This window comes from Drosophila obscura, unplaced genomic scaffold, assembly GCF_018151105.1.
Source record: "Drosophila obscura isolate BZ-5 IFL unplaced genomic scaffold, ASM1815110v1 contig_9, whole genome shotgun sequence".
Taxonomy (NCBI): domain Eukaryota; kingdom Metazoa; phylum Arthropoda; class Insecta; order Diptera; family Drosophilidae; genus Drosophila; species Drosophila obscura.
Window position 1 is genome coordinate 3,318,942 of NW_024542883.1, and position 144,179 is coordinate 3,463,120.

At 38.1% G+C, this 144,179-nt stretch overlaps 7 protein-coding genes, 2 long non-coding RNA genes and 1 pseudogene across 17 annotated transcripts; 5 read left to right on the plus strand and 5 right to left on the minus strand.

The window, feature by feature from the left end:
- The first annotated feature begins 8,606 nt into the window (after nt 1–8,606).
- On the plus strand, nt 8,607–65,873 carry LOC111073958 (zwei Ig domain protein zig-8). 5 transcript variants are annotated; one of them, XM_041595981.1, is made up of 9 exons: nt 8,607–8,784; nt 8,883–9,025; nt 17,753–18,044; nt 52,259–52,545; nt 58,393–58,470; nt 58,697–58,829; nt 64,346–64,589; nt 64,902–64,999; nt 65,102–65,873. In XM_041595981.1, the coding sequence occupies exons 3-9, from the start codon at nt 17,903–17,905 to the stop codon at nt 65,386–65,388; spliced, it is 1,269 nt and encodes a 422-aa protein (XP_041451915.1). In that variant the 5' UTR covers nt 8,607–8,784; nt 8,883–9,025; nt 17,753–17,902; the 3' UTR covers nt 65,389–65,873. The 5 variants fall into 5 exon arrangements, with proteins under 5 accessions (XP_041451915.1, XP_041451916.1, XP_041451917.1 ...); XM_041595982.1 differs by having other exon boundaries at nt 8,989–9,025; XM_041595983.1 differs by lacking the exon at nt 8,883–9,025.
- Nucleotides 26,286–27,459, plus strand: LOC111073961. 3 transcript variants are annotated; one of them, XR_002607766.2, is made up of 4 exons: nt 26,286–26,495; nt 26,564–26,651; nt 26,711–26,957; nt 27,018–27,459. It is a non-coding gene; the product is annotated as an uncharacterized LOC111073961 (long non-coding RNA). The 3 variants fall into 3 exon arrangements; XR_002607765.2 differs by having other exon boundaries at nt 26,548–26,651; nt 26,707–26,957; nt 27,018–27,457; XR_002607764.2 differs by having other exon boundaries at nt 26,707–26,957; nt 27,018–27,455.
- Nucleotides 37,610–38,121, minus strand: LOC111073960. The gene is made up of 2 exons (XM_022366530.2): nt 37,996–38,121; nt 37,610–37,923 (listed from the first exon to the last, which is right to left on the minus strand). Exons 1-2 carry the CDS (start codon nt 38,062–38,064, stop codon nt 37,708–37,710), a joined length of 285 nt encoding a protein of 94 aa, XP_022222222.2. The 5' UTR covers nt 38,065–38,121; the 3' UTR covers nt 37,610–37,707.
- On the minus strand, nt 58,879–59,475 carry LOC111073962. The gene is made up of 3 exons (XR_002607767.2): nt 59,401–59,475; nt 59,219–59,260; nt 58,879–59,139 (listed from the first exon to the last, which is right to left on the minus strand). It is a non-coding gene; the product is annotated as an uncharacterized LOC111073962 (long non-coding RNA).
- A 7,564-nt stretch (nt 65,874–73,437) lies between the features above and the next one.
- On the minus strand, nt 73,438–74,075 carry LOC121405367. The gene is made up of 2 exons (XM_041596035.1): nt 73,848–74,075; nt 73,438–73,779 (listed from the first exon to the last, which is right to left on the minus strand). The coding sequence occupies exons 1-2, from the start codon at nt 74,073–74,075 to the stop codon at nt 73,438–73,440; spliced, it is 570 nt and encodes a 189-aa protein (XP_041451969.1).
- A 3,897-nt stretch (nt 74,076–77,972) lies between these two features.
- On the minus strand, nt 77,973–78,932 carry LOC111073949 (annotated as a pseudogene).
- Nucleotides 78,933–97,127: 18,195 nt separating this feature from the next.
- LOC111073931 (protein I'm not dead yet) lies at nt 97,128–100,300 on the plus strand. The gene is made up of 9 exons (XM_022366500.2): nt 97,128–97,237; nt 97,303–97,447; nt 97,518–97,783; nt 97,836–97,950; nt 98,001–98,050; nt 98,107–98,229; nt 99,225–99,915; nt 99,971–100,087; nt 100,154–100,300. The coding sequence occupies exons 1-9, from the start codon at nt 97,233–97,235 to the stop codon at nt 100,244–100,246; spliced, it is 1,605 nt and encodes a 534-aa protein (XP_022222192.1). The 5' UTR covers nt 97,128–97,232; the 3' UTR covers nt 100,247–100,300.
- Nucleotides 100,301–111,396: 11,096 nt separating this feature from the next.
- Nucleotides 111,397–112,482, minus strand: LOC111073948 (ribose-phosphate pyrophosphokinase 2-like). The gene has a single exon (XM_022366517.2). It carries the CDS (start codon nt 112,480–112,482, stop codon nt 111,397–111,399), a length of 1,086 nt encoding a protein of 361 aa, XP_022222209.2.
- A 452-nt stretch (nt 112,483–112,934) lies between these two features.
- LOC111073922 lies at nt 112,935–114,492 on the plus strand. Its single transcript, XM_022366489.2, has 2 exons — nt 112,935–113,538; nt 113,598–114,492. The coding sequence occupies exons 1-2, from the start codon at nt 113,017–113,019 to the stop codon at nt 113,895–113,897; spliced, it is 822 nt and encodes a 273-aa protein (XP_022222181.1). The 5' UTR covers nt 112,935–113,016; the 3' UTR covers nt 113,898–114,492.
- Nucleotides 114,493–141,702: 27,210 nt separating this feature from the next.
- LOC111073945 lies at nt 141,703–142,557 on the plus strand. 3 transcript variants are annotated; one of them, XM_022366513.2, is made up of 2 exons: nt 141,703–142,308; nt 142,384–142,557. In XM_022366513.2, exon 1 carries the CDS (start codon nt 141,793–141,795, stop codon nt 142,201–142,203), a length of 411 nt encoding a protein of 136 aa, XP_022222205.1. In that variant the 5' UTR covers nt 141,703–141,792; the 3' UTR covers nt 142,204–142,308; nt 142,384–142,557. The 3 variants fall into 3 exon arrangements, with proteins under 3 accessions (XP_022222205.1, XP_022222204.1, XP_022222206.1); XM_022366512.2 differs by having other exon boundaries at nt 142,387–142,557; XM_022366514.2 differs by having other exon boundaries at nt 142,410–142,557.
- The last annotated feature ends 1,622 nt before the right edge of the window (nt 142,558–144,179 follow it).

Here is a 144,179-nt window from a genome sequence, read left to right on the forward strand (position 1 = left end):
GAGTTTATTGTCTTGGAAATAAAATAAAATAAAATACAGTTACATCAAAAACGAAAAATTAAAATTAGATCCTTCGATTCACGGATCACGTACCACTACCTTAAAGTATTCACATACGTACATACATATGTTTACATATCTTGCTATAAAAGATACGTAGATACATACATATATGCTTGCTCTGGTAGTCAGATACCTGAAGATTGCCCGTTTTTAATGTTTCGTTTTTTAAAATTTAATTTAGATATTCGATTCGATACTTGAAGTCAGATTTGAATCTCATTCATGTAACTCTAGTTTGTAGCTGCTTTGCTTAAAATAGAGCCAGATAAAATTAAAAATAGCGACGTCCATTCCACTGTTGCTTTAATAAAAAAAATGCATGAAATGTTATCCGAAAAGGATTTCCATACAAATTTCTTGAAATATATACATATGTATGTATATTAGGCTGGGCCAAAATTTGACCAAACAATTTTTTTCTGTTTTTTCAAGTGGACACCCTCCAATTCTGTTCTTTGTTATTCAATAAAATTATAAAATTTTTTTCAAATTTTTAGTTTAATGTTTGGGAGTTGCTACCACGAAAAGAAAATAAAAATTTTTATGTAAATATACATACATTAAAAAAAATGTAATTCGTCGGTTATTTCAAATAATATTGAACTCTAGAAACTAGTTCATATTGATAATAGGTATTTTTATTTATTTTTAGTTACTGTTAAAAAATGAACGATTGGTGAAAATCAAGAAGTTCAGCTGAGGTTGATATATTTAGTTAACTAGTTCGCAAAAACTTGTGCAGGTTTTTTACTGCCAATAACTGATTAATGACGATATGAATGTTATCAATATATATGCAATAGATTTCACCAATTATCCAAGCCATTCAGCAAAAAATTTTTTTTAATTTTCTTGAATAAAATTTTTTGTGAAATTCGGTAGCCACCTCTAAAAAATTAAAAAAAAAACAAATAAAATAATGTAAATTACTATTAAATCCAAGGTAACAAAACTAGGTGGTGTCCCGTTTTAATTTGGAAAAAAAGGTTTTTTGGCCCAGCCTAATATACTCTTATGGACAATATAATAGTTGTAACGTTTTTTTTAAAGATATCGGCTTAAGTCGATATAAACATAACATTTTATTAGGAAACTATACTTTTTTAATATGGTCACACTGTTTCGGTGCGAATTGGAATTAATTAGCTTTCTGGGAAGAATTGTGTATTATTTTATTGCTTAGGCTGCAAATTCGGCTGGTCAATAAAATAGGTGTGTGAAGAAAAACAATAATTTGTAGTTTATTAAAATATTTATTTGGTTGCAGAAGTTAAGGAATTAGGAAAATATAACTAAATAGTGACTTAACAACCATACAATTGTATTAGATGGGCCGTGGGCGTCACTGCAGTGCGGAGGAGAGAAGGCTCATTCGACGACTCCTAGATGAAGGAAAAACTTATAAATCCATTGCCAGGTTAATGAAACGATCTCAAAATTTCGTAACCAATGGCTTAAAACCGGAAAAAATAGATGAAATCATCATCTAACTCCGGTTCAGTTGGTTAAATGCGACCCGTTCAAGTCTTCCAGGACGATTTCCAACGAAATTGGGAATATTGTGTCATCACGGACCGTCCGGCGACTATTGGCAATAGCAAACCTACCAGGTCGGATTGCTCGCAGGGTTTCTTTGCTTCGGTCGGCAAATTTAAAGATGAGGAAACAATTTGCACTAGATCGTAGAACCTGGTGCGTACCGGAGGGTGAGAAAAAATGGGATAATATCCTCTGGAGTGACGAAACCAAGATAAATTTATTTGGAAATTATGCCAAAAGGAATGTTCGTCGTCCAAAAGGCCCAACATTCAGGCAGGCTCCGGTTTTCACTTTCAAAAAAAAAAATTTTATCTATGAAAAGTCAGGCGATCCCGAACTCGTAAAACGCAAGACTTTTTCAAAACGGCAAAAAATTCCTCGCCGAAATAAAAAGTAAACGGCTTTTTATGCAACTAAACAAATCCTAATTGCAAAAAAAATAAATAGATGACTTAATGATGCATTAACATGAATTTGACGGCATTACCAGTGCAATTGAGCTTGTGCCTTTTTTATAAATAATTTTTATTTAAACCAACCTCAAAAGTGGATCTGAAAAACTTGGTCAGGGCAACAACAAACAGTTTATTCCTCCAAACAGCCCGATTTGGCTATCGATAAATCTGTGTTAAACATAACAGAGCCTTTTTTGTATGAGCTGGCACTAGCGCGTGGGTATAACAGCAGTAAATTTTACGCTTAACGGTACAGGGAGTAAATAAATAGACTTTTGTGGATTCCAGAGCGCCTTGAAATAAAAAGTATAACTTTTTGCTGAAAAGTAAAACGCAAAGTGAGTGTGAAAACTGGAGCCTGCCTGATTATCACAAAATGTATGCCTTTGATAATGTGTAACGTTATTAGAAGTAATCAGTACTACAGCAAAGACTTTTGATTTATAATAGTTCCGCACGTAAGTTGTTGATAAATCGTGGTGCGTCAACAGCACGTAAACTCTTGATATATCGCGATCCATCGAACTTACTTTTTTTTTTGCTTAAGTAATTCGAATTTGCAAAGTAATGATGTGTTAATATCAATTACAAAAGTCTCTAAAATTGACTACCAACTAGTATTTTACGGAAAAATTTCAAGAGTTTGTCTTAAAAAAAATGAAACCATTCTAAACTGTGCCGTAAGAATAGCTCTGGGAGCATTAAGGATCACCTCCGCTTGGTGGTGGGTCGCCATCCACATTCTAGTCTGCTGTCTCTCCCTATCTAACTCTGTCTCGCCCCCTGCAGCAGATACTCTTTCAAATGAGCTCTTTCCATTTTAAAACCCATTAAAAACAGCTTAAAAGTTAACTCCATCCCAAATATTAGCTGAAAATGTAAATATGGAAAAAGCAAATCAATTAAATGTTAATACATGTTTTTTGATAGTTATGCTATTAAATTGTCCTATGTGTTGCTCATGTGTATTGTTAGATTTATTATATCAAACTTACGTGTGTTTTGTGCGATATTACTTGTATAAAGCAAAACGAATCAGCAAGTTTGAAGTTGTATGTTTTTAACAAATTAATATAAAATCTGTATTTAATTTTTATTACATTTGCTAGCCTATTTAATTTGGAACCATGAACAGTACTACGAGTCCTTAATAACTCTCGGAACCATCACCTGCTTCTGACGATGCTTCGTTTCAGATAGCGATTGGGTGGAACCGCCACAAATCAAATTTTTTCATCGATACATGAAAGTGACCAAGAATGGTGATGACGCCAAACGGCAGCAAATAGAACCCGAAATTGGAAAATCCGATACAGTCAGTCTCATGCCGGCCAGCTTTTGTCAGAAATATTCAAATATTCGATATACATAATCGAAAGTTCGATAATATTCCCAGTATTATTTTCAGAAAAACCATGGGTGGCGCCCTCTCATAGTATTGCGGTGGAAAAAAACATAGAATCAGTAAGAAAATTCAAGCAGTTTTTGAATGCAGTGGAAAAATGAAAAAAAGGGATTTTTTGACACATTTTAAGTATTTATTAGTACAAAATGGCAAACAAATGCTAAAAAGGAATTTATTTTCATTTCATTCCAAGCTTGGGCCTAACTAATGGAAATATTGCACAACTATATTGCACGAGGGTTTACAGATCCTTGCCACCGATTGACGAAGAGACAAAATGCTGTACATGATCATAGACCTCATGTTGATCCTCTATGCTAACAATAATAAGCTACCCCTATTGCATATGTAGATTATAATTCCAAAGGGCTACTAATCATTATTCAGGGAATAATACGAATTATTATTGTGTGAGGAACTGGTGTAAGTTTCGACGTGTTTGGGCAAGAAATGAACATTATCTGATCTGCGATGTGGGAACAACGACTGCTCTTGAGGGTCTTTCAAAGTGAAAACATTGGACAGAGATTTATATACGAGTATGCCTAAATTAATTAATTAATTAATTAAAGTATACCTATTGGCACTCAAACAAACCGAGGCGAAAATAGCAATCAATGGCCATATCTGAATCTGACAATAATGAGTAAATAGTTTTTTTCGTTTTTGTGCGGTTGCCAAAAATAATGGCCATGAAATAAGTAAGAAAAATATTGTTAATGGTAATGGCCGATGATATATCCAAGTGTGAGGCGTGTGCGTTCCAAACTCGCAAGCTTCCACTTAGTTTTAGTTTGACCTTTGCTCCCTACCCACAATACTGACAATGATCTGGGCGCTGGTTTTTAAAATCCATAACTATAACTATACATATTATGGCACCTTGAATACAAACTTGACCACTGATTACACTACTCGACAAAATTAAACTTTTATCCGCTTCGAAGCACACCGACTTTTTCTGATAGATTGGGAGCTTTTAATTTGATTAAAGAATTATTGTTTTTTTTCTATGGCAGAACTTTTTATACCCGTACTCAAAAAGAGTTAAGGGGTATATATGATTTGTGGTAAACGTTTCCGACCCCATAAAGTATATATGTATATTCTTGATCAGCATCAATAGCCGAGTCGATAGAGTCTGTCCGTCTGACCGTCTGTCCGTCTTGTTTGACGCCTGGATCTTAGAGACTATAAGAGCTAGGGCAACCAAATTTGGTTTCCAGACTCATGTGATATCACACTGCTACAAGTGTATTTCAAAATTTCGGCCCGCCCCCTTCCGCCCACACAAAGGACGAAAATCTGTGGCAGGCTTTTTTGAAGATACGATAAAACTGAAAACGCAGTATCGCAGAGAATGACCAATCTACTAGATTGCCGAATCTTAATCAGATCGGACTATTATTATAGAAACAATGAACAAATTTTCTGTTGCTAACCCCACCCCCTCCAGTGTTGCATCACTAACACTACTCGACTAAATCGAACTTTTTTTTTCCTCAAGGATCCAAACCGACTTTTTCTGATAGATATGGAGATTTAAAATTTTTTAAAGAATTATGGTTTTTTTTTTATGGCAGAACTTTTTTTTAAAGAATTTTTGAAAACTGGTATTTTTTTTTAAAGCTTTTTTCAGAGGTAGCGCTTGTTTTTTTCACATAACTCTAGTATCTTACGTCTGGTTGTAAAGAACTTTGCTATTTTGAAAAGATAATTAAAACAGCTAGAAGTTAAGCCCAAACACTTTGTGATTACAGCTTACCGTCTGGGAAAAAAACATTGAAATGCAAAAATATGATTTTTGCGGTATTTTTTATGACAACGAAAAATGAAAAAAAAATACCTTTAACGCAAACAAAAGTTATGTGAAAAAAACAAGCGCTACCTCTGAAAAAAGCTTAAAAAAAAATACCAATTTTCAAAAATTCTTCAAAAAAAAGTTCTGCCATAGAAAAAAAAAATATCATCAAACCATTTCTAAGCCCCAAATCTTTAAGAAAAAGTTCGTTTTGTTCCTTGAGGAAAAATCGTGTTGACTAGTGTAATCATTCAATCTCTCGCTCACACACACTCTAACGGTCACGCGGTCCTTGAGCGTCAGCTCATCATAGGTTGAGAATTATTTTAATTTTTTAGCACTTGAATTTTATACATTCATACATTTAGTCGATGCAAATGTAGAGTAAACAAGATATTGAAAACTCTAAGTATGAGGAGGTGATCTACTCATCAAGGCCTACAACTTAATTTTTGTCTAGTGAAAAGTGCAGTCAATCAATATCAACTTAATATTACTATTAATACTACTCGCTCACTTAACTTTTCTCTGCGCGGTTAAAAACGACACGAGATTACGGAATTTGCGGAGTGGACTTAAATAGCTGATCCATACATACACTGACGAGCAAAACTGTAACACGATGTCAGTAGTCTCACTTCAACGGTCTGTATCTTCTGTTCTCTTTTATGTTGTTTTGTTGGTGATTAAGTCTACTATGTTTTCTGAAAATTTCTTGCCATTTGATATGCCGGGAGAATTATGCCAAGCCAAAATGTAAAAAAAGTCAAATGTTACAGTTTTGCACTGCATCTATATTTTAAATGAATATTTTTATTGAAATTTTTTTTAGCAATGTGTCCACATCCCTTTTGATTTTTCGAGTTCCTTAATGCGATTTGGCATACTTTGGGTGTATCGTTGCACAAATTCAGGGGGTTTAGAGTACCAAACGTCCTTTGTCCTCTCCCACAGCTCCCTCATTCCAGTTGGAGGGATCGCATATTTCGCCAGCTGCGATTTGATATGGCTCCATAAATTTTCAATTGGGTTCATGTCTGGAGATTGTGGTGGCCACTTCATACATTGAAATTTTTGCTTCAATATCCAATTTTTTACCAAAATAGACGTGTGCTTTGGGTCATTGTCTTGCTGAAAAATACATTTTTCGGCAGCAAGACCCATGTTCCCGATCGCATCTGGCAGATTCTGTTGCAGAAAGTTTAAATACTGCTCTTTTTGCATTATGCCATCAATTAAAATCAAAGGACCAACTCTATTTTTATGTATTCAGCCCCAAACCATGATTGAGCCACAACCGTGCTTAACGGTTTGCCGCACAGTACTTGGGGACTGGATATTGGGATCTCTAGTCCAATACCAGGAGTGTCTGACTCAAAAAGATTAATTTTTGTTTTATCTGAACCATATAAACTTATCCCACAATCCAGTCACCAGTCACCAAAACCAACTTAAAGTCAGCGTCAAGCACGGTGGCGGTTCAATTATGGTTTGGGGGTGTTTTTATAATCACCATAATCTCCCGATATAAATCTTATTTTAAAATGTATGGAACCATCTAAAATCGCAGCTGCTGAAATATGCGGTCTCTTTAAGTGCAATGATGGAGTTATGGGAGAGAAAAAGGATGTATGGTACGCTATTCAACCTGCAATGGTGCAACGCTGCACCCAAAAAATGCCAAATCGCATAGGAGAACTAAAAAAATTAAAAGGGCTGTGGACACCTTATTAAAAAATTATTAATAAAAATATTTTTCTTTAAAATATAGCCGCAGTGCAAAACTGTAACACTTGACTTTTTATACCCGTACTCAAAAAAGAGTTAAGGGGTATATTAGATTTGTGGTAAAAGTGGATGTGTGTAACGCAGAGAAGGAAACGTTTCCGACCCCATAAAGTATATATATTCTTGATCAGCATCAATAGCCGAGTCGATATAGCCATGTCTGTCTGTCCGTCTGTCTGTCTGTCCGTCTGTCTGTCTGTCTGTCTGTCTGTCTGTCTGGATGAGCGCCTAGATCTCAGAGACTATAAGAGCTAGGGCAACCAAATTTGGTTTCCAGACTCATGTGATATCCCACTGCTACAAGTGTATTTCAAAATTTCGCCCGGCCCCCTTCCGCCCACACAAAGGACGAAAATCTGTGGCAGGCACATTTTTAAAGATACGATAAAGATACGCAGTATCGTAGAGAATGACCATATCTACCAGATTGCCGAATCTGAATCAGATCGGATCATAATTATAGCCAGAATGAAGAAATTAATTTTCAGTTGCTTCCCCTGCCCCCTCCTGCCGACGACCATGAAACTAATTTTCCATCTCGCTCGCACACTCTGCCGCGTTCAGTGCGCGAGCAACCCCTAGCGGAGGAGATGTAGAATCTAAATGGTACATGTACAATCTACATGTTAGATGTATAATATACATAATATATGTAGATGTAGATAACAGATGTAGCAATTAGTAATTCTAAAATTCTAAAAAATCATTTGCTCAAAAATGTATATACTGACTGATGATGGGTATAAGTAGAGTCGAGTCCCCAGAAGCGACTTACACGTTCCTTCTCGTTTTACATTTATGTTTGGCAAATTTCTTCCGGCGTATCAAATGGCTTCAAATTTTAAAAAAACCTAGCTAAATGATTCACCAACAAAACAAGACTAAGATCTTTAGCATGCATAAAAAAGAAGATAAGCTACGGACCGTTGAAGTGAGAGTACAGAATTAGTGTTACAGTTTTGCTCGTCAGTGTAGGTGGCTTTATGAATCAAAAAACTAATTTTTACTTTAAGGAATGCCAGTGTCTTACGCAGATAGCTTTTGAGTATGTTTCTTGATACGTCGGAATACGTCGGTAAATAGGGATCCAGCAATTTTTGATCTTCTCGTCCACCTTTTCCAAACCACCTACACTTATAAAAGCTCCTCTGTTCAGACTACCATGAGAGCCCAATCCTGCGGAACGAACTTATTTGGTATATGCATTTGGGGTGTTTCGTCGTTTTCAAACACTTAACATCTCAGGATCAAGTAGGATAAAAGCAAGCAGGTAACAGCTGGTGCTATTTGTTACCAGAATATGTGTTTCCTTAACAACAGAAAAGCTTATTTTAATTTACACCCTCAACCATCAACAGCTTTCTTGCTCCTTATTCAGCGAGGCTTTCACGAACTTTCGGAGTTCGGCGAAAAATTCTTTTGCAAAAGTACACCCACAACTTCGGCTTTGCTGTGCTCGTGTGAGTCTGAGCCTTCGTGGCTTGGTTCAGGAAAGACAGTACGGAAAAGCTCTGGACTCGTTTGCCGAGTGAAACAAACATGTTTCGGCCGCGGAAAAGGAAACAACAGAAATTTTCTTCTCAGCTTAGAAAAGTCCGTTTATATATCACACAGCTCACGGCGCACGTTTTCGGGGCATCGCTGCTTGTGAAATTTACATTTACAGGATTTTTCGTAGTTTTCGTTTGTCCGCTTTGCCTGAAATGCAAAGAAAATGTCGAAAGCCATTAAATGTACGTATTCAATGCATTTTCGATTTGTGTTTTTGTCTAACGAAAAGAGTGTCTGAGTCTGGTGATGTGTTTAAAAAGAATAAATTTCCAATTTAAAGCCGCTTTGATCGTGTGATTGTGTTAGATAATGCCATATAGCACTATTAGCGTTGCATAAAACAAATCCAAAATATATTCATATGCTTAAAACTATTATAACATCAGCAGCATACAAATCTTCTTCCAAAAAGTAAAAGGCAATGTGAGTTGTAAATTAATTAAGCTAATAACTTAAGTTAATGCTGTAATTTTCGTTCCTATCTTAAGCTACATATGTACTACACATACATATGTATGTATAGGATGTAAGAAAATTCATCGAAAAAATTCAACGAGATTCAATGCTAATCGAAACTTCATTTGTTTATACTTTGGTTCCGTTTAATTTTTGCGCTTGGGGATAGTAAAATAAATTATTACCATAATTATTGTATTTATTGTCATGCTGTTTGTGGTTGAACTCCTCCCCATAGGCTCGACCGATTTTCATGAAATTTTTGTCGTATTTAACTGTCAGTGTGTTTTGTGACATTATATATCGACGCATATATTTCGCGATTTTTACAGGAGAAGGTTTATTTAGATTACTTTACTCTGCTTTTAATGGGAAAATAACGGTAAGACTCTCAAAGGTTGTATTGTTTCAGATACAAAAACGAATGTCAACTTAATTATTGCCAATAATGTCGCCTTGTTCTAAAAAAGCTAGGATCTATAAACATACGATACTTTCGAGCACTATGTTTTTATGGGCTTAGACAAGTGTACATACGATAATAAAAAAAATAAATTTTTATTGAACGAAATAATTCCATAAAAATATAAAGAATTTGATAATCTGTTTGAGCTCTCTCGACTCAAAGAGAAAGCAATTACCAAATCGAAAAAACACTTACAAGGGCGCCACAGAAGTCTTTAGAGATTTTGACTCGAGAGATTTGTCAAGTCATCCGAAATATCATGATCGGGATCTTTAGAGATTTGAAAATTAAATAAATAAAATTTTTTGTTTTTCATTGGGGATCTGAGTAATACAATTTTGTAAAAAGTTACCCAATTTTAGTGTTTAATGACAGACTTGACAAGCTTTTTTTTGCGGTTGTCTGTACTTAGAAAACGTCAATTGTTTGCATTATAAGTTGAACAGATTTTAAAGAGAAATTCCAATTGCCCGTTTACCAGCCAGATATCACCTTAGAAGAAGGCAAATACAAGAAGAAATAGTATAACGCAGGATGCTTAGAATGACATCAGACCCATTGTCCACTTCTGACTCCACTTTGGTTTTTTTTTTGTACATGTAAAAAAAATGCTTTCGCTATAAGCATCTTGTGAGCAAGGATTTTTATAATGCTTTTTTATTTGATTAAGGAAGACATCCCATTATCATCAAATTCACCAATCCTGCAGTTGGCAACTGTACCACGTTTTTTGGGTGTCAAATCTTTTCAAGTCATTGGGAAGGACAAGAATGTGGCCCTTTCTAGACAATTCGTGTGCAATTAATTTGGATTGGCCCAGTCATCGCATAGAATTTCCAACCTGAAGGCCCAGTTCTATGAAAAGAAATATTTTTCATTTAGAGATTAACGTTCACACAAAATCAATTACACATTTACTTACAATTTAAATGATTTAAACTTAAGTTTTTTCCCCCTTAAATTTAAAACCATTAGCTGAAAAATATAATTCGAATTTAGCAATGCAAAAAAATAAAGTTTTAAGAAAACTAGGTGGTCAGAATTTTCTTCAAACTGGTTTTGGACGCCGACACCTAATGGAATGAAGAGATTGTTATCTCTATTTATTTTTGTGCGTTTGATGTAATTCGTACTACATACAAAAAATTTATTGCGAACAGAAAAATGCATAGTTACATACGATAAAATTGAAACTTAATTTTCATCGGAACTATATATGTAGGTTTTAGTCATACTATTTTGCAGGATTGTGAGACATAAGGTTTCGAACAATTTCGATATAAAGTGACATACGATAATTTTGCGAAAATGCGTCGATATGTTTCATGAATGTACTTAATTGATGGTGAGGACCAAAATCGCGCACTCTCCAATCGCGTTGATGCACGTTGCGGTTACCATAACCACAATTCGGCAATATCCAGGCGCATAGTTGGAGAGCGGGAGGAATTACTTAATCAGCACAATAAGTTATTGAAATTATTAAAATCACACATGCACAAATTGGAAAGTGACAATCACGCTATTGTCATCAATCCTGATAAAACACCTGATGGTGTGCACGTACGTAGATTCAATACCTCTGTGGCTGACGACTTTGCTGGAATCATGGTTTGCGCGCCTGGCGGGCCCCCCCCCCCGCCCCGCCCGCGCGATATGGCGGTTAACAACATAATTGTGATGCTTCCGATTAAATGAAACGCACCAAATTGGCCGGTATATAAGCTCAGATGAAGCTATCTGACGTATCTTTGGTGTCCAAATTCATGAACGGGAACCAGCAGTAATACATTATCCCATCCATCTTGAAAATGGACAGCGTGTATTTTCACCAATGCGACAACAGTTGAGCGTGCCATGAATCCTCTTAAAACTACACTTAAGGAATTTTTTGATTTGTGTTATCGTGAAGATACATTCGGTTCCTTTGCACGAACATTAATCTATTCCGAAGTTTCACGCCATTTTACATGGAATCAAAAAAAAAAATGGATGTCTTGCAAGCAAGGAGCACCCATTGATGCGTACCCCAGACCATTCAAATCAAATACTTTGGGCCGAATATTATGATATGATAATGAATGAAAATAGTTTGGAGTATCATATATGTGATTATGTTTTTAATGGATATAAATAAAATGATACAAATTAAAAAAATTTTAATAAAGAAAAATAAATAACTTTAGAATACTTGGGGGTTGGCGACCGAGTGAAGTGAGTGAGCAGGGGGCTGCCCCCTAGTATACTCATAAATATTGAAAAGCTAAACCTAGCCAAAGCTAGAAAAGCTAAACCACATTCCTCATCCATGTGGTGGTAGGACAAGTCTATCAGAGTTTTTAGCTCTCTCCATACAAAGTGTACTTGAACTGTGTCGCAGTCAGCTTTCTCCTTATTAGTAGTTTCGAACCTTTTTGGCCATTGTCCAGGTGATTAATGGTTACACGGGAGATGTGTAATTAACTTGAAGTCATGAAGAAACGAGAGGGAACGTTGTGAGTCGCTTCTGTTGCCGCTACTCTATATTTATACCCGTACTCAGTCAGCATTAATTACACTAGTCAACACAAGAATTAGGCTGTGGCCCAAAATTTAGATTCTTATAGATTTCGGGAGTTTACAAAATTTTAACGAATTATTGTTTTTTTTTTATGGTGTTGTTTTTTTTTAAGAATTTTTTAAAATCTGTTATTTTTTGTTTGTTTTTTGTTCAGAGGTAGTGCTTCTTTTTTTCACATAACTTAAGTATCTTATATCTGCTTGTATAGAACTTTGCAGTTCCGAAAAGCTGACAAATGCAGCTATAAATCGTACCCAGACACTTTGTATCTGCAGCTTACCGCCTGGAAGATATTAAGCTTTCAAACTAAAATTTCATAATTTTTTTCGGTATTTTTTTCGAAATTTTGATTTTAAAAACTCGGGAAAAGTCGAAAAAAATTAATACTTTTTACCAAAAATTCAACCCCTTTTCGTTTGCTTTGTTTCCAATTGGCAGCAATTGGGCCCGCAACCTTCCAAAAAGTATTTTTTGTCTGTTTTTTCACTTTTGAGGTTTCGTTAACGAATTTTAGCTACACCGTTTATCCATAGATTTTACCGAGCAATACCTTAAACGACGCCTAATTAATGCGTCTATCTAAAACTTAAAATGCATGCCAAGAAATGTTTTTCTTTCGACTTTTCCTGAGTTTTTAAAGTCAAAATTTTTGGAAAAATACCGCAAAAAAATGATGAAATTTAAATTTGAAAGCTTAATATCTTCCAGGCGTTCAGCTGCAGATATAAAAAGTTCTGGGTATGATTTATAGTTGCATTGGGCACCTTTTCAGAACTGCAAAGTTCTGTGCAACCAGATTCAAGATACTTAAGTTATGTGAAAAATGAACTAATTTCATGTAAAATTATTTTTGAGTGGTTTTGGTCAAACGGCTGCAAATTGACCGTTTACCCATAGATTCTAATGAGCAATACCTTAAACGACGCCCAATTAATGCGTCTATCTAAAACCATAAATGTTGGCCAATAATTATTATTTCGACTTTTCCCGAGTTCTTAAAGTCAAAATTTCGAAAAAAAATAGTGCAAAAAATGAAATCTTTGAAAGCTTAATATCTTTCGGGCATTAAGCTGCAGATATAAGAGGTCTGGATCGGATTTATAGCTGCGTTTGTCAGTTTTTCAGAACTGCAAAGTTCTATGCAACCAGATATATGATACTAAAGTTATGTGAAAAATAGAAGCACTACCTCTAAAAAAAACCAAGAAAAAAAATACCAGATTTTAAAAATTCTTTAAAAAAAAATGACCATAAAAAAATAATAAAGTACTACAACAAATTTTTAAATCCTGAAATCTATCAGAAAAAGTCATTTTGGTTCACAGCCTAAATAAAAAGTTCAATTTTTTCGAGTAGTTTTATTAGTTTACATATTCTCGCTACATCTGTCATCTATATCATTTCTCACACTAACAGGCCGTTCTAGCTTTTGTGTGGATTTTGTGTGGTAAATGTTAGGGATGGGTATCGTCAAGCAAATATCGATATTGACATAAATCAAAATATCACATAGAATATCATATCGAAGATATGATATCGTAATGAATATCGCCATATCGCCTTGAATATCTATAAAATCGATATTATCGAGCTATATATTTTTATAGTTTTAATAGTATTTATTTACAATGTTTTTATGAGTATATATATATATATATATATATATACTTATATATAAAATATAAGTATTAGACTGAGGTCGAAAGTTAAATCAAAAAACAAATTTATTACAACAAAATCAAAAATATAATATTCTTCAAGAAAAAATAACTAAAATATAAGATGAGATCCTTTTTTCGCGTCCCCAGAAGCGAATAACACGTTCCTTCTCGTTTTAAGTATTCTTTAGTTCGACGGTGTGTATTTCGCTGAGCCTACATCTTCCGTAAAGTCTAATCATATATCAAGTAGTTGAGGATCGAGGGCTTGAGAACATGGACACGAACAAGAGTGACGCTGGTTTTTTTTAACACTTAGATATTAACAATAACAGCTTGAAAATAAGAGCAACAATTCACCATGGGCCAGACCCCCGGATTTTTCTTTCATAAAGTCGTACATTTTTGTTAAATCTATTTTGAGTTTAACTTAATATTTTTAAAATAAGCACATTGGTTACATCTAATCATTAACAAAAAATTTTAGTGGTAACGGTGCAGCGCTAACAAAGTCAGATGTTTTCTCAGCTGTTTGTCTGTCTCAATTTGCGCGGAAGCTTTTACAAAACTTTGCGCTTCTGTTGTAGAAACACCAGATATGCAAATTTAAAAAAAACGAGAAGGAACGCGTGAGTCGCTTCTGGGGACGCGACTCTACTTATACCAGTACTCAGCCAGTATATACATTTTTAAGCTTATGATTTTTAGAATCTAAAAAAATTGTACATCTAACATTTTTTTGCTACATCTGGTATCTACATCTACAATGTAAATTTTACATATAACATGTATATTCTAAATGTACCATTTATATTCTACATCATCTCCGCTAAACGGCGCTCGCGTACATAACGAGGCAGAGTGTGCTAGCGAGAAAGAGAATGAGTTGTAGGTCTCTTGCTGGAGGAGGCGAGGGAAGCAACTCAAAATTAATTTCTTCATTCTGGTTCTTATTATGATCCGATCTGATTCTCTACGATACTTCGATTGTGCCTGCCACAGATTTTCGTTCGTTGTGGAGGCGGAAGGGGACGGGGCGAACTGGAAACAAAATTTGGTTGCTCTAGCTCTTATAGTCTCTGAGATCTAGGCGCTCATCGGGACGGACAGACGAACGGACAGACGGACTTGGGTATATCGACTCGGCTATTGATGCTGATCAAGAGTATATATATTTTTTGAGTACGGGTATAAAAAGCGTTATTTGACTGGGTTATTGGCGAGGATCTCAAGGATCTAAACCGACTTTTTCTGATAGATATGGGACTTAAAATTTTTTTTAAAGAATTATGGTTTTTTTTCGATGGCAGAACTTTTTTTTAAAGAATTTTTGAAGTCTGGTATTTTTTTTACGCTTTTTTAGAGGTAGAGCTTCTCTTTTCACATAACTCTAGTATCTTACGTCTGGTGATTTTTGCGCGGTATTTTTTACGACATTTTGACTTTACAAACTCAGGAAAAGTCAACAAAAATTATATCCTGTGACCTCTATTTTTTTGTGTATAAATGCATTAATTAGGTGTCGTTTAAGGTATTGCTCATATAAATCTATGGAGAAACTTTGGAGCTAAAATTCATTAACCAAACCTAAAAAAAAAAAATTAACAAAAAATACCTTTTGGAAGGTTGCGGGCCCAGCTGCCAATTGGGAACAAAGGAAAGCGATCAGGTACCAAATGTACAACCCGTTTTCGTTTGCTTTGTTCTCATTTGCCATTTTTGTCAAATTTTTCAAAAAAAGTTCTGCCTTATAAAAAAACGAGAAGGAACGTGTGAGTCGCTTCTGGGGACGCGACTCTACTTATACCCGTACTCAGTCAGTATATACATTTTTGAGCTTATGATTTTTAAGAATTTTAGAAAAAAAAAAATTTTACATTTTACATTTTTTTTGCTACATATGATATCTACATCTACATATACAATGTATATTCTACATCTAACATGTAGATTTTACATGTTCCAATTAGATTCTACATCTCCTCCGCTAGGGGTTGCTCGCGCACTGAACGCGGCAGAATGTGCGAGCGAGAAGGAAAATGAGATGCGTTGTCGTGGGCGGGAGGGGGAGGGAAGCAACTGAAAATTAATTTCTTCATTCTGGCTATAATTATGATCCGATCTGATTCAGATTCGGCACTCTGGTAGATATGGGCATTTTCTACGATACGGGGCGTTTTTAGTAATCGTATCTTTAAAACTGTGCCTGCCACAGATTTTCGTCCTTTGTGTGGGCGGAAGGGGGCGGGGCGAAATTTTGAAATACACTTGTAGCAGTGTGATATTACATGAGTCTGGAAACCAAATTTGGTTTCTCTAGCTCTTAGTCTTGGATCAGGCGCACGAGGACAGACGGACAGACGGACGGACAGACGGACATGGCTATATAGACTCGGCTATTGATGCTGATCAAGTGTATATATACTTAATTAGGGGTCGGAAACGTTTCCTTCTCTGCGTTGCACACATCCACTTTTACCAAATCCAAATGTACAACCCTCTCTTGTTTTTGAGTAAAAAAGTGTATAAAAAAAAATATCATCAAACCATTTTGATGAGCTACTGAGCTTTTTCAGTAGCTTTGTTTTTGCGAGATTTATTTAAGAGACGATGAGTGTTCAGTTAATATATTCACAGTTTATTGTACTTAAGTTAATATACATATGTGTATTATCCCGGTGTGCGGATTTGATAACGAGAGTTAACGATGGGTCGATTGAAGACGCTGGGCCGGTTCAAGACTGTTGAAATATTTATGTTAGGTTTAATTTAGAACTATGCAGCAGGCAGGTCACTGTGCCCGACAGCACAACGTTTAACTACGGTGATGATCGATCTTGAAGTGTCTTCTGCTTTGACGAGCCTCCCCCACAGTGGCTGACGAACGCCGCCAGAGAGCAAAGCACCAGATAGAGCATAAGCAAAGGCAAACAAAACGGTGATAAAGAGAGACGTTACATTAAGAGATGTTACATAGTATGGTCAACTGCTCTTTGTGCTGCCATGGTCCGGCGCTTAGCCGAACGCATTTCTAAGCCCCAAATCTTTAAGAAAAAGTTGGGTTTGTTCTTTGAGGAAAACTCGTGTAGAGTAGTGTTACATTTAAATAATATCAATTGGCTTTAAAGCCAAAATCACCATGAAAATAAGAAGGTTTCGCCTTTATATTATACAAAATCTACCTAAATGTAATCTAAAATTGCGACATTTAAGATTTGGATTTGAAAGTAGAAAAATACGATTTATGTAATAGTATATAATCAGTATCAGCATGTAATCTGTATTCAATTTGGTTTATATTAAAATATCAAATAATAATAACAAATCTACTCCTTGACAATATGTCCTTATATGGGCGTTATAGGTGGGCGTCGGTGGATTGACTTGATATTTGTCTCACTTATGTCTCACTTTAAGATAAATTCCACCAAATTTCATCTCTCTAGCTATAATATTAGACTTTATGACAAAAAAAGGGAATCTGGCCCATTGTGCAATGTATTGATTTAATCTAGTTCCCTCTTACTTTTACAGTCTCTACCTTTCGGCATAATTGAAACCATGGGAGTTACATTTAAATAATATCAATTGGCTTTAAAGCCAAAATCACCATGAAAATAAGAAGGTTTCGCCTTTATATTATACAAAATCTACCTAAATGTAATCTAAAATTGCGACATTTAAGATTTGGATTTGAAAGTAGAAAAATACGATTTATGTAATAGTATATAATCAGTATCAGCATGTAATCAGTATTCAATTTGGTTTATATTAAAATATCAAATAATAATAACAAATCTACTCCTTGACAATATGTCCTTATATGGGCGTTATAGGTGGGCGTCGGTGGATTGACTTGATATTTGTCTCACTTATGTATGTCTCACTTTATGATAAATTCCACCAAATTTCATCTCTCTAGCTATAATATTAGACTTTATGCCAAAAAAAGGGAATCTGGCCCATTGTGCAATGTATTGATTTAATCTAGTTCCCTCTTACTTTTACAGTCTCTACCTTTCGGAATAATTGAAACCATGGGAGTGTTAACGCAAGCCCATACATAAATCACGATAAATGTCTCCAATCAGCGAGCCGCATGTCAGGTAAAAAAATCAGAACATAATCAATCTAAGTATAACTAGCAAGTGACGAAGATCATGGCCATGCCCGGGATATGTAAAGGCTGCACCTTAATGCTAATCATCACAATTATGGCAAGTACGAGTTCAAAAACATGGACATTAGACGCACAGCAATTGCCTCAAGCCATCAAGAATCGGCAAGGCATTAAGTCATCATGTAAGTAGTCGCATCCGTAAAAATTGATGCATATTCCCGTAAAACCATATGTATGTAGTTGTATATTTATATTTGATTCTCATTTGTAACTGGAAATAACAGGCGCTAAGCCTGCATAAACTATAATTGGGTATGGCCATATCTACCCATATATGTTTTTGATATTCAGAGAGTGCCATTGAGGCTGCTATCAACATTTGTTCAACTTCGTATTTAAACGAATCACTTTAAGATACAAATGCAGTGCTAAAAATGTTTTTTACTATTACTCGTACTCGAAGAGTTAAGACGTATATTGGATATTGTGGTCAAAGTGGATGTATGTTACGCACAGAAGGAACAATTTTCGACCCCATAAAGTATAAACATATATTTTTGATCAGCATCAATAGCCGAGTCGATGTCTGTTTGTCCGTCTTGATGAGCGCCTAGTTCTCTGAAAATTCCAAATCAATCATATGTCCATATATATACTGACTGAGTACGGGTATAAAAGTAGAGTCGTTCCCTCTCGTTTTGGTTTGAATTTTCTATTTTGTTGCCATTCTTTTCTGTTTTTAACTTATATAATATGTAAATATGTACATAAGTGTGTTTATATACAGATCTTTAGTAAAGTATAGTTATATAATATGGTTCAGGTTTTGATTAGGATATCCATATTCTGTGTAGGTCGGATGGATATATTGCCAAAAATCTTTTAGGTCTTAGTTTGTGGGTCTGCAACCCCCACCTTCCTACAGTTGATTGGAAGGTGGCCAAGGTGGATGAGGTAACTGGACAGAGGCGCCAGATAATCCTCGTCCTTAATGAGGAGTCTCTAGAGTTTCTGAAAAAGTTAGACAGAGTAGTGGACTATGGACGGACGTAGCGTCGGAGATGTCGGACGACATCTTTGACCGCTACGAGTCGGATGCAAGCGACCTAGCCAAGGGTCTTGGACGCATCGTTGTCGGAGAGGACACGGAGTTCACCGAGACCTATGTCGACGACACAATGGTGGAGGCGAGTCTCAGGAATGTGCCTGACACTCCTGCCGATAAACCTCCACCATTGTAAGGCAGCATGCGCTATCATTTTTGCATTTTTTGCATGCATTTTTGCAAAAAGAGAGTTACACTTATTTTTGCTCCCAAATTCCATCAATTAAGATCACACAGCACAGCGGTGAGCCTCGAAGGCCAGGAGAGCGAGCTCACTGAGGTTGTGCTGGGTCACGACCAGAGAACTGCAAATATCACATTTTTCTTGATTTACTCATGAGCTAAAGTTTTCACTCACATTCAATCGATCAAAAATACTCAGCGTTGAATAAACTCAGCTTGCGCTGTCAGACGCTTCGTTCGAATCACTTTCTTGCTTAGTGTGTTTCTTTCTGTACTCATATATAATCACTCAGAAATATTCAGCGTTGAATAAACTCAGCTTGTGCTGGCAAACGCCTCGTTTTAATCAATTCTTACTCACTTACACAAATCGCAGCTTCGTATACAATACAATCATATCCAGCATGTATGAGAAAGGGTTTACATGCACACATGTGCATGTCTGTGTGCCGACCGCTTCTTCACTTGAACAAAATCATACGAGCTGAGTTTACTCATTTAAGTCTTTGCTAATAATCAATACGATCATTGCTGAGCCGAACAAACATGCACCCAAAACACGAACGAGCATGAATAATCTTAGCCAGAATAAAAGAAGGCAGAGCTTGAGTGATTTAAAATCATCTGCGAATATGTGCGCATGCAAGTGTATATCCGTCAACGCTGAGTGAGTTTTCTCGGATGATTTTTATGTGTAAACGTCGCAGACTGCGAGGCCAAGGACATCGGCCTAATTGTGTGATGCGACGCCAACGCACACCACAGTCAGTGAGGAAGCACTGACACCAATGAACGGGATTAATCCCTTTTCAGCTACATACTGACCACTCAGATGGTTTGATTATTAAATAAATTATTAAATCGGGGGGACGATCCCACCTTAATTATAAAAAATCGCAAGGAGGTCCTGGACCTCACACTTGCCTGTCACACGATACAGAAGAACATAGTATCCTGGAGGGTCCTTGAGGAACACTCCTTGTCGGATCACAGGTACGTGGAAACTGTCTTCTCATTCTCCATACCGAGTCCAGTCCAATTCCGAAACCTCAGGCGGACAAACTGGAGTCGCTACTCAGACCACCTGGGCCGCATCCACCCGGGGACTCTTCAACAGAGCCAACGCTCTAAATGTTGAGCAGAACTGGTCCGATTACAAGGACAGTCGGTCAACCTATAACAAGGAACTTAGAAAAGCCAAACGCGCCTCGTGGCGCAAGTTCTGCAGTGAAATCGAAAGTACAAAGTACTCTCGAAGTCAACCCCAGCCTTGGGTTACCTGAAGAAAGCCGATCAGTAAGTCAGGAGAACATATCCTGGGCAATTAAAAGCTTAAAAACCCTACAAGTCTGCGGGAACAGATGGCATCATCCCAGCCCAGCCACGCTGGACAAAGAGCCATAAATTAACTCAAACAGATTTACGGGGGTATTTTCTCTCACGGACAAATCCCAGACACATGGCTTCAGAACAAAGTCGTTTTTTACCCAAGGCAGGTAAGCCCTCGCACACTGCCCCCAAAGATTTCAGACAAATAAGTCTTTAGTCCTTTCTTTTGAAGACGATTGAACGTCTTTTAGGGGCTGCATCTCAGAGCGAGTATTCCGCACAATCTAATCTAATCCAATCTAATCTCCTCTCCTCTTAGAAAGAAAGATCCACCGAGACAACCCTACACGCGATTACATCGATCATTGAAACGTCCCTTAACTGTAAGGAATACACATTGGTAGGCTTCCTTGATATAGAATACGCTTTCAACAACATCATCCCGAGCGGGTGCACTGACGGAGCTGGGGACTGATTCCCGGACGGTGAGTCTTATCGATTAGATGCTTCAATGCAGGACTGTTGAGGCCTCACTGGTGACGTCAACGTCTACTAGGTTTGTCAGCAGAGGTACACCGCAGGGTGGAATCCTCTCGCCCCTCCTATGGAACGTAGCAGTTAATGAACTGCTGCGGGAGATAGAGGGGAGTGGATGCCAAGTGGTGGCGTACGCTGATGATGTTGCCATAGCATTCTCTGGGAAATTTCCACGCTATGCGAGTGCATGACAAGCCCTCACATGAAACTGTCCCAGTGGGCAGACAAATGCGGGCTAGGTGTTGATCCGTCTAAAACGGAACACCTGGAAGTACAAGATTCCGACACTGACTCCCCCAAAACTCAGCAGAGAAGCGCTAGTTTTTAGCAATAATGCCAAGTATCTTGGCCTGATCCTTGATATGATCCAGCAGTGGACCAGAAAACTTGTCTTAGCAAACTCAGCCGTGTCTAACGCATGGAAGAGCTATGCATAACGGGCGGACTACGCACAACCCTAGGCGAAGCCCTCGATACCATGTTGTACCTTCTCCCTGTAGAACTCATGGGAAAAAAAGGTGTCAAAACTTTCCGCTCGCAAAATGAGAGAATCCAAACTTTGGAAAGCATCCGCGTTTGGACACTGGGTAATCTTGACGAGACTCCCGAAACTGCAAATGCGGTCCACATATACACTGATGGCTCAAAGTTAGATGGCCGTGTGGGTGGAGGGGTCTACTCTGACGAGCTCAACATCAGTCATTGTCTCAGGCTCCCGGACCACTGTAGTGTGTTCCAAGTGGAGGTCGAAGCAATAAACGAGGCTATCTCCATCGTCTCCAAACTTTTTCCAAACAATTAGATTGCTCACCACGGTTTAGGTGAGAAAGGGTACACGCCCATGCGGCATCACAACGGTCCTGTAGAAGGACCAAGTGAGTTGGGGTGGGGGGTTTTCTCCAACTATCGCCTTAAACTAACCTAACCTAGTTTGTGGGCAAGTCTTTTGACTAGCTCATTTGGGTGTGCGCGAAGATCTCCAATGAGAGGTAACTTCTCTTGATTTTTTCCCAGTAGTTTAGCTTGAAATGTTTTTACTGCGATGCCATAAATTTGTAAGCCATAACGCATGATTGAGCAAGTATATTGGTATTTTCATATGCAAAGTGTACTACAAGCAAACTTACTCGTAAATATAAATAAATCTTTCAGCAATGTGGAAATTCAGTGCAAAACTCGTTACCGGACCTAAAAATCGACAAAAAGTCTAGATCAATAACATTCTACGTACTTTTACAAATTCAACCGCATTCCCAATGTACTCTCAGTAGCGCAGCATACAAAAACAAAAAAATGGCAAATAAGTATAAGGAACTTTAATGTATTAAATGCCTAAATCAATTATGCCCAGCAGGCGGAAAGCAAATGTTAGATACAAGGCAGAGAAAAAAAGCGAAGCCAAATAAGCAACCCAAGAATAAAACCTACTTAGCACATGTAGACTTTAATTAAATCGTAGAAAAGAAGGCACAAGGGAGCTGGGGAAACAAGCGACAAGCTAGCGCGTCCTTCATGTTAATCAGCATACATATTGTAACTCGGAGGCCACCAAGCAGAAGGAAAGCACTGTTATGCTATATGTCCTTATTTAACTGTGGCCTCCTCTTCGGGAGTGAGGTCTGAAAGTTCTCTGTTGTGGTTTTAACACTTGGGGAATGAACGTGTAGCGAGTTTAATGATTACTCGTATGACTTTTATTGCTGGGTATGGATAATGTTTATGCCTGGTATTCATGGAGCACAAGGGCATCTTGTGTCTATATATGTGGGATTTGAAGCTGGCGGGCAATGACAAAAGGGGCACACTAGAAGTGGTGCAAGTTATACGGCAACCCTCTGATCACCAGTCGATAACAATGAATCGAGAACCTTGCCGAGCGTCATTGTGAGCAGAGTCGTTCGTGTCGTGTCGTTGAGAAGTTAAAATAAAGCTGTCCACCCGAAATACTTTTACGAGAACTAATATAAGCACCAATTGTATCACGCTTATAACCTATCCTAAAATACATTAAATAAACACAAACAAATCTGTGTCCCAAAATAACCCTTTCTGGTAGATTTCGGGATATAAAAATTTGTAACGAATTATGTTTTTTTTATGGTTTAGTTTTTTTTTAAGAATTTTTTAAAATCTGCTATTTTTGCCTTGTTTTTTTTCAGAGGTAGTGCTTCTATTTTTCGCATAACCTACGTATCTTATATTTGGTTGCATAGAACGTTGCAGTTCTGGAAAGTTGACAAATGCAGCTATTTTTAGTATTTTTGTACACTTAATAGCTTGTGATTTAGGGTAACTTACTTTTCGTCTTTATTAAATGCTGTAAAATTCAATTTACACCTTTTGCATATACAGCTTGGAGCCCACTCTTCGCCAATACTTTTGGGCCTGACTTTAAAGTTGTCTTCATACCGTTCTTGCAACTTTTCGGTAACAACGAATTTTTTTTCCTTGCTAGTCATATTTAATCTACTCTACTTTCCTATACTTTCCACATTTGTAGCAAAATGGCCTGCTTTGTAAACACATGAAAATTAACGGCTTGAGTTATCCATTTCAATTGCTTTCAATTAGAAACAAGTAGTATTTTTAGGACACACACGATCATATTCTGTATGAACTACACTGAGGCAGGGATACTATAGGTACAGAGTTATATATCCTTTTCTATGAATAGCTAGACTGCAGGAGCAGAAACTGTGAAGGAAAAAAGGTCAATATTTGACCATATCAGCTATCCACACCAAGGCTTAGGTATAAGGAATAAAAGTAACTGTCCACAACAATTACAGCCCAAATGGACATTAACAGGTAGGGTATATATCCAAGGTATATCCATACTTAGGACTCGGTAAAACCAAAATTACAGGTCCTTCTTGTTTCCTGCAATCCCATTTTGGCTGTTGGACCGGACGATATTTTTCAGGTAAAATGAGGTTTAAGTCGTCGCAGCTTGGCCGTTTGTCCATCGATTCTTACAAACGATACCTTAACCTTATTAATACGTCTCCTGAGTTTCCTGAGTGTTTAAAGTCAAAATTTCGGGGAAAAATACCGGAAAAAAATTATCAAATTTGAATTTGAAAGCTTAATATCTTTTGTCGAGTAGTGTTATCAAACTAAAATGGGTACTTAATAATTGAATTATAATTTTATTATTCAAACGGGCCTTGGCGCATAGAAAGCTACAAGTTCGCGGGTAATCATATTAATCAGGCAGCCTCCAGTTTTTACTTTCACAACAAAAATGTGATTTACTTTTCAAAACGAAAAGTCAGGCGCATTCTTAAAACGCAAGACTTCCGTTTTCAAAACGGCAACATATTTCATCTGTGGCAGCCCGAATTGGGCCTTTTTGTATGAGCTGGCACTAACGCGTGGGTATAACAGCAGACAAATTTGCGCTTAACAGTACAGGGAGTAAATAAATTCACTTTTGTGGATTCCAAAGCGCCTTGAAATGAAAAAGTCATGTGAAAGCCGGAGCCATATACTGTATGGTTAGGGGTTATGTTTAAAAGAGATTTATCGATAGCCAAATCGGGCTGGCACAGCTGTTAAGATGAATTCATATTTTGTTTTTGAACTGACTAATTTTTTCAGATATAATTAGGAGGTTGGTTTAAATAAACATTATTTATAAAAAGGGCACAAGCTCAATTGCCCAGGTAATGGTTTCAAATTCATGTTTATGCATCAATAAGTCATCTATTTTTTTTCCTTTTGCAATTAGATTTGTTTAGATGTATAAAAAGCCGTTTAATTTTCATTTCGGCAAGGAATTGTTGCCGTTTTGAAAACGGAAAAGTCTTGCGTTTTACGAGTGCAGGAGCGCCTGACTTTTCATTTTAAAAAGTAAATCACATTTTTTTTTTGTGAAATTGAAAACCGGAGCCTGCCTGATAGATGTATTTACGCCTAGTCTACGATCTCAGGGTATACAGAATGCTAAAATATTTAAAAACTGGCAGAAAATTGCGAGTATTTACTGAGCCAAAGATCTCTGAACCAGCTGTAGCCTTTAGGCCCTCCCATTTCTTTTCCCGATTGTGGCGCTCTGATATACTAGGCTGTGCGAGCGGAAGGAGGAGACGAATGGAGTGGGAGCAGCAACAGCCCCAACCATTTCGCCAAATTACAAACAAAGCTTATTTGTTGGCTATCTCGCAAAAGCATCTATGCGACACACTTCGACTAGGAGATGGGAGAGTTTCTCTCCTCGTAATTGAGTTGATAAAGCTTCGGTGTGACGCTCGCATTGTTTGTGTAATTTGTGTAATGCATGCAAAGTTAATTACCTAAGGGAACTTGGTAATTAGAAATGTGATTGAACGCGCCTCGCAGTGCCGTTGACATCCGCTTCCAAACGAGTATTCCCCATACTCGTAAGACTTCCCAGCCACCTGCTTGACGAGCACAATGACTCTCTCACTCAGCTCTATCTCACCTGTTTGCTTCTGTTTCATTTGAAAATTAGAAAAGTTGTCGTTGATTACTTTTCAGACATTTTTCAATTAACGCGTCCAGAAAGTTTTGACAGTATTTGACATTTCGAGTATGTTGTGCTTACTGAATTCTATTATTACTCTTATCTTATTTCTCTTGTCAAAAAGCATTCCGCGAAATTCCGGATAACATAGCGCGTGGTGAAGGTGACTTCATTTTCCATCTTTCCTACGTTAATATACATATTTGAATGTTCATACAAACAAATGTTTGCAAGTATTTGGATTGACATTTGCATTATGCCCTTGTACTTTTGCCAGAAAACTGCGTGCGGTCGCAACCATTATATCAAATCTTATAAAATATGTGCCAATGGAGCATTAAGCCATCCTTTTCTTGCCCCCATGTTAGCGTTGCGTTGCTCATTTTCAAATTACCCCTCCTCCGAAATTATGTATGGCGCCGGATTACAATTAAGAAACTTTCAATTGTTCGCTCAACTTATAGTGAAATTGCATTGTATTCTCAGCTTCCTGCGCCCTTTTTCTGCCACTCGTCCCGTTTTTGGTTCGCTGGATTCTCCTCTGCCCAGGAAACAATTTCTTACGGCTTCTCTTGATTACCATTTGACGTCTTTGGCAGTTTTCTACTAAAATTCTGCTTTGCCAATCAATTAAATGCAATTTTGCGCTTCTGTTTTGAAACGTTGCAACGTTGCCTGTCAAATCGTGGAAATAGACTGATATTGATGTGGGACTTCAAAACAAGTTTACACAAATTCTTGACAACATACATACATATGTAGTATTTGTACTATGTATGTGTACTCAAAATTATTTTGAAGACCAAAAATTTGTTTTTGTGTTGCATGCTCAAACATGATTAGTATTTAGTGTGGAATATTTTTGTATGCACTATCCGTCAATCGGAGCTAAAACAGCTAGTAACGAACACGATAAAACCAAAAATGTATCTAAGTACACATATTATTTCCACAACCCCAAAGGACCTGGTTTCAAACGCTTCAAACTATTTGGTAAGCAAATGTTTCCTACGGGTTTCTGGTGTTTTTTCAAGCAGAACTATAGTTACCCCACTGCACAGGTGCGAGCATTATACTTACTCGTACATACATACCTATGTGAGTATGTATGTAATGTTGCGATTCCTACTGGAAGAGGTTTCTGTACAAGTAAGCTGTCAGCTAGGTGTAGCAAAGGACACAAAGTAACTGTTAATGTCTTCAGGAAGATGTCTTCGCTATATTCAAATTCGATGTAATTGGGCAGCACTTTAGGAATATGGGCCTCATTAATATGCTTGCGCAGCAAACAACTAAAGAGGGAACGAAACACCTGATTCACGCTTGAATGATTTCCTTTAAAGGAAGCTGCGAGTGAACCAGAACCAGGCCTCACTATCGAAGGAGCGGGTGGTATGAGAGCGTCGCGATTGCCAGATGTTAAGGCTTTAATACCCATGTACGGCTCCTAAAACTGTATGAATACGTGCCTTTCCCACATTTGTTGTTTGTTTTACCAAAATTTTTTCTTACTAGGATGTTACATATGTTACATATTAAGTACATATATTAAATATGGCCAAATATTAAGCATGGACTTCGACTGGCGTCGAAGATCTGACCATATATAAAGTGATCTGTATTTTGCCGAGCCTGAATCCATTTTTACGATAATTTGGAAAAAAGAACAAAAGATATGGTTTCTTAGAATCCTTCAATATCTTGCATATTTAAGATGGAAAGATGTAAATGTATGAAATTTGTATGTAAGCCAACTGCTTCATTAGGTCCATAAAGCGAGTTCGTTGGACATTAATGTATCCGATGGAAATTTTCATAAACATTGCGTTCGCTCTTCCATTAAGCAATTAAATAAATGAAAATAATTTGCGCTAACTCAGGATCTCTCGCCAGCACCGGCTAATGAAAAAATATTGCTTGAAAAGCAAGCTGGAGATGAGTGCGATACATCAGATACTTAGGGGCTGAATTATATTTAAAGTAATACAAGCCAGGAATTTTAGCTTCAGACGACGAAGCTTTTTCGCTGTTCCCATAAAAGAAAAATAATAAGTGGGAAGAGAGGGTACCGGTACCGTATGAATATATGTTGCCAGAAATTTAAGTCAAAGTCGCCACATAAAAAAAAATTATAAAAAAATCCAGAGTCTATTAAGTTCCGTCAAGCGTGTGGTAGGGTAAACAGTTCAGTCAAGTCGTGCCCAAAGAAAAACCCATCATGATTTATTTATTTAGGAATGTTTTTCAGACTTCTACTTGATACCTTGCATACACTTTTTGAGCATTTTATTGGCTACGTGCAACTGCGCAAACAAATTTATATACATGGAACTGAAAGATGCTTACCTGATCCCCAACGGCTCTCATCACCGAACCCGCGGACCTTCAGACCTTATTGAAAGATAAATGATAGTTTGTGGTCGAAGAGTTTTGGCTATTCTGTGTTTAATGATCAAGTAAGCAGCATACAAGTTTTCTGTCAAGAAAAATAACTTCATTTTTTTTATTTATTTTTTTGTGTGTATGTATCTATGTATATGTCAGGGAAAATTATTGCGGTCGATGTTTAGCTTAATAGGAAAGGAATTTTACCCATTTTTTTGCAGTTTAATCGAGAAGCAGACAATGAACTGCTTCTGCTATGGAGTGAGTTTGGGCTCTGGTCAGTTAAGGCCAATCTTAAAATCTAGGAACAATCGTAGCTTTCTATATCGTTTCTATGACTGTGATGGACTTAGAAGTTTGTCGCATCTTCTAGTGAGAGTGAAAGCTCAAGTTGAAATTTGTATATGTATACTATCTGTACCCTGCCACGTTTCGCTGTGGCACATTCCCTTTTTATGGCTAATTTCAGGCTTAAGTTTAATATATTGTATATATATTTTGTCTTTCCATTTAATCGCTTCATCTGATTCCAAGACGGTGCTAATAGACTTATGGGTCACATCGTTGTTCTGAATACTGGACTGAATCACATTGTTGAGTTCGTAGACATCTTTGTTGAATATTTGAGACAGTTATTTATTTCGTCCGCTGCAGCGGTGTAGATCGAGTTTAGAAAATATTAAACGTGGGACTCTCAATGAATTGCATATTTCTTCGGTCGCTTGTATTGATATAAAAAGAAGATAAAAACGAAGTTTAAACATAACTCTATAGTGTGTCTAAATTTGGGCTCAAAAGGTTCAGTACTTTTCGAATAGATGTTGGAGTTACGAACGCAACATTTTTATATATGTTTATAGATAGATGTATGTATATTAGGCTGGGCCAAACAACTTTTTTTTAAAACGGGACACCCCCTAGTTTTGTTACCTTGTATTTAATAGTAATTTACATGATTTTATTTTTTTTTATTTTTTTGAGGTTGCTACCGAATTTTACAAAAAACTTTATTGCATATATATTGATAACATTCATATCGTCCTTAATCAGTTATTGGCAGTAAAAAATCTGCACAAGTTTTTGCGAACTAGTTAGCTAAATATATCAACCTCAGCTGAACTTCTTGATTTTTACCAATCGTTAATTTTGTAACAGTAACTAAAAAAAAAATAAAAATACCTTATTAACAATATGAACTAGTTTCTAAGTTTTAATATTATTTGAAAAAACCGACGAATTAGATTTTTTTGTTATGTATATTTACCCAAAAATTTGTATTTTCTTTTCGTGGTAGCAATCCCCAACCATTAAACTAAAAATTGTATAATTTTATTGCATAACAAAGAACGGAATTGGGGGGTGTCCACTTGAAAAAATGGAAAAAAAAATTGTTGGTCAAATATTGGCCCAGCCTAATGTATATTATTTATTTTTAACCTATTTAGTTGACTAGATTTTTTCACACAGAAGGAAGAATGATAATATGTTTCATAGAATTTATTAGAATTATAAATTTTAACTGACATAGCCATCTGAGACAAGCCAAGCAGCAACACACAGAAGGAAGAATGATAATATGTTTCATAGAATTTATTAGAATTATAAATTTTAACTGACATAGCCATCTGAGACAAGCCAAGCAGCTAGGATTGGACTGCCGAGTGTTGACAGCAATGCAAATAAAAACGAGAAGGAACGTGTGAGTCGCTTCTGTGGACGCGACTCTACTTTTATACCCGACTCAGTCAGTATCTAAATTTGTGAGTTTATGATTTATTTGGAATTTCAAAATATTTTACTTTTTTTTAGCTACATCTGTTATCTACATTTACATCTACAATGTCGATAACACATTTAAAATGTAGCTTATAAAGAAGGTATAATCTACATTGTAGATGGATAGCACATTTAAAATCTAGCTTATACATACATCTAAACTGTAGATTCTACATCTTCTCCGCTAGGGGCGCTCGCGTACTGAACGAGGCGGAGTGTGCGAGCGAGAAAGAGAATGAGTATCGGGTCTCGCGCTGGAGGAGGTGGTTGAAGCAACTGAAAATCTATTTCTTTATTCTGGCTATAATAACGATCCGATCTGATTCAAATTCGGCAATCTGGTAGATATGGCCATCACTACGATACTGTGTTCTCGTATCTTCAAAATTGTGGCTGCCACAGATTTTCGTTCTTTGTGGTGGCAGACATAGCTATATCGACTCGGCTATTGATGCTGATCAAGAATATAATGTATACTTTATGGGGTCGGCTATTCAGCCGCTTGATCTATCACTTAGTCGAAAATTAGTTACTTTCTGAATTTTCTGAGAAAAGCACAGTTTTGTGTAGTAGTAGAGTCTTAACAAATGTGGTCTGCAGCTGTATTCGGGGTTTTGTTTACGTATTTAGTTGTTCAAGCGTGTTTTTATTTTTATTAATTTGCTATTTGGCTTAAGCAATAAAAGAATGAAATAATTTCTTACGATAGTTACCAGTGCGCGGGTGCCGGTGGGGGTGGGTTTACACCATTTACTATTTTTTATACCCGTACTCAAAAAAGAGTTAAGGGGTATATTGTATTTGTCGTAAAAGTGGATGCCTGCAACGCAGAGAAGAAAACGTTTCCAACCCCATAAAGTATATATATTCTTTATCAACATCAATAGCCGAGTCGATATAGCCATGTCCGTCAGTCCGTCTGTCCATCTTGATGAGCGCCTAGATCTCAGAGACTATAAGGGCTAGAGCAACCAAATTTGGTTTCCAGACTCATGTGATATCACACTGCTACAAGTGTATTTTAAAATTTCGCCCCGCCCCCTTCCGCCCCCACAAAGAACGTGTGGCAGGCACAATTTTAAAGATACGATAAAACTAAAAACGCAGTATCGTAGAGAATGACCATATCTACCAGATTCCCGAATCTGAATCAGATCGGATCATAATTACAGCCAAAATGAAGAAATTAATTTTCAGATTTAGAATTTAAATGGTACATTTAGAATCTTCATGTTGGATGTAGAATATACATTGTAGATGTAGATGTAGATAACAGATGTAGCAAAAAGAAGTACCCTAGTAAAATGGCTATATGTGCAGAATTTGTTTTCAATTTTTCTTTAAAAGTAATAGCTGCCTGTTTGTTTTGAATATGCAGTTCTTATCTCTTATGTTTGTGCTCAGCTACCATAAATTCTCGTCTTCTTTGAACTCCATCTGTGGTACCGTTAGCTTAAATAAGAGATCAAAGTCGAGCTATACGTAGAAAACGGTTATATGTGCATTCATGTTTATTCATGTTTTGAGAGTGGCTGTGTTAGCATCGTTTCAGAAAAAGTGACAAGAGGATTGATTTAGTACGTAAATACTCAATTTTGCATCAAACCATCGCAAATATTACATAAAATTGCAGTTTTAGTTAAAAAAGCCTCGTGGTACTGAATTGTCTAAGGAAGAACAAGGAAGGATCAAGGGAATGAAAATAGCCGGCATGAAAACTGGTCGAATCGCTTCACTAATGAATCGACATCGAAATACTATTTCCAAATTTTTAAAAGATCCAGATGGTTACCGCATAAATCGTCGCCTTGGTCCAGTGCCAACCATCAGCAACCGGACAAAACGGCACATGCGTCAGTTAGCAACCGAAGACATGATGAGCTGCAACAAAGTCAAAGCAGAACTCGGATTAACAATCACCAGGCATCGTGTGAGCCAAAGTTTGCACGAAAATTTGAACCTCTTATACGAAAACAAAGTTGGCAAACCCCGTTTAACTAAACGGCATAAAGGTGCGCGCATGGCTTTTTATGAACAACACAAGTTCTGGGACGTCGAATTTAAAAATAAAATTTTTAGTGATGAAAAAAAATTCAATTTAGACTGTCCATACGGCCATCATAAATACTGGAGGGATCCGCGTCATCCACGAGCAACTTGTCACAAGCGGAACCATGGCGGTGGATCGCTTATGATATGGGCTGCCTTTAGTGCTAAAGGCAAGTCTCCAATATGTTTTGTATCCGGCCGAATGAATTCTCAAGCCTATATTCAACTATTAGATAGTGAACTTCTTGCATTTGCTGAGCCTTTCCATGGTGACCAATGGACATTCCAGCAAGATAATGCACCGATTCATGTTGCCCGGACTACAATGAGTTTTTTCGAGACCTACAACATTCCATTGATGAAGTGGCCGGCAATGAGTCCGGACTTAAATCCCATTGAGGATCTGTGGGGCATCCTTGCAGCAAAAGTTTATGCATGTACAAGGCAGTTCGATACCTTGAAAGATTTAAAAAAAGCTATCCTTGCAAAATGGGCCAAGATTGAACTATCAACTCTTCAAAACTTGGCAGGATCAATGCCCCGCAGGCTGCAGAAACTTCAGGAGAATAAAGGCAACTCTATTAATTACACTACTCGACGAAATCGAAATTTTTTTTCCTCAAGGATCCAAACCAACTTTTTCTGATAGATATGGGGATTTAAAATTTTTTAAAGAATTATGGTTTTTTTTCTATGGCAGAACTTTTTTTTGAAGAATTTTTGAAGTCTGGTATTTTTTTTTTATGCTTTTTTCAGAGGTAGCGCTTGTTTTTTTCACATAGCTCTAGAATCTTACGTCTGGTTGTAAAGAACTTTGCTATTTTGAAAAGATAATTAAAACAGCTAGAAGTTAAGCCCAATCACTTTGTGATTACAGCTTACCGTCTGGGAAATATAAAGCATTGAAATGCAAAAATTATGATTTTTGTGCAGTATTTTTTACGAAATTTTGACTTTAAAAACTTAGGAAAAGTCGAAAAAAAATTATATCCTGTGTCCTCTATTTTTTTGTGTATAGGTGCATTAATTTGGCGTCGTTCAAGGTATCGCTCATTAAAATCTATGGAGAGACTTTTGAGCTAAAATTCGTTAACAAAACCTAAAATATAGAAAAAATGAACAAACGAGAAGGAACGTGTGAGTCGTTTCTGGGGACACGACTCTACTTATACCCGTACTCAGTCAGTATATACATTATTGAGCTTATAATTTTTTAGAATTTTAGAAAAAAAAAAAATTTTTACATTTTTTTGCTACATCTGCTATCTACATCTCATCTACAATGTCTATTCTACATCTAACATGTAGATTGTACATGTTCCATTCATATTCTACATCTCCTCCGCTAGGGGTTGCTCGCGCACTGAACGCGGCAGCGTGTGCGAGCGAGAAGGAAAATGAGTTCCGTTGTCTGGACCGGGAGGGGGAGGGGAAGCAACTGAAAATTAATTTCTTCATTCTGGCTATAATTATGATCCGATCTGATTCAGATTCGGCAGTCTGGTAGATATGGTCATTCTCTACGATACTGCGTTTTTAGTTTTATCGTATCTTTAAAATTGTGCCTGTCACAGATTTTCGTCCTTTGTGGGGCGGAAGGAGGCGGGGCGAAATTTTGAAATACACTTGTAGCAGTGGGATATCACATAAGTCTGGAAACCAAATTTGGTTGCCCTAGCTCTTATAGTCTCTGAGATCTAGGCGCTCAACAAGACAGACAGACGGACAGACGGACAGACAGACATGGCTATATCGACTCGGCTATTGATGCTGATCAAGAATATATATACTTTATGGGGTCGGAAACGTTTCCTTCTCTGCGTTACACACATCCACTTTTACCACAAATCTAATATACCCCTTAACTCTTTTTTGAGTACGGGTATAAAAATACCTTTTGGAAGGTTGCGAGCTCAACTGCCCATTGGGAATTGGGATCGCGATCAGGTACCAAATGTACAACCCTTTTTCGTTTGCTTTGTTCCCAATTGGCAGTTGGGCCCGCAACCATCAAAAAGGTATTTTTTGTTCTTTTTTTTTTTTCATTTTTTAGGTTTGGTTAACGAATCTTAGCTCCAAAGTCTCTCCATAGATTTTAATGAGCGATACCTTAAACGACGCCAAATTAGTGCACCTATACAAAAAAAAATTGAAGACACAGAATATAATTTTTTTTCGACTTTTCCTGAGTTTTTAAAGTCAAAATTGCGTAAAATATACCGCACAAAAATCATCATTTTTGCATTTCAATGCTTTATATTTCCCAGACGGTAAGCTGTAATCACAAAGTGTTTGGGCTTAACTTCTAGCTGTTTTAATTATCTTTTCAAAATAGCAAAGTTCTTAGACGTAAGATACTAGAGCTATGTGAAAAAAACAAGCGCTACCTCTGAAAAAAGCTTTAAAAAAAAATACCAGTTTTCAAAAATTCTTCAAAAAAAAGTTCTGCCATAGAAAAAAAAAAATATCATCAAACCATTTCTAAGCCCCAAATCTTTAAGAAAAAGTTCGTTTTGTTCCTTGAGAAAAAATCGTGTTGACTAGTGTTATTAACAGAGTTCATTTTTCTAAATACTTTTTCCCTGGACATTTTTTTCGATACAAAATATGTTTTTGCTGTTATAACCATTTTCTATGTGAAACATACAAAACTTTTTTTTTTTGGTATTTAAAAAATATATATGGAATTTTGTTATGCCTTTTGTTTTGTAGTTATAAGCAGCTAACCAAATAAAAATATAAAATAAATCAAGAAAATAGGTGTTGAAAAAAAACGTCTTTTAAAGCAGTGCACATATAGCCATTTTACTAAGGTAATATGTAAAATTTTTTTTTTAATTCTAAAATTCTAAAAAATTGAATGCTCAAAAATGTATGTACTGACTGAGTACGGGTATAAGTAGAGTCGCGTCCACAGAAGCGACTCGCACGTTCTTTCTGGTTTTTTTTGTCTAAATGCAGAATGCTGTTTCGCTTTGAGTGATGACCTTACGGCCGAAAAGTTGCGCTCTCAAAAGTTCCCAGACACACATTGCCGTTCGTCAAAGAGTGTTTAATTGTACTTTGACAGTTTTATGGCCCAAATCATTGCGTCTTCAGATATTTCCCATCCAGACTCGAAGTATTGTCCAGCCCAGAGCAGTAGCTTCTAATCCTTGTTTGGGTCGGAAGATACCTTCTCTTTCCACTTAGATATTACCGCTTGGATCTGTGTGGGCAAGTCGTGTACTGAACTCTACTAAAACTTTCCCTTGATGGTTAATGGGCATCTATGATGATACAATAATAATCTCAGTGTTCTTATATTTCCTTTCAATCGATAAAGTCTAAAACCATTATTTGTGCAGCAGAGAACCGAGACCCAAGTCTCGATTTCTTGCCGGGGTATTCTGACTTTCAGCTGAAAATATGCTTCACAAAGATTGGGTAACAAAATTCTCGCAGAGAAGGACAAGGAGAAGGAAGGAGGAAAATGTAATTTTTGAGCCCAATTTCTGTAAGTATAACACTAGTCGACACGAGTTTTCCTCAAGGAACAAAACCAACTTATTCTTAAAGATTTGGGGCCTAGAAATGGTTTGATGATATTTTATTTTTCTATGTCAGAACTTTTTTTTGAAGAATTTTTGAAAACTGGTATTTTTCTTAAGCTTTTTTCAGAGGTAGCGCTTCTTTTTTTCACAGGTAAACCATAATTCTTTAAAAAATTTTAAAGTCCCATATCTATCAGAAAAAGTCGGTTTGGATCCTTGAGGAAAAAAAGTTCGATTTGGTTGAGTAGTGTAATCAAATAGGACGAAATTTAAATTTTTCCTATATGCCGCGTTGTAAATAAATTACCCAAATTGTGGACGGGCCGTCAAGCGCAATGGGCTCTTGAAATGGGGGCCCTGGCTAATGGAGTGGTAACAGCCAAACAGAATTCCGCTGGCTGGTAACAGCTGACGGAGGGCGGTGGGCAAGGGCGAGTTAGAAGTGGCGCTAGGGACGTCGCAACGTCGGCATCTCGATAAATTTTCGAGCGCAACTTTGTGACGTTATTAATACGTTGGGGATCGAGGTCCTTGCACGTACGCACCAGCCGCTAACCGTACGACGGCGAATTTTTCTTAATTACACGGCTTACACCCAGTGAGGTATTAGAGACGTGGAAGAAGTTTTCTGCAAATATAATTTTGAGCACCATTGGTCTATGTGTTTTCACATTTATTTGTTTAGGGCTGGATTGTGCAATCGGTTTGACTAAAATTTAGTCAGCGGAGTCTGTGGGTGAGTAAAGGTGTGTGTATGATTAATTAAATGAGGTCGAATTCCTCTTTCCAGAAGTTCAGTTTCAATGAGTTGGATTGGTATTCCGACATGTTTAGCTAAACGTTAATGAAGTATGACAGGGCGGAATAAGTGTAAACCTTTCGCCCTACCCCTCCAATGCATTGCAATGGAGCAAATTCTCTGTCTAATTTTATAGATATCTTTCGACAGGTTTACTTGGCTGACTGTCAGCTCAATTTAATTCATACGAAAAAACTAAATTCACTTTTTCCCAAATGAGCACCAAAATAATCAACAGCTGCCTTCGCCACATGAGCTTATCCACCACACAAAATAAATGTATGCAAAGGGTGAAGGAAATACTTATCATACAGTGGCAAAGTGGAGGGCAGCAAGAACCTGATTACGATACGACCCAGCAGAATACTAGATGAGTATGAGTTTTCGTCTTTATTCTGGTTATAATAATTATATTTAAGAATATTTACTAGGCTGGGCCAAAATTTGACCAACAAATTTTGTTTTAATTTTTTTATGTGGACACCCTCCAATTCTGTTCTTTGTTATTCAATAAAAGTATACAATTTTTTTTCAAATTTTTAGTTTAATGTTTGGGGTTGCTACCAAGAAAAGAAAATACAAATTTTCGGGTAAATATACATTACAAAAAAATTTAATTCGTCGGTTTTTTCAAATAATATTGAAACTTAGAAACTAGTTCATATTGATAATAAGGTATTTTAATTTTTTTTTTTAGTTACTGCTAAAAAATTAACGATTGGTGAAAATCAAGAAGTTCAGCTGAGGCTGATATATTTATTTAACTAGTGTTAGCTTGTGCAGGTTTTTTACTGCCAATAACTGATTAATGACGATATGTATGTTATCAATATATATGCAATAGATTTCACCAATTATTTTTTTTTGAATTTTCTTGATTAAAATTGTTTGTAAAATTCGGTAGCAACCTCTAAAAATTACAAAAAAATAAAATAAAATCATGTAAATTACTATTAAATCCAAGGTAACAAAACTAGGGGCTGTCTCGTTTTATTTTCGAAAAAAAGTTTTTTGGCCCAGCCTAATATTTACTTTATGGGACGTTTTGCTTTTATTTTACTTTCTGCTTGTATCTAAAATCCTTGTGTACTCTCTTTCTCAATTCTCTCAGTGTATCTCTTAACGGTCAAGTTTAACTGGCATTGATCAGCCCTTGCGAATTAAATTCAGCAAATGATCTTTCCGCACTGGCATGTTGTTGTCAACGCAATAATCGAAGCAGTCAGGCTGACATTCTAAGACACTAAGTAGGACAGAGCGCATACCTAGCCCAGCCCCAGCCATAGGCCAATCCTTGATACCCATATTCTTTGCGTGGAAAATTATAGGTCTCGTAAGGCATTAGGGGCTTGTGTGCGTGTCATTTAATAGTTTAAATTAATATATAGTTAAGGAATTGTACTAAAGACCGCCCGCATATAAAGTCATACAGAATTCCTTTGTCTGGTCTTTGAGATTACCTTATTTGTTGTGTTTGATTTTCGAGATGAGCATTTATTGTCGAAAAAACGAAAACAATTTTCTTTGTTGAGACTGCCAGCTTACAATTAACAAAAGAAGACGTGTAGGATGAATTCAGACTTTATTTTAAAGATTAGTTATCAGAACTTTTTTGTATTTAAATTGGAGCAAACATTGAGTCCAAAGCTAAGCTAAGGCAAGTCTACAGCTTCTTCTTCAACCACTGATCATAGTCAATGCCTTTGATTTCACAGACGATCTTGAAGATCAATTCCTCCTTTTGAGCATAGTAATTTTCTGCGTCGAAATTCGACTCCAAAAAGTCAGCTTCAGCTTTGTAGAGCAGAAGTTTCTGCCGGAGACGCTGGGAGCCCTCCCCATCTAAGCTGAGCGAGGCCAAGCATTCCGATAGATAGGACTAAAATGAAAGTTAACCCTTACTTGCAGTTGGGAGAAGCCGCCTTCTGCTTTAATCAATATCAATGCTTACAGCCGTTTCACAGTTCTCCAGTATATTCTCGTCATGTGCAAACTCCACTGCGTAGTTGATGCTGTTCATGTTTGTTCCAGATTAACAAATGAATTCGTTTGAGGACTGACACTAACTGAATTTGCGACGAGCTCGTCAACGTCGGCTGGCCCTCAATTTGTTTATACTCGTATTATTCATGGTGTACGGTGATTTGGTCCGGCACCCGATTTCTTTCCCCTCTTCCGAACTGTCCAGCTGTCCGCTGGGCTTGTGGTTTGTTTATTGTCGCTTCTACGCTTATTCATCGAAATCTCATACGCCCCTCCAATCCAATCCCTCATTCCCGTTCCTTTTAGAGTATATGTATTTATGTATATATGTACACACGTTTTTAACACGTAATCAGAATTCGAATGCTTGCTCAGCTGACAAGTGACCAGCCAAGACCCGAGTTTCAAGTAGTTGTATAGATAAACACAACACAATTTCTTTCTACTCGAATATCGAATGCACCGATTTATGCCAGCTTTTTGCTATATATCGTAATTGATCTTGATGTTTTCGACTTATGTACATACATATGTACATTAGAGTGGGCCGAAAGGCCAAATTATGTTAAACTTAATTCGGCTCGGTGATAGAAAGTTGTGTTAACATAAATGTTGTACGTCCATACATTTATATATACAGTATATACTAGGTGTACCCTGCCACGTTTCGCTGTGGCATTTTGTGGTTGCACGCATAAGAAATGAGGAACACAACAAAGCAAAAGTTTTAAATACATTTAATTTTGTAATATTTGTGGGTATACAATATTTTTCGTTTCTCCATTCTGCGCGTAAAAATGAAGGCTATCTGGTTTACAGACACTGGAACACATAACATACAATTGTCTGTGTGAAAAGCAATCCGAATCCGAATGGAAAATTACAATCTTTTAAATTGAAATGGAGTATCAGTCGGGATAATGGGAATCCTAGGAATGGAGACAGCTAAGTCCAGCTAAGATCGTTGCTTCCACCACGTTATTCATCTATTTCTTGACCGCGAGTCGCGTACCGCTGCAGAGTTTTGGCTGATTAATTTTCCGGAGCATTATGACACTACTCGACAAAAACCAACGTTTTTTTTCCTCAAGGATCCAAACCAACTTTTTCTGATAGATATGGGACTTTAAAATTTTTTTTAAGAATTTTTGAATTCAGATATTTTTTTCTAAACCTTTTTTCAGAGGTAGCGCTTCTTTTTTTCACGTAACTCTAGTATCTTACGTCTGGTTGTAAAAAGCTTTGCTATTTTGAAAAGAAAACAGCTACAAGGTAAGCCCAAACTTTTTGTGATTTTAGCTTACCGTCTGGGAAATATAAAGCATTGAAATGCAAAAATGATGATTTTTGTGTGGTATTTTTTACGACATTTGGACTTTAAGAACTCAGGAAAAGTCGAAAAAGTATCCACAGTGCATGGTCTAATCACATCACTATAAAATTAATAGTATTAATTTATGTATGGATGTATGTTTAAAGGTCTGTTTTAGATACAGAGCAAATATATTTGCAGAAATATTATTAGTGCCATGACACTGTTTTAGCTTTTGTGAGAGGGTAGGAATCTGCACAGTGGTTGTATCTTCTGACTTGCACCGCTGTTGTCAGTCTCAGTACACTCGGCATTCGCTGAAAACGGGGGTTACGTTCCTGGAAAATCTTGTATTAAGCGAAAGCGTGTTAAGCGGATATACGGATTTAGTAAAAAATAAGTGGTTACGTTCCTAGAATTCTGGCATGTAGGCAAACAAATTTTTTTTTATTGTTCAAATTTGTTTTTAATTAACCAAAATGTTTTTTTGTTGGTGGCTCTTCTTGTTTTTCAACAAAATCAGTAATTTTTGATTGTTTAGTGGCTTTTAAAGCTTCTTTGGAACGCTCTTTATAAGGTAAAAGTATTTTTTCCATCTCCCTTAAATAGTCTTTCGATGAGCGGATCAGAATTTGTAAAGCACTAAAACTATTCGGTAAAACCAAAATTACAAGTCCGTTCCGTTTTGATCCCATTTCGGCCGTTGGGCCGAAACCGAAATTAAGGATTCAGTTAAAAATAGAAAATAACAATGAAAAAAAAAACCAAAGTTCCTTAACAATTTGTAAGGCCCCAAATCTGTTAGAACAACTTTTTTAGATTTACTGCGGAACAGAGCTTTCCCTTTTACTACGCGCTCCCCATGCGTACAAAAACACACTAAGGCATAATTGACAAAAAATTAATTTCGATTAATTTGCAATCGTGTAAGTAAGAGGTTTTGAGCGTGTTAAAAAGGAAAAGGGAGCAAATTTATAGCCGTGTATTTTCGTATTAAAAGAGTTCGTGTTAAGCGAGGGCCAGGTGTATTTGGCATTGTGTTCTAGTGGACAGTGAAATTTTCAACATGCGATATCAATTTATTTGATGGCTTACTATACTAAAATAAAAAAAAAGTATTTTAAATTAAATACAACTTTGCATAAGAAAAGGGCTAAAGCCTGGCATAAAAATAAATATAATATATAAGACAAAGGTTTTTGTTATTAAATTGTAACTAATATTTCTATGACAAATCGATTGTGTACAAGTTTAGGCAAAAGCACTGCTGCTGCATGCTGGCGTCAATCGAGATGAACTAAGACTGCCATCACGTATTTGAACGTGGCCAAATCCCAATCTGTACGCCCTTAAGTTTGTTCATCGATTAAAAACTAATTGGGGGTCAAAGAATTATCAACAAACGCAAAACTTGTAACCGACAGCTTCCCAAAATAAGGAGGAGATTTGTTTGGCCCTTGCTCAAATTGGAGTTTCCAAAATCGAGTCCGATAAATACGCCAAAAGCAGCCAGCCACGAAACTAAAACAGCCGATTGAAGGAGTCAAATCTGTGATGATTGGTCTGGCACGTTTGGATGTTAGAAGTTTATGGGGGCGTGATATAATTAGCATAGCGACGACGAGGATTTCGCAAAGAACGAAACAACGGTAAATGGCCTTTAGCCTGGACAGTATTGTTCGTAATTTGCTTAACAGTAAAACTTTTAATCTCTCATACGCTCTGTGGCGCCAAGGAGAACGACAGAAACATCAGGCGGTGGGGGAAGGAAACGAATTAGATGTCAGAGAAAAGATATTCCCTCCCTTAGTGTCCTCACCATCTTGCCTCAACACACAGTCCCAAGCACTGCTGCCAGAATTTCAGAGTCAATATAAGCTAGATTCGAAAATAAATATGCCATATGGGTAAAATCGAAAATGAATAAGCTAAAACTTAAAAAAATGGTAAATCTAGCTAAAATGACAGCTCTGGTCCCAAGGCAAATTGTAAAAAATACGTTGGGAGAAATGAAATAAGTGTAAATACGAGTACTTGTACGACAAAAACTCACTCGCACACATAATCATACTCGTACGAAATTTTAGGGGTATGTTTGTATGACTTGTATGCCCGCCCGAAAGCAGAGGGAGTCCAAGCGAGTCTCCTGCGCTCTAATTCACGAAAATCTCGAGTTTGGTTAACATCTGCTTTGACTTTTGTAGACTTCGCATCAACACTGTTTTCTAACCTCTGAGAGGTTTCGAGGTACAGTTTAGAATTAGCCTAGAGAAATGTCACAATTGTAGTTTTTCATACATACATAGGTCTTCTGTATTACACACAAGAATCTTGTATGTAGTATAGTATAATAAACTTACAATATGTGGACGGGTGCGCATACTTAGTAGTTGCCTAGTTATAATGGGTTGGTAGGGTATCGGCAAATTTGAGGTGCATCGCCAATGCCGTTTTGTCTGGCTTTTCTGTTCTCCAGATTACAATGTAAGCTGCCGCATTGGAGTGCGACTTCGGGGGTTTTTGTGACGACCTATTTGGTTTAAGACACTCTTACTAGCACTCAGCCCACTTTACGCCTCCTTGGCAGAGCGAAGCCACCCTTAGAGGAAGGTTGGAAGATTCTTCTGCGAGGGTGAAAGTGAATGACGCCATAATGACTGCTCCCAGTTGATTTTCATTTGCCGAGCGTGTCTGTGTCGCTCTGTGCCTCGCTAAAGTCCACATTTATATTAGTCGAGGGAAAAAGACTGAGAATTGTGAAGGGTGAAGTGGAGAGCGAAGATTTTAGAATTCTAGAATGAAAATGGAAGATATAGAAAATATGATTTTGACATTTTCGAAAGTGTCTATTGGATATCAAACTGCAAGAGAAAAAGCAAGCAGGGCATGATGAAACTCCCCATCATGCTTCAGAGCACCCATCATTAGTGGGTAAAAAAATATGCGACACTACTTATAAGTAGTGGTCTATAGACCAAACTGTGGCACACAGACTTGTACTGATGATAATCACAGCCACCAACAATAGCATGTGAATTGAAAACTGTAGTCTATTTATGTCGGCTTCCAAGCACCACCAAAAGGGCATAAAAACCCAATGGCTGGAGCCATGTGCGCAATAAATGTCAGCTTCAAACGAGAGAAAAACTTCACATTTCTTTGGCTTCCGTTTCCGTACGTCCGTTTTGTGTCAATCTTTAAAGCAGATTGCCTCACCTCACCCCCGGACTTGCCAGGCACACAGCACTGAGATCCGTCTAAATTGAAGAACGGGCCTGACTGAGAAGAAATAAAGCAAAGTCGAGCCGAGCTGATGACAATTTATTGTTCACACTTGTAACTGATGGGTGCTTAGGGGCATATACATATGTGTACAAGCACAATCACAAACGTGAGACACGAGTGCGATATTATGGAGAATATTTCATTGTCTGGCAGGGCCCGAAAGTAGACTCTACAAATTACGAGCCATTATTCTACCCAAAGCCAATATATAATATATTTACTATTATAGCTAAAGATGACAAAGCGACTGTGGAACATTGAGTAGCTCAGTAGAAACCAAATAGAGTAAAAATGTGGAACATTTTGCTGAAAGATATGCAAAACACGGTTCGCAGTGTAAACGATAGCCAGGAATTTATCGCTTTTTGTATTTGTACTCTTCACATATCTAAATGTAAATTTATTTGATTGTACTCTGTTTCGTCTGTAAAGGTGTGCAATTCAGCGTCATGTGCTCTTGGTAGCCGATGATTTTAAAAGCCTTGAAAGTTTCTCTTAGCACGGAAACTTTTCCAGCGCAAGGGCCACGCAAGGCCACGCCAAGATGGTTCAACCAAGTACTACGCATAATAAATGGAAACTTTCACACTTTAAATAATGGATCGTCATCTGGCCTATGTTAGGGGTTTCCTGAAAAAGTTTAATCATTTCGGGAAGTGTATTGGCATAGTCAACCAAAACTGTACAAAAGCAACGAGGATGGCTGGAAGCAAACTGAATATATTCGAATTCATAACTACTCGTATAATGGGAAAACCACTTTTCGCTGCCCGTTGCAAATTTTATGAATGCTGCTCATGCTGTTACAGCTGCTAAAAGCGACTTTAAAATTTATAGAGTTTTCGGATTGCTTAGATGTGACTGACGATGCGAGCTGCCCGCGGAACGCCTAATATTTATTCCGCTTTCGTATACTTTGTGGGTATGATTATGGTCTTGTTTAGGCATTTGGCGAGCGAAGAGTTTAAAGAGGCAAAATACTCGTATATGAATGTCAGTAAACTAAGCGAAAGATTCGAATTCAAGGTAGACTTATTCCTTCGTGGGATGATTCATCCATCGCATAGATCTATCAAGACACGGCTATAGCGTCTCAGAAAGGGTATTCTTATTTTTTCAAACTAAATTCTGGAACACTCCTTTTGTTGTTTGCAAGCTTTGGCTTGGCATATATTTATTATGCTATAATTCCTGCGGCAAGGCGCTTAGTTCAGCTACATAAAAAATAAATATCCTCGGGAATACTCAAAAACATCTACTTATACATGTGCATTAGGCTGGGCCAAAATTTGATGAACAATTTTTTTTTTTTTTTTTTTAAGGGGACACCCCCACATCTGTTCTTTGTTATTCAAAAAAATTATACAATTTTTTTCAAATTTGTAGTTTAATGTTTGGGGGCTGCTACCACGAAAAGAAAATACAAATTTTTGGGTAATTATACATTTAAAAAAAATTGAATTCGTCGGTTTTTTCAAATTATATTGAAACTTAGAAACTAGTTCATATTGATAATAATGTTCACGATTGGTGAAAATCAAGAAGTTTAGCTGAGGTGGATAGTTAACTAGTTCGCAAACACTTGTGCAGGTTTTTTACTGCCAATAACTGTGTTGAGCTACTGAGCTTCTTTAGTAGCGTTGTTTTGCGAGATTATTTAAGAGACGATGATTGTTCAGTTAATATATTCACAGTTTATTGTACTTAAGTTAATATATGTATTAGGCTGGACCAAAAAACTTTTTTTTCGAAATTAAAACGGGACACCCCCTAGATTTGTTACCTTGGATTTAATAGTAATTTACATGATTTTATTTTTTTTAATTTTTTAGAGGTTGCTACCGAATTTTACAAAACATTTTAATCAAAAAAATTAATTTTTTGCTGAATGAGTTGGATAATTATCCAATTATAATTGGTGAAATCTATTGCATTTATATTGATAACATTCATATCGTCATTAATCAGTTATTGGCAGTAAAAAACCTGCACAAGTTTTTGCGAACTAGTTAACTAAATATATCAACCTCAGCTGAACTTCTTGATTTTCACCAATCGTTAATTTTTTAACAGTAACTAAAAAAAAATAAAAATACCTTATTATCAATATAAACTAGTTTCTAAGTTTCAATATTATTAAAAAAAACCGACGAATTAAATTTTTTTTTAATGTATGTATATTTACCCAAAAATTTGTATATTCTTTTTGTGGTAGCAACTTACAAACATTAAACTAAAAATTTGAAAAAAATGTTATAATTTTATTAAATAACAAAGAACAGAATTGGAGGGTGTCCACTTGAAAAAACAGAACAAAATTGTTTGGTCAAATTTTGGCCCAGCCTAATATGTATACATACATCTTGCCATATTTGGGACTCAGGACCTTTCGGGACTATAAGCTGAGTATCCTTTCCGTGTTATGCGGCTTGGCTCATGATTTACAAAAATTCTAGTCGAAGTTTTGTGCCTGAATGTTTTTCAAATTCCTACTAATGTAGTTTTCATTTTGCTCAACAAAACTTGTGCAGCAAAATTGTTTTCACATTATCTTGATTATCTTGTTTCGTTGATGTTTTATGGGCACGAAAGTCAGTTTATTGAACATGCACTCACTTTTGCTCGCCACTGTAGATTTAGCATAAAATTTATTTTAATTATATTGCTCGGCGCTTCGTCGAGATACTCCCCACACGGAATCTGTTTTTCTTGTTCCATCGATATGCAAATTTTCTCCCGTTTCGGAGTGAGCTTGCAGTAAATCGAAAAAGTTGTGATCTCCGAGTAAAAGCTAATAGTCGTAAATATTTATGCATTCCAATGCTGACACAAATGTGTCCAAAGAGCTCAGTCAGACTTAGTCGGAATTGAATGTGGCAGCTCCAATCCCTGGACTTGTGAGGGAGAGCAGATTCTTATCAATTTTCCATTTCATCTTGGGGCAGGAGCATCAGAAATTTTTACTTCGTACATTACTAATGAAATTGAACTAAAACTTTCTTTAAATGAATTTCATTGATAAAGCTGAAAGGCGAGGGTGGCATGGAGTCAGACTAGAGGAATGGTGCTCAAAGTTGATCGAACATAAAGTACAATTTTTTTCATTGAAAAATCCTTTGATAAATACTTTTTTAATTCATACAAAGTTGGATTAGTTTTGGGATCTTCGTTTCTAAATAAATTCATATTTTTAAGCGGGTCTGACTCCCTCTGACTCTGAAATACGCTTTCAACCCATTTTCACTTGCTGTCTGGACTGTAAATTCTTGTTGACACACGTTTCATGTAAGCGAGACATCTGCCAACAGCCTGGGGTTGTGCTGCACTCTCTGGTTAAGCACACACATTTCAGATACCCACTGCGTTCGAGTCGTGAATACGAGTATTTCAAGCAGCCAGTCCAATCTTTGACCATCTCTGCAGAGTCTTTTTAGCAGAGATTCCTGACCCGAGGCCGTTTGTTTTGGCCAGAGCTAGCTTCAATGAGCCCAAGCTTCAAACAATTTTTATAGAAACGAACTGTTTCGCTGGCCACTGTCACAATTGGGAGACTATGTATGTTTTTACTTCGCTAAGAAAAATACCATACCCATAGAAGTGACAGAAATAAAAAATGATGAACAAGCCTCAGGGGCATGCTAATGCTACCGCAAAAGAATGTTGGGCAACAGTAGATACATACATAAATACATAATCGCCTTTTGATATGCAAAATAAGAATTGTGCACAAAGTTAAGTCCTAAGCTTGAGGCTTTAATATTTTAAGCCAAATGATTTTTAAGAGCGTCTTTCTCGGCTTCTTGTGGTTGTTCGTTTTAGCTAATGGCGGAGCCATTGAAGAAAGACTTTTCACACTATTTTCGTTGGTTAAGAATGTACATGTATATATATTTAATCGTAGTTATTGGGTTTACGAAGTAGACTGTGCGAGCGAGAAAGAGAATGAGGGTCTCTTTCTGTAGGAGGCGGGGGAAGCAACTGAAAAATAATTTCTTCATTCTGGCTATAATTATGATCCGATCTGATTTAGACTCGCCAATCTGGTAGATGGTCATTCTCTTCTATACTGTATTTCTATGGCGGAAGGGGGTGGGGCTACATTTTAAAATACACTTGTAGCAGTGTAATCACATGTATCACATGAGTCTGGAAACCAAAATTTGGTTTCTCTAGCTCTTATAGTCTCTGAGATCTACGCGCTCATCAAGACGGACGGACAGAGAGACATGGCTATATCGACTCGGCTATTGATGCTGATCAAGAATATATGTGTGTACTTTATGGGTTCGGAAACGATTCCTTCTCTGCGTTGCACACATCCACTTTTACCACAATATTTTATTCTTTTTGAGTACGGGTATAAAAAAAGAAATGTTTATAGTAGTCCATACTAAACACTTTTCTCTAATGCATAGCCATCCCGCCGCTCCAAAAGCGCCCAAGTTCAATACACTATTGTGAATACAGAGCACAATCTCTCAGTCCAAGCCAAAGAGAGTGTTCGTCTGATACCACATAATAGCAGCGCTCACTATGTCGGTCTAGACACTAAGTCTGTGACATTTCTGTCTTTAGTCAATCCGCTTCAAGGTCAATACGCAAACCACCTAAGCCAGGCTAAGCCAATATCCATTTCTGTTCTATTACCTACTGCCAGAATATTAAAAGTCCTTCTGAAAACGGGCAAGAAACGCGAAGTTGACGCCACAAAAAAACAGAGAAAAATGTGACGGAATGCAAAAAACGTTGGATTACAGTCATCAACCGCAGCAATCGGGCAACCAACCATACCAGGACATTAGGCATTTCTACAAAACCATACCCTGAAAAACACTAGCAAAAACATAAAAAACTAAAGTAAACTGCGCTCGATCGTTAAATCAAAAAGAGGCGTTGCGAGTGCCTGTAACATCATTAGTTGCAGCTCATGCACACTCGGCTGGAGGCTACTCCCACTGCCTGTCCATGGCACACTCTCGCGTTCGCCGTTATTTCGGCGAGGTGTCAAAATTAAATTTGCATCAGTTATTTTTCGGGAGCATCCAAATGGTGCCTAAAACTGAAATTACATCTTCTGCGTGTGGGTTTGTGGCTTGAAATGGACCGCCAAGAAGTTGCTTTCTGCAACAGCTAGAAGTAAACCACTCTCATTTGAATTTCGCGTCCAGTTTCATTTTTGTGCGGGCTTTTCATGTTTAGTCTACAATTCTCCTATGACTGCAGGCTTTTTTGGAGTCCATTGTGTATGTACAAATTTTAAAAATTGAATAGCCGGATATTACGGGGAAAGGAAATCGACAGATTTTGAATATTTTACTTACGACACAAATTACTTGTTTTGATCACATTTGTACTGTCCACAAAAACTAGCTTCTCATCTCATCATTGACAAATTGGAGAAAAAATATAGGAGTTCAGTAACTCTTTGTATTAAGATTTATACGATATACGATTGTTATACACATAGATAATTGTACGAATTAAATGAACGAATAACTAGAAAACGGTAATTTAACGATATAGTACGAATGAATTTCGCGCCATATTTCACAAGTCTACTTGCCTGTACACATACATATGTATGTATAGTATGTACGTCGCCACATTTCTCTCTAACTACGAATATATGTATCATACACTTGCATTCCCTAACGTATACAGCCCTACGTGGTGGCGGGATGGGCACTTAAATAATTTAGATTTTTGTGTCTAACATGCACAAGTACCACCCAGTGGCCCAAAAGACTCAAGTGCAGACGGCACAGTGAGTGACCTAGTTACAGATTCGAGGGGCGAATGTCAGTGTGAGAGGTACGAGCGTACCTGTCCACTAGGCCAGATCGGTAAGCAAGTCGCGCTCTTCGCCTGACAGCTGCTACGACTGCCATTATGCGCTCATTAAAATGTCAAATAAATTCAAATGCGAGAAACATGATTTTTCGCTTTATGCCGTAAAGTGTGAATGCACGGACTATACGTGAGGTATGAATTGCACTTTCTCAAAGAGTAGGACGGTTTAGATGGTATGTCGGCAACCAGCAAGTGATTTATAATTTATGAGTGTTTGTCGGAGTTAACGTTGAACTTTGTTTAACTGAGCACGTTTTGAGGGAATAGAGAAAACAGATCATGATGTTTAAATGAATAATATGAAGGCATAGCATAAAGGTAGTTTTAGAAGTATGCATTTCAGTTTCTTGCCTGAGTTTTGGAACAAATTGGCTGTCAGGCCCGGCTATATCATATGTCATGATACCGGTTGTGGTCACCCCGTTTTTGTGGTATTTAATGGGTTTTTGGTTTAGAAACTGTATCATATCGTAGTTGGTTTTAACGTAACGTATTTATCACAGTTTTTATGCATTTTACATGTTTTTAGGCAAGTCAACACTGAAAAAACCCTTAAATTATAAAAAAACAAATGGATTTTAATGCGCTACTTCACATGCAAGCATTTTGCTTCTGATTGCGATGAGTAATGTGATAACGTCTCATCTTTTTTTTATGCCAGTGAAGGCACTTAAAATAAATCATATTTTATTTCTCGTTATTTCTGGTGATTTCCTTTCACAACAGGACTCGTATTTTTTTATACAATTTTCTGTATGAAGGAATCAATTTAGTTCCTGTACTCACCAGTTACCTAAGCCTCAAGCTTTTTATACCCATACTCAAAAAAGAGTTTAGGGGTATATTAGATTTGTGGTAAAAGTGGATGTGTGTAACGCAGAGAAGGAAACGTTTCCGACCCCATAAAGTATATATATTCTTTATCAGCATCAATAGCCGAGTCGATATAGCCATGTCTGTCTGTCTGTCTGTCTGTCTGTCTGTCTGTCTGTCTGTCCGTCTTGTTGAGCGCTTAGATCTCAGAGACTATAAGAGCTAGGGCAACCAAATTTGGTTTCCAGACTCATGTGATATCACACTGCTACAAGTGTATTTCAAAATTTCGCCCCGCCCTCTTCTGCCCCCACAAAGGACGTGGCAGGCACATTTTTAAAGATACGATAAACTGAAAGCGCAGTATCGTAGAGAATGACCATATCTACCAGATTGCCGAATCTGAATCAGATCGGATCATAATTATAGCCAGAATGAAGAAATTTATTTTCAGTTGCTTCCCCCGTCTCCCCCTGCCAGATACACTCTACTCATTTTCTTTCTCGCTCGCACACTCTGCCGCGTTCAGTGCGCGAGCAACCCCTAGCGGAGGAGATGTAGAATCTAAATGGTACATGTACAATCTACATGTTAGATGTAGAATATACATTGTAGATGTAGATGTGATAACAGATGTAGCAAAAAAATGTAAATGTAAAATGTAAATTTTTTTTTTAATTCTAAAAAATCATAAGGTTAAAAAATGTAAATACTGACTGAGTACGGGTATAAGTAGAGTCGCGTCCCCAGAAGCGACTTACACGTTCCTTCTCGTTTTAATGTCTATTTACCCAAAAATTTTTATTTTCTTTCCGTGGTAGCAACCCCCAAACATTAAACTAAAAATTTGAAAAAAAAAAATTGTATAATTTTATTTAACAACAAAGAATAGAATTGGGGGGTGTCCCTTTGAAAAAACAAAAAGTTAATTTTTTGGTCAAATTTTGGCCCAGCCTAGTATACATTCAATATGCATACATACAGTTGTGTTCAATGAAATAGTAGTGCCGCACCTCATCACTTTCAAAACTCTTTTTGAGACACTTCCAGTTATCCAAATTGAACAAATGATACCTTTTTAAATAGACTGGACTGTTAGCATTAGAAAACCGAAGAAATATCAATACATTTGAATTATATTTTCTTGTTTTACATGACATAAGCCGAATACAATGAAATAGCAGTGTTTTTTTAGAACATTGAAAAAAACAACGAATCTCAAATAAAAACATATATTTCATGTTTTTCATGTTTCTTGAGCTTTAATATTTAGTTTTTTATCAATTTGGTTTTCATTGCGAACTTTCACCGGCCGGATATGAGTCATTAATCTCTTGCCAACGCTTCAATAGGATTTGAGCCAATAATCCATGAACCACTTGCTAAAACTAGGCTCTGGTTCACGGATTTGCAGTTGCAATAATGTATTTGGTATTCCAGCATAAGATTTCGATGAGATAATTATCCAGTTGGACAGTTGACCATGGCAAAACGTCGATCTTTTCCGACAAAAATCAATTCCTAGCGAGCTTTTCTGGGTATTTTAAGTCATTATCCTGTTAAAAGATCTTTCCGACCCCATAAAGTATATATATTCTTGATCAGCATCAATAGCCGAGTCGATATAGCCATGTCTGTCTGTCCGTCCGTCCGTCCGTCTTGTTGAGCGCCTAGATCTCAGAGACTATAAGAGCTAGGGCAACCAAATTTGGTTTCCAGGCTCATGTGATATCACACTGCTACAAATGTATTTCAAAATTTCGCCCCGCCCCCTTCCGCTCGACAAAGAACGAAAATCTGTGGCAGGCACATTTTTAAAGATACGATAAAACTAAAAACGCAGTATCGTAGAGAATGCCCATATCTACCAGATTGCCGAATCTGAATTAGATCGGATCATAATTATAGACAGATTTTCTGTTGCTTCGTCTGCCTGAGAACTCTTCAGGGCTTAAAAAAAAGGATATTTAAGCTTAGTAGACTATTTTTGACCATTTTTTGAGTGATCAGCAACTTTTTCACACACGTAAACTTAAATAATAATGTATAGTAAACTTCTGTAGACCATCAAAAGTTCTTTGTCGATCTAAATAAAAAGTTGAGCATTTGATATATGAAATTATGCAGTAGCAACAAAGTTATTCTTTGAAAATTTATTGTTAAGCATCTGTTCCTCGTAGCACCATGTTCTCGCTCTCACATTTAATTTTTGAATATTTCTTTCAAACACAGTTTATTTAATGACAATATCTTCACTCGTTTAAAAGCAATTAATTAAGCAAGCTGAAATGGCCCACTGTGCGCCGATCGACTGTCCATAAAATATCCGGGTACACAATCAGATACACCACATACCACGAAACTTTGTTTATTGAACTCGTCATCGCAAGGGTAGGTGTGGAAATCATTCAATTGCTGTACTAGTGTGTGATTACATATACGCGGAGTTATTAGGCCCATTTCCTCAATTTTGTTCCTTTTCTGTAAACTGTTTCTTCCTTTTGGGGTGTGTTTTGGGCATTGTCCGTTTCATCATGCGTTTTTGAAATATGTTCAAGTGCTCACACGCACCGTGCTCACTTACATAAATATAATAACGCACCAGCATAGCACTGTACATTTTTCAATGGCTTTGAGTGGTATTTAATTTATTCCGTCTCAAAGCTGGTCGGCCTCTTACGCCCACTTGTCCTTAACCAACCCCTATTATCGTTAGCTCTATCATCGGTCAACAGGAGGATAAGCTGGGAATGAATTTTTTGCATGGTATATAAATATGTGATGTTTTTATCTATTTCACTAGATATCTGTTTTTTTTGGTAGCCGTAGCCTGATCAAGAGGTGCAAGTAAATACGGTATCATCTTCTTTGAGAAAGTTTAATGACCTGCTGACTCCAAAGCAATTTGAAATAATATAATTTTACACTTTTAAACGAATATTGATGCTAATGTCTTTACACCTATTTTCAGATAAACCCAGAAACACAAGCGTCAACGACTCGTTTCCACCGATTTCTTCGCCAGAAGCTTCTATTGAAAGCCATTATGTCTACATTGCCTCTCTTGTTCGTAACAGTAACGACTTGCCTCATTTCAACAATGCCGTGGACGAGGAGCAGGAGCCAGATGAGCAACGAACAGATGAAGCAATATATCTGACACCCATTTTTGACTTTGGTATGCCCAGGAATATAACAACTCGAACAGGACATACGGCGGCCATCAATTGCCGAGTGGACCATCTGGGAGATAAATCGGTGAGTGATTTCAGTGATTGCTTTGCCAGCTTATCGAGGAATAGCGTTTCTGCTGCGGATTTTCCTTTCAATGCATTTTTAAGGTAAATATTTGGATCGCTAGTCAAGCTGAAAATCAAGTTAGCGTAAACTTTTTCCAGTTTGCAGTTTGTAAAACTTCTCTTTCGCTTTCACCTACATCTTTTGGATCCTTTTAACCTTGCTTTTCCGGTTAAATGACAGAGTTTCAGGCTACATCAACATCTCCTCTTATACACCTATTTCCACTGCTATCTTTTTCTCTATGAGTTTTCTTTGTGTTCATTTTGTGTGGTTTTCCCTTTCTGTTTTTCTTTTTCCGTTCCCACTCAGTTGCTCATAGATTGTAAGGGTATGGTAAAGGTAGATTGTATTTCCCACAACATAAGATAATGATGTTAATAAGTTTTTATTATTATTATTCATAATAACACTACCCGGCACGATTTTTCAAATGCAACATTTATGATTTTTTAAATTTTTTTTTTACTTTTTAAATTTCTGACGTTGAAAAAAAAATCTTATCAAAGCTCGAAACCTATCAGAAAAAGTCGGTTGAGAAAAACATCAGCACAATACACTACTCGACAAAATTTAACTTTTTTTCGCTTCGAACCAAACCGACTTTTTCTGATATATTGGGAGCTTTTAATAATTTTAAAGAATTATGGATTTGCAGAATTTTTTGTTGAAGAATTTTTTAAAATTGGTATTTTTATGCTTTTTCAGAGGTAGCGCTTCTTTTTTCACAAAACTTAAGTACTATACATGAACTTCAGCATTCTAAAATCTGATAGATGCATCTTTAAAGTAGAGCTAAACACATTATAGCCTTCAGCTTACCGTCTGGGAAATATTAAGCTTTTAAATGCAAAATTTAGGATTTTTGTGCGGAATTTTTTTCCAAAATTTGTATTTTAAAAACTCAGGAAATGTCGAAAAAATTGTATATTCTGTGTCCTTATATTTTTTGTGTATAGGTGCATTTATTAGGCGTAAACATTATGTTTTTTGTTGTTATAGGTTAACTCCTTAAGAGTTAAACAGTCTTATTTAGAAAATAAACCAAAAACCATTAAACCATACAAACTCTTACACAATAGGTTATTTCCCACTTGCAATACATTGCACAAGAATACCGATACAATGTACTCAAAATGTAAAAACCATTTCCTGCCTAAAATATGTGCCGAGATTTTTAGTTCTCAAGAACTACCATCGCGCCTCCCCGTCTTCGACGTTGCGACAGCGATAATTCTGACAATGCGTCTTCGCTAACTTCGCTGTTCTTTACCCCCACCATGGGGAATCGAAATTGATTTCCCGCTTCTGGCTGCTGGTCGTTCCTCTGCCGCTGCCGAATTTATTCCACCAACTACAGGTTGCTTTAAGATTTTATATTCTAGAAATAATTAGCCGGCATCTTTTACTCAATAAAGGCACTACGCCGATTAAACGAAAAATAAAGAAAAAAGTTTTCCTTCCAATAAGGATAATTTTAACTTTTATGAGCTTCATATTCTGAGTAAGCTGAAGTTAACATTTTATAACTGCATTTATCAGCTTTTTAAAATGTCAAAATTCATTACAACCAAATGTAAGATACTTAAGTTAGTTGATAATTACTTTTAAAAAAATATCAGTTTTTAAAATATCTTGAAAAAAAGTTCTGACTTAGAAAACAGCCGTTGCTTCAGCCGTTCTCTTCATATCGCGCCTTTCTTTCCTTCCTTTGCTTTCCATCGCTCTCTCTATCTCACGATCCATCGCTCGTATTAGTGCACGCCTTGAACTCAGTCTGGACCTAGCACTCACTTCTCGCATATAGTTATATTATATTATTATATATATTAACTGAAAATTCATCGTCTCTTTAATATTCTCGAAAAAATAATGTTTCTACTCAGTAGCTCAACACAAACACCTGGATTATTGTCTTTTGTCATGATATCACGAATTATAACTATATGCAGAAAAAAGGAAATGCGTGCCTTTTTTGTCTCATGGCCTAAGGATTTTTGGTTTAGCATAACTTGCTATTCAGACAGGCTCCGGTTTTCACTTTAGCAAAGAATTTCCTATTTACTTTTGAAAACGGAAAGTTAGGCGCACCCCTATTCGTAAATCGCAAAATATTTCCGTTTTCAAAACGGCAACAAATTCCTCTCAGAAATGAAAAGTAAACGGCTTTTAATACAACAAAACGAGTCTTAATTGCAAATGGAAAATATAAATGACTGATTGATACATTGAAATGGATTTGACTCCATTACCAGTGCAATTGAACTTGTGCCTTTATTATAAATCATTTTTATTTGAACCAACCTCAAAATTGGATCTGAAAAAATTGGTCAACGCAACAACAAATAGTGAATTCCTCCGAACAGCTGTGGCAGCCCGATTTGGATATCGGTAAATCTCTGTTAAACATAACAGAGGCCTTTTTGTATGAGCTGGCACTTACGCGTGGGTACAACAGGAATAAATTTGGCGCTTAACAGTACAGAAGGAAATAAACCTCACTTTTGCGAATGTCAGAGCGCCTTGAAATGAAATGTATGACTTTTAGCTGAAAACGTAAAATGCAAAAGTAAGTGAAAGCCGGAGCCTGCCTGACTATTTCCAGTCAACATGGCATGTCAACCCCAATCCACGGCCCACGGCCATAACCATTCGTTTAAAAATATCAAATTTATCTGATAGCACAAATGTACCTTAACTAACTATGTACCTTACTAACATTTTTATACTCGTACTCGAAGAGTCAAGGGGTATATTAGATTTGTGGTAAAAGTGGATGTGCGTAACGCACAAAAGGAAACAAAAACCGACCCCATAAAGTATGTTCTTGATCAGCATCAATAGCCGAGTCGATATAGCCATGTCTGTCTGTTCGTCCGTCTGTCTGTCCGTCTTGTCAGAGTTTATAAAAGCTAGAGCAACCAAATTTTGTTACCAGACTCATGTGATATCACACTGCTACCAGTGTATTTTGCCCAGCCCCCTTCCGCCTACTCAAAGGATGAAAATCTGTGGCACCCACAATTTTGAAGATACAAGATACGCAGTGTCGTGGATAATGACCATATCTATCAGATTTTGAATCTTGGTTAGATCGGATCATTATTATAGCCAGAATGAAGAAATTAATTACACTAGTCGACACGACATTTCCGCTGTGGCCCAAAATGACTTTTTCTGATCGAATTTGGGATTTCACATTTTTTAACGAATAATTTTTTTGTATGGTTTAGTTATTTTTTAAATAATTTTTTAAAATCTAGTATTTTTTCATGTTTTTTTCAGAGCTAGTGCTTCTATTTTTTACATAATTTAAGTATCTTATATCTTGTTGCCTAAAAGTTTGCAGTTCTGAAAAGCTGACAAATGCAGCTATAAATCCGACCCAGACACTCTCATATTCAAATTTCATAATTTTTCTGCGGTATTTTTTCCGAAATTTTGACTTTAAAAATTCAGAAAAAGTCGAACAAAAAATATTTCTTGGCATGCATTTTTCTACATCGACGCATTAATTAGGCCTCGTTTAAGGTATTAATGAAGCTTTGACCAGGTTGTTTAGGGTAAACCCATTTTATGGATCTTCCGATTCAGTTATTTTTTATGAAAAAAGAAACATTCAGAGCCGTGAATCTCTGGTTTTTTCCACAGCATTGGAGTAAAAGTAAGTGTCCACAAAATTTACAGCCCAAATGGATATAAACAGGTAGGGTATATATCCGAGGGTATATATCCGAGACTCGGTAAAACCAAAACTACAGGTCCTTTCTGTTTCCTGCAATCCTATTTGGGCAGTTAGACCAGAAACCGTCCGGTAGGACGGTATTTTTTGAGGTAAAATGGGTTTTAAGTCGTTTTGGTCAAACGGCTGCAACTTCGCTATTTATCCATCGATTCTTTCAAACGATACCTTAAACGACGCCTATTGCGTCTATCTAAATTTATTTTTAGTTGCATGCCAAGAAATATATTTTTTTTTACTTTTCCTGAGTTTTTAAAGTCAAAATTTTGGAAATAATACCGCAAAACAATTATCAAATTTGAATTTGAAAGCTTAGTATTCTCCAGACGTTAAGCTGTAGCTACAAAGTGCCTGGGTCGGATTCATAGCATTTGGCATTTGTCAGCTTTTCAGAACTGCGAAGTTCTATGCAACCAGATATAATATACTTAAGTTATGTAAAAAATGCACTAGATGCACTACCTCTGAAAAAAAAACATGAAAAAAATATCAAATTTAAAAAATAATAAGTACATAATACTATAAAAAGTTTTAAATCCCGAAGTCTATCAGAAAAAGTAATTTTGGTCCACATCGGGAAGAAAAAGTTCAGTTTTGTCGAGTAATGTTATTAGTTGCTAGCCCCATTACCTCCAGCGATGCAGCTCCACTTATTCTCTTTCTCGCTCGCACACTCTGCCGGGACCTCTGACGTAGGAGATGTATTGTAGATGTAGATTTGATGAGCTATCTAAAAATTCCAGATAAATCATAAGCTAACATACAATATGTACATATATACTGAATGAGTACGGGTATGAAAGTAGAATCGCGGGAACAGAAGCGACTCACAACGTTCCTCTTCGTTTAATCACGATTTTATATTTCCCACAGACTATTGGTCTTTGAGGTCGTCATTCTTGTTTACATGGCATCTATAGGATTTTGACTGACTGAGGAACTATGTATGTAGTAGTTTATTGTGCGCACATTTCTTGATAAGCATCAGCTTACAATGCATAGGTATACTAACACTGTATTGTATATCGCTTTAATACCTAGGCGTATTTGTTTGTTTTCATCATTGGTTTCTTGTGATGACCAGTGGTAGAAAACCTTTTTAGAGATCCCGTGTCCATTCACATTACCGTCCGCCATCATAATTATTTATCTCCACTGGTAGAAACATTCTCTGATCTTGATTTACTATTGCGAACCTTTGATAAACCTCAAACGTCTTAGGTCTTAGGAGTTGTCTTCTTGTGCCACGTCGACACTTTTAGTTTCGCCTTTTAAAACGTTTTACTCGTCTCCCCTTCATTTTTTGTGTATTTTGGGGCAGCGAAAAGTTTTGGTAGCCTGAGGCAGTCTGCGAGATTACTTTTTGCCTGCTGCAGCGGCAGCGGCAGTTTCAGTAGAAGCCAATGCTTTTATTCGTTTGCTTTTTTTGGGAGGCTTTTGGCAACATTAAGCTGCTGACATTTTGGGCACGCACTTGTCTACACTTTTCTTCCTTTATCCGCCGTTGGCCTGGCTTTTGTCCTGGCTCGGACAAGGGCTTGTCTGCATTTTCCGTCGTCAACCGCGTGTCTGCTCGGCTCCTCCAGCTACCTTTAAGCAACAACGGACTCTGTGCGGTACAGTGAAATTCGTTTTAAGTGGAGTTCGCGATTGGGATAGGGTGTGAATCGGTTCAAAAAATAGACAAAATTAAATGAATGCGTTCGCTTCAAATTAATTTCTTTGCTAACCCATTTTCCAATTAAATTGTTAAAGTGGTATAAATTTGAGCAAGTATAGTGAAACGGATTTCATATATTTAAGTTCAAGTAATAAATCAACAGGAAAACCATATATGTAAATATTTTTTAAATTTAAACTTCGTTTTTTGGGGCTTAAGCTTGGGAGGTCAGACAGTTTTTGCGATGAGTATTGGCTGTTTTGAGAGTTGGCTGCTTGTTTATTTTTCCGTTTTTTTATTACATTTTCGTTTCTTTACTTTCGGATTCAAGTTCTCTCTGGAGTTTAAAAATTGAATTAAGCACTGGCTCTAACAGAATTGGTGTCCCTTTTTCATTGTCCTTCAGGTATCCTGGATAAGGAAACGCGATTTGCACATCCTGACTGCGGGCGTTTTGACCTACACCTCTGATGAGCGTTTCAAGGTGAGTATCCTTTAGATAGCCTCCCCCGCCTGTCTCCCTCCCCTGGCTTATTAAATGCCCGCCAGCCCGACCTGGGATCGTTTGTAAGTCAGCTTAATTGCTTATGCAATTCGGGCCAGGCACGCCCAAGGACGGTTCGTCCCCGTCTACGAATTATCGTGCATTCTATGTTTCTGTCTTATTTACCCTCACCTTCTCCCCTTCTGCTCCTTTCTATGCTGTGCAGGTTGTACGCACCGCCGACTCCAAGGATTGGACATTGCATGTGAAATACGCTCAGCCACGTGACAGCGGTATCTACGAGTGCCAAGTGAATACGGAGCCAAAGATTTCGATGGCATTCCGCCTGAATGTCATAGGTGAGTAAGCCAACCTTCCTACATACTCCTTCGCTCTACTTTCCCTTCTTTTTCCTCACAATCCTCCCCACCCCTTTCTCCCTGAGTTTCTACGCATTGTTAGCAAGTTTTTGGCGAACTTATGATACATAGTACACGTACACGGACACATTGTATTTCTATATGGGGAAGAGCATAGTAAATTGGTCGTAAAGTTTGTCAGTTAGCGGTGGATGGATGCAGCTGCCGGCTTTGTGGCAATGTGTACGTATTAAAGATTATTACGAATGCTTTCATCAGTCAGATTTGAATCGCCCCGAATCACTAAAAACTGAGTGCCAGTAACACGCAGTATTACAATCAAAATTAAAAGTTTCGTTCATATGTCTCTGAAATTACTTAAAACATACCAGGGAATTCGTGTACTATGCACATTTAGTTTTGTTTTTGAGCTGAAAAAAAAATGTTTAAAAAATTGGTCAGTTAAAAAACAAAATGTGAATTCATCTTAACAGCTGTGGCAGCCCGATTTGGCTATCGATAAATCTCTGCTAAACATAACAGAGGGCTTTCTGTATGAGCTGACACTTACGCAGTGAATTTATCGCTTAACAGTACAGGACGAAATAAACCTAAGCCTGCGAATGTCAGAGCGCCTTGAAATGAAAAGTATGACTTTTGGCTGAAACGTAAAACGCAAAGTGAATGTGAAAACTGGAGCTTGCCAGAAATTCAAGTGGAAAGTGAGCTAAAAAAACGAGAAGGACGCGACTCTACTTTTATATCCGTACTCTGTCAGTATATAAATTTGTGAGATTATGATTTATGTAGAATTCGACATTTTCTCTACGAAAGGTCGCGCACTGCATAGGGCAGAGTGTGTGCGAGCGAGAAAGAGAATAAGTAGCAACTTAAAATTAATTTCTTTACTCTGGCTTTAATAATGATCCGATCTGATTCAGTAGCAGTGTGATATCACATGAAAACACGGTCTGGAAACAAACTTTGTTTTCTCTAGCTCTTATAGTCTCTGAGATCTAGGCGTCAAACAGGACGGACGGACGGACAGCACACATGGCTATGTCGATTCGGCTATTGATTCTGATCATTATATAAATACTTTATAAGGTCGGAAACGTTTCCTTTTCTGCGTTACACACATCCACTTTTACTTTTACTTGGAAAGCAAGACGGGAAAACTCAACTGGCTTCTTAAGCCTAACAGCAAGCTCAGCCTGGCCAACAAGATTCGCATATAGAAGGTAATCCTGGCGCCTGCATGGAGGTATGGCTGCGAAAACGAACCTGGACAAGTTCAGGGTGTTTCAGAACAAGACCCTCCGAAATATCTATGGTGCTGCATGGTATGTCCGTAATAGAGACATCGCCAAAGACCTTGGAGTCCCCTCAGTCGGTGACATTATTAACGAACAAGCCACAAGGTACTTGACCAAACTAAGGGTCCACCCGAACATCCTCGCTAGAAGATTGGTAAGGAGCAGATCTAGGCGAATGTTAAACCGCATCCATCCGTCCGACTTGGCCACCAGGAACATATAAATTATTGTTGCACAATCTCCGTTTTCGTTCGTTGGTCCCGCCCGTAACTTAAAATAGTAAACTGTAAATAGAAATTGTCCTTGACCATTAACAAAAGTTGCTAATCAACAGTAACAGTACGTTAAGTAATTGTACTTTATTGTCTGTGATAATTGTTACAAAAAGCCTACATAATAAAAAGAAAAACTACAAATCTAATATACCCCTTTACTCTTTTTGAGAACAAGTATAAAAACCGAAATTTTCGTGTCTGAGACATAATGGTCATAATGGATTATCCTTGTTATCCGTTTCGTCTACAGGAATTAGAGCTACGATTAAAAAGCTGGGATTACCAGAAATAAGAATTTTATACTCAATAGGAAGAATCTGCAAAAATGGTTGTCAGATATTGAAATAGGTCTTATCAATACTGAAATAACTTCCAGTGTAGTTCGAGTACCTGAGTGTAAGCTTATTTATTTGGGCGAGTGTAGAGTCAGCGAGAGGGAGAGAGAGTATGCAACTGTCGGCACCCAACATCCCCTTACCAGGTGGGCACCCATCGGCTCACAGCGCGTACTGTCTAGTTTTCTACACCTTTTGCATGCAAACGCAATTTACATTTAAATTCAATACTAAATTCATATGCCGTGTGTTGTAATGCACACAAAGGACACAAGGAGGTTGCTGTTTCCTCCCCGTTTGTGTGCTCACTCCATCTCCCTCATTGTTTTGCCATTATACTCGCACAAGTTTTGTACAATGGATTTCGTCCTGCGATCAGACTATATGTCTGTTAAGGAGATCCACAGCACAGTATTTGCTTGAATACATCTATCTCTGACCCAGGCTCTACAGGCAATGACGCTGACGCGTACGGACAGTCTGCTAAAAGACTTTCCCAACAAATTTTCTGTCTCAATTTTATAATGAACTGATTTCGAGCCAAATAGTGTAAATCCCATAAAAAGCCATAGGTGTATTAAAATTGAACCCTCTGCAGATGCTCATTGCATCGTGCACGTAGCTGAAGGATGCAAATATGCAAACATCCTTCTCGTGTGGGGCTGCGTTGCGGATGTATACTCGTGCTCATACTAGAATGTACTCGTAGTCTGCCATATGCTTAGTTCATCGGCGACAGGAAGCTGAAGTCTGTACTTAAGCGAGGAAAGTGGGACGGTCTGAAGGGCCGTAACCTGCTCCCTTAAGTTATGAAATTTATGCTAATGATTTTCAGCGAAGGAAACATTCGCTAGCGACGAAGGTGGGATCAAAATAAGCATGTCAAAATAAGCATCGTCACGCGCATCTCGTGGGGCGGAAGAGTGCAACATTTTCAAGTTATTTTTAAGAATAACATATTCAGGGAATAGTTTGTTATTTCGGTTTCGGTTGGCTGCCATAAGAGATTTTTGTTGAACATGATCACTGCGAATGTACGAATGTAGGTGATCTAATGATCCGATTTATCTTGAAACTCATCAGTCTGCTACATTTTATGTCATATACCCAAGAAGAATTTTGGTGCTTATGAAATCATCACAAATAAAAGCTTCAAATGTATTAAAAGTTTCACCTAAAATTCGTACCTATCTTTGATCCTAATTTTGCAATAGTTTAATCGATTTCGGATAGCTTAAAACTAAAAGAAAAATCGCTCATTTGCTTGAAGACTGTCATAACTCTAAAAAAACGATTTGTACATATGTATGTAATTAATATAGAGGAAGATATAAGGATAAATTGAATAACTCTATATAAAAAACAAAATTATGCCAAGTATTTATAAGTATATATACGCTTTTTAAAGGTGTACAGAATAAGGATAGAAACAATCTGTGAATATATATATTTATTCGGGAAATCTGCTCCCTCACCCTTCTTAACTATTCTAGCAATTCAAAAAATTCCAATCACGACCAGGTTCAAATCGATAATATTAAAGACACTATCCACAGGGTGTCTAACGGTTAACTAACCAACTGAATTGCTCTTCCCTCTTCCTTGATACCCCATCATGTTGAACTGCTCTTTCGGAGTGTTGAAATCCGCTCTTATGCCTGAATGCCCACCGGGTCCTTGCGGCCAGTCCTGCCCCGCACATCATTAACAACGTCAACATTTGACTTTGCTGAATGCCTGCTGTGTTCGCCGAAAACGGTGGACGAACTGAAAAACATTAGCCCAGATTTCAGTGCGCATAACGGGTAGCTACTAGACAGCATCCACATTTGTCTCTGTCTGCGGCAGGGAACGAAAACATAGTAGTGATATCAGGCTTTGGCCGTGGGTTATAATGGCACGCTCGTATCTGAGGCACCCTTGTCCACCTAGTCCTGTCCCGGAGTGACTCACAATAACTTGCTAACAAAACTTAAAATGTGTGTAAAATGGGATACCACCCTCAAGAAACAACAAATTCATTGACAAACAGGTCAATGATATGCCAGTCTCCTCAGTCGGGAATAAACGCGCCAGAACCCAAAGCCACTTAACTAAAACCAAACCCAAAATTGTGTGTCCGTGTTTACAGATTTTAATGGTGTTTTTTTTTTGTATTTTACTTAGGCTTTGATTTGTATACCATACCCACTCGTACTTATAGCGATCAAGGGAATATTTTGTATACATACATGTTAGCAGGATTCTGTTTTTTGATCTTAAGGAATGAAAGGTATAAAAAAAGTCGGGAACCTCTATATACCGTACTCAGTTATTACTTTTCGTTATGGGGGCATTTTAATATCACAATGCCATCAGACCATGTCAATTTTGGTACATTTATTTTGCTATAAAAATGGTAAGGCGAAGGCCCCTTGAGTATAGTTTGAGAATAATTTGAATTGTTATGCTTTTTCAAAAATCAGCTTCGACATACATATGTACATATATCGAATGATGATTAGATGAATAGATATCACTACTTGACACGAGTTTTCCTCAAGGAACAAAATCAACTTTATCTTAAAGATTTAAGGCTTAGAAATGGTTTGATGACAATTTTTTTTCTATGGCAGAACTTTTTTTAAAGAATTTTTGAGTTCTGGATATTTTTTTAAGCTTTTTTCAGAGGTAGCGCTTCACGTAACTCTAGTATCTTACGTCTGGTTGTAAGGAATTGGGATCGCGATTAGGTACCAAATGTATAACCCTTTTTCGTTTGCCTTATTCCCAATTGGCAGTTGGGCCCGCAACCTTCAAAAAGGTATTTTTTGTTCATTTTTTTTTTCGTTTTTTATATATATATATTTTTTCGACTTTTCCCGAGTTTTTTAAATTTTTGTAAAAAATACCGCACAAAAATCATTATTTTTGCATTTCAATGCTTTATATTTCCCAGAAGGTAAGCTGAAATCACAAAGTTTTTGGGCTTGACTTCTAGCTGCTTTAATTATCTTTTTAAAATAGAGTAATGTGAAAAAAAAGCGCTAACTCTGAAAAAAGCTTAAAAAAAATACCAGAATTCAAAAATTCTTCAAAAAAAAGTTCTGCCATAGAAAAAAAACCATAATTCTTTAAAAAATTTTGAAGTCCCATATCTATCAGAAAAAGTCGGTTTGGATCCTTGAGGAAAAAAAAATTTGGATACTGTCGAGTAGTGTATCTAGGTGAATTATAGCGGGTTTTATAAACATGATTCAAGTACATTTCACAATCGATTTCACCTTGAAGCCTGCTCATTAACAGTTTGCAATCTGGGACCCAGCTATTGTCCCTCCGAGGAATAAGGCCGGAGCACACGTGCTCCAGGAATGTCCACGCAAAAGCACGCTCGATGGCGCTCCTTTGCTTGAACATTTTGTGGCGTTGTACTGTAACCTCCAAATCAATTGAAGCCCATTGAAATATGCGTTCGCCAAGCGAGTGATTAGACGCACGATGCATATTCCGTTGACTCCCACCTACCCCATCTGTGCGAGAGGTAGAGAACACCTATAACTGGTATTAATCAATTTTGTGCTTGTTCCATTCCGATCCATGCCAAACTGCAGTGACGCCGCCAGATGCCAAAGCGATTATTGCTGGTCCGACGGATTTGTACGTCAAAGTAGGCAGCGTCATAACGCTCACATGTGTGGTAAAACAGCCAACGACATCGGCACAGGATATTGGGCCAATTTACTGGTATCGCGGCCCATACATATTAACTCCGTTTGTTGCCCATCCGAATGAAGCGGCCATTGATTTGCAGCGTATCTCGATGGAATCAACTCTGGCCGAGAAGCTACAGAGCAGGTAAGAAGTACATATGAACATACAAATATATGTACTAGGAAAAATCAGTTCCATCATACTCGAGAATTAGTACAATAAGTCCACCTATAAAGATTTTAAGCGTAGGAATGTTGTGTCTTTCTCCTCCAATCTAAGGCATTCCGAGATACAGGAGGATGAAATGTCACGTAGAGGTGGATGGGCTGCAAGTAGGTGTGCTCGCTTCCAGTTGGGTCATTGCTTGATATTTTGAACATTGATCTGGGAGAGGGAAGCACTTAAGATGTACAGTGGTTTTAAGCTTTGCATTAACCTGACTTTAATTTATTCTAGATTACGCATTGCTAATGCACAACTGCTTGACACCGGCAATTATACGTGCATGCCGACCACAGCGGAGGCGGCCAGTGTGCTGGTCAATGTCATCAATGGTGAGTAGGAAATAAGCGTATGGGCAGATGCGAATTCGATTTGGGTATATGGTATTGCCGTCTTATAAATGCCAAGTTTTCTTTCCCCTCTTTCGCCGATAGATGAAAGCCCAGCGGCGATGCAGAAAAGTAAAGGTGTCCGAGTATCCAGCAGCAGTCGGAGCACTTGTATGGTTCTCCTCATGGCGTTGGTTGCCAGTTTAGTTGTGCGATGGCTTCTCCCCTGCAACTGCTCCAACGCCTACTCGAATTTATCCATTCTGCATATCAACTATATCAACTATTGTATTCCAGTAGTGGACTGGAAGCCGCAAGCGATCAGAGTCAACCGAAAGATTCAGCGGCAACAGCTTCGGGTAGACCATGAGGAAACTTTGTCGGAATCATGATAAGTAATTTAGTATGTGGATATTTAAGTGTATTGTACATAGGACTATTTAAGAGTGACGATTCTTAACTTAAGAATGAATATAAACATACGATCCAGACCATACAGAATAAGGAAACCATTGAGTAGTTTGTGTGAAATATATATTTAATCAACCACTAAAGACTTTAATCAATAAATTACATGCAATAACTTTAATTGATAATGCTGGAAACTTACAAAAACGGCTGCTAAACTGTTCATCGAAAATTTGTATCTTTTTTATATTTTCTATCTGAAAAAAACAAACAAAATAGCTAATACGTTATTATACGTATTTCTGATTTGTATGAATAGCTTTAAATATTATGGAAAAATCGAGTTGATCGAAAGCTGCAACTGAACGCGAAATTTTCAGCGAATGTAAATGAAAACTAAGCTGTGTGAATATAAAAGCAAACTACTGACTTGGCAAAACCACACCAATATTAAATAATGTATATGATTTATGATAGTTAAAAAAAAAAAAAAAATTGTTTTTTTATTGTTTATTAAACAATTCAATTGTTATTATTAGGATATTATTAATTGTAATTCCCTTGCCGACCCTTAAATTAATTGCTATTCACTCTTATTAATCTTAACAGACTATCATAGGAATAAACCAAATAGATTCCAACTGCGATATAAGCGAATAGAAAATAAAAGTGTAGAATTTAATTTAAATTCAAGTTAGATTTTGGGTTTCCATTAGCAATTTAAACAATATGTAACTATGTAATATATGTATATTCAATGTAATATACTTCGTAAGAAACAATAAAAAGAATTTTGTTAAATTGTATTGAGAAACGTTGACTTTATTTCATTATACCCAGTATATTATAAATATTACTCAACCCCTGTTGCTACTTAATATCATAACCATATAAAGTTGTACTTAATAAAGTCCCGCAACCGCCAGATGTATTTGCACACCTTTTTATTTTGGAGTGGGATATTTCTTTTGTTTGATCATTTCGTGTTTCGCTTCAAATCCGCAGTAATTTGCGTGACCCTTATTTAATTTTGCTTAATTCAAACCTCGACAGCACAAGCCATACATAAAAATTTAGTCGAATCAGACGAGGTCGAATTGAGCGGATAACGGACCTCCCTTGCAGCTTCGCCAAATAAAAGCGGCATCGGGGGTTCAGGTTAGGAGTCCAAAGAACTGGTAAGGTTGCGTTGGTCAACAGTAATACTACCTTATTTCGGAACAAGCTGGCGTACAACGCAAATGCGCAGATAAACATCAGATCTTTGTGGTTACGTGGTTACGTGGTTTGTGGATGTGTGTCTCGGGGTGTGGGTGTTTTTTGCACGCATAATCTTACGCTGTTGATTCACTTAAATGAAATCATAATTATCCACACTCGCTTGTCAGCTTCTCTTTTAATTTCATACAAATATTTTACAGACAAACGCAATTTGCCATGATTGATAAATATTTTGCACAATCCCCGCCATCGTTTGTTTGCTCTTAATTTGAAAATAAATTGCTGACAAATGATTATATGAATTTAATCGATTTAAACAAATTTTTTTTGGTTTTCATAGAATACTCAGTAAGTATGTAAAAGAACATTACATGTTTTTAGGTAAGAGGTATTGGCATATGTACATATGTCCGCCTGACTGTTTCTTGACGAATTTCCACTGAACCCTTTAAATATAAATAATTCGAGAACGTAAATATCGGATTCATATGTTATATGAAGATAACTGAATCCTATGAAAGTAGAGGACGTGATCATTTAGATACAGAATGAGGAATGTTATTTCAACGTTATATTTATAGTCCCCGAAACGTGTTTCAATTATTATTTTTTAGATTAGATCGCGGAAAAGTTCCGGGGTCAGAAGATTCAAAGAAAAGTACATCGGACTACCAACTGTGACTACCAAAACGGGAAAACGATTCGCGACAACTGTCTAATGTCAGAAAGAAAGAGAAAGTGCAGAGTGCAGTATTTTACCACATTGGATTTAACAAATATGTTTGTCCATTGCATGTAGAAGTGGAGTCTCTCGGCTCGATTTCTTATATGTACCATTTGGAATTTAAGAATTCCCAGCGATCCTTACCAGATTTATAATCAGAGGTAGTGGAGAATAATATAAATAAAGACTTTAAATATTAAATTTACCGTTGCCGTGGAGCAAATGCACTCATGCGGAATTTCCGGGGCTACATTTTTGCGAAAATATTCTAAAAAAGTATGGCCTTGTATCGAATTTCATTAATTGCAGAACTTCTCAGCTATTTTGAAGAAGGAAAAAATTGCAGATCATTCCGTGTGCCGCTGCAATTAAAATCTGAAAACTGTTTCAATTCAAATTTATTTTCTTCTTTTTGCTTAATTTTATACTTTTGGCGTGATTTTTTGTTTGTTTCTGCCATTGTTCCTGTCAAAATAAGTAAACTTTCAGGCCAACTCGGTTAAATAGATTGAATCATTAGCGGAAAGCGGAAAAGTTTCCCTGCTCGACCTGCACTCAGGCGGTTTTACATTATTCTTCTCCTGCCGTTTCTGTTTGTTCGCCGGAAAAGCAATGCAGGGCCACAATAAACGAGGTAGGAGCAACAAATAAATACAACACGTCACCTGTCTGCAGGACAGGGAAAATAGGTCGAGCTCGGGACTCTTGCTTTCTCATCATAGCCAAACATTTATGCAGTTCCAAAAGCCAGCAGTCGGGACGGGCGGGTTGTTTGTCCTTGTTTTATGTGCGGGCGTTCAGAAGTTTAATTGTTTTCTGTTTTATGCGAAACTAAATTTAATATTGTAATTTTGGCAGAAAGAATTCAAAAGGGGCAAATGGCAGCTAGGAAAAGTTTTATCGTTTTAAAGTTCTCTGAGTAATTTCACGGCGAAAGTTAATTAAACACCGCAAGCAAATGGATGAAGGCAGTGAAAGTTGCCAAGTTGTATATGCATGTAAATACTTTTATTTGTGAGACGCAGCCTACTCTGCTGCTTAGTTACTAATTCATAATAATTGCATTTATGTACATATGTGTATAGTACAGTGTAAGACCCCCGACATTATTAGGCTTCATCGTGACATCATGTATTGAAAATTAGTGCTTGCTGATGGAAAACTGTTTATTATCTGAGGGGCAAATGCGGTTTTTAGCAGAGCATTTTCAGTAAAGCCTTCTCTAGGCAAAATTTATAAAAAGTTATCAAAAATTTAAGCTGATAAGTTTGCATAAAATACCAGTTGCTATAATGCTTTAATATAATGATCAAATAGCATACCACAATCGCTCGTATCCATTAACTAATATAGTGTCTGCTGACACACTGTTAAGTAGGCATGTACATTGTACATATGTATGTATGTATATAAATAAAGGAAAAAACCACTGGCGCTGGTACACCGCAAATGTTGTGGGCTTTCCAGTAACTAGTTCCTTCTCTTCCTTGGGCTGACTACGAAAAAAAATGCAAAACCGTGTACATTTTAATCTAATCTGCGTCAAAGGAAATAAATGTGTCCCATTTGAAAAATGGGTGCGACCAGCCATTGGCTGTTGATGTCTTTCTATATATTTAGCATGTTTTTGTTGGTTTGTTCTTAACTGTTACCACTAATTAAGTGCTTACACGGAAGATTTCAAAGCAAAAAGGCCACAAGGACACGATGCCAAAATGTCCATGGCACACAATGTAAACGAATTTCAAAACGGATGCGGATTCAGCTGGCAGCCGCAAGAATCTGGTCCAAAGTCCAAGATTCAGGATTGCCTAGGAAAAAGTGTTGGCGTTTAATTATAAATTTACACGTTTATCCGAAAAAAAGAGCGAGTGATGTTAAATAGGATAAACTTTGTCAGCAACAAAGCCGTACCGAGGTTCAATCTAGTGTTGAAAATTTAATTTCCATTGTTAACCGCATATAGGCGGTTACATATGTATATGTATGTATGTACATTACGTCATTATGACCGATATAATAAAGTGATGCGATAGATACGAAGGTTATGAAGATCAATAACAGACTGAATAGGGCATTCGGGCCGAATCGCACGTGCCCTAATGCAAGCGAGTGAGAGAACACAAGAAGCGATAGAAGCTCGGGCTGCTGCTGAGCCGAGTAGCGATAGATAGAGAGAAAGAATGCGAGAGAACAGCATAGATGAAGAAACGATAGCGAAGGCAAAAGAAAGCTGAAGCGAGATGCATACATATATAGAGTTCCGCTGGCGTCCTCTTGGATGCATCTTCCAGCGATGCCAGTACCGGGCTTGCCCTTGAGAGGGCCGGGCATTGGCAGATTAGATGTTCCAGGGTTTCGATAGCCCCAGATTCATCACATTTCCTGCACTTGCCGCTGCTGGTGATGCCTAGTTTGACTGCATGTGCTGCAGCCAGGCAATGACCTGTGAGTATACCCATTAGCATCTTACAGTCCTTCCGTGGTAGGTGCAGTAGGTAGTGGCTGAGTTTACCATTGCTCTCCTTGCACATGGTTTTCGCGATCTTGCAGTTGGTGGTTCTCCTCCACCTGCTACTGGCCTGTATGTGTGCCCGCCTCTCTAGATCGCTTTGAAACGTTCTGAGGGAAACAGACATGTTCTCAGTCCAGTCGTTCGCCAGCCCGACGCCATCCTTAGCCAGCACATCTGCTGTCTCGTTGCCTTCGATGCTCTGGTGGCTGGGAACCCAATATATCCGCACTGACTTTGTCGTCCTTATGAAATCTAATGCCTCGCTGCTTGCCAGGACATTTTTGGAACTGACTGCTGACGACTGCATGGATCTTATCGCCGCCTGGCTGTCCACGAACAGGTTGACCACCGTACATCGAGCAACCTCCGCCGCTTTCTGCCTGGAATATGCTGCATTGGTCCGGTAGCTTATAGGACAGCCTTATTTCAGGGTCTGTACAGTATATGCCCGCACCTACTCCTCCCTCCATCTTGGAGCCATCCGTGTATATGTTTAGGTGTTCATTCTGGTCCCAACATTCTTTCCAGTCGTCGGGTCCCATGTGTATCGCTGTTTTGACGTCCAGGCAAGTTCGGGGGATCATGCAGTCAGATATACTGGTCGTGTCTCGGCCTATTGAACTGTGCCCGAATCCTTTCAGCGACATATTGCCTGATGCGACTAGGCGTTGTGCTGCCTTACCTGCAGTCAGTTAAGCGTGGATGTCCAGGGGGTCGATTCCGAGTATTGTTTCGAGTGCTTTTGTTGGGGTTGACCTCAGCGCCCCTGTGATGCAGAGCAGTGCCTGCCGCTGAGTTCTATCCATTAGCTTGTTGTAGGTTTTCTTTTCTGTAGCCTGCCACCACACTAAGACTCCATACAGCAGAGTCGGTCGCACTACCGAAATGTAGATCCAGTGCATTAGTGCAGGTGATAGGCCCCATGTGCTGCTAAGCATCTTTTTGGATGCATATAGCGCAATGGTGGCCTTCTTCACCCTTTCCAATACATTGGGTCTCCATGTCAGCTTGCTGTCCAGTACTATGCCGAGGTATTTGACTTGTGTTTTTGGGGTAAGCCTGGTTCTTGTACCTTGTACCTCTTGGTGAAGAGGATGAGGTCCGTCTTGTCCGCGTTGATACTGAGTCCTACTTTTCCCGCCCACTCACATATCTCCCTGAGTGTTGATTCCATTATAGAGCTGAGGCTCGATGGGCATACTCCCGTAATAATTATGCTTAAGCTGTTATTTTTGGGGCTCTCCTCTCGAATCTCTTTATTAGGTCGTCGACCACCAGATTCCATAGGAGGGGCGACAGGACCCCACCCTGAGGTGTGCCTCTCTTTGCCCCTTTCACCATGGAAGAGGTGCCCCACTCTGAGTACACCCGTCTACAACTTAGAAGGTTCTTTATCCAGAGTTGATTGCGGGATGTGTATTGATCGCTTCTAGGCGGTCCATTATCGCGCTCGTATTCACGTTGTTGAATGCTCCGGATATGTCTACGAACACTCCTAGAGCATACTTCTTATTTTGGAGGGCATTTTCGATGGTGGCGACTAGCGAATGCAGTGCCGTCTCTACCGATTTCCCTTTGGTATAGGCATGCTGGTTGGTTGACATCCGCCCACCTACATCGTTTCTGATGTGTTGATCCAGCAGCTTTTCTAGTGTTTTGAGTAGAAAACAGGTGAGGCTTATCGGTCTATAGTCATTGGGGCTCATATGGCTGCACTTTCCTGCCTTTGGAAGGAAGACAATCCCCAAGGTCCTCCATTGAATAGGGATATAGCCCGTGCTCAGGCAAGCTGAGTATATTGCAGAGAGCCATGAGGTGATCACGTCTTTGGTCGCCTGTAGCATGGCTGGAAATATACCGTCTCGTCCAGGTGCTTTTGTACCCGCAAAGGAGTCTATAGCCCAGTGGATTCTCTTAGACGATATGAGATCTGTTGGAGGGTGCTGTTCCTCAGTTGCTAGGTCCTGATGCTCTGTAGCGTCAGCGACCTTGGTGCATCCTGGGAAGTGAGCTTCCATTAGTGCTGTTAGGGCTTCTTCGCTGCCCTCAGTCCACTGCCCATCATTTCGTTTCAGCTCACTCTGTATGGCGGGTTGCTTTGATAGCAACTTCCGGAGTCTGGCCGTTTCTGGAACTTTCTCGATATTGGAGCAGAAGTTCCTCCACGAGTTTCTTTGTGCCTTGCGTATTTCCTTCTTGTACTCCCTGAGTAGGGTTTTGTATTCCTCATTGATTATCTCGTCGTTCGCCAGTTTGGCGATTTTGAAGAATTCTTTGAGGGTATTTCTTTGAAGCGATAAGTCGCGGTTTCCACCAGATAGGTCTGGTTCTCTTTTTCGTTCTCGAGGGTGGGCATGCTGCGTGGTACGCATCCAGTAGCTCCTTGGAGAGGGTCTCTAGGGACGTTTCTATTTCTTCCGGGGATTTCACTGTGCCCGGACGAGTCGCGAGCTATAGACAGTTATCTTCGGAGTGTTTAAATTCGCACTTAAACTGAATGTACTTGTGTACTTGTGAATGTGCTTGTACTTGAGAGAACAAGGACTTTCAAGGACTCTCCAGCCAGATACCAAAGTACTGTTCCCCGTTACAAGTGTTAGATCTAGTACGTTTGACGAGGTGGGGCCTACGAAGGTGTGCTCCTCCCCCACGTTTGCTACATCTAGATTAGTGGAAAGTATAAAGTCTAGAAGTGACTCACCTCTTTCGTTGATATCGGGGCTTCCCCACACGCTATGGTGGGCATTGGCGTCCGTACCAACTAGAAGTTGCTGGTCTTTCGGACTGGCTTCCGCCACCAGACTCCTTGGCTCCTCCGGTGGAGCTGGCCTGTCGTGTGCCATGTAGCAGGATGCTACCATAAGGCGCTTGTCCTCGCTTTCAAGGATCACCGCAGCCGGGTCATCAGTGCTGTAATGAGACATAAGATAAGCATGGATGCCCTTTCGTACGAGTACGGCCGTTCTGGTCCGGCTTACCGATGGTTGGTGGAAAAGATTGTAATTAGAGGACTTTAGTCCGGCCACAGCATTGCCGGAGGCAAGCCATGGCTCCTGGACCAAAGTTATGTCGACGGGCCCTTGCTCCAAGGCAATGAGGAGCTCCGCCGACGCGACTTTGCTTTTATGCAAGTTGAGCTGCAGCACTCTCAAAGTCATGGGAGGCTGGCTCAAATGCACCCGACGGGTTGACTATTATAGTCAGGTCACCGTCCTCGTCCTCTGCGGCATCAGAGTCGTCCAGCGCAAGATCCTGGGCGGCCTCCACGATGGACTCCAGACCTACGTCCTTCTCCATCTCGCCTGCCTGCAGAGTGTGCGCGTCCTTGTCTTCGGGGCGGCGCTTTTTGAGACGTAGGTAGACACTGCCTACGCCCCATGCCATCTTCCCGAATCTAGGGTAGAGGATGTCCTTATTGATCTAGGGGATCATTTGCTGACCCCCCTCATTGGGTAATGGGCTACCAGCATACAAGATTTTCCAGTCAGCCGTTGGCACCTCTGTATTCTGCCTCTGGAGGAGTTTCAGTGCTCGGTCCCCCTGGACTGCAATGGGTAAGTGCACCTTCGCCTTTTAGAAGGGAGGGATCATCTCCCTGTCCACTACCTCCAGCTTGGCCCCCTCCCACTGAGCTTCCAATTTGGGCACCACTTGCACCTGCCACTTCCTCGTCGGGTCATCATTACATTTGAGGATCTTCACCCCGTTCAGCCATCCCGCACCGTCGAAGGTGGGCATGGGAGCGTCCGGCGCGTCCTCCATTCGCGCGAAAAGGGATTCTACCAGCTGGGAGTGGACCTGTTTCCACTGCGCCGCCGTCATCTTCCCATTTTCGTCGCTGCGGTCGATCAGGGCCACGATGAGGTGTCTCTTGGACACGTCGCTCAACTTGGCCTTCTGCTTGGGCTTCTTCGTCTTCGTAGGTTGAGGGATAACCACACTTGGCCCGCGTTGCCGCTTGCCCGCCGGAGTGTCCTTGGCACTTGGATCGATCGAGCGTTGCCTTTGGTGGCCATCATCTCCTCAACGCTATTGGCGAATTCGCCCTTCGTCGCCTTCATCTGAGGCAGCTGCGCGTAGTAAAGACGCCCCTCTTCTACCTTTTGCTCAGCCCAGGCTAGTTTGGACTTCTCCTCTTGGGAGATGTCCTCTTTTCCTTGTAGCCGGCTTCGGATTTTGAGGGCCGCCTTGTATTGGGCCTTAGCCTTCATCCCCTCTCTAGAACGCTTCGGCCCTTCCCTACGCAGGGAGCTGGTACCTGGTTCAGGCGAGCGGAGAAGGCTCTTTTCTTCCGTTCTGCTTACGCTGAGCACGCTCTCCAGGTTCGAGTCTGTTTCGACCACGGCACCCGTGCGGCTCAGCTTGCAGTGAGGCGTTTTGATGGCAGTAGCTTTGAAACTAATATGACCTGCTCCCGCCATATTAGAGTTGTGACCGCTGGCGACACGCAGAGAGGATTGCTCCTCCCCGTGCCTGCCAGTGGTAGCAGTCACGCTTTTCACCGACGTTTGGACTGACATCCCAGTCCCTGTTCGATCCTTATTCCGCTCCATGTGGTTAATATTTATCGGGGGGACCACCCCCTAGCATTTTATGCCTGACCGCCAGGCACCTCCAGCCATGGCCATGGTTCAGTTCCCCCAATTTTATATCGGGAAGACCTGGACCTGGCCTTAGCTAGACACTGCATTACCTCGGACAGAGCAAGCGGCAATGCATTACCCGATCCGGGATAATACAGTGCCCATTGCCCGGCCGGCACCCTCTGGGAGGGTTTAGCTGGAGGATTTTCGCCTAGCCTAGGCAAAGGGATATACAAATGTATATATATTCATATAAATCATTGCCCGGGCAATATGAGCATATTCTCATGCTTTGCTACGCACCTTTACAAATAAATTTGCTAAAGCAGCATGGATATGGACCGAACAAAGCAAGATAAAATATTCACTTAAGTAAACCATTTTGTTGTCAATACATCCGTATTATGTTACATGCTCAATTTTTCATCCAACACAATATTATTTATTGATTTAATTTATACATATATATATAAATTAATCCCTATTTCCCTTGGTCACGGCATCACGCGTGAACGGCTAAAACGATTTCGCTAGTTATTTTTTTGTTGTCAGGAGAAGTTTCTTATGAAAGAAAAAACTAAAGATCGGATCGGTAACACTACTCGACAAAATTGAACTTGTGAACCAAAATGACTTTTTCTGATAGATTTCGGGACTTAAAAATTTAAAGAATTTTTTAAAAATCTTGTATTGTTTTAATGTTTTTTTTCAGAGGTAGTGCTTTTATTTTTTACATAACTTAAGTATCTTATATCTGGTCGCTTAGAACTTTGCAGTTCTGCAAACCTGAAAAATGCAGCTATAAATCCGACAAAGACACTTTGTATTAAGCTTTCAAATTCAAATTTCATAATTTTTTGCGGTATTTTTTTTTACGAAATTTCGACTTTAAAAACTCGGGCAAAGTCGAAAACAAAAATAATTCTTGGCCAACAGTTTTAGTTTTAGATAGACGCATTAACTAGGCATCGTTTAAGGTATTGCTTATTATAATAATTCGTTAAAAATTTGTAAACCCCGAAATCTATAAGAAAATGTCATTTTGGGCCACAGCCTAATTCTTGTGTTGACTAGTGTAATCATTATGTTGCGGAATATAAACCAGCCACGTCTTTGTGAAGAAATTAATGAACAACATCACCGAAGACCCAATTTTGAAAGGGAAGTATACAGACGAAGACGTTTTGATTCCACGGATTCCTTTGATATCGAACGACATGCCATTCGACTTTAAACGGTTATAATTTCCAGTGCGGCTAGCATTTTCAATGTCGCCAATTGTTTGTGGCATTAATCTTGAAAATCCATGCTGGCCAGTTATATATCGCCTGTTCCCGTGTCGGAATACCAACAAAACTATTTATATACGCGCCAGAAAAAAAACAAAGAATGTTGTGTATCATAAAGCATTAGAATAATAAACACTTTCTTTTTGAAATATTTTTTTAGTTAATTATACCAATTCGAAATCAATATTCATATTTAAGACAGGACAACGTCTGTCGGGTCCGCTAGCTAGCTACTCGACAAAATCGAACTTTTTTTTTCCTCAAGGATCCAAACCGACTTTTTCTGATAGATATGGGGATTTACAATTTTTTAAAGAATTATGGTTTTTTTTCTATGGCAGAAATTTTTTTTGAAGAATTTTTGAAGTCTGGTATTTTTTTTTTAAGCTTTTTTTAGAGGTAGCGCTTGTTGTTTTCACATAGCTCTAGTAACTTACGTCTGGTTGTAAAAAACTTTGCTATTTTGAAAAGATAATTAAAACAGCTAGAAGTTAAGCCCAAATACTTTGTGATTTCAGCTTACCGTCTGGGAAATATAAAGCATTGAAATGCAAAAATGATGATTTTTGTGCGGTATTTTTTACGAAATTTTGATTTTAAAAACCCAGGAAAAGTCGAAAAAAAATTATATCTTGTGTCCTCTATTTTTTTGTGTATAGGTGCGTTAATTTGGCGAAGTTTAAGGTATCGCTCATTAAAATCTATGGAGAGACTTTGGAGCTAAAATTCGTTAACCAAACCTAAAATATGAAAAAAATGAACAAAAAATACCTTTTGGAAGGTTGCGAGCCCAACTGCCCATTGGGAACAAAGGAACGCGATCAGGTACCAAATGTACAACCCTTGTTATAAGATATAATTTTTTTTCGACTTTTCCTGGGTTTTTAAAGTCAAAATTTCGTAAAAAATACCGCACAAAAATCATCATTTTTGCATGAAAAAAACAAGCGCTACCTCTGAAAAAAGCTTAAAAAAAAAATACCAGTTTTCAAAAATTCTTCAAAAAAAAGTTCTGCCATAGAAAAAAAAAATATATCATCAAACCATTTCTAAGCCCCAAATCTTTAAGAAAAAGTTTGTTTTGTTCCTTGAGGAAAAATCGTGTTGACTAGTGTAGTGTACAGTAAATATATACCTATTTAGATGTAGGTATATTCATGAAGCAATGTTTAACACATTTTCCTCAAGCATTCCTTAAAGCATAAATTAACTTATGTAAAATGTCGTTGCTTCAATCCTTTAAGTGATTATTAAATTTACTAGGTATGCATTGTTCGTCTGGTATATGTTTGTGCAGGTACAGTCAATTTTATGCATGGGGCTTATAAAGTCAAGTTCATCTGTAAAAATACAGATCAAGCTATCCAAACCGGGGTTCCTGGGTTAAACTTGCATTTTAAAATGGACCAGCCAAACTCATTTTTGTCAGGTTGACTACATTGACGACGCACTGCTCGATACTATCTATATACATATTTGTGTGGGGAATCAACAACCCTTAGCCTATACAACGCTCCGACGACATGATTTGTATACCCGTACTCAAAAATAGTTAAGGGCTATATTGTATGTATGGTAAAATTGGATGTGTGTAACGCAGAGAAGGAATCGTTTCCGACCCCATAAGGTATATTCTTGATCAGCATCAACAGCCGAGTCGATATAGCCATGTCCGTCTGTCCGTCCGTCTGTGGCAGCCACAATTTTAAAGATACCTGAAAAGTAAAAGCGTAGTATCGTAGAGAATAACCATATCTACCAGATGGTCGTATCTGAATCAGATCGATTCATTATTATAGCCAGAATAAAGGAATTGATTTTCAGTTGCTTCCCCCACCTCCTCCAGCAAGAGACCTCGCTACTCATTCTCTTTCTCGCTCGCACACACTTTGCCCTGTTCAACGCGTGTATGTAGAATCTACATTTCAGATGTAGACTAGCAAAAAATTTAAAATTAAAATATTTTAAAATTTTACATAAATCATAAGGTCACAAATTTACATACTGACTGAGTACGGGACCCGTACTACGGCTATAAAAGTAGAGTCGCGTCCAAAGAAGCGAATCACGTTCCTTCTCGTTTTTTTTTAGATTGTTCCATTTTGGCCAATGATTTCCGCTACCGAACCGTTATTTGATCTTCCCGCCAGAAGTATAAGCATTGCCGGCTCCAACCACTTTATTTTTTTTGTTACACACCTTTGAAAAAATATCTGCTAGCGAAGCCGCCGAGGGCTTATGATAGTTTATAAGTTATACTCCAAGTATTTAGGGCCAATAAAGGAAAATATTTGGCTGCCATCGATATGAAGGCCTGAGCGTATTGTCTAACTTTAAATCAGGTATGATTTTACTATTTATTGGCATTCGTTTAATAAAAATATCAAGAAAGTCCAAGGGGTCACAGACGAAAGGTCCCATCCCAGTCGGCTTAACACGTATAGTTCCCATTTAATTAAATCATCCTTGTATATGCTGTTGTCCGTATAAACGACCAGTAATTCCACTGAAAGTGCGAGTAGTTTTGAAGCAAGTAAAGTACTGATAAAATTTAAAGGTGGGTCTTGCGTACTGATTTAGTTGAAAGAAAGCGATCCATGTAATTCAAAGCCAGTAATACGACTTCCTCCTGGTATTTATCTCTGGCACATACTTTCATCATTATCCACTCAGCAAAAATTTTACGCTGAGTTATATCTCTTTGAACAGACGTAAAGTATGTCTCGACTACATGTTGGTGCTTTTCCTAAGCTTTCAACTCATTCTCCAGACATCGAACAGATTTAAAAGTAGGATCACCAACAGCCGTATTGATATAATCTGTGCCGAGAGAATTGGATTTAGTCTGCCACTTTTGAAGTCAAAAAAAGCGGGCTCCTAGCTGCAGCTTCGAGTAAGCCTTTCAATAGACGCCATCATACCCTGTACTTGAAGTTGGAGTGATTGATGATTCTACTGCGGCATATATATAAACAATCTCACTCCTTTAGCATACGACGGAATTAGTGGAGATGTTGGATAGACTTGAAGCTTCAATTGTGTTTGCATCGTTACTAGCACTAGTAGAAGTTATATAAGAGCCTATCGAAGCGAGATCAGTAACGATTATGAGCACAGCAAGCGTTTGTTGCTTGTTAATGCGATACAATGACAAATATGAATAACATACAAGACTTTCCGAACACAATTGATCCATTTTTTTTTGCATTTAGAACGACCACTTATTGTTTAGTTAGATTTTATTTATCATTCAACTACTCACCTACGTGTAGGTTTCATATGAGCTCCGTTTATATTTATGCATGACGAATGAGGTCTGATCTAAACAACCTTACAATGGATTATGTTGGTACATTCACAGTTTTCCACAATGACGTGTTCATGTATATACAAATTTTTTAATTAAGTATTCATTTTGTATAGTTTATTCACTTTTTTTATATAACAGTGTTAACAACAAAAAATACAGACACAATAAAAATTCAAACAGTTTTCTGTTTTTCTGATCATAGAATAACAAATAGATTTAATTTGACTTGCAACATGTCTTTAGATCAGAAGTTCGTGGTCTCGTAAAGCCAACGAAAGCTGAACAAAACTTGCATAACCTGAGGAGCTTGGAAAGCAGTTGATGATTAACCTTTTTTGTGTGTTCACAATCTCAAGCATTACGCTACTGTTTTTCATTATTCTTTTGTGTCATTTCCTTTTCATTACTGACAGTTATGGAATTCTGGGTAGCACAAAGATACTGTACTGTTGAGGCGAGCGTGTGTGTTTTAAAATTCAATTTTTAAACGATATTATTTCCGTCGGAAATTAAAATGACTTTACATTTGAACGAGCTCGTACTCCATGCTCCATGGCAGGTACTCATTATTCAATATATTTATGTCTCTTGCCGCCACTCCCGCCCACAAATTGCACGACTCAGGACATTAATGTGTGATAGTCTGTCATACCTTTGATGCGATTGACTGTCGGGCGATAGCTGGGACTGAGAAGTGAAAAATCATCCCTGGTGCACTCAGCTGCAGCAGAAATATGACAGCTAAAAGATTTCAATGATAAATGATGTATCCCACCGACATACGAAGAGCAAAAGGGAAAAAAATGTGTGAAAAGACGTGAATAAGTCGCCACAAAGCACAGTAACGGCAAAGCCAAACCCAGGCGGCAAAATTAAAAATAATAAACAGTTCATGAACGCTTTGAATAGTTTGAATACACTAGAGCTTTTAAAAATGATTTTTATGTTCTTTTTTTATAAAGTTTACCATTTTTTTAATAAGCAAACCTTTTTTTAAATTTGTATTCACATACTTCTGCTCTCTGGCTATGTACAAAGTAAACGATTTAACGTATGATTCCGCTTTTTGTATATTTTATAAAGTGCAAAAACTTTTTCTAGTGCTTCGACTGTTCTAAAGAAAAATCTATATTTCAAACTATCTCATTTATTGGTTATTTTATTTAAGAGTCGCAACATTGAATGAAAGTACAGCCACACGGGGTCAAACAAATAATATTACACGATAAAAAAAAAATATTTACATAAGCACTAAGCAAATGGGTTAAACGTATTCGTTCAGAAGTTATTGCTTTAGCAAGCTGAAATGGCTTAAGACCTTACTGTGCAACGCTGTTAATGACTTCCATGAGCGACACTCATGGCGCTGCGATGAAACGAATGAATGAAGATTTATGGGGCATTAGTTATATGCATGTGATGCAAGTAGATCTTGGTATGTGTGTCTGTTAGCAGTAATTTGTAAGGAGAGTGTTTTTTTGTATCTGCACCAACCGGTTAGTTATCGGCTACAATAAATAGTTTTACGAATGCTATTTAATTAATTAAAAATTTGTAAGTAGAAGAGTTTTCGACCTCATAAGCTGAGTCGATATAGCCAAGTCTCTCAGTTCATCCGTCGGTCTGTTTTGGTGACCGCCTACATCTCAGACACTATTCGAGTTAGAATAACTTTATTTTGTGGGAGAGATCAGTGAAATCCAAATTTAAATACAACAAAATGGGGAAGCCATCTTCCACACCTCCAAATCGGCAGACAGCGTGTCATCCACAATTTTGCAGATACAGAACCGCGAGTCATACATAAATATGTAATGATCCTTACACGCAGAAGAAAACAAGTTTAAGAACACCTGCCGTTGAAAACTTGGATCTCGTCGATGCATGCAGATGAAGTAATTATATTTTATTATTATAATTAAACATAAAACAAAAGCATGGCTCCCAAAAGCCTTGCAAACGACTGACCTTAGTGCTGGAATGTGTCACAAATTGAATTTTTCTGTTGTGAATTTTTTAATTTTAGCAGCCTGTAAAGCCCAGCGCCACCACACAAAGCGCCTGCGCCACATTGCAACATAAAAATCACATACAATTACATACATTACTATTACATATAAGCATAACACATATCATATTATCACATATTTATAAGCGACAAAAAAACCATGAAGTTCCTTCCAATAAATATATAAGAAAAAAAACCGTTTAACATTTAAATACAAATCCAAACTAGGAACACGCGCGCCAAAGACTAGTGTGACCAACGCGCACCGAACACGATCACACTAACAGCTGGGCCGAAACGCGTTAGGCCCATATCGGGGCACCCACAGCTGATCGCCGACAATAAATGGAGGATCGCCAGATCGAATCGGGGCAGTAAAACTCGGAAAGCCCTGGCCTAACAAACCAGAATTTTTACAGCGGATCTTATGATAAAGGTAATATCTACCTTTCCACTCGTTCTGCTCAATAGTGTGCCCAAGCCTCTGAATCCTCTCCAGAGTGTGTCCAAACCTCTGAATCCTCTCCAGAGTGTGTCCAAAACTCGGAATCCTCTCCAGAGTGTGTCCAAAACTCGGAATCCTCTCCAGAGTGTGTCCAAAACTCGGAATCCTCTCCAGAGTGTGTCCAAGCCTCTGAATCCTCTCCAGAGTGTGTCCAAAACTCGGAATCCTCTCCAGAGTGTGTCCAAAACTCGGAATCCTCTCCAGAGTGTGTCCAAAACTCGGAATCCTCTCCAGAGTATGTCCAAGCCTCCAAATCCTCTCCAGAGTGTGTCCAAACCTCTAGATCTTCTCCTCGGAGCGTGTCCAAACCTCCGCTCCAATCTTCTCCTCGGAGTGTGTTCAAACCTCCGCATCAATATTCTCCTCGGAGCGTGTCCAAACCTCCGCACCGATCTTCCCCTCGGAGCGGGTTCAAACCTCCGCCTCCATACTCCCGTCGGAGTACCCTCGAGCCACTCGACTTCCAAACCGACGCAGCAAACAGCCACGTGCGGCCGAGTAGCCAAAACCGAAGGAAGACCCAGAAGGAAGACGAGTCACCACGATCCAACCTATTTCCAACTCTGTACAATTAAGACCAATAGAAAGAAAACCCTTTTACTATACTACTTGTCCTTGCTTTATTATTGAACCGATATATCCCTTTCAGCTACCACAGCCAGAAACCTAACAAATTTCTGTGAACCCGGCGCGGCGAGCATACCCCGGCGGAACGACATTTACAATTCACTAAGGCAGCAGGTGGGCTCCTTTGACTTTCCCAACCCATTGTGTCTGTGTTCGGCCCTAGTGGAGCTGGTTGGGTAAAATCAACTTAAAGCTTATGATTGGGCCAACACCAGGGTTCATCCTTGACGTGAAAGTGTCATTAGCAGTGTGCTTTAGGGCCTCGTGTGTGGTTGGCATTGACCTGCCATATGCTTTAACGCTATTTCCAATTAATAAACGCTAAAAAAATCACATTTTTCGAATGTTAACTACTTAAAATCAAACCATATATGTATCTTATGGTTTTTATACGTTATTTTATGTAAGCGCCGAAATCGGTATCGGAGCCGATGACTGCCGTATGCTCTCTCTATCTCTGACTTTTGGTATCTCTGCTCGTAAAAGGGACGAAGTTATTTGTTGTTTAGTGCTGGGGTGAGTGTTTTGGGAGGACATCCAATGTTATCTCTCTCAATTCCCACGACCCCTAAGGGGTATGGCAGTGGTCCAGCGCATGACCATATATGGCCATGCGATCACGCTACCAGCTTGGTCCCGTTGCGAAGCAGGTGGAAAGCATCAGACGAGCCGATGGAAAAGTACGGGCACCGCGTGGAGGAAAGTCCCGTTGTTGCTAAGCAGCGACGGCCGCGGAGGCCCGCTGCAGCGGCTCGGGACATTCGAGTGTGGAGAGTAACAGTGCATGTATCGGGAAGCATAACCACTACGGTAAGGACAACAGTCCGGAGCCTAGACCAAAGGACAGCATATCACTCGCTTAACGGGCGAGTTCATTGAAAACGAACATGTCGTGTGCAGACTGAGTGTGGCGGATTCGGGCCTAGTGCTAAGAATCATAGTCACACCAGTTTTAGAGCCGACAGTGCCACGCTTGGGGACTCCTAGAGCGGCGAATGGTAGAGAAGGAACGGCAGGCGATAAGACCACCGTGCTGTGCTAGACCAAAGAATAGGCTAAGGCATCCATAAGTATATTCCTAAGATACCAATAAAGAACTGGTGTGCGAGGAAGCCAACCAAGTCCTCTTTCATTTGTCAACCGAGCAACATTCAAAATTTGTTACGCCAAGCGCTTATAAGGCGGACAAAATTTCAAAATATTTATCTGTTTCCACTTTTTTGCTACTGTTTTTTCAATACCTCGCTCCTCGCCGCCAGCGTCCCGCACACTGCACGAGGAAGAGTGTGCGAGAGAAAAAAATCCATAAGGGCTTGGAAGGGATGTGTAGCTGTTGCAAACTAATTTTTCATTCTGCATATAGTTTCTGATCTGCCAATCTAGTGGATATGGTTATTCTCTACGATTCTGCGGTTTCGGGTTTCTCGGATCTTATTTATGGTGGATTCCACAGATTTTCGTCATATATGGGAGTGGAACGGGGGAGTCTTAACTCAAAAATTGGTTGCTCTAGCTCTAATAGTCTTTGAGAAGTAGAGCCAAAGTAGGTATAACTGCATTGGTTACTTTTTATTTTCCCCTGGTATTTCTGGCGGCAGCAGCTGGAACCAGTTGGGATTCTAGGGACCTACAAGTATACATATACTTATCATATCAAAACCTTTGATTTCAATTTAAATATAGACATTTGGCTTAAAACTGGTTTATTATTTATAAAATATTTGTTGTATTGTGTAGAAACCAGTTTACCAAAAAATTACAGACCTATCCTGATGGTAAAAAAAATGTAGGATACTCTAATAAAAGAGAGAACTTTACACTCGATTGAATGCATCATTCGGGAGTGTCGGGGAGTGTCGACTCGTGTCAACTCGTTTAAAAAAAATTACACCATAAAAAAAATAAAGTACTACAAAAATTTTTAAATCCCGAAATCTATCAGAAAAAGTCATTTTGGTTCACAGCCTAAATAAAAAGTTCAATTTTGTCGAGTAGTGTAATCTATGTGATCCAATTAAAAACTCAAACTCGACTCAAAAAGTAAAAGTAAGAAACCCATAAATTAAAAAAACCAAACGGACGTATTAGAAGTAGAACAGAGTATTACATCTTGAAAATGCTAAACACTTTATACTGGTTATTTTAAGTTTATTCTAAGTTTTCTGCCATGAAACTAAAACATGACATGTACGTTCTGTTGGACACTGGGAAAAGACAACAATGGCCGAAGGAGCCGTCTCGGTCATTTTTGCTTATCTTTTGCTTAACTTCCGTGGGTGGAAAAATTCCACAACAGTAAACTTCCGCTTGTTTGTTGTGCCTTCTTCGCCGTTGTGATAGTTGGTCTATGGATTCATATTTTTCAATTTTTTCAAACTTTTTTTCAGCAATCGAATAGGTTCGCTCATAGTTGAACACTCTGTGAGGGCCTTTGGAACTTACTAACAAATGGCTACGCGCTTAAGGTGAAGATACAGAAATTTATATGTACTAGTAATATGTAATCAATAGCATGTAGCATAGCCTAGCCTAGGCCGGGCCGCACACTCTGCCGCGTTCAGTGCGCGAGCAACCCCTAACGGAGGATATGTAGAATATAAATGTTACATGTACAATCTACATGTTAGATGTAGAATATACATTGTATATGTATATGTAGATAACATATGTAGCAAAAAAATGTAAAATGTAAAATTTTGTTTCTTTCTAAAATTCTAAAAGGTCATAAGATTCAAAATGTATATACTGACTGAGTACGGGTATAAGTAGAGTCGCGTCCCCAGAGGCGACTCAAACGTTACTTCTCGTTCTTTTAGTTACTGTTAAAAAATTAACGATTGGTGAAAATCAAGAAGTTCAGCTGAGGTTGATATATTTAGTTAACTAGTTCGCAAAAACTTGTGCAGGTTTTTTACTGCCAATAACTGATTAATGACGATATGAATGTTATCAATATATATGCAATAGATTTAACCAATTATCCAACTCATTCAGTAAAATTTTTTTTAAATTTTCTTGATTACAATTTTTTGTAAAGTTCGGTAGCAACCTCTAAAAAATAAAAATAAAATAAAGTAAAAACATGTAAATTACTATTAAATCCAAGGTAACAAACTTGGGGGTGTCCCGTTTCAATTAAAAAAAAATTTTTTTGGCCCAACCTAATGTAGCCATTTGGATTTTATGAATTTTCCCAACATTTAATAAAACAAACGATAACTTTAACATTCAAATTCATGCTACCAATACATAACAACAACACGCACATCTGACTCAAGAAAGCTTGGTCCATTGAATTGCGTTATGTTAGAAGTCAGCGAGCGGTATGTGAAATTAAACTAAATATCAGAATAGTTACTCGTCCTGTGATAGAGAGACGAATGAATGCTACTTGGAAAACAAGAACAAGAAATAAGAGTAGCTGCAGTTGGGTAAAGTCCACCCACGAAAACTTTGGATCAACAAACCAGGTAAGAAAGCGGTGCTTGTGCGAATTTTACTCTCGATTGCACAAAGAAGGCAGAAGCACAAGTTGGGACTCACTAGTAAGTTGAGTGTTTCGACTACACGTTTCGACTACACGATACTACACGATAGATCGAATGCAACTGTGTGAATGTAAATTAAACTTTTTACCTTTTCTGCTTCTAACTCGTCATTTTGGGGAAGAGAGATGGAATAAGTGTAGCTCAGTAGGACAGCATTTTGGAAGAATGCATAACTTAATAACTTATGTAAATATCATTATAATTTACATTATTAATTTAATTCACCCTTGTAAAAATGTTAACTAAGTGTTTTATTTTAAGCCAATTAAATAAAGAAAACACCACTTGAAGAGTTTTGGAAAGACAATTTCTAACTTATGTATAACTCATTTTTTATCTTTTAACATCTCTGTTTTGATTTAATGTAAGGACGACTCCGCCACGAGCAACAACCAACCACATGATATGACATTAGGGCTACTTCAGTAGCACCCACTCTTGGCTGGAGTTGAAACGTTCACAAAGTTCCACCGCCAAGCATATCGCCGACTCTAGATTCAATACTAACGAAGCAGAACGATTAGTTTCGCCAAATTGCCAAAGACTTCACGTTGTTGCGCGTCACCTGGCCCGAAAAAGTTGTCACTACCGTCAAATCTCAAACTGAATCGAGGAACATTCACATCGCAGTGGCTACCAGGTTTTGCTGCACCATTAGAAAAAGTTTTATTACCTAGAGTCACTGGAGCCTTTACAATATATTTTGACCTACATAAGTTTACTTAGCTTTTGGAAGTAGCGTTACCCGCTACTCAAACTTATCGTACCGTTTCAGAGGCCAGGCTGCCCTGTTACTGAGCATGCAATCATTCTTGAAATCGACCTTGGGGGGTGTTGAGGGAGGTAAAAGCACCACTAGAAGAGGGCTCAGAAGAAATCTCATCGATCTCACTGTTAGAGCTAATAACTAAACATCCTTGCATATTTCCTTCGCACACATTCATAAATTATTCCTAAATATCCTTACTGCTCACCGTACCGTCATCTACCAGTCCGGATCCATGATTACAAAGATATTTCAACAAAATTTTGTTAATAAGGAAGGGAACGCTGTGAGTCGCTTTTGTGGCCGTGACTCTACTTTTATACCCGTACTCAGTCAGTATTTATGTGGAATTTTTTAGTATTTTATTAGTTTACATTTTTATATTAGATTTGTTGTAAAAGTGGATGTGTGCAACGCAGAGAAGGAAACGCTTCCGACCCCATAAAGTATATATATTCTTGATCTGCATCAATAGCCGAGTCAATATAGCTATGTTCGTCTGTCCGTCCGTCTGTCCGTCCGTCTGTCCGTCCGTCCGTCTGTCCGTCTCTCCGTCTCGATGAGCGCCTGGATCTCAGAGACTATAAGAGCTAGGGCAACTAAATTTGGTTTCCAGACTCATGTGATATAACACTGTTACAAGCGTATTTCAAAATTTCGCCACTCCCCCTTCCGCCCACACAAAGGACGAAAATCTGTGGCAGGCACAATTTTAAAGATACTATAAAACTAAAAACGCAGTATCGTAGAGAATGCCCATATCTTCCAGATTGTTGAATCTGAATCAGATCGGATCATAATTATAGCCAGAATGAAGATATTCATTTTCAGTTGCTTCCGCTGCCCCCTCCTGCCAACGACAACGCATCTCATTTTCCTTCTCGCTCGCACACTCTGCCGCGTTCATTGCGCGAGCAACCCCTAGCGGAGGAGATGTAAAATCTAAATGCTACATGTAGAATCTACATGTTAGATGTATAATATACATTGTAGATGTAGATGTAGATATCAGATGCAGCAAAAAAATGTAACATGTGTAGCAGTACTATCCCCTAATACCACTGTACATACATATAATACTAGCCATTAAGCCCACTGTAATCGTGTTCTCAGCACCAACACATATAGAGACACTCTCCATGTAAAGAGATCGCAAAGAATACGAAGGAGAAAAAGAAAAGAATAAAAGGAGAGCGAGATGAGTTTTTTTGGATCGAGCAGAGACGAGAAAGCACGCGTTGTGAATTGCTGCCCAGACTACAATTTCAGAAGTGGTTCAGAAGCCCACTATAGTAAGAACTCCCACTCAACTAAAAGCTACTGACTAAAACAATAAAAATGGATAATCTCGACATCAACAACTATACAATTATCGGATTGAAGAATTGGTGTGCTCGATTAAATCTGCCCACAGAGGGTGGTAAGGCCAGCTTGATTGCAATGCTGAATGAAATTCCTGCATTTGAGCGTGGACCTGGACCAATAACACTACTCGACAAAATCGAACTTTTTTTTTCCTCAAGGATCCAAACCGACTTTTTCTGATAGATATGGGGATTTAAAATTTTTTAAAGAATTATGGTTTTTTTTCTATGGCAGAACTTTTTTTTGAAGTCTGGTATTTTTTTTAAAGCTTTTTTCAGAGGTAGCGCTTGTTTTTTTCACATAGCTCTAGTATCTTACGTCTGGTTGTAAAGAACTTTGATATTTTGAAAAGATAATTAAAACAGCTAGGAGTGAAGCCCAAACACTTTGTGATTACAGCTGACCGTCTGGGAAATATAAAGCATTGAAATGCAAAAATGATGATTTTTGTGCGGTATTTTTTACGAAATTTTGACTTTAAAAACTCAGGAAAAGTCGAAAAAAAATTATATCTTGTGTTTTATATTTTTTTCTGTATAGGTGCATTAATTTGGCGTCGTTTAAGGTATCGCTCAACTGCCCATTGGGAATTGGGATCGCGATCAGGTACCAAATGTACAACCCTTTTTCGTTTGCTTTGTTCCCAATTGACAGTTGGGCCCGCAAGCATCAAAAAGGTATTTTTTGTTAATTTTTTCCTTATTTTAGGTTTAGTTAACAAATTTTAGCTCCAAAGTCTCTCCATAGATTTTAATGAGCGATACCTTAAACGACGCCAAATTAATGCACCTATACAGAAAAAAATATAAAACACAAGATATAATTTTTTTTCGACTTTTCCTGAGTTTTTAAAGTCAAAATTTCGTAAAAAATACCGCACAAAAATCATCATTTTTGCATTTCAATGCTTTATATTTCCCAGACGGTCAGCTGTAATCACAAAGTGTTTGGGCTTCACTTCTAGCTGTTTTAATTATCTTTTCAAAGTATCAAAGTTCTTTACAACCAGACGTAAGATACTAGAGTTATGTGAAAAAAACAAGCGCTACCTCTGAAAAAAGCTTTAAAAAAAAATACCAGTTTTCAAAAATTCTTCAAAAAAAAGTTCTGCCATAGAATAAAAAAAATATCATCAAACCATTTCTAAGCCCCAAATCTTTAAGAAAAAGTTAGTTTTGTTCCTTGAGGAAAAATCGTGTTGACTAGTGTAATCGACAATCAAGGCGCAGTTCCAAAACACAAAGAAAATAACGAAATCAACTACGCATTAAAAGGCACTGGAGACTCCGACAACGGCACTGTACCCACAGCTTCAGCTAGCAGTGTATCAGACAAGGACGGATATACTGACCTGCTCGTTGAGTTCGACGCACACAACGAAACGTTGAGGAAAGAAGAAACGCCGATTGAAAAAGTACTGCAGACCACAAAAAAGATGTCGTTGGTATTCGAACAAGACAACACTCCGATAAATAGTAATTTTGCAACACTAGAACAAACCATCAAACATCTGCAACACGAAAACGAACAGCTGCGCAAAAAAACAGCTGTCCCATTTAATGTTATAAAAGAATGCGTTCCTGAGTTCAATGGCGAAGGTGATATTGATGTTTGGCTAACCTGCATAAAAAATGTTCAAACCATTTTCAAAGTTGAAGATGACACTATGCGCTCACTCATTTGCGCACGCATTAAAGGCAAAGCCAGTGCTTGGTTTTTCGCAAACTACTCGCCTCTCTCCTCGGGCATTGATCAAATTCTACATCAACTTCGTGTCATGTTTGGAAACAAGGACAACATTCTGGAAACTCGTCGCAAGTTTGAACAACGAAAATGGATATATGATGAAAAGTTCGTGGTGTACTATCACGAAAAGTTGCTACTTGCCAAAGATCTAAATATGAACGACGCTGAGACCATACAATACCTGATTGATGGAATCAACAGTTACGCAATCAAGCATTGCTTCAATGTTTTGTCTCGGCAGAGGCTATGCTTATGGCATTCCAGCACCTGAACAGACCTCGTCCACCACCCACCAAGATGCGTCCTTCCTTGGCTGACGTTAAGAACTACACAGGACCCAAGTCAGATGTAAGCCAACAAGGGACCACAACTACATCGTCACAGGCCATGAAATGTTACAATTTCCATAGCTTGGGCCATTCCGCAGCCGAGTGCCGCAAGCCTGTACGCCCAGATGGAGCTTGCTATGCCTGTGGTGAATACGGGCATGTGGCCAGAGATTGCAAGCTTTATAAGAAGAACCTCAAAGAAACTAAAAATAATATAAGATTTCCTCATTTTTCTAACAAAGTATATTACATAGAGTGCCTCCTAGACTCGGGAAGTCCGATCTCATTTGTTAAACAATCAATAGTTCCTGAAGGACTTAAAATTCGTAACACTGAAGATCTTGAAGATTACACTACTCGACAAAATCGAACTTTTTTTTTCCTCAAGGATCCAAACCGACTTTTTCTGATAGATATGGAGATTTTAAATTTTTTAAAGAATTATGGTTCTTTTCTATGGCAGAACTTTTTTTGAAATTTTTAAAAGCATTTTTAAAATATGGAAAAAATGAACAAAAAATACCTTTTCGAAGGTTGCGGGCCCAACTGCCAATTGGGAACAAAGCAAACGAAAATTCTCAATTCTCAATTGGCAGTTGGGCCCGCAACCTTCCAAAAGGTATTTTTTGTTCATTTTGTTAATTTTTTAGGTTTGGTTAACGAATTTTAGCTCCAAAGTCTCTCCATAGATTTTAATGAGCGATACCTTAAACGACGCCAAATTAATGCACCTATACACAACTTTTCGACTTTTCCTGAGTTTTTAAAGTCAAAATTTCGTAAAAAATACCGCACAAAAATCATCATTTTTGCATTTCAATGCTTTATATTTCCCAGACGGTAAGCTGTAATCACAAAGTGTTTGGGCTTTACTTCTAGCGGTTTTAATTATCTTTTCAAAATAGCAAAGTTCTTTACAACCAGACGTAAGATACTAGAGTTATGTGAAAAAAACAAGCGCTTCCTCTGAAAAAAGCTTTAAAAAAAATACCAGTTTTCAAAAATTCTTTAAAAAAAATTTCTGCCATAGAAAAAAAAAAATATCATCAAACCATTTCTAAGCCCCAAATCTTTAAGAAAAAGTTGGTTTTGTTCCTTGAGGAAAAATCGTGTTGACTAGTGTTATGTTGGAATAAATAAAAGTAAATTAGTCATTTTTGGAAAAATATTTTGTAACATTATGACTTCAAATAAAACTGTTAATATTGAAACAATAGTCGTGAACAATGAGTCTAAAAGGTACAACATGGTACTAGGTAGAGATTTCTTAGAGCTATGCAATTTACAATTGATTTCAGTGAACGATACTAAGACCAGATTGATCGATGTAAAATTGTATGATAACTGTGAACAGCCTGTAAGGGTAGGCATCACAGAAACAACAAAGAGTATAAGACAAGGTAAAGTCTCAACAGAAGAGTCAAAAGTAGAGTCAATAGTAGCGGAAATAGTGGAGCCAAAAGAAAAAGTCAATGTAGCGAGCTATCACAAAGTTAAATCAAACAATAAAATTAATATTGCAAATTCAAAGCCAAAAGTAGCGAAATCGAATCATTTTAAAAACAATGTACATATAAAAGGCAATGAAAACGTAGACGTCAACGTAGAAGGCGAGCCAAACGATTTTGGTAAAGAAATGTTAGCCATCAATGTTGTGCAAGAAGGCAACGCTACTTTCAAGGTGGGGGAAGAAATTAATTATAAAGTAAGAGAACAATTTAAACGTATTTTCGAAGAACAATATTTGCTAGCCAATAGATCACTAGAACCCAAAGTAAAAACTGTAATGAAAATCACGGTAGAGAGTGATAAACCATTCAATTGTCCACCACGGAGATTATCATATATGGAAAAAACAGAAGTACAAAAGATTCTAGATGAAAACCTAGAATTAGGTTATATACGTCCCAGCGAATCAGAGTTCGTGTCACCAATAGTTCTAATTAAAAAGAAGACTGGTGAGCTATGATTATGTGTAATTTATCGTAGGCTGAACAAAGTAACTATAAAAGACAACTATCTAATCCCCCTGATAGATGATCTGTTAGAAAGGTTAGCGAACAAGAAGCTATTTTCCAAACTAGATTTAAAAAATTGGTTTCATCATGTATTCATGCATGAGGATTCTATCAAATACACCTCGTTTACAACGCCTTTAAGACAATTTGAATACACAAGAATGCCATTTGGGCTAAAGAATGCATCTCCTACGTTTCAAAGATACATAAATAAAATTTTTTCTGATATGGTCAAAGAATGTAGAGTAATCATTTATTTAGATGACATAATGATTGCTTCAGAAGATATCAACACCCACTTTAAGATACTTAAAGAAGTTTTTAAAAGAGTAGTAGACAACAGTTTAAATCTTCGACTTGATAAATGCGAATTTTTGCAATCGTCTGTAAATTATCTAGGCTATACAGTAACAGTAAATGGCATATGTGCAAATGAGACGGGCATAGACGCCATAAAAAGTTTCCCGGTACCCAAAAAAGTGCACGAAATTCAAAGCTTCATTGGTCTATGTTCTTACTTTAGGAGGTTCATCAAAGATTTCGCATTAATAGCAAAGCCATTATATGATGCAACAAGAAAGGATAAAAAATTTGAGTTTGGAGAAGTAGAGATAGAAGCATTTCAAACGCTAAAAAATAAGCTGATAGAAACTCCGATTTTAGCAATTTACAATCCGCACGACGAAGCCGAGCTGCACTGCGATGCAAGCTCTTTAGGTTATGGAGCCATTCTTCTTCAAAGAAAGAATAAAAAGCACAACGAAGGACTCTTATTTTGTGTACCAGATTAAATGATCGAAAGTGTTTTATACAAGTATCACGATGAAATGGGACATGTAGGTGTTGACAAAGTAACAGATTTAATAAACAAAAGCTATTGGTTTCCGCAAATAAGAAAAAAAGTTGCTGTACATATCAAGAATTGTGTTAAGTGTATAGCCTTTTCATCTAAAGCCGGAAAAAAAGAAGGATATCTACACTCAATACCCAAAGGCACAACGCCGTTCAATGTCGTCCACATTGACCACTATGGTCCCATCAAGAGTAGTGAATCTAAGAAAAAGCACATACTCTTGGTTATAGATGCATGCACAAAATTCATAAAATTCAAAATTATCCTACAAAAACAACAAGTTCAAAAGAAGCAATAGATGCTTTGCAAAATTATTTTTAAGCGTACAGTCGCCCTAAGCACCTAGTTTCCGACAGAGGCTCTTGCTTCACCTCCCACGAATTTCAATCATTCATAGAATCACAGAACATCAATCACATAAAAATAGCAACAGGGTCTCCGCAAGCTAACGGGCAAGTGGAAAGGATTAATAGAGATTTAGGACCAATGATTGCCAAGATTCGAGACGTAGAAAAAATGAGCAATGGCATAAAGTATTGGACAAAGTGGAGTTTGCAATGAATAACACAAAAAATAGAAGCATAGACGAATACCCGAGCGTAATGCTCTTTGGTGTATTACAAAAGGGCAATAGTATAGATAGTTTAAAAGAAAACATAGTCGAAGAAAATCAAAGAAGCGACTAAAGAGACTTAGAGTATACAAGATGCAAAGCAGCAATAGTTCAACAGAAAGTTCAAGAGTACAATAAAAGTTACGTTGATACAAAGCGACAGAGACCCAGACTATATTCTATTGATGATTATATTATAATTAGAAATTTCAACTCACATCCAGGAACGTCAAGTAAACTAGCTCCAAAGTTCAAGGGACCGTATAGAATTTCAAAAGTTTTAGATAACGATAGGTATGTTGTGCAAGATATAGAAGGATTCCAACAAACTCAAATCCCCTATTCAGGAATATGGGCTGTCCACAATATTAAAGAGTTAAATGATGAAGAAAATGTAAACAATGAATTAAATGATGAAGAAAATGTAAATAATGAATTAGATGATGAAGAAGATGTAAATAATGAACAAAATGTAAATATTAGATTTGATAACGAACGAAATGTAAATAATGAATTAGATGATGAATAAGATGTAAGTAATGAACAAAATGTAAATACTGAATTAGAAAATGAAAATGTAAATGATGAACACGAAAGCAATTTAAAAAAGAATGATGAGGATGTAGCTGATTCAAGGAATAAGATCATAGCAAGCGAAATGCAAAGAAAAAATGCAAGAAAGAAAAATGTTAGAAAAATGGCTGAGAGCAGCATAATAACAAGAAACATGGCAAAGAGAATCAGGAGATACTCACTGTCAGGATAGGCCGAATTGTAGCAGTACTATCCCCTAATACCACTGTACATACATATAATACTAGCCATTAAGCCCACTGTAATCGTGTTCTCAGCACCAACACAAAGAATACGAAGGAGAAAAAGAAAAAGAAAAGAATAAAAGGAGAGCGAGATGAGTTTTTTTTGGATCGAGCAGAGACGAGAAAGCACGCGTTGTGAATTGCTGCCCAGACTACACATGTAAATTGTTTTTTTTATTCTAAATTTCTAAAAAATCATATGCTCAAAAATGTATATACTGACTGAGTACTGGTATAAGTCGAGTCGCGTCCCCAGAAGCGACTCGCACGTTCCTTTTCGTTTTTGTTACATCTGTTATCTACAACGTAGATTCTACATCTCCTCCGCCAGAGGTCGCACAGAGTCGGCTGTCGGTATGAGTAGCGCTTCAGTGCTGGAAGGGTGGGTTAGCAACAGAAAATAAATTTCTTCATTCTGGCTATAATAGTAATTCGATCTGATTTAATTCTGCAATCTGGTAGAAATTGTCAATCTCTACGATACTGTGTGTTCCGTTTTTCTCTTATCTTGAAAACTGTAAAATCCACAGTTTTTCGTTCTTTGTGAAACCGTTAGGGGGCGAGAAATTTTGAAATACACTTGTAACAGTGTGATATCACATGAGTAAGTATTCGAAAATTTGCTTGCTGTAGCTATTATAATCTCTCATCAAGACGGACAGACAGACATGGCTATATCAACACGGGAATTGATGCTGATCAAGAATATATGTGTATACTTTATGGGGTCGGAAACGTTTCCTATTCTGCGTTACACACATCCACTTTTACCACAAATCTAATATACTCCTTAACTCTTCGAGGATGGGTATAAAAAATCCTGTCAATAAAGAGGAACAGCTGCTTCTATGACAACCTTGAGATATTGATAACATTATTTTCCACGTGGCTATACGAGTTACAAAGACGATAGATAATTTTATTTTTCAAATAATGTGACCAGGTCCGAAAAACTCAAAGTCAATGGAATGTGCTGACACTCAAACATCTCAAGCAAGCACGTTTGGCTCATATTGTATTAATATTTGACTATAAACTCAAACGTGTGACCGTGACCCCTTCAAAGAAGTCCATACCATGACAGCAAACCTCTGCAATTTTATTTTTATGATTTATTAGTTAGATTTCGATCGAAGAAAAAAGTGATCGTATATGTATGTATAAGGGAGAGGTCCTGATTGTGGACATAGTTTTGTTTTTGCCTCTCAACTTTTGACCAATTGCATATTATACAAAAATATGTGCACTAATTTAAAACTAGAGGTATTAGCTAACTACACTACTCGACAAAATCGAACTTTTTTTTCCTCAAGGATCCAAACCGACTTTTTCTGATAGATATGGGGATTTAAAAATTTTTAAAGAATTATGGTTTTTTTTTCTATGGCAGAACTTTTTTTTGAAGAATTTTTGAAGTCTGGTATTTTTTTTTTAAGCTTTGTTTAGAGGTAGCGCTTGTTTTTTTCTCATAGCTCTAGTACTTACGTCTGGTTGTAAAGAACTTTGCTATTTTGAAAAGATAATTAAAACAGCTAGAAGTTAAGCCCAAACACTTTGTGATTACAGCTTACCGTCTGGGAAATATAAAGCATTGAAATGCAAACATGATGATTTTTTTGCGGTATTTTTTACGAAATTTTGACTTTAAAAACTCAGGAAAAGTCGAAAAAAAATTATATCTGTGTTTTATATTTTGTTCTGTATAGGTGCATTAATTTGGCGTCGTTTAAGGTATCGCTCATTAAAATCTATGGAGAGACTTTGGAGCTAAAATTCGTTAACCAAACCTAAAATATGGAAAAAATTAACAAAAAATACCTTTTGGAAGGTTGCGGGCCCAACTGCCAATTGGGAACAAAGCAAACGAACAAGGGTTGTACATTTGGTACCTGATCGCGTTCCTTTGTTCAATGCTTTATATTTCCCAGACGGTAAGCTGAAATCACAAAGTGTTTGGCATAAACTTCTAGCTGTTTCAATTATCTTTTCAAAATAGCAAAGTTCTTTACAACCAGACGTAAGATACTAGAGCTATGTGAAAAAAACAAGCGCTACCTCTGAAAAAATCTTAAAAAAAATACCAGTTTTCAAAAATTCTTCAAAAAAAAGTTCTGCCATAGAAAAAAAAAAATATCATCAAACCATTTCTAAGCCCCAAATCTTTAAGAAAAAGTTCGTTTTGTTCCTTGAGGAAAAATCGTGTTGACTAATGCTATCAGTGAAGGAACTAAATTTATGATGCTAATGATGCCTTACGTCCACGCTTTTTCTGGGCAGAAACAGATGTCTGCATATTTGTTAGCTTCGAATCTTTCCTATCTGCTCTATCTTTCAAAGAAGCAGTGCAATCTGGTGAAGAAAGCCCAGAGCTTTCCATCGGCTTTCTACAACTACTCGACAGCGTCTTTGGTGTAACCGCAGACAGAGGAAAAATGTCCTCAAAAAGTGATAGGCAGCTCGTTGAAGATACACAGTGGTTTAAATGTTATTATTTTGTACTACATTACCATAATCAAAGATATTGTGCAGTTAATTAACCAAATACCAGCATTAAATGCAAAAAAAACATGGTGCCCACAACAAGTATCATGGCGTATGTCACATCCACGTTCACGTTTATGTATTTTTCCCCCAATTTATTTTAATATGGTCACATCACTTACACCAGAGTAACTGTTTGTTTCGGTATTAGCACAAAAGCTGCGTATTGTTAACGAATATAGCTCCCAATACTCAGATCTGTAGCATATGCTTGCTGACCAAGTTTTCGGAGGGGTTGTCACAACTAGGACACTGTCCACAACAGGGACCTCTTCACTTCTGTATGTTTGCTTTTCAATAGTTTAGGCTGAATCAAATTTTATTTACCTAAGCAGCCCTTAATAAATCATTCTATCAGTCAGATACTTTGTATACCGCATCAAATAATATAAATCATTCTACACATTTATTTTAGATCACCAAATCTAATCTTATTAATACTTTTTTAAATGGCGTAAGTAAATAAACTAATAATTGTAATCTAGAAAATACCAAAAACAAAATATATTTACCAACAAGTGAGACCGCCGAGTACAAGCCTGGCGATTTGCCATATGCAGAGCAAGATGATCGAAAACTATTTTGCAAGTTTCACTACAAAGGCGTACTCATTTTAGTCATTCCACTCATATTTGCCCCTATACTGTTGGCAGAGAATCTATTGGTAAGTACGGGGCGACCTCATTCCTGTCTATTGACGCCCAGACCCTCAAACTGAATTGTATTCTCAATAGGTATCTCGATTTATCTACCTTACAATATGTCTATATCTGTACTACATCCTCAACGTTATGGCTCAAGGAGCAACTGCATTTATCTATATTACATTCGTTCCTGTTTTGGGCATTGCGGGATCGGGTCCTGTCAGCAATTCGTATTATACAGATCTAATATTTTTGACATATGGCAGCGTCATTATGGGCGTCATGATGGACACTTCGAAGCTTGGTGATCGTCTCGGCATATTGGTCATTAAAATTTGCGGTAGCAACATCAGAATGTAAGAAAATCCTTAGAAAAGCGTTCATACTTACATGGTCCTCCCCGCATAGTCTTCAGATTTTTCTGGTTATTGTCACTGCGGTGTCATCCATTTTCGTGAACTCCACAGTCATGGCGGCTTTTTGGATGAAGGTGGCTATAGCTGTGATGACTGAATTCAATGACGTGAGTGTTTGATAGTAATTTTAAGATAAGCTGAAACAATCCCTTTTTAGGCTGGAATTGCTAAAATGTACTCCGACGAAGAGCCCTACGAGCGTGGATCGTAAGTCTGTTGCCACACCTCCCTAGATACAAATTATAATTTTCTCCGTCTCACAGAAAACCTTATCCGTCACGTCCTGCAGTGGGAATTTATTTAACTGTGTGCTATGCTTCCACCCTGGGAGCTATGATTTCGCCACTACAGGACCCAAATGACGCTCTAATCGACATTTTCAACATGTAAGAATAGTATTTTTATACCCTGTACTTAAAGAGTACAGAAGGAAGCCTTTCCGACTCCATAAAGTATATATTTCTTATCAGCTTCAATAGCCAAGTCAATATAGCTGTCTGTCTGTCAGTCCTCTCGTTCCATTATAGTCCTAGTTTTTAGAGACTATAAGTGCTAAAACAAGTATAGTATTTGGTCCTGGGCTATCATACTTAATTTTAAATTTTGTTCGAGACCCCAACCGCCCCCTCCTAGCGTAGTTCTGTGTCGTTCAAAATTTTTAAGATAGGAGTAAACCGAAAAATCAGAATCATAAAGAATTATCTATCTGTCAGAGCTGGTTATTATAGCCATAAGAAAGCAAACAATTTCCCCTGGCTGACTCAAACGTACTCCGTTATCAGGAACAGAGAGAGAGAGAGCGAGAGAGAAATAGATTTAACAGACGATGAATTATGGAAACTTCTAACATATTGATAATTGGAAAGAGTATACACGTAGACGTAGTAAGTTTCAATAATCAGAATATTAGATATATGGAATCTGAGTACTGGGAATATATGCCACGACTCCAATCCACTGCTTTTTAGATCTGTAGTCAAAGGAGATTTGTGTAACGCACAGAAGGAAACATAAACCGACCCCATAAAGTATATATATGTATTCTTGATCAGCACCAATAGCCGAGTGGATGTCAGTCTGTCTATCAGTCCGACTTGACGAGCTTCTAGATCTCAGAGACTATAAGCCTTATAGTATAAGGGGTAGAGCAAACATGTTCTGTTTCCAGACTTATGTGATATCACACAGTTGCACGTGTATTTCGCAAAGGACGCCCACCCCTAAAAAAGACGAAAATCTGAGGAATTCACAATCTTAAAGATATGAGATAAAAAGATAAAGATAAAATCGCAGTATCGTAGAGAATCGCCGAATTTGATCAGATCGGATTATTATTATAGCCAGAATGAAGAAATTAATTTTCAGTCTCCTTTTCCCCCAGGAATTTGAATGGCAAGGTTGGCGCTGAAAGTTTTCTAGTGCTGTTAATTGTTCCAATGATTCTTAGTATGATTGTATTGATTGTGTGGATCAATATTATGTTCCTGGGACTGGCAGGGGGCAGTGTGAAGCAGGAGCTGGCCGAGGGGGCTGGAAATAAGGATGGACTCAAACAGGCCATGGTCGATAAGCAGGAGAAAATGGGTCCCTGGACAATCCACACCAAATTGTCCCTCGCCTTGGTTCTTCTTACATTTCTGATGATGATGACGCGGAAACCTCGCTTCATGGACGGATGGGATACTATAAGCGAAGTTACGTCTAATGGACCCTCCGTCGCTATCATTGGAATGAGTATTCTGTTTTTTGGCGTTCCTGCCAACTATATGTTCTGCAAATATTACATGTGTCGCCAGCCTAAGAAAGAGGGCAGTGTACCATCTCTACTGGGCTGGAAGGCGGTGAATTCCAATACACCTTGGGGACACATATTCATGCTGGGTGCCGGATTCAGCTGTGTGTTTAGTGGTAAGCATGCCGGTTTCTTTGATTACTTGGTGGACTCGGCGGTAAAAAGTAAAATGGGCAATGGAACTGCCATGGTTTATGGTTCGGCATTGGGAACTATACTGACGATCTTATCACCAGCCACCACCTTAGCTAAGCTCGCTGTCCCCATTATGTTTGGAGCCGTAAGTAAACTACTGTATATCAGGGCTATAATTGGAATTTAATTCATTCTTCTAGGGTAAAAAGTTGGCCGTACCATTTGCCGCTGCATTGCATAATCAGTTTATGCTACCAACCAGTACACCGTCCAACACGATTATTGCCGGCTGGGGCAATGTCAGACCTTATCAGTTTGTAAGTATCTGCTAGACATTAGTTCAAAATCTTGACCCTAAGCTAATACCCTACTTTCATCCCCAGCTATTAGGTGGCCTGGTACCTACCATATTCATGTTTATATTAATTTTGGGCTTTACCATGGCCCTGGGAGGCACTGCATTTTCCGGTTATTAAACTAATTAAAATACAAAAAAACAGCAACTAATAAAATCACAATCAGCATCTTAACTGTCACTTATTCTTTTTCATGTACATACATATTACAGGCGGTGAAAAATTTTCGGGAAAAGGTACTGCTTGCGGATTTCTCATAAATTGGGGTTGCCAAAAAAATATTCGATTTAAGGGGATTTGAGATCCACTTTTTTCAATGGGTTGTCAAAGAATCTGCAAACAAGGTAGATTGTCCTGGCTCTAATAGTCTCTGAGATATGGACGTTAAACAGAGCGGACGGACGAGGGGACAGACTCGACATTTGATGCTGATAAAAAAAATATACATTTTATGGGATTGGAAAGGTATCCTTCATGCTGTTACATACACTCATACGAATATAAAATATGTACCCACAAAATGTACCTGTACTCTTAAAGTTCCTAGTATAAGCAGTTTAAGTTACTTATATTTTGCCATATTATTGTTGAAATGTTGAAAATATATACGCAACCCCAAACTAAGAGCATTGTACTCAGTGCGTTATAAGCAAATGGTTTTAACCAAATAACACAGTTTGGTGTTTAAGGAAATCCCCGCCTGGTCATTCGCACCTAATTCACATTGCCCTTATCAAAACATGGTCTGCAAAAGCATTCCTACTAAATAATTGATTTGTTAATTTAGACATGGACCCTCCCCATGTGACTCTTACTGGTAGAATAGTTTTTGGCTTAGTGAAGTCGGCAACGTTTGCCCTGCTAGACAACATTAAACAACCGGAAGACACGCTGCCCAAGGGACGAATTTATATTCTCACAATTTAATTATTAAATTTATCGCGAACTGTTCGTTAATATTCATATCAGTCGCGACATTCTCAAATTGTCTTTCTTATTGCTTTGGTTAGAGAACACGACTGTCATTTGCCATGACTAAAAATACATGAAAATTAAATGTCGGTGTTGGGGGTAGTACGGGCTATTCTGCTAAGCCTGGGAACTTGTGTTTCGGCCGCCCCGATTTTTGGAAATTCTTTACAGCCCATATGTACATATGTTGTAATTTATGTTCTAATGTTAATTCTTGCACTTTGTTTCGTTATTTCGTATTTCGTAGCCAATGTTTTATGTTTGGAGTATTTTTAATTGTTTTATGAAGTCTAGTGTATTTTTAGGCAAGGAGGGAGGCAATAAAAGCTCGCTCTTCGCGAATTAGCCCCGCTTTTCCACCATATATTAGCTTAGAGAATATGTATGGAATTTTTAGAATGTAATCGTTAAATTGATTTTATCGAGCGCACACCTTGCTTTTTCACCCCGCATATTAAAAAATATTTTTGCCACCCAAAGCTTTGGTTTTCATAATTAAACGAGAAGGAACGTGTGAGTCGTTTCTGGGGACACGACTCTACTTATACCCGTACTCAGTCAGTATATACATTATTGAGCTTATGATTTTTTAGAATTTTAGAAAAAAAAAGAAAAATTTTACATTTTACATTTTTTTGCTACATTTGCTATCTACATCTACATATACAATGTCTATTCTACATCTAACATGTAGATTGTACATGTTCCATTCATATTCTACATCTCCTCCGCTAGGGGTTGCTCGCGCACTGAACGCGGCAGAGTGTGCGAGCGAGAAGGAAAATGAGTTGCGTTGTCGTGGTCGGGAGGGGGAGGGGAAGCAACTGAAAATGAATTTCTTCATTCTGGCTATAATTATGATCCGATCTGATTCAGATTCGGCAGTCTGGTAGATATGGTCATTCTCTAAGATACTGCGTTTTCAGTTTTATCGTATCTTTAAAATGTGCCTGCTACAGATTTTCGTCTTTTGTGGGGGCGGAAGGGGGCGGGGCGAAGTTTTGAAATACACTTGTAGCAGTGGGATATCACATAAGTCTGGAAACCAAATTTGGTTGCCCTAGCTCTTATAGTCTCTGAGATCTAGGCGCTCAACAAGACAGACAGACGGACAGACAGACATGGCTATATCGACTCGGCTATTGATGCTGATCAAGAATATATATACTTTATGGGGTCGGAAACGTTTCCTTCTCTGCGTTACACACATCCACTTTTACCACAAATCTAATATACCCCTTAGCTCTTTTTTGAGTACGGGTATAAAAACACTTCACACTTCGTTTATCCTCTTTCCACCAAATGTCCTATTTGATTCCAATTTTAGAATATTTAAGTATCTTCAGAACTGTGGACGCCCCACAGTGTGATATCACAGAAGTGTCCACACAAAATGTTGTTGCTCTAGCTTTCATGGTTTCCGAGATCTAGGTGCTCATCCCGAAGGACCGACAGGTGCTGACTTAATGCTAATCAAGAATAAATATATGTATGTTGTATGTATCTACAATGTAGATTCTACATTAGGCTGGGCCAAATTTGACCAAAAAATTAATTTTTTGTTTTTTCAAAGGGACACCCCCCAATTCTATTCTTTGTTATTCAATAAAATTATACAATTTTTTTCAAATTTTTAGTTTAATGTTTGGGGTTTGCTATATACATATATTGTAAATATATATATATATTGGGGGTAAATTTACATTAAAAACGAGAAGGAACGTGCGAGTCGCTTCTGGGGACGCGACTCTACTTATACCCGTACTCAGTCAGTATATACATTTTAGAGCATATGATTTTTTAGAATTTTAGAATTAAAAAAAAAAAAAATTTTACATTTTACATTTTTTTGCTACATCTGCTATCTGCTATCTGCATATACAATGTCTATTCTACATCTAACATGTAGATTGTACATGTTCCATTTAGATTCTACATCTCCTCCGCTAGGGGTTGCTCGCGCACTGAACGCGGCAGAGTGTGCGAGCGAGAAAGAGAATCAGTAGCGTCAGCAGCGCTGGAGAAGGAGAGGGAACCAACAGAAAATTAATTTCTTCATTCTGGATATAATTATAATCCGATCTAGTTCAGATTCGGCAATCTGGTAGATATGGGCATTTTCTACGATACTGCGTTTTTAGTTTTATCGTATCTTTAAAAATGTGCCTGCCACAGATTTTCGTCCTTTGTGGGGGCGGAAGGGGGCGGGGCGAAATTTTGAAATACCCTTGTAGCAGTGTGATATCACATGAGGCTGGAAACCAAATTTGGTTTCTCTAGCTCTTATAGTCTCTCAGATCTAGGCGCTCATCAAGACGGACAGACGGACAGACGGACGGACGGACGGACAGACGGACATGGCTATATCGACTCGGCTATTGATGCTGATCAAGAATATATATACTTTATGGGGTCGGAAACGTTTCCTTCTCTGCGTTGCACACATCCACTTTTACCACAAATCTAATATACCCCTTAACTCTTTTTTGAGTACGGGTATAAAAATTGAATTCGTCGGTTTTTTCAAATAATATTGAAACTTAGAAACTAGTTCATATTGATAATAGGGTATTTTTTATACCCGTACTCAAAAAAGAGTTAAGGGGTATATTAGATTTTTGGTAAAAGTGGATGTGTGCAACGCAGAGAAAACGTTTCCCTAAAAGTATTATTCTTGATCAGCATCACGAGCCGAGAGCCATGTCTGTCTGTCCGTCGTCGTCTGCGCCCCCCAATAGAGACTATAAGAGCTAGGGAAACCAAATTTGGTTTCCAACTATGTGATATCACACTGCAAAATCCCCCCCCCCCGAAAATGGGCAGGCCATTTAAAGAAAAAAAACAAAAAATTTGAAGAATGCCCATATCTACCAGATTGCCGAATCTAAATCATATCTGATCATAATTATAGCCAGAATGAAGAAATTAATTTTCAGTTGCTTCCCCTGCCCCTCCCGCCAACGACAACGCATCTCATTTTCCTTCTCGCTCGCACATTCTGCCGCGTTCAGTGCGCGAGCAACCCCTAGCGGAGGGTAGAATCTAATTGGAACATGTAAAATCTACATGTTAGATGTAGAATATACATTGTATATGTGATGTAGATATCATATGTAGCAAAAAAATGTAAAATGTAAAATTTTTTTTTTTTTCTAAAATTCTTAAAAATCATAAGCTCAAAAATGTATATACTGACTGAGTACGGGTATAAGTAGAGTCGCGTCCCCAGAAGCGACTCACACGTTCCTTCTCGTTTTTTTTTTTAGTTACTGTTAAAAAAGTAACGATTCGTGAAAATCAAGAAGTTCAGCTGAGGTTGATATATTAGTTAACTAGTTCGCAAAAACTTGTGCAGGTTTCTTACTGCCAATAACTGATTAATGACGATATGAATGGTATCAACTCATTCAGGAAAACATTTTTTTTTAAATTTTCTTGATTAAAATTTATTGTAAAATTCGGTAGAAACCTTTGAAAATTAAAAAAAACGAGAAGGAATGTGCGAGTCGCTTCTGGGGACGCGACTCTACTTATACCCGTACTCAGTCAGTATATAAATTTTTGATCTTATGATTTTTTAGAATTTTTGAATTAAAGATGCTACATCTGATATCTACATCTACAATGTATATTATAAATCTAACATGTAGATTGTACAATGTACATGTTCCATTTAGATTCTACATCTCCTCCGCTAGGGGTTGCTCGCGCATTGAACGCGGCAGAGTGTGCGAGCGAGAAGGAAAATGAGTTGCGTTGTCGTTTGCTGGAGGAGGGACAGGGGAAGCAACTGAAAATTAATTTCTTCATTCTGGCTATAATTATGATCAGATATGATTTAGATTCGGCAATCTGGTAGATATGGGCATTCTCTACGATACTGCGTTTTTAGTTTTATCGTATCTTTAAAAATGTGCCTGCCACAGATTTTCGTCCTTTGTGGGGGCGGAAGGGGGCGGGTCGAAATTTTGAAATACACTTGTTGCAGTGTGATATCACATGAGTGTGGAAACCAAATTTGGTTGCCCTAGCTCTTATAGTCTCTGAGATCTAGGCGCTCAACAAGACAGACAGACAGACAGACAGACAGACAGACATGGCTCTATCGACTCGGCTATTGATGCTGATCAAGAATATATATACTTTATGGGGTCGGAAACGTTTCCTTCTCTGCGTTACACACATCCACTTTTACCACAAATCTAATATACCCCTTAACTCTTTTTTGAGTACGGGTATAAAAAAGTCATGTAAATTACTATTAAATCCAAGGTAACAAAACTAAGGGGTGTCCCGTTTGAATTTCGAAAAAAAAATTTGTTGGCCCAGCCTATTCTACATATTTACATACAAATGTACATACATATATACTCAATGGGGTCGTAAACACTTCCTTCTGGCTTGTGTTTTTGCCTGCTTGAGGTGTCTTAGAACTTATATTCTTCATTTTGGGTGCAATAACACTACTTGTCAAAATTGAACTTTTTATTTACGCTGTGAACCAAAATGACTTTTTCTGATAGATTTCGGAATTTAAAAATTTTTTTAGTACTTTATTATTTTTTTTATGGTGTCATTTCTTTTTAAAGAAATGTAGTGCTTCTATTTTTCTCTACTTTTTCTGAGTTTTTAAAGTCAAAATTTCGAGAAAAAAAACCGCAAAAAATGATTAAATTTGAATTTGAAAGCTTAATATCTTCCATTCGTTAAGCTGCAGATACAAAGTGTTTTGGTCGGATTTATAGCTGCACTTGTCAGCTTTTCAGCTTTTCAGTTCTATGCAACCAGATATAAGATACTGAATTTATGTGAAAAATATAAGCACTACCTCTGAAAAAAAACATTAAAAAAATATCAGATTTTTAAAAATTCTTTAAAAAAAACTACACCATAAAAAAAACCATAATTCGTTAAAACATTTTAAACCCCGAAATCTATAAGAAAAAGTTTTTTTGGGCCACAGCCTAATTCTAGTGTTGCCTAGTGTAATTATTCGATCCTAATGCATATTTGTCGGAAAATTGATTGATTTAAATAATTTATTTAGTAGCATTTAAATTTAAAAATTACAGATTACAAAAGGTATTGATTTTTTTTATTAGCTTGGTACGAATTTGTTATGTATTTTATATTTTATTCAATACAAGATGCATTGTACTCCATGAACAGCTAATATAAATTTATTATTTAAATTACGAGAAACCAAGCTTACTACCTTCCTGCTCTCGATATTATTACTAATTCTCAATTCCCCAATACCAACAACACTACCCTACACGATTTTTCTCAACAAGCCAAACCAACTTTTTCTGAAAGATTTGGGGACGACGAATTAATGCACCTATACACAAAAAATACAAGACTCAGGATCTCTTTTTTTCGACTTTCCCTGTGTTTTCAAGGTACAAATTTCGTAAAAAAATACGGCACAAAAATTATTATATTGTTATTTGAAAGCTGAATATTTCCAAAACGGTAAGCTGAATTCACAAAGTTTTTAAATCTTATTTATAGCTGCATTTTCTTAGTTTTTCAGAATGCAGAGATCATTTTAACCAACTGTAATTTATGTGAAAAATAGCAGCAGTACCTGTGGAAAAAGTTTTAAAAAAATTCCAGTTTTCAAAAATTCTTAAAAAAAAGTTCTGGAATAGAAAATAAACCATAATTCTTTAAAAAAAATCTAGCAGAAAAAGTTGGTTTGGTTCCTTGAGAAAAAAAGTTCGATTTTGTCGAGTAGTGTAATCTGGCATATCCGCAAACTAACCACAATCAGAGGCGCGTCCCAATGCTTTTGGTAATGCTTTAAAAAATATTTAAAAATCTTTGAGGCTCCCCTCTTATCTATTATCCGCTTCTCTTTTGTAGTCATTGCTCTCCCGAAAAATAAAAGACAAAATTATGTATATATATTCAAATATCATGCACGCCTTAAGCTGATTTTCTACGCTGGTAAGCGGTAAGCTCTATAGAATTCTTTAATTTTAAACCCAAACCCCGTCTCATTATCCTTTTGACATCTGCATAGGTTTCACAAGCAAATCGACTTATTCCCCATGAATTTTAATTTGCAAGCAGATTTTCGTCACGACGCCGTTTTGGGGCTTTGTTCTGCAAGGAATTAATAAATATCTACACAACGAAAGGCATTTGTACACTGAAAGGGTTCATTCCGATGAGGGGGAAGAATTTTCTTTATTCCCACTTAGTCTCAGCTTAAGCTGAGGAACAGTGGACAGATAATATGTTTAAATAATCGTATGGAAAGAGTGTTAATAGAGGTATCACCATATATAAATCGTGAACCGGCAGAGGTACATAAGTGATGCCTTAAGATTTAGGCTGCAAATTGCACGTATCCAAAAATAAATGTTTTTCATACCATTCATAAAAATTCAATCCATATACGGCTCGTTACTGATTAAAAAATGCTGCGTGACTAGACAAATTATTAAAAAACAGTGGTCCTTCGACCTGAAACCAAAAATATATCGACCTCATCACCCTGTGCAATGAAAATCCAAATACAGAACCTCAAAAGTGTCAGCATGTCTTCGTTGATGAGTTTATACTCGTATGTCGTCAAAATACGAGTATACACAATCCGGTCTTTACTTTCTTTGCAACTTTAAGTTATTTCAGTTAAACTTAGAGGAAAGTGTTTTCTTTATTAAAGAATTGTGATTAATTTTCTTGTTCTTATTCGGAGTATTCTTGACTTGCATTGTCGTCTAAAGCATGAGGATAACACACAAACCTGGAAGCTGACTTGTGAATTTTCGGTGGAAAAGAAGAGAGCACAGAAGCTTTTTAAGAGTACGAGTATATCCGAAGGCAACGGCTGAAATTAAGTTGTTATTATGATTTCAATAATCAGCTTAGGCTATAAATTGTATCCTGTTTGGATAATTTATTTACCTGCAAATTAAAGTATACTTCAAACTTAATTAATAAAACTCTTGCTTAGTAAACACTAAAAAAGAAATTTTATTATTTACACTTTTAACACCACCAGAAAACATTAAAAAACCGATAATATCTACAAAATTCTCAATTTTAATTGAATTCATAATAACACCCATAGCAATGGCAATAATAACGATAATATAAAGTATCCGAACACCCATTCAAGCGTTAACAATAAATCTATTTTTTAATCATTTATGGGGGGTATGCAAATACATAGCACATGCATGTGGAATAAATAACTCAATAAATGCATCAGAAATGATTGTATAATAAAAATGGAAACTAATAAAATTAAAGCGATTTTATCGCGACAAATAAACCAAATGCCTGTGATGGTGTCGCGCATGTGCACACAGAAAAAAACCTTGACATCTAATCATATTAAACTTAATGTTAACTGCGATAAGGAACAAAACATTGCATAATCATAATCAACCGCAATAGGAAAAATCTATTACAAACAGTACGAATATCAGCCAAATCAGAACACAGCTCAATTCCAACGGAAGTAGGGGTGCAAAAATATCAAAATATGTATTGCTGGTCATTTCCATCTGCTCTTCTGTCTTTCTGCCCGTCGCCTGTTCAGCTTTCTGTCTTCCTCCCGCACAATCAAGCGCCATCTTGTTTTGCTGATTACACTCCTCGACACGATTTTTCCTCAAGGAACAAAACCAACTTTTTCTTAAAGATTTGGGGCTTAGAAATGGTTTGATGATATTTTTTTTTCTACGGCAGAACTTTTTTTTAAAGAATTTTTGAAAACTGGTATTTTTTTTAAAGCTTTTTTCAGAGGTATCGCTTGTTTTTTCACATAACTCTAGTATCTTACGTCTGGTTGTTAAGAACTTTGCTATTTTGAAAAGATAATTAAAACAGCTAGAAGTTAAGCCCAAGTACTTTGTGATTTCAGCTTACCGTCCGGTATTTTTTACCAAATTCTCCAAAAAAAAAAGTTCTGCCATAGAAAAAAAAGGCATTTGTACACTGAAAGGGTTCATTCCGATGAGGGGGAAGAATTTCCTTTATTCCCACTTAATCTCAGCTTAAGCTGAGGAACAGTGGACAGATAATATGTTTAAATAATCGTATGGAAAGAGTGTTAATAGAGGTATCACCATATATAAATCGTGAACCGGCAGAGGTACATAAGTGATGCCTTAAGATTTAGGCTGCAAAATGCACGTATCCAAAAATAAATGTTTTTCATACCATTCATAAAAATTCAATCCATATACGGCTCGTTACTGATTAAAAAATGCTGCGTGACTAGAAAAATTATTAAAAAACAGTGGTCCTTCGACCTGAAACCAAAAATATATCGACCTCATCACCCTGTGTACAATGAAAATCCAAATACAGAACCTCAAAAGTGTCAGCATGTCTTCGTTGATGAGTTTATACTCGTTTGTACACAGGGTGATGAGGTCGATATATTTTTGGTTTCAGGTCGAAGGACCACTGTTTTTTAAAGAATTTTTGAAAACTGGTATTTTTTTTAAAGCTTTTTTCAGAGGTATCGCTTGTTTTTTCACATAACTCTAGTATCTTACGTCTGGTTGTAAAGAACTTTGCTATTTTGAAAAGATAATTAAAACAGCTAGAAGTTAAGCCCAAATACTTTGTGATTTCAGCTTACCGTCCGGTATTTTTTACCAAATTCTCCAAAAAAAAAAGTTCTGCCATAGAAAAAAAACCATAATTCTTTAAAAAAATTTAAAGCCCCATATCTATCAGAAAAAGTCGGTTTGGATCCTTGAAGAAAAAAAAAAAAAGTTCGATTTTGTCGAGTAGTGTTAGCTGTCACGAAGCTGTGACGAAAAGAACAAATGAATTATTATCGCGTTGCGTTCCTTATTTTGACATAGATTTAAATTATTTGTAACAAAATCAACGAATCGTGTCTGCCTCTCGCCCTTGGCGGAATCACTTCTCCTTCAGTTCCCTCACGACCCGTCGGATTGTTCCTGATTTGAGTATTGCGAAAAATACAGGCTATACTCTTTAAAGGATATATTTTTTATACCCGTACTCGAAGAGTTAAGGAGTACGTATATTAGATTTGTGGTAAAAGTGGACGTGTGTAACACAAAGGACGAAATGTTTCCGACCCCATAAAGTATACACATATATTCATGATCAGCAACAATGTCTGTCCGTCCGTCCGATCGATGAGCGTATATAGTTCATCGTTCCACTGAATGGCCATTTTTATACCCGTACTCAAAAAAGAGTTAAGGGGTATATTAGATTTGTGGTAAAAGTGGATGTGTGCAACGCAGAGAAGGAAACGTTTCCGACCCCATAAAGTATATATATTCTTGATCAGCATCAATAGCCGAGTCGATATAGCCATGTCCGTCTGTCCGGCCGTCTGTCCGTCCGTCTGTCCGTCCGTCCGTCCGTCTGTCCGTCTCGATGAGCGCCTGGATTTCAGAGACTATAGGAGCCAGAGAAACCAAATTTGGTTTCCAGACTCATGTGATATAACACTGCTACAAGTGTATTTCAAAATTTCGCCCCGCCCCCTTCCGCACCCACAAAGGACGAAAATCTGTGGCAGGCACATTTTTAAAGATAGGGAATGCCCACTCTGCCACGTTTAGTGCGCGAGCAACCCCTAGCGGAGATGATGTAGAATATACATTGTAGATGTAGATAACAGATGTAGCAAAAAAATGTTAAATGTAAAATTTTTTTTACACGTCACTGGGCTCTGTTTATGTCTTTTTGAGGGACATTGGGTAATTTTTGTTAAATAACTTTTCCCACGGACATCAAAAGCATGGAAAACTGCGCTTGAATGTCAACAACATAGGGCCCATTTTTAGCTTTCTCTATTTTTCTCTTGGCGGGTTCTCCCTTTTGTTTGCCTTTTACCTCAAGCTTTTTACAAGCTTTAATGTTTTTCACTTGTGGCATTAATTTCTGCTGTGTAAGCAGATAAATTGCAAAATGTCGAAAGATATTGACAGTCACTGGCATCAATAAGGACACCAAGTCGTTCACCGCAACCTGACTCCATTGATGTCATGTTGAGAAGTCCATCAAGTGGCAAAGTAGGTTTGAAAACATTATGAATGGAGTTGGGTCCTCAATACGCAAGATGTTTGCAAAATTATCGATTCAATCAACTGTTTACAATAATAGTAAATGCCTCAAGAGGCTAAGGGACCTGGTTTCACTACAAACCGTTGAAGGTTCAGGATGCGTTTGTTGGGTGGCAATACAATGTTAAAAAATACAATTAATCTGAGAAAACGCACTTGTTGGACATTTATTTTAATCTAAATTTTCCTTTCCTTTTACATCGTGTTTTATACAGTTCTTTATGTAGTTTGAGTAGACTTTTGATTATACTCGTTACACTCGTTTTGTGAAAAATTATCAAATTTCTCTGCTGTCACGCTATTAGAAACACCATCGGTATTTTTTTTAGTGGACAAACGCCAGTTAAGCAGGCTGGACTCTGATTGAAAAGCGTTCGCAACACTAATACTGTCGTGCATGTTCCAAATGCATTTTGCAAATATATTGGAGACATCAATGATGTGAAACTTCGGATTGTTGGCGATTTCCGTGGGCTGGGGAATGGTATTTGTGCAGACAACAAGCTCAAATAACGATTCACTGAGCTTCTGTGGGGCCTGTCCCGAAAATACGCCATGAGTAATGATTGCGTAGATTTTCGATGCTCCGGCATCCTTCAAACGCTCAGCGGCTATGCATAGGGTATTACTTGTGTCTGCTAGATCATCCACAACCACAACGACCTTGCCGCGAACGTTGCCAACAAGTATCATGTCATGCACCTCGCTTGCCACCCGTCTCTGCTTATGGAACAGAGCCACGTGAGTGCCCAGGTTGTGGCTAATATGGGTGGCCGTTTTTACTGCTCCTTTGTCTGCGCCCACAATCACCAGCTCCGTATAGTCTGGGATAAATCGTTTTATCCATGATTCGATGGCAATATCGGATTGTAGATTGTCGCAAGGTATATCAAAAAATCCCTGCAGCTGATGGGTGTGCAGTTGCATGGTGAGGACACGATTGACCCCAGCTACAGAGAGCATATTTGCCACTAGCTTGGCCGTAATGGGCTGCTTCCACGAATCCATTTTATCTTGCCTAGAGTATGGAAACAATGGCATAACTGCCGTAATCGTGTTGGCCGATGCATAGCGACACGTCTGCACCATAACCAGAAGCTCCATCAGCATGTCGTTAATCGGCTCGCAGCTGGTCTGAACTATGTAGACATCTGCTCCCCGCACCGACTCGAGCAGCTCGAACCGTATTTCTCCATTGGGAAATTTCGCTCGCAACACTGGATGCAAGTGGAGCCCCAAGCTCTCGGCCACCACCTCGGCAAAGTCGCAATGCGATGAGCCCGATACCACCACAAGGCGGTGCATTAAATTAACAGGAGTTAAAAGTACGAGTAAATAAATTTTGATGAAACAAGAAATTTTGAAGTTTTGCAACCAAAGTGGAAAGCTAAGCCCCCGCTTGCTTAAACGCAATCGCTAATGTGAGAAGTTCCGTTTTCCCTCGGCGTTTGAGATAATTAATCGAACTTTGTATGACCGCGGCTCATCACATTACTAACTCCCCTTGTGGGCTGAGCCGCAACAATTATGCACATTTTAATGCCCTGAGGCTGCTCAAGATTCGGTGTTGCGCTGATTAAATAGGGAACGATGAAAGATGGAGCTACACATGACCAGTGTGCCCCCAAATGAGATTAAAAGATAGATAGATAGATAGATAGATAGATAGATAGATATCTATTATATACACATTGTTGAAATTGTAAGATCATATGTATAATAAAATTGTTCAGGTTTTCTCCAGTTGAGCATGCCAAGACTTATATGTAGTTAGGATCTCTGCGCTATTATAAATTGTATTTCAAATTCAAAGTTCCTTTTTAGCACGTCCAAAATATTATGATTCGCGTTGCCTATGAAGGAATTCTTGCAATTAAGGCATTGCATTACATGATCCGATCATGGATATTAGAGCTAGTGCCATATTTAATTATGTCATATTACTGCATGGATGTGTTGGCTACGCTACTGAATTATCGACTTGTGAGCACCGAAAAGGCTGTAGTTCTAGACGTCAAGGACGTGTTTGGCTACATCTATACGTCATTTGATACTCTACTGACTTCAGCAGCCGTTGCACTGATATCGGTTCAACTCAAAGAAGAGACTGGTATAATAATCCTGCTAGTAGGGAGAGTGATTCACCGATTGCTCTTCTCTATGTGGACTCATTTGTATCAGTTTATCCTTAACGACTGCCTCGATGTGGGCTCTCTACTGAGTCTTCTGGCCACAAGAGTTTATCTACGAGACAGGAACGAATGGCCAAGGTTGAATCTCAAAAAGTTCGAGTTCCTATTATTAGCGGGTAGAATAAGCCTATCCAGTATCTATATATCGTGGCTGGAGGAGAGAATCGATGTAAGTTTGGCTTCAATCGGAATTTTTACAATAGCGCTATTTGTGACATTTCGTTTCAGACCATGGATAACGTCCTATCACTTGCTCTTTTAAGTGCAATGGTTTTTGGGATCAAATGCAGAGTTGCCTCCTACACGACTGTTTTAGCAATACTCTATCATGACGTGCTAGGCACACAGTTTTGGTTCCTGTGGGGCTGGAATGATGCGCTATTGTCATTGCAGTACACGAGCTTACTGTTGTCTAAAATTGGTGGATTCCTGGTCTTCTCACAGCTGGGTGCCGGCAAATGGTCGCTCGGTACGTACCTGTCCAGAACTGTAAGAAAGGAGCGGATGGGAAACTACCGCCACATCTAGACCTCGCCTCTGGCTTGTAAATGTTTTCCATCGGATTAAGACGTGAAAGTCATTAGGTCTTACGGAGACCTATTCCTGCTGTAGTTCTTAATTTTTATTCTTTTTTCTCTCCCGGTGGTACTAGAAAGTTTCAGGGATTTACATAAATTTTGATGGAAAACACTTTCTCTTCGGCTAATGTTTATTTTTATTTCTATCTCTATTTGTACACCTGGCCCTCAATGTGGCAGAGGCGGTGTGCCCACTTCAAGGATTCTTAGATTCGTGCTTCCTCGGCGTAAATTATTTAAAAGTCTCGAGTTGTGATTAAGCACCTTTACCCAGCATTTGATCCCCCGCCCTCTGTTTACCACTACTCTGAACAGGAAATTGAAACTAGCGTGGAGATGTTATGCCGTTAAACTCTGGAATAAAAACAAGAAGAAAAAGCAGCCAGAAGGTGTGAATAAACTAAAACTTGGCTATAACGAAACTTAAATGCCCTAATATGGAATTCCATCAAAATCCCTATTCTGATATTACGTATCATCATGATATACTTTCCTGCCAAAACTTTTCTTTCCATTATTAAATTTTATTTTATCTCATTATTTTACCTTACCTTATTTTACTTTAAGTCGGCACTTGTATTTAATTTTGTTGTATACCCTATACAAAAAAAATAAAATACAAGTGCCGACTTTAAAGGCAACACTGTCGTTAATGAGTTCTGGGTAGGGACGGACAGAGGACCCGCAGAAGGAGAGTCGCGAGATACCAGAACGGCGTTTAAGAACCGCAAGGGACGCAGTGACCTTCGCTCTTGACTTAAAACCCATTTGCATAAGCGAGGGGAAAACGGGCTGGGCTCCTACGCCCAGTAGGATGGTACTGTCTCCAACGACGGCCACGACATGTGGGCTGGTTTGGCTTGGTTTCTTGAGTGCTGACCGTCGAAGCGTTGCGACGTGGCCCGTCAGGGATGACGAAAGCCACCGTATCACATTGCGCTACCTTCCAGATGTAGCACAGAGATGTGCATTTTTGTTTTTCTAGCGTTTCTCTTAATTGAAAAGCATTTGCGATCCCGTTACATTGACACAAACGTTGAAAGTAATTGAGAGAGCGCCAAGCAAGTACTTTTGAGGCCAAGGCAAGATGGCAAGACAAGACTCAGATAATTTTAAGTATTTTAAGTGCAAAGGCTGAAAGATGCAGCAAGTTCACTTTGGCGTGTTTAGTTGCATTGTTTTAAGAGCATTGAAGAGTAGATAAATACAATTGTTTTCATAAAACCAAAACGATAGACGTTTAGTCCAATGGAGTTGGATGTTTCCTAATGCCTTCTATTTCGATACAAACTTCTCACCAATTTGACCAAATTTAACCAATTCTAACCAAATACCCTCTCTCAGGTTATCAACGACATGGAAACATTCAAGATGTTTTGGGTAAGAGAACACCTAGACATAGGTAGTTCTCAAGAAACTTGCACACGCAGATGGTGCCCTCTTGCAGAGGGCGCATAGGAATGTGGTGTGTGTGTGCGGCTTGTTAGTAAAGTGAACAATGAACACCAAACAGTGACTCAACCCAGTATTTTCTCAAGTAAACTAAGCTCTAGTATGTTAATATCCACTGTAGGCATATGCTGCTGCAAATCATTCACGCCCTCATACTGTCTTGAGCTCAGCTCTTTAACCAAACCAAAAGTCAAGGCATTTACGTTTACTTACTTTGAGTTTAGTTTGACCTGAAGCTGCTACTTAGATACGAGTGCAAACGAATAAAACATTTATCAGTAACATAAACTTAGCCAAACGTACATACATATACATATATGTATAACTAATTTGTCCAGCCTGTTCAAATTCGAGTAGGAGTCCGAGTATCATTTCCCAGGTGAAATACAACTGGAAAATCTTTCTGGATATATTAAGCTAAATCCTTTCTCTCGTGTTTTAGTTCATTGAATACTTGTAATTAAATTGGTAAAACTTCCTTGTACTGAATAGCGGAGGCCAATAATTGCTCCTTAAATAAAAACTGTTTATAAGATTAACATAATTGTAAATATAATTTAATGATCAAATTTTGTCAACAAAGTTATACCGTATATATATATCGTATATATGTATGTATATACGATAACCAACCTTGAATTCTCAAAAAGAAATGTGCCACTAATTAAAAGTAAAGAAATGCCCAATAAAATATCACTAGCTAATGGTTCTTCCAGTTTCAATATTTCCATAGAACTGCTTTAACGGAACTAGTTCCCAAAACATAACTTAAGAAAATTGAGTGAAGAGATTTTGAAAAGATTATAGAGAAAGTTTCTACGGAGCCCATGATTTACAAGTTTGAGTATTTGCGCCCTTCGACTAATTCCTCAGATTCTATACGCAAGTGGTTTTATGTAGATGCGGCTGGTAAATTTCCCTTCAAGACTGATTCACACGTACGGTATTCATTTGGGACCATCATCATCTTGGCCTCAGCGACATCGTCGCAAGCGGTTTTACGACTACATTCGAACACTTACGCACACGCACACTGAGAGATAGAGCGACAGAGCGAGAGACAGCTAACAGGTTAAGTGCGACCAGAGTTTTGAACGTGTGCAAATGGCAGAGATAGAGACAATAAAGCTTAGAGATGCGGCGACGAGGCATGGGATGGTCTCTCTCATTTCAGTTCAGTTTTATCCTTTCTTTTTGTTTCCTTTTAAGAATTTTCCAATAAGCCCCACTGCTGGCTTATTTTTGTGACGCGACATTAAATGGCTTTTCGCTTTATAAAAAGTCGTTTGGAATGCTCATATTTCTCATATTTCTCGTTTCTTTTTTCGTAATACAAAGTCATTTTCGATTTTCACCAATTCAATAATAATGCCAGTTTGCTAGGTTATTAAAATTTCGCACAAACATTCATGCTGACTTTGACTTCTGTGGAGTTTTTCTTTCATTGGGTGGCTGTTTTCGTTTTCTGTACTTTTTTTTAGGCACCAAAATGTCAGCGACACGTTTCCACCAACGACAATTTATCATAAATATGCATGGGCACATACATATGTACGTATGTACATATGGGCATATCGTCGTACGTAAATGTGCGGCATATAAATCCAGGTCTTGTGTGGAGCTGCCTGCCGGCCTTATGGAGAAAGCTGGGTAGCTTGTAGCTTGCGCGGCTCACCTCTTGTTTATGCCGCTGTCAGCGGTCGTTTAATTCAACATTAACGCCTAGCAGTAGTCCGATAGGTGAGCTGAGCGCCACTTGCCACTGTTGCGACGTCATCGTCGAGCCTGAACCTTTGTGTGCCTGCGGCCATTTGCACACGCTTTTCCAGGTCGTTCTTCTGCTGTTTAGCGTGGTTTTTTTCAAATTGTCAAACTGTCAAATAAATTACACCGGAAAACGTACAAAAGATCTGACACAGTTGGGCTTTCTCGGTGGAGCTCAACTTTTGTGTGGCACATGCATAGACACATTAGCAAATTATGCAGATAGTCTTTGTGTGGTCGGCTTCGGTTTTCGTTTGACACTCAAAAATGAGTTTTTAAATATTTAGACTTTTTGTTGTAGAGCCAATAAAAATATCATGAGAAAACTAACCATAACATATGTGCACATAGAATCTACAGTTTTAAATTTTTTTTTAAATATGTGATTCGGATAGTTACTGCACGCTGTCTGCAGCTTGACCCACATAATTACACTACTCGACACGATTTTTCCTCAAGGAACAAAACCAAATTTTTCTTAAAGATTTGGGGCTTAGAAATGGTTTGATGATATTTTTTTTATACCCGTACTCAAAAAAGAGTTAAGGGGTATATTAGATTTGTGGTAAAAGTGGATGTGTGTAACGCAGAGAAGGAAACGTTTCCGACCCCATAAAGTATATATATTCTTGATCAGCATCAATAGCCGAGTCGATATAGCCATGTCTGTCTGTCCGTCTGTCTGTCCGTCTGTCTGTCTGTCTGTCTGTCTGTCTGTCTGTCTGTCCGTCTTGTTGAGCGCCTAGATCTCAGAGGCTATAAGAGCTAGGGCAACGAAATTTGGTTTCCAGACTCATGTGATATCACACTGCTACAAGTGTATTTCAAAATTTCGCCCCGCCCCCTTCCGCCCACACAAAGAACGAAAATCTGTGGCAGGCACATTTTTAAAGATACGATAAAACTAAAAACGCATTATCGTAGAGAATGCCCATATCTACCAGACTGCCGAATCTGAATCAGATCGGATCATAATTATAGCCAGAATGAAGAAATTAATTTTCAGTCGCTTCCCCTGCCCCCTCCTGACAACGACAACGCAAGTCATTTTCCTTCTCGCTCGCACACTCTGCCGCGTTCAGTGCGCGAGCAACCCCTAGCGGAGGAGATGTAGAATCTAAATGGTACATGTATAATCTACATGTTAGATGTAGAATATACATAATATATGTAGATGTACCGGTATAAGTAGAGTCGCGTCCCCAGAAGCGACTCGCACGTTCCTTCTCGTTTTTTTCTTGTTTTTTTCAATAACTCTAGTATCTTACGTCTGGTTGCTATTTTGAAAAGATAATTAAAACAGCTAGAAGTTAAGCCCAAACACTTTGTGATTTCAGCTTACCGTCTGGGAAATATAAAGCATTGAAATGCAAAAATGATGATTTTTGTGCGGTATTTTTTACGAAATTTTGACTTTAAAAACTCAGGAAAAGTCGAAAAAAAATTATATCCTGTGTCCTCTATTTTTCGTGGCATTAATTTGGCGTCGTTTAAGGCATCGCTCATTAAAATCTATGGAGAGACTTTTTAAAAAATGAAAAAATTTAACAAAAGATACCTTTTGGAAGGTTGCGGGCCCAACAGCCAATTGGGAACGAAGCAAACGAAAAAGGGTTGTACATTTGGTACCTGATCGCGATCCGCACAACTATACTTACACACATATGTATGTATGCACTAGTACGAGTACATGGTCACAGGGTGATAAAAGAATGCGAGCGTTGTAGACTGTTCCAAAAGTGGAGCGGATTTTGGTATGGAAAAGTTTGTCTGGCAAAAGCCGCATAGCCTAGTTAAATAAAAGTGCTACAAGAGCTCAACCTGCTCACAAGCACTGGTCGGGATGCCTTAAACTCAAACTGTTACGCGGAGTTCGTCACAAAATTCTGCCGCCGCACTTTAATTGCATTTTCCCTGCAATATCAAATGTAGGCTGGGAATCGCAGTTGTAGGTTGCAGGGTCGCAGCGGCAGCAACAATTTTAACTACGCTCCATTTAAAGGGATTTTTTCACTTGAAAGAACTCAAAGTTATGGCGCCCCTTACTCCTTTCTAGTCTTTTCTGGCTCCTACCTTTTCAACATACTCTTACAGGTCCTAAAGGGCACGCAAAAGTAAATGGCAAAAGTTTAGCTTCCCCTATGCCAGCTTGGCATTTAAATATTTATTGTAATAAAAAGCAAAAGGAATCTACAAGTATTTGGTGGCTAGAGTCTATAAATATGATTTGAAGGTTGAGCCGTAACCGTACCACAGCCTCAGAGTATTTTTCCATCAGCAGAAATGCTTTATTAATTTTTACTTTTTTAACTAAAGTTATATAAGGTGGCGCGGCGTCACGGCTTAATTGGCGAAGTTAATTAGCAGCAGCAGCTACCTTTAATTTCATTATGCGTCGACTCCTGACTGCATTACGAGTATCTTCGGCAAAAGAAGTTGGGCATTCATTTTGGGCACAAAAATGGTCATCTTCAAAAGTCGTAAAAAGTTTAAGGTGTTCTCAAACTTGTCCAGAACCATCGATGGATTTTGCGGCAGCCGAAAACTCTGTAAAAGTTTCAAATTGTTGCACGGCAAATGACACGCGCTTGTCGCCCATCTCTGCAGCCTGTGTGTTAATCTGTTGAAATTTTCGTTTTTATAGAAATTTTTTTTTTGTGTGTTTGTTATGGGGCCGGGGTGGGCCAGCTTTTTTTGTCCGGGATGCCGAAGTTTTGACGGCAGGACCCACGTGGGTGGATATAAAAATGCTTATTGCCTTTAAGTACGTGATTTCGCTTTTGAAAATTTGTTACACACTTTTTTTGTGACTGCTGCGTTGACATATGCATTAAGTGTATTGGTTTTTACGATTGACGACGAGGTCATACAGATCTAATTTAATTAATGTAATGGCCTCAAAACAGTACTGCTCGAGAGGCGACACATTAATATGGGCTTATGCGAAAAAGAAGAGAAATTTGTGTAGAATCTTCAATTCAATCTAAATAAAAATAATGAAGAATAAAATTCAAAATCTACCTTTAAATAACAAGGCCAATCAATTTATATTAAACGAGAAGCAACGTGTGAGTCGCTTCTGGAGACGCGACTCTACTTATACCCGTACCTAGTCAGTATATACATTTTTGAGCATATAATTTTTAATAATTTTAGAATTAAAAAAAATTCAAATTTTTTTGCTACATTTGCTATCTACATCTACAATGTATATTTTACATCTAACATGTAGATCTCATCTCCTCCGCTAGGGGTTGCTCGCGCACTGAACGCGGCAGAGTGTGCGAGCGAGAAAGAGAATGAGAAGCGTTTCTCTTGCAGGAGGGGGCGGGGGAAGCAACTGAAAATTAATTTCTTCATTCTGGCTATAATTATAATCCGATCTGATTCAGTTTCGGCAATCTGGTAGACAGTCATTCTCTACGATACTGCGTTTTTAGTTTTATCGTATCTTTAAAGGGAGGAAGGAAGGAGCGTGGCGAAATTTTAAAATACACTTGTAGCAGTGTGATATCACATGAGTTTGGAAACCAAATTTGGTTGCCCTAGCTCTTATAGTCTCTGAGATCTAGGCGCTCATCGCGACAGACAGACAGACAGACAGACGGACATGGCTATATCGACTCGGCTATTGATTCTCATCAAGAATATATATACTTTATGAGTTCTCTGCGTTACTCACATCCACTTTTACCACAAATCTAATATATCCCTTAACTCTTTTTGAGTTCGGGTATAAAGAAGGGACCTTAATAAAGTAGCGGACAGTAGAATGTTGACATTCATGTCAACTAACTTTAAACCGGTGGGGCAAATGCAAAATTTTATAAATCAGTAAGAAAACATTTTTATTGTATGGATTCATTTGCTTTTTATTAACTTTTTGTTTTTATAACACGATCTCAAAGACTAAAAAAAATATTTTTAAAATTAGAAACTTTGTGAATCCGATAAAGCAGCCAGAAACCTTTAGAAAGTATACATAGTATAGAATATAGTAAAACAGCCTCAGAACGTAAGATGAATACTACACCAAAGGAATTTAAAATACAAAGGATCATATTGTCAAAGGCATAAGATATTAAAAGTGATCTGGAATACTCCCTTTTGAGTAGCTTGATTTTAGTGGACTGTATTATTTTTATTTCTTGTTCGGTTCGCTGTCTTTTCGGTACTGAATAATGCCGGCGCAGCGGCAAGCGAATACAGCTGTTTTTTCGTCTCTTACATTCTATCCTAATTTCCTTTTGTCTTCGAGATGGACTTAATATATAAAGGTGACAAAATAATATCGGATGCGTTCCTCAACAAAAAGGGATTTTATTTAGTCGAAGTATACCAATATAAGCGCAAAAAGTGTATTGTTTTGTCATCAGGAGAGAGAAATTAACTGTCCGCTACTGTTGACCTTTGAAAAATATACAGCTAGACTATTTTTCATGAGGTATCCTGGAACAGGATCCACTTTTACTACTTTACTTTATTACTTTTTACTTTTATTTTATACTTAGTGGTGTCTAAAATGTTTCTTTCTTAGCTTACTTTCTCCCAATTCTAAGTGAATATCTTTCATTAATAGTATACAAATTAAAATATATATAGATAAATGTAAAATGCTGAATATATAATTAAATACAAAAATAATAAGTTAAAACAAAACTGATATTTTATTTCGCATACGTTGAAGCATCTTTACCTTTACACATGTAAATACTCGTATACATATGTATGTATTTGACTGTCTCATTCATATAACAAAAAATATTTTCTCGCATATACTATGTACACATGAATGTATGTACATATGTATGTCTTTAAGCAGAAATGCATGCTCTCTCAACGAAAAATCTGTTAGTGAGCTGACGACATTACTATACGTATGACTATACGGCAAAAATGGAAAACAATATAAACTTCGTTGTGTTGGTTTTTGTTCATGTAATATACCAAATCGAGTACCACAAAAGTGAACAAGAGCCAGATGAGTAAAAAGGAAAATGGGAAATGTGACAACGTTTAATGAATACATAAGACAGTTACCAATGCTGAGTTCATTTATTTGTGCAAGTGGAAATTTCAAATTTACAATCCCTGAAAAAGAAACGAAGACGAGCCGAAACACATGCTCGCATCGCAAGCTAATGGGAGGTCCATTCTGGGCAGTATTTTAAGCCTACTGTTCCCATTACAGGGTTAAATTCACCACATTTGTTTTATTGACGAGATATGTTTTCTTATTAATAAAAATACAAACTGTTTCGTAACATTAAGGGTGTAAGGGTGTACATAGTTCAGCCATATAACAAAATATTTTCCTATATTCTTCGAGTACCTGGTATTGCGCCTTTGATTTTATTTACTGATGATTTGGTTTCATGCTCAGTATTGATTTGACAAATTCGTCAATAACCTTGCATACACCCTATGCCTGGACAGGAGTCTCGACTAAGCTCAATTTGTGTTTAAAAACCCTTGGTAATCTTTATTGGATGTCAGCCTTACATGCCCGTTTGAATGGCTTCGAAGACAGCCGCAGCACTTGCTATCCAAAGTGCGGCATCTCCTTAGACATCTCCTCTGCTCGGCAGAAGATGTTTAAGTGACAACGTATGCAAGTGTAATTGAGTGTCACATAACAGACTTTCCTAATGGAGTCAAGTGGACGATGCAATAGCAACAGATTCAGGGCACCAAATTTTTTCAAGCTCATAACTCAAATAGGTTCTTATCAGAGCTGAAAATATCCAACAAAGAATGCGTGACAGAAATTTTATGAACATATGTATATACTGTTATTACCCACAAAGATATTTTGAATCCGTTTTCCGATTCATACACATCATGCAAATATGACGACCGGCCGACGACAATGAACATTGCTAAAATAGAAGGGAGTACGACTACACTACGACGTTGTTGGACATTTTGCACATTAAAAGCGGAAACGTTCTCGAGTGGTGCCGGCCGAGACGAAATCGTATGCGTGGCACAAGGGTAATCAAACACGAGGGCATCTGCCATTAAATTGAGGAAAAAAACAAGCTGAACCGACCGTAGGACCAGTTTCGGGGCTAAGCGGTGGAGAATCTGTGTGTTGGACAAGGTAAAAACGAATTTTAATTAAAATGCTCGGCATACTTTGAAGCACATTTTGAGCTTTATACTTGTATTTCGGAGGAAGCTCCACAATGGAGGAATGCCCGAGAATAGCAAGAGAATCGATTAATGTAATATTTTAAAATTGGCTCTATTAGTGGAGAAGGGGAATGCTCTTAATCTACAAATGGTGTGTCGAGTCAGATCATATCTCTAAGGCCATAAACATTCATTAACGATGCGCAGGGACAGTCACGGACATATGTACATACCACTATGGGAAATTTGACCACTTTTTGTGGCAATAATTAATAACTTCCAAACAAAACAATATTTTTTGTTTTATTTTTTTTATATATGAGTTTATAATAGCAAAATGAACTGTTTTTTTTTTTTAAATGGGCGTGGCAAATCCTTTTTTTATAAAAAAATCACATTTTTATTTTTTTGTTCGAAAAGTAAAAAAACAAACATTTTGGGAACATGTTGGAAACATTAAATTTTATTCAAGAGGGCGTGGCACGCCTTAAAAACAATTGAAAAAGATCAAAAATGATTATTTCTGGTAGCTTTATCACAAACATTTTAGTCAGGAGACCTGAAATATAAAATTACAATTTTATTGTAAATAATAGGTTTCCTATCACACATTTTGTTAATTCTCATGGAGTTCGTTTTCGAGCTCCATCATCCACGAGAATTCGAATTGATTTTCAACCAGCTCATCGAAACTAATCTGCTCCGGTGGATCTGCCTGAACGATTGAACTCGCTTGACAAAAGACGGAATACCTCAGTTGGAAGGGGCAAGATACAAAGATATTTCAACAAAATTTTGTTAATAAGGAAGGGAACGCTGTGAGTCGCTTTTGTGGCCGTGACTCTACTTTTAAACCCGTACTCAGTCAGTATTTATGTGTAATTTTTTAGTATTTTATTAGTTTACATTTTTATACCCGCACTCAAAAAAGAGTTAAGGGGTATATTAGATTTATGGTAAAAGTGGATGTGTGTAACGCAGAGAAGGAATCTTTTCCGACCCCATAAAGTATATATATCTTATCAGCATCAATTGATCAGGCACTCCGTCGCCGGCGATCCAGAGCAAGGGACGTTCCAGTCTGTCTGTCCAGACATCTTGAGCAAGTTTTAAAGATACGCAGTAGAAGACGACTTGTACATGTCGTCTACTTTGCATTCAGATTTTGTTTTAATTTTTATGCTGCTTTCTAAGTTAACAGATAAGATAACAGGATCTGAAGTATGGAACACGTCCGTGAAATTTTCTTTTCAGCCTCATTTTAAATATAAAATTTTACAAATTTTATTTCGACACTTGGCACCCTTTTCTGCAAAATATCCCACAGGAAGAATCTTGTTATCTTTTATATCGCTTGAATGCACTAGGATTTTGTGAACTTTTGTGACATTCTGAAAAGCTGATAAGTGCATCTATATAGCAGACCTGAGCACTTTGTAGCTTCAGCTTACTGTCTGGAAAATATTAAGTTTTCAAATGCAAAATTGATCGGTTTTGCTCAGTACTTTTTTCAAAATTTTGACTTTAAAAACTCAAGAAAATTCGAAAACAAATTGTACCCTTTGTTCTTATATTTTTTGTGTGTAGATGCATCAATTAGGCGTCATTCAAAATATTGTTCATAAAAATCGATATAGAAATGACTCAGCTAAAATTGGTTGACCAACCCTCCAAAAATCACATTTTACCGTTTCAAACGTTGCTGCAGTCTTAATGTTTTTGTCTTAGAATCCAGATTGCACTTCTATGCGCACCCACGCGCAGATAACCATGATATACATTTAAGCAAGAATTGAATTTTCTACAAGATGCATTAAATCATATGGTTCCACGAGTGGTCTCTTCAAAGACACATTTTCGTCACAAATTTATACTTGTTAAAAAATGAGCCATTAAACATAATTATGAGTGAAAAGTTTACAGTTCAAACTCATAAACATATATTAAATACCTGTCTGCATCGAACGAATTGTAAAGAAAGTACTTAAATTGATGAATTTATAACTTTTTAGCCCTATTTACAAGATGAAAAAATAACTTTTTGCACCAACATTCGCCTAGCGATAGTAACCAGCTGACTTTAACAGCTCGCACTGTTAACTTTTTTTTTGCGTAACATTAAAGATCAATGTTATTCGGATATATGAGATCTACAAATATCTTATTTTAACTAGTTTTGAAAAATGGTTTTTGGCCAGAAAAAGTGGTCAAATTTCCCATAGTGCATACATACGTACATTTGTATTTGTTGTGGTCACACGCATAACAAATTTGGCACAATTCCCTCCCACCCACAATTCCTGGTAGTTTATGCAATAAAACCAACGAAAATCGAGAAAAAACACATCTCATACGTATTTTAAATAAGTAATATCTGAGTGTACTCCGCCGTACATAATGCATCATAATTCAAATGCATTTCGTAGCGTCCGAACCAACACCAACAGCAATCATAACATATTTTGGCTAAAAGCTTGTGCAAACGCTAATCGAGTTTACTCTGCCCGGGAATGACGGTGGTGGCCGTGGCCTGATCGTTGTATGGCTGGAAGGGTGGATGGCCGGTTGTTTGGACGGATGGATGTGCCTAAGCCACCACGTTCGTAGGGATATGTACATAGGTATAGGCTGGGCCAAAATTTGACCAAAAAATTAATTTTTTGTTTTTTCAAAGGGACACCCTATTCGTTTTTATTAAATAAAATTATACAATTTTTTTCAATATACATTAAAAATAAATATAAAAATAAAAATAAATATACATTAAAAAAAATTGAATTCGTCGGTTTTTTCAAATAATATTGAAACTTAGAAACTAGTTCATATTGATAATAGGGTATTTTTTTTTTTAGTTACTGTTAAAAATTTACGATTGGTGAAAATCGAGAAGTTCAGATGAGGTTGATATATTAGTTAACTAGTTCGCAAAAACTTGTGCAGGTTTCTTACTGCCAACTGCTACTGCCGGTAGCAACCTCTAAAAAATAAAAAATAAAAATAAAATCATGTAAATTACTATTAAATCCAAGGTAACAAAACTAAGGGGTGTCCCGTTTGAATTTCGAAAAAAATATTTTTTGGCCCAGCCTAGTATATATGCATGTGTAGGGAGATCAAAACTTTAGATAGTTTTCCGTGTGAGTGGGTAAAATGCAAAACTGCTGACTCGAAAATTGTCACGCGCAATCAGTGAAGGCGGTAAGTGCTGACCAGCCACGCCCATTTTGTCCGCACACCCCTGGATTATACATGCTGGCCACAGGACGAGCTGGGGTGAATGTGGATGGGGCTGTGGATTTGGTGGCGTGGTCTACTGCCAAAGCTGCACTCAACACTTTCAAGGTTTCCCGGCCTTCATCACCAGTACGGAAGAGTTCCTATTCCCTTTTATAGGCTTGGATGATAGTAAACAGAAGCATTTGGCTCTCTAAAGCCTCCATAAACCATGCATTTAATTAAGCTTCACCAAAAATATTTAATTGCCACCACTAAGGCCTATGTAGAAGCAATATGCAACACGCTCTTGAGCACACACCGTATTTACCGTAAATATTTCACTAATATTTATGTACATATGTACGTTTCGCAGTAAACTTCGCGCTACCCCGAATTCAATCATCACAGCTGGAGAGGATTCGAGCTTACTTACAGAAAACGAACGCCGAAGACCAACCAACTATTTTGTTACAATATCTTGAAAATAGGTCAAGATATTTCTTCGATTTGCGAGCTTCTTGGTATAGACTGCAATTTTGAGCTTCTCATTCAACAAACGGTCCGATATCACTACTCAACAAAATTGAACTTTTTCTTTAGGCTGCGGCCCAAAATGACTTTTTCTTATAGATATCGGGGTTTAAAATTGTTTAACAAATTATGGTTCCTTTTTTATGGTTTAGATTTTTTTTAAAGAATTTTTTAAGATCTGGTATTTTTTAATGTTTTTTTTCAGAGGTAGTGATTTCATTTTTCGCATAACTTAAGTATCTTATATCTGGTTGCATAAAACTTTACAGCTCTAAAAAACTGACAAATGCATCTATAAATCGGACCCAGACACTTTGTATCTGCATCTCATTTTTTGCGGTATTTTTCCCCGAAATTTTGACTTTAAAAACTCGGGAAAAGTCGAACAAAATGATTGTTGGCCAACATTTTTATTTTTAGATATACGCATTAATTAGGCGTTGTTTAAGGTATTGTTCATTAAAATCTATGGATAAACGGTGGAGCTAAAATTCGTTAACCAAACCTCAAAAATGAAAAAATAGACAAAAAATACTTTTTGGAAGGTTGCGGGCCCAACTGCCAATTGGAAGCAAACAAAGCAAACGAAAAGGGGTTGCATTTTTGGTACCTGAAAGTGTTCCTTTGGCATTGGACCAGCAACGGTATTTTTCAGGTAAAATTAGTTTTGAGTCGTTTTGGTCAAACGGCTGCAAGAAGTCACAGGATATAATTTTTTTTCGACTTTTCCCGAGTTTTTATACCCGTACTCAAAAAAGAGTTAAGGGGTATATTAGATTTGTGGTAAAAGTGGATGTGTGCAACGCAGAGAAGGAAGCGTTTCCGACCCCATAAAGTATATATATTCTTGATCAGCATCAATAGCCGAGTCTATATAGCCATGTCCGTCTGTCCGTCTGTTCGTCCGTCCGTCTTGATGAGCGCCTGGATCTCAGAGACTATAAGAGCTAGATAAACCAAATTTGGTTTCCAGACTCATGTGATATCACACTGCTACAAGTGTATTTCAAAAATTCGTCCGCCCCTTTCCGCCCACACAAAGGACGAAAATCTGTGGCAGGCACAGTTTTAAAGATACGATAAAAACGCAGTATCGTAGAAAATACCCATCTCTACCAGATTGCCGAATCTGAATCAGATCGGATCATAATTATAGCCAGAATGAAGAAATTAATTTTCAGTTCCTTCTCGCTCGCACATTCTGCCGCGTTCAGTGCGCGAGCAACCCCTAGCGGAGGAGATGTAGAATCTAATTGGAACATGTAAAATCTACATGTTAGATGTAGAATATACATTGTATATGTAGATGTAGATATCATATGTAGCAAAAAAATGTAAAATGTAAAATTTTTTTTTTCTAAAATTCTTAAAAATCATAAGCTCCAAAATGTATATACTGACTGAGTACGGGTATAAGTAGAGTCGCGTCCCCAGAAGCGACTCACACGTTCCTTCTCGTTAAAGTTAAAATTTCGTTAAAAATACCGCAAAAAAATTATCATTTTTGCATTTCAATGCTTTATATTTCCCAGACGGTAAGCTGAAATCATAAAGTGTTTGGGCTTAACTTCTAGCTGTTTTAATTATATTTTCAAAATAGCAAAGTTCTTAACAACCAAACGTAAGATACTAGAGTTACGTGAAAAAAAGAAGCGCTACCTCTGAAAAAAAAGCTTTAAAAAAAATACCTGATTTAAAAAATTCTTAAAAAAAAAGTTCTGCCATAGAAAAAAAAATTATAATCAAACCATTTCTAAGCCCTAAGTCTTAAAAAAAAAGCTGGTTTTGTTCCTTGAGGAAAACTCGTGTCGAGTAGTGTAATCCAACTGACCTATGCTTCGACCTATTTGCACCGAGACTTGTGTACCAGGCGTTGATACATATATTAATTTATTTTTCTTCAAAATATTTCGTCTTAAAATTGTGGACGCCACAGATTTTCGTCCTTTATGGGGACGAAATTTTAAAATGTACTTATCACAGTGTGATACAGTGGAGTCTGGATACAAAATTTGGTGGCTCTAGATCTTTTAAACTGTGAGACCTAGGCTCTGGGGACATACATAGACATACAATATCGAGACGGCTATTGCTGTTTGTCAAGAATATATATTTAACGGGGTCAGAAACGCTTCCTCCTGGGCGTAACACCCGTCAACTTTTACATACCACAAAACTAATATATCCCTTAACTCTTTGCGTACCGGGTTATAATAAAATTTTTAACACACTTTCAACTCATGAGCAACAGAAATAGTTCACAATACTGCGGCAAATGGTTGCCGGGTTAGCTAGTTAATTATAAAGTACCTAAATCAAATCGGAATTTCCATTCTGGCGTTACGTTTACCAAATTCTGTGGTAATAAAACTTAAAAACTATACCGTTAGCCGAGATTGGCAAAGTTTTTAGTATTTTTTTTAGATGCATTATGTTAGAGAGACTTTGAGGAAAACCATTTATCAAGGTAAATATATCTCAAAGGAGATAAAAGTAAAAAAAAACATCACTATTAAAATACCAAAGCATTTAGTGTTTGAATTTTGTTGTTTTTGTAATGGTGAAAATTTTTCCAATATATAGTACTCACCTGAGCCAATGACAGCTAAAAGTAAGCTTTCAATCTTCAGGTCAACAGGTGTTTGGGCTCGAAAGCATCGGCACGCCATGTCACGTGCTTAGCTAAAATTAAAAATGAATTAATTGCATGTGTGCACAGTGCAACGTTCAATCCATTACTTGGCAACCATGCGGCTTTTCAATTTTATGTAGAGACGGTTTCGTTGACGACGCTAGCTCTGCTGTTCCTCCAATGCCGGTTTCAATTTATAGCATACAAAGGCATAGCATTTAATAAAACCAATAAGGCAATTCCAAAACATCAAATATTGCATATACTCAAAAAATGTATCCCATTCCCGCTTTCGACATTCCCGTTGATGAGGGTCACGCTCGGTTCGTTGGGATTTTGGAATTCGGGCATGTTCTACATACAAATGTATATATACATATGTATGTATTTGTCAAACAAATTGGTTAGAAATTTTCGTGTGTTGCTCGTATTTTTCCTAAAAAAATTAGGGATTTTTTTTAGGTGAAAAATGAATGTGGAAAAAAAAAAAAAAACAACCTTCCCCCCCCATAAAATTTATTTTTTTTTCACCCCCACCCCCCCCCCCCCCGCCCCCCTCCCTCTTTTCCCCCCCCCCCCCCCCCCCCCCCCCCCCCCCTCCCCCTCTCTCTTCCCCCCCCCCTTTTAAACCACTTTTAAACAAACTTTTTTTTTTTTTTTTTTTTTCTTCCCCCCCCCCCCCCTTTTTTTTTTTTCCCCCCCCCCCCCCCCCCCCCCCCCCCCCCCACCCCCACCACCCCCCCCGGCTGAAAAAATTAAAAAAAAAAAAAAAAAACCCAACCTCCCCCCCCCCACCCCCTATTTCCCCTTTTCCCTTACTTTTCCACATTTAATAAAATTATTTCCCCAAACAACCCCCCCCTCCTCCCCCCCCCCCCCCCCCCCCCCCCCCCCCCCCCCCCCCCCCCCCCCCCCCCCCCCCCCCCCCCCCCCCCCCCCCCCCCCCCCCCCCCCCCCCCCCCCGCGGGGAAAAGAATTTTTATCAATATTTTTTTTTTTTTTTTTTTAATTTTTTTTTTTTTTTTTTTTTTTTTTTTTTTTTTTAAAAAAAAAAAAAAAAAAAAAAATTTTTTTTTTTTTTTCTAAAAAATGTGTATGCTCGACTATTTCTTGTAGTTGGTAATTCGCCCTAGAAGTTTTACCATAAAAACAAGTTTAAGTGCGGCCTTATGCGCATCAACATGTGGTATATATTTTTTTTCCAATCGCAATTGCCATTGAATGTGCATTTTGAAAATGAACTTTTATCTTAAAAGGTTGACAAATTTGTTTTATATTTATTATTGAAAATATGTTTCTGATATTCAGATATAAAAGAAATTCATGATCATGAAGACTTAATTAATGTTGAGAGAGAATATTTTCCATCTTAATGTGGCACTTCGAAATAAATAAAGATTAACTATTTAGTGTACTCGTTTAATTATGCGATCTCGCACAGAGATTTGAAACGGGATGGTTGGGGCAACTAATTTATCGAAACCTACTCGCCCTGCAAGCTATACGGCATGCACGCACTAGTACGAGTATATTTGCAGATTAAGGCCAAGATTGTCAGTCTATGAACTTTTAGATTAGGCCGTAATCTTTGTCTGACCATGTCCTGAATCTAAATGGTACATGCATAATATACATGTTATATGTAGAATATACATTGTAGATGTAGATAACAGATGTAGCAAACAAATTTTATATGTAAATTTTTTTAAATTCTACATAAATCGTAAGCCCACAAACTTATATTCTGACTGAGTACGAGTATAAAAGTAGAGTCGCGTCCCCAGAAGCGACTCACACGTTCTTTCTCGTTTTTTCGGAGCACAGAGAAAATCCATTGAATAATCCAACTTAGGAACTGACTGCTTATAACCCAAAGGCGTGCAAAGCTGATGAGGCTGCGCTAGGGGTGGGACTCATAAATGGAATAGGAAAAGTAGGGAGAAATGTGTGTACATTGCATCAGTTCTAAATTTCTTAATTCAATGGGGTGGAGCAATGAATTTCACAGTATTCATCGAAAACGAATGGAATCCTCACATACTCTTCCTAAATAATTCAGTCTTTCAATAAGTATTACTTAAGACAAATTAAACAGCTATTATAAAAAAAAAAATTCGACAAGAAATGGCAGCTACTTCGTCATAAATAAATATAACTATTCTACTTTATCCCGTACCCATGCACAGATTCCCTTACAATAGTCAAACATACCGATCGCTGACGCAACACTCCTGCTCCTGCTACCCCGTAAACAAATCCAGCGGAACCTGCCACCATAAATCGCATAGCCAGAGCACAAGGACAGGGCTCTCGAGCAAAAGTAAAATTATTATACGCCTCATTTTCCAGCGACTCGAAGAGGCTGCTTATTATATTTTGATTATTTCTGGCACGCGTGTTGCTACGGAAAAAAGGAGCTGAAATCGAGGCGGGGAACCTGGTTCCCGACGCTGTAAACAAATTCGTAAATACGCAGACGGACTGGACTGGTTGATGAGTGGGAGTGGGCGACATGGACTGCCTGCTGTCCGAATTTTTGGTTGCATAGTTTTTTCGTTTTATTTTGCGCTCGTTGGCCCGCTTTTGTTCATAATGAGATATCTCTATTCTCCTTTGTTTCTTTTCGTAATTTTTTCTTACTCTCTCCCAACTGCCCATTGTGTTCTCGTATTATTCGGGGTGTGCGTGTGTGTTCTGTTGTTTTTGCATTTCGCAAAAAGCCGCTGGACAATTCGTACAACTGAAAAGAAAGAAAATCTGAATCGACGAGCTCGAATGCCAATGATGGCGTCGAGGTGGTGGCCTTATTAATTAGAACACGCGCCCGACTCTCATCTTTCGACAGCCTTTTTTCATCTGAGAATGTATGTATGTGCATATATTAGGCTGGGCCAACATTTTTTTTTGTTTTTCCAAAGGGACACCCCCCAATGTTGTTCTTTGTTATTCAATAAAGTTATACAATTTTTTCAAATTTTTAGTTTAATGTTTGGGGGTTGCTACCACGGAAAAAAATAAAAATTTTTGGGTAAATATACATTAAAAACGAGAAGGAACGCGCGAGTCGCTTCTAAATTTTTGAGCATATGATTTTTTAGAATTTTAGAATAAAAAAAAAAAATTGTACATTTTACATTTTTTTGCTACATCTGTATATAACAGATTATGTATATTATACATCTAACATGTAGATAACATGTAGCATTTAGATTTTACATCTCCTCCGCTACGGGTTGCTCGCGCACTGAACGCGGCAGAGTGTGCGAGCGAGAAGGAAAATGAGATGCGTTGTCGTTGGCAGGAGGGGGCAGCGGAAGCAACTGAAAATGAATTTCTTCATTCTGGCTATAATTATGATCCGATCTTATTCAGATTCGGCAATCTGTAGATATGGTCATTTTCTACGATACTGCGTTTTTAGTTTTATCGTATCTTTAAAAATGTGCCTGCCACAGATTTTCGTCCTTTGTGTGGGCGGAAGGGGCGGGGCGAAATTTTGAAATACACTTGTAGCAGCGTTATATCACATGATTTTTAATTTTAATTTCTTGATTAAAATTTTGTTTAATTCGGTAGCAACCTCTAAAATATAAAAAAAAATAAAAATAAAAACATGTAAATTACTATTAAAGAGTCTATCTGTTGAGGAGAACAGAGTGGAATCGAAAGTAAAATTTTGTTTAGGTTCTGTAAAAGTCACTTATTGAATTAATTAGCGAATTTGTATTCTTTCCTGGAGATTTAAATATCAAATGTAGCTATAATTTTATTTTGTAAATAAATACATGTACAAAATTTATTTTTCGAAATTCAAACGGGACACCCCCTAGTTTTGTTACCTTGAATTTAATAGTAATTTACATGGTTTTATTTTATTTGATTTATTAAATTGAAGAGCAGTACAAGTCTTTTAGCTCTGTATCTATAGATCACTTCATTATCATTTGTAAACTTAAATAATCATAATTATCCACCCGAAACACCACCCATTGAATTACTGAACGATCGACTATAAAATACTTATTAATCGTACGGCCCAGATTTGGAGGCGGGCAATATTCTAAAAAACTTTAACCTGCTTTACCGGAGTGCAAGTCGAATCATTGCGACTGATTAAAAGAGGATCGGCGTGCAGTCATCTGCGTCACGAGAAGATTCGACATTGCAGGTGAGTTATCCTCATAGCGTTAAACAGAAAGGCTAATCTCTTACATTCTTACAGACCACGCGGCAAAACGCATGGAGTACAAATGGATGGAGTTAATGGTCATCAGTCGGAAGCTGGAGGTAGTAACCCGTGTGGCCTAAGAGATTTATCGCGCCTGAAAAGACGACTGGCACGGGTCCTGAGACCGAGGAAGGCGAAGGTGAAATGTCTCAAGTTAGGGATACGAATATAGACGTGATCTCGGCGGCGGCAAGGGCCGCACCTAACGTGCCCATCGCAGTTCCAAAACGTCATCAAGTACCAGAGCATACGAACGGAAGGGGATGGACTGATCAAGTCTCTTCACCAAGAACGAGCTCCATGGATAACTTGGAAGCTTTCGCTCAGTGGAGAGCGGATACTATGGGAAGGCCGACCTATGCCAGAGCTTTTCAGGATTCAGGACCGCCCCAAGCAGGAGGTCTTATGAGCTCTACGGTCCTAAGCGGAGGTTGGGACAGAGCAGTTCCCAGCTCTACCGGAGACCACAATTCAGGATTGACTGAGGCGAATCGGATCGGAATGCCTATTGGGCTGAATCCAAATGAGACAATGCCGGTGATATGCCTTATCCAATGGGTGCACCGGCGTCGAGTACTTATTTATGTGGGCAAAACCCCTTCATACGCGTGCCGACTGCACAAAATTATCCAAGTACGAGCCGAAATACGTCGGACCCATACGCGTACGTGAATAACCAAGCAGTCGCGGCAGCGGGGATGGAGAGATGCTTGACCCGCGAGCAGATAGCCACTATCCATCGCTGGACTCCCGATGGTGAATATCGCCGTGTTTGACGATTGGCTATTTCGAGTGGCGTCATGTGCAAGCACTGTGATGCCCGTCGCATCCGAGAAAGAAACTTGCGCGAAGGAGAAGACTCCAAGGGTCCGGCTTATGGTGCATAACGATAGCAGCGCACAACAGCCCTGTCGTAAGTGCAATGGAATCCACAAACTGGAGGACCGTAAGCAGTTTCTAGATCTAGAGGGATCGAGTAGATGGAACTTCGTTAAAGAAAGTAAGCTTTTCAGGAGGTGCCTTCAGGTCAACAAGAGTATGCTCCGTCGATGGATGCTCGAAAAGCATCATTTTCTCCTTCACAACAGTAACCAGCAAAGTACTAAGGTAGAAAACAAGATAAAGGAAGAAGCTACAGTTCTACACACAATGCAGAACGAAGCTGCGTTGTTTAGATATGTCCCCTTAACATTGCGTGGGTCTAGCGGCCAAATGCAAGTGTTCGCATTGATAGATGAAGGATCCGCCCGTACCCTGATCGAGACGGCGATAACGGAAAAGCTGGGTAATGACGGCCCCTCGGACGAGTTATGCTTACGCTGGACGGGAGACATCACGCAAAGAGAAGCAGAATCCAAGTGGATCACCTTAACGATCTCGGCAAAGGACATCGCGGCGCGCAAATTTACGCTCCCAAATGTGAGGACAGTCAAAAACCTGGATCTACCGAAGCAGACGCTTGACAATTCAATCCTAAAATCTTATTCGCACTTGGAAAGGCTACCGATACTCGGCTACAAAAATGTAAGAGCGTCGTTGATCATCGGATTGGATAACGTGAAACTTGGAGTTCCACTGACCGTGAAAGAGCGCGAAGATATCAGAGTTCATCGCCACCAAGTTTGGTCTGTTTATGGCCGCAGAAAGGGTGACGGGCCGGCAAGCTCGCGAGTAATGCGATGTATGCGAATGTAATAACCACCCACCGCTAGACGATCTCATAAAAGAGATTCTTATTCTACGCGGTAGGCGTAAGTATATCGAAGAACACACTCAGGTCCAAAGATGATGAAAGAGCCAATTCCATACTGGACAATACCACGAGGTTCCGCAGCGATATGAAGAGATGGGAAACAGGACTTCTCTGGCGATACGACAACGTGGAACTTCCATCTTCAAGAAATATGGCTATACGACGACTTCGGTGCCTAGTGACAATGAGCTACAAGAGTTTGTAAACAAACAAATCCAGAGGTACGAAGACATTGGCTACGTCCGGAAACTTAAAACAGATGAAATGGTCAAGAGAAAACGCTCCTGGTATTTGCCCGTATTTGTAACCAAAAACCCAAACATAGGAAAATTAAGACTCGTGTGGGACGCACTGTTCTTAACTCAATGCTTCGCGATGAGAGGTTGGATATCCAACTCAAATACCGTAATGAGAGCGCTCTCGGGAGATGCAGACCGTCAAGAACGCGCCATAGAGATGACGGATTCGACAAGACGGGAACGCGTGCTTGGGATTTGGTGGGATCCAAGGACTGACTACTTCACCTTCGTCAATAAGTTTCAGGATGACATATACAACGAAAAGAAAACGGTGACGAAACTGCTAATTTTACGCATAGTCATGACCATATTCGATCCTCTAGGACTACTAGGTTTCTATATAATACAGGCAAAGATTATACTCCAGGATGTGTGGAGGTCTGCCGTAGGCTGGGACGAAACAGTCGGAGAGAACGAATGCCAACGCTGGTCGTTATGGGCACGGCAACTTCAAAACATCGAAGAATTAAGGGTTCCACGCTATCTTGGTTTTACGAGAGAAACATCTAACCTTCAATTGCACATCTTTACAGATGCTAGCATAAACGCCTTCGCAGCCGTCGCTTACCTGAGGATCGAAAAACAAGGAGACGTCTGGTGCACACTACTCGCTTCCAAAACAATCATAGGCCTACGACTGGCAAAACTCATTGCTCAGGAGTTGCTTTATATTGCTTTAGCAAGTGGGAAAGGTTAAGAGGAGATCCGCAAATCGTATGGTCCTTCATACCCCAGGAGCACCCCATATGGGCGGTGCGTGGGAGAGAATGATCAGATTTATAAAATCCATATTATCCGAGATATTGGTAGAGAAACATGTACAAGAACCAGTGTTTAGAAAGGCACTGGCAAAAATATAAAATATGCTGAATTCCAGACCCCTGACTTACGTGCCATTGGAGAGTCCAGAAGCTGACGTACTTACACCAAATCACTTCCTGAGAGCAGAGACTAGTTCGATGGCAGCGAATGACGACAGCAGAACGATCGGAGCTTCACTTGGTAAGAGTTTTCAGATTGCGGACAGTTTCAGAAAACGATGGCTGAAGATGGCTATCTACCATGTCTTGCTTCACGAACCAAATGGCATGGCCCTCCAACCAACCCCATCCAAATAGAAGACGTCGTGGTTCTAGCTGACGAAACAAGCACCAGGGCGCAGTGGAGGATATACGTCATCATGGACCTTTGAGTAGCCAAGGACGGGATGGCCCGCAGCGCGGTGAACTATTGTTGAACCAATTGTTAAGCTGGCCAAGTTAGACGTGAAGACGACAAATCAAGACGTAACCAGAAGTTTGGCAAAAATCACAAAAACGACGAAGCTTGCGAAGGTGGGGAATGTTACGGCATGAACCTAAATGGCAGCGCGAAAGACCTTTGCGCCTAACAGTACCGAAACTAACATATGCCGAGTAAGCTGTTCTCTCAGTCCACATACGGTCCCGATAGGCAACTATCGATATAAATCTGTGGATTCCGCTCGTGTTGCTGGATACACACTCCAGGAAAACGTAAACGAAAAATTCCTGCCACAGTTTTTTTATATGGAGTTTGACAGGAATTTTGCGATTCCGCGGTGCTGGATACTATGCTTTAATGACGATATGAAAGGTATCAATCACGGGTGCCACAGAAATTTCTAGAGATTTTGACTCGAGAGATTTGTCAAATCAACCGAAAAATCCGTAGGTGCCACAGGATATCTAGAGATTTCATTTTTCGGACACTTTTTTCGGAGTTCACGCGCAACAATGAGAATTGTAGCTCAGAGTTGTAGTGCTTCAAAAATAATTTTGTGAAATGCTGGTGTTTGTTTATTTCATTGTTTTTCATTAGGGATCTGAGAAGGATTGTTTTGTATAAAGTTACTCAATACAACTGTAACACTTTCTTTGACACACTTTACGTGTTTGAGCAGTGAATTTAAACAAATCTCTAGCCATAATTCTAGAGACTTTAAAACCAGCCGAGACAGCATGCTGTGGTACCTTGCAAGCCAACTCAGTTGGAATTCGGTCGGTTTGACAATCTGTGGCACCCCTGAATATATGTATATGCAATAGATTTGTAGATATGCACTAGATTTCACCAATTACACTACTCGACAAAATCCAACTTTTCTTTTCCCCAAGGATCCAAACCGACTTTTTCTGATAGATATGGGACTTTTAAATTTTTTTAAGAATTATGGTCTTTTTCTATAGCAGAACTTTTTTTTTAAGAATTTTTGAATTTGAAGACTTTTCCCGAGTTTTTAAAATAAAAACTTCGTTAAAAATACCGCAAAAAAATCATCATTTTTGCATTTCAATGCTTTATGTTTCCCAGACGGTATTTGGGCTTACCTTGTAGCTGTTTTAATTATCTTTTCAAAATAGCAAAGTTCTTTACAACCAGATGTCCTATAAGCTACCGGGCCAATGCAGCATATTCCAGGCGGAAGTCTACGCCATACGGAAAGCGGCGGTGGCATCTCAGTCCATCGATCGTTCACACGGCGTGGTAAACCTGTTCGTGGACAGCCAGGCGGCGATAAGATCCATGCAGTCGTCAGCAGTCAGTTCTAGAAATGTCCTGGCGAGCAGGCAGGCATTAGACTACCTAAGCACGACAAAGTCAGTGCGGATCTATTGGGTTCCCAGCCACCAGGGCATCGAAGGTAACGAGACAGTGGATGTACTGGCTATGGAAGGCGTCGGGCTGGCGATTGACAGAACCTAGAACGTGCCTGTCTCCCTTAGAACGCTTCAAAGCGATCTGGAGAAACGAGCGGACACGAAGGCCAGAAGGAGGTGGAAGAGTACCACCACCTGCAGAATCTCAAAAACCATGTGCAAGGAGCGCAATGGTAAACTTAGCCACTACTTACTGCACCTACCACGGAAGGACTACTGAATGTTAGTGGGAATACTCACAGGTCTCACTGAAGCACACGCAGTCAAACTAGGAAATGCGATGAAGAAGGGGCTATCGAAACCCTGGAACACCTCATATGCAGCTGCCCGGCACTATCACCTCTATGAGGACACCAGGGGAACTGCTTGCCTTCGCGAAAAACACCTCGATGCTCAAGGACTTCGAAACCTCACAACAGTGAAGAAGGTTCAGGCACCCCCCATCCGGACAACTAAGGGCCATATCGGCCTATGCGTGGCCCCGTGAGGGCCGTCCGGGTCAACCTAACCTAACCTAACAACCGGACAGAAGATACTAGAGTTATGTGAAAAAAAGAAGCCCTAACTCTGAAAAAAGCTTACAAAAAAAATATCAATATTCAAAAATTCTTAAAAAACGAGAAGGAACGTGCGAGTCGCTTCTGGGGACGTGACTCTACTTATACCCGTACTCAGTCAGTATTTACATTTTTGAGCATATGATTTTTTAGAATTTTAGAATTAAAACGAGAAGGAACGTGCGAGTCGCTTCTGGGGACGCGACTCCACTTATACCCGTACTCAGTCAGTATATACATTTTTGATCTTATGATTTTTTAGAATTTTAGAAAAAAAAATTTTACATTTTTAATTTTTTTGCTACATCTGAGATCTACATCTACATCTACAATGTATTTTCTACATATAACATGTAGATTGTACTATGTACATGTTCCATTTAGATTCTACATCTCCTCCGCCAAGGGTTGCTCGCGCACTGAACGCGGCAGAGTGTGCGAGCGAGAAGGAAAATGAGTTGAGTTGTCGTTTTCTGGAGGGGGGACAGGGGAAGAAGCTGAAAATGAATATCTTCATTCTGGCTATAATTATGATCCGATCTGATTTAGATTCGGCAATCTGGTAGATATGGGCATTCTCTACGATAATGCGTTTTTAGTTTTATCGTATCTTTAAAAATGTGCCTGCCACAGATTTTCGTTCTTTGTGGGGGCGGAAGGGGGCGGGGCGAAATTTTGAAATACACTTGTAGCAGTGTGATATCACATGAGTCTGGAAACCAAATTTCGTTGCCCTAGCTCTTATAGTCTCTGAGATCTAGGCGCTCAACAAGACGGACAGACGGACAGACAGACAGACAGACGGACAGACAGACATGGCTATATCGACTCGGCTATTGATGCTGATCAAGAATATATATACTTTATGGGGTCGGAAACGTTTCCTTCTCTGCGTTACACACATCCACTTTTACCACAAATCTAATATACCCCTTAACTCTTTTTTGAGTACGGGTATAAAAAGTTCTGCCATAGAAAAAAAAATATCATTAAACCATTTCTAAGCCCCAAATCTTTAAGAAAAAGTTGGTTTTGTTCCTTGAGGAAACTAGTGTCGAGTAGTGTAAGTAGCCGGGAAAAAATGGTTTGTTTTACAGTTTGCCCAAAAATTTGTACAGAAAAACAAAATCTGGCCAACTTACCGCTTATTTGCGATTGTCATTCTTTGTTATTTCAAATCGTTATCTCGTTGCTGCTGCACAATTTTGTCCACTTTATAATTTCTCCGATCTCTTTTAATTACACTACTCAAAAAAATTGAACTTTTTCTTTAGGCTGTTGACCAAAATTAATTTTTTTTCTGATAGATTTCGGGATTTTAAAATTTTTGTAGTACTTTTTTTTAATGGTTTAATTTTTTTGAATTTTTAAAATCTGGTATTTTTTTCATGGTTTTTTCAGAGGTAGTGCTTCTATTTTTCACATAAATTAAGTATATTATATCTTGTTGCAGTTCTGAAAAGCTGACAAATGCAGCTATAAATCCCACCCAGATACTTTGTATCTGCAGCTTAACGCCTGGAAGATGTTAAGCTTTCAAATTCAAATTTCATAATTCATAAAAATATGCCAAAGGAACACGTTCAGATACCAAAAATTCAACCCCTTTTCGTTTGCTTTGTCTCAAATTGGCAGTTCGGCCCGAAACCTTCCAAAAAGTATTTTTTTTGTCTATTTTTTCATGTTTTAGGTTTGGTTAACGATTTTTAGGTCCACCGTCTCTCCATAGATTTTAATGAACAATACCTTTAACGACGCCTAGTTAATGCGTCTATCTAAAACTAAAAATCCATGCCAAGAATTATTATTTTTTTCGACTTTTTCCAAGTTTTTAAAGTCAAAATTTCGTGAAAATATACCGCGAAAAAATTATGAAATTTGAAAGCTGAATATCTTCTAGACGTTAAGCTGCAGCTACAAAGTGTATTAGCCCGATTTATAGCTGCAGCTGTCAGCTTTTCAGAACAACAAAGTTCTATGCAACCAGTTATAAGATATACTTAAGTTATGTGAAAAGTAAAAGTAAAACATTAAAAAAATACCAGATTTTAAAAAATTCGTTAAAAAAAATCTAAACCATAAAAAAACCATAATTCGTTTAAACCCCGAAATCTATAAGAAAAAGTCATTTTGGGATACAGCCTAATTGTCGTGTTGACTAGTGTTATTGAGCCGAAAAGCAATGTGATTCCACCTCTGCGCGGTTTTAGTTAGTCGCTCTATCATTAAACTTGTTTCAGAGGCGTTACCTCTTCGGGTGAGTACCAGCATAGAAAAGACCAAGGCAGTAGCTGGGCTCACCTACCAGAACCTTTTAACAGCGAAAGTGCCCCATCCGCCATTGTAAGTAACTTAAATATCTTACATCTGGATGTAATGAACTTAAAAAGTCTGAAAAGCTTGTAAATGGAGCTATAAATTGGACCTGAATATTTTATAGCTTACAGCTTAAGCTTTAAAATGAAAAAATGTAAAAAAGTTTTGAAAACTCGGAAAAAGTAAAACCATGTAGGTAACCAGAAATTAATCAAAAATTTAAGCAAAACATCAGTTTCTCTACACCCTGTACAATTTCTTTGATAGTCGTATAGCTTCCAGCGATGTCCAGACTACCTACAGGGCTTGCCCGCTTGCTCAGTCCAGGATTGGTGCTCAACAATGAACTGAGCCAGAAGATAGCGGCCTTCGAGGCCATGAACATCCAGCGTGCGGAGCTAGATCGCGATATCAGTCTGTTGCGCAAGCAGCAGGACGATACTGAGGATCGTCTGGCCGAGGACCTGGCTGAGGAAGAGTTCCAGAACTACCTGAGGGGACGACAAGTCATGGAGCACAGCTATATAATCATAAAAAATATTTGTAATCAACGTCTGGGATGCATTGTCGAAAAGTTGGCTGTTAAGTATAGGCGTATTTTGTACCTTGATACCGACATAAGGAAGATTAAGCAATCTATCGAGAGTGGTATTATTGCGGCAAATGAGGAGTTGACAGTCGCGGCATCCATGTGATTTAAGTATGGCCTTTCTTAGTTCTGTAGCCGTCAGTATGAAAACCTTCCTTTCTTCTTACTACGTTAATCTTTTACTCAAGCCAAACATATCTTTAGAAGACAGGTAAGAATAAATTCCTCGTGAGTATATGCTGGGATCTTCTCAGTCTTCACTTGAAAATCTGTGCATTATTCCCAGCAGCTAATTAAATTCCAACCCTGAAGCCATACATAAACGTAAATCGGACCACGGTTTTCTGTGGACTCTACATTATATGATATGATATGTTTTCGGAATTATCACCACCGCTGGCTCCCATTGTTTGTTGCGTCATGTAAAATAAATATATCAAAACAGTTTCACCCTGTTTGAATTCTCAACCCTTCATTCACATAATCTCTGTCACCAATTCGTTGCACTCTTTTCCCTGGTTTATCAAATCCTTCCATGATGGAAATTTAAGCCCACCAATCGCATTTCCGTTCATTTCTCCTTCATTCACACAAACCATTGAGCCCCCAGAGATATTGTAAATTAAATTTCGTATACGAGCAGTTGCCGATGCGGTGACAGCAGTAGCAGACACACACCGTTGACCCTTCCGTTACGGGCATAAATTCAATAATGCCATGCGTCTGGCACTATCAACGTGCTGTGGAGTGTGGAGAGGAGTCTGGAGTGGCCGATCGATATAGTTACGGCTGCAAAATTTATTGCGTTTCTTCTAGCAGGAAGTTAAGGGAACGTCTTTGTTGCTCTCAATATGTGAATATGAGCTTTAGTTCGTCTATAAAAGCTGAGATCAGCTCGCCCAAAATGACCATAGAGTATGAGGTGCTCGGTAGTGGGGAAATTTGATTGGGTATATTCGCCAATCAATATAACGTGATGTTATATATCTATGCTCACTAAAGTACATAGATATTTAGTCGTAATTTATGAGATTAAGAATCCTTCAGCTGTATAATATGTATCAATATTATATATTGTATTTTAATATTGTAATCTGTTTTATACATAATTATCCCAGTGTCCCCTTAAATACTTATGTATATCCTGTATGGATAGGTGAGGTCAAAGAGATTGCAAATTAATTAATTTAACAACTAAATGTTTAATTATTCCACAGGGCCGCAAGTAAACATGTTAGCTAAAACTTTAATCGAGAGAAAACCACAAGATGAAGGATCTCCAGAAAGATTATATCATTTTTGTTACTTTTTAAGCATTAATGAACGTTTCAGAAACTAGATTCGATTTACTTACTGTGGTGTCCCGAGTAAAACGCTTTGAGAGTTGCTTAACGACTAACTTTATTGCTATCATCATAACAGTAGGTTTCTTAAAATGCAAGGTTTTTGTGTGAGTATAATATAAGTTGAGATGCGCGTTTAATTCAAAATAATATGTAACACTTGCACAATCCAAATCGATTGTACTGTTGCATTAATATTTTAATGTATAAAATTTGATGCCACAATGCATGGTTACGGTTTATATTTCCTTCAAGCATTAACAGGAACAGGGCCAAGCAAACAAGTCAAATAGAAGTTACTTGTCCAGACATAGCTCTAAACGAAACCATTTGAATGAAATTAGTCACACAGACAATTAAGAACAAGTCCAGTGAGCCAATAGCAAAGCCCTTGGCGTTTTTATATTTCATTTACCTAGTCGTTGGGTCCGTACCTTTAAGACAATCAGTCTTATATCTAAGGTCAATTTCTTACCAGCAGAGATATTAAGTTCTTGACTAATTTTAATACTGAACATTAAAATTAGACAATATTAAAATTTGTATTTATTGTAAATAATGTTTTGTATTTCGCCATCGATGTTTCTTTCTAGTGGTTAGCAATACAACAATTTTTTGAAGAAAATAGTGAGTCCTCGAGCATGTCAAGCAATTTTTCAATTATCGCTGACTATTGATTCGCTGAGTCAAAGTCTGAAATCTGGAAGTCCATCAATAACTAAACTTCAAAACTTGACTC

Excerpts from the sequence above, each read along its gene's own strand:
- LOC111073958 (XM_041595981.1), top strand. The coding sequence starts at position 17,903 with ATGGCCATGCCCGGGATATGTAAAGGCTGCACCTTAATGCTAATCATC. Across the intron at positions 58,830-64,345 it reads ATTCCGCCTGAATGTCATAG|TGACGCCGCCAGATGCCAAA; the intron begins GTGAGTAAGCCA and ends GCCAAACTGCAG. Across the intron at positions 64,590-64,901 it reads GCCGAGAAGCTACAGAGCAG|ATTACGCATTGCTAATGCAC; the intron begins GTAAGAAGTACA and ends AATTTATTCTAG.
- LOC111073960 (XM_022366530.2), bottom strand. The coding sequence starts at position 38,064 with ATGAACAGCATCAACTACGCAGTGGAGTTTGCACATGACGAGAATATA. Across the intron at positions 37,924-37,995 it reads TGGAGAACTGTGAAACGGCT|TCCTATCTATCGGAATGCTT; the intron begins GTAAGCATTGAT and ends CTTTCATTTTAG.
- LOC121405367 (XM_041596035.1), bottom strand. The coding sequence starts at position 74,075 with ATGAAGGCTAAGGCCCAATACAAGGCGGCCCTCAAAATCCGAAGCCGG. Across the intron at positions 73,780-73,847 it reads GCAACGCTCGATCGATCCAA|ACGAAGAAGCCCAAGCAGAA; the intron begins GTGCCAAGGACA and ends CAACCTACGAAG.
- LOC111073931 (XM_022366500.2), top strand. Across the intron at positions 97,951-98,000 it reads TGATGACTGAATTCAATGAC|GCTGGAATTGCTAAAATGTA; the intron begins GTGAGTGTTTGA and ends ATCCCTTTTTAG. Across the intron at positions 99,916-99,970 it reads TCCCCATTATGTTTGGAGCC|GGTAAAAAGTTGGCCGTACC; the intron begins GTAAGTAAACTA and ends TCATTCTTCTAG.
- LOC111073948 (XM_022366517.2), bottom strand. The coding sequence starts at position 112,482 with ATGCACCGCCTTGTGGTGGTATCGGGCTCATCGCATTGCGACTTTGCC.
- LOC111073922 (XM_022366489.2), top strand. The coding sequence starts at position 113,017 with ATGATTCGCGTTGCCTATGAAGGAATTCTTGCAATTAAGGCATTGCAT. Across the intron at positions 113,539-113,597 it reads GGCTGGAGGAGAGAATCGAT|ACCATGGATAACGTCCTATC; the intron begins GTAAGTTTGGCT and ends ATTTCGTTTCAG.
- LOC111073945 (XM_022366513.2), top strand. The coding sequence starts at position 141,793 with ATGTCCAGACTACCTACAGGGCTTGCCCGCTTGCTCAGTCCAGGATTG.